This window comes from Polypterus senegalus, chromosome 18 (genome assembly GCF_016835505.1).
Source record: "Polypterus senegalus isolate Bchr_013 chromosome 18, ASM1683550v1, whole genome shotgun sequence".
NCBI lineage: Eukaryota > Metazoa > Chordata > Cladistia > Polypteriformes > Polypteridae > Polypterus > Polypterus senegalus.
Genome location: NC_053171.1, coordinates 12,941,429 through 13,085,607, shown reverse-complemented (window position 1 = coordinate 13,085,607; position 144,179 = coordinate 12,941,429). Strand labels below are relative to the sequence as shown.

At 43.2% G+C, this 144,179-nt stretch overlaps 1 protein-coding gene and 1 long non-coding RNA gene across 9 annotated transcripts; both read right to left on the bottom strand.

Annotated features, from left to right (window-relative positions):
* Positions 1-46,142: 46,142 nt before the first annotated feature.
* On the bottom strand, positions 46,143-100,279 carry epn1a (epsin 1a). Of its 8 annotated transcripts, none has more exons than XM_039741625.1 (13): positions 100,051-100,279; positions 99,574-99,701; positions 96,414-96,497; positions 89,588-89,746; positions 89,211-89,460; positions 81,216-81,376; positions 74,567-74,680; positions 69,184-69,255; positions 61,745-61,828; positions 55,482-55,836; positions 54,274-54,393; positions 53,978-54,181; positions 46,143-47,720 (listed from the first exon to the last, which is right to left on the bottom strand). In XM_039741625.1, the coding sequence occupies exons 3-13, from the start codon at positions 96,480-96,482 to the stop codon at positions 47,239-47,241; spliced, it is 2,070 nt and encodes a 689-aa protein (XP_039597559.1). In that variant the 5' UTR covers positions 96,483-96,497; positions 99,574-99,701; positions 100,051-100,279; the 3' UTR covers positions 46,143-47,238. The 8 variants fall into 8 exon arrangements, with proteins under 8 accessions (XP_039597559.1, XP_039597560.1, XP_039597562.1 ...); XM_039741626.1 differs by lacking the exon at positions 100,051-100,279 and adding an exon at positions 99,947-99,965; XM_039741628.1 differs by lacking the exon at positions 69,184-69,255 and having other exon boundaries at positions 100,051-100,278.
* A 26,861-nt stretch (positions 100,280-127,140) lies between these two features.
* On the bottom strand, positions 127,141-129,677 carry LOC120518530. Its single transcript, XR_005631250.1, has 2 exons — positions 129,326-129,677; positions 127,141-129,191 (listed from the first exon to the last, which is right to left on the bottom strand). It is a non-coding gene; the product is annotated as an uncharacterized LOC120518530 (long non-coding RNA).
* Positions 129,678-144,179: the final 14,502 nt, after the last annotated feature.

The window sequence follows — 144,179 nt, the reverse complement described above, 5'->3', positions numbered from 1 at the left end:
GGGCCATATGGGAAGCAGAAATCACCGTGTCTCCCTGCAGTGTCACCTGTCGGCACCCACGGTATCCAGCAGGGCTGTGAAGCTGAACTCCATATCCCATAGTGCTCCATGGGAATCCGGGGCACTGTTATGCTGCAGGGAAGTCACCATCTAACGTCCTGGGTGTGTTGTCCGGGTTAAGCTGCTGGCTGTCCATCATAAAGGCAAAAAGATGACCCAAAGAGATGCACAGATAATATAAAAACAAAGTCTTTGTTATGTGGCTTGTGTTTTTGTGGGTTGTTCCTCAAGAGGCAGACCACTTGCCCATCACTGTCAGTCCTCAGCCTTATAAAGGTGAGTGTTTCCCACATTTCCTGGGAGTCCAGGAAGTTGATGAGTGTTTGTTGTGTATATGCCTATGCTTCTTGCCAGTCAAGTCATTTTCTATGCCGCTTTGTCCTGAAAAGGGACATGGGGTCTTGCAGGAGCCTATTCCAGCTAGCATGGGGCACAAGGCAGGAGCAAACCCTTTGACATGGTGCCAGTCCATCACAGGACACACACACATGCACCCATACATCAAACACATACATGGGCCAATTTAGGACTGTCCATACACCTAACCTACATCTCTTTGGACTGTGGGAGGAAACCCACACAGACACTGGGGAAACATGCAAACTCCATGTAGGGAAGACCCAGGACGTGAATCTTGGTCTCCTTACTGTGACCAGCAAGTGCTACTACTGTGCCACTGTGCCATCCTATGCCTATTGTGTTTTTTTTTGGGATTTTTGACATTTTGCTGTTTTTGACCTTGCCTTGGATAAAATTACTATATTGGGACTTTGCCAGCAAAGGCAATCCAAGGTGAACAATTACTTTTTGCCTTTTTTTGCGCTTCACAGAGCTTCATGTTATTTAGAGCATTCTTGTTAAGAAAAAAATCGTATTATACATTGCCCCCTGTGTTACCAGTCGGGGTTTTTGACAGGATTTGCCCCTATAGTGGGTATTTTTAGAACTGTTTGGGACTTGCATGACTTGGGACTCTCAAGCAGCATAACAGATCCACTGAAAGCCTGAAAAATCTAAATTGTGAGGGTCTTCTTGGAAATAAATTGTAAAAAAAAAATGTTATGGTGTGAAAAATCACTCCATGCTCATTACTAGAGAAAATATCATAGGCAGAAGACAGACCAAGCAGGAAGGCAACTGTTTGCTTTACAGATTGGGCAGGACACGATGCATAAGACTTACATTTATTTGGTTAGCAGAATCTTTTATCTAAAGCAACCTCCAAATAGGGTTAAGATTATTGAGCAAACATCAGTCTGGACATTGTTTAGGAAGGATAATTTTACAAAATTGATCATCACAGGTGAATAACTTTAAACACAAAGCTAGTTATACGTCCTTAGTTACAAGAACCTATCAAAGCCATTTATCAGTTAGACCACAGTAAGTCTGTCTTGTTCAGATATTTGGCAAGGAAGGGGAGCACAATTCTTGAGAAGATTTGAGTAGATCTGAGAAAACTGGAATTAGTGCCTACCTTGGTCTCAGTGATACTGAAAATTGATGATGATTGCTGATGTACTGCTTTGCCCTTGAAATTACCTGCTTGTGTATTCTGTGCTTATATCTAACTAGAGTGGCACATGCATTGTTCCTTAGTGGCTTGTGGCGGACAGCCGGGGTCCATGCTGAGCTGGGACGCCCCTTCGCTATATGTTCAGGGGGAGCAGCCATGGACTGTACAATACCTCCCCCTGGGCACTAGATGGCAGCCCCCCCGGGTTGGAGCGGTGCCTTGGTTTCCCGCAGGGCTCCATGGGAATTGGAGTTGGGTGCAGCCCTTTTGGGTCCCGCATGCGCTGCCAGGGGCTGCTGCAGCTGGGACTCCTGAGCCCATATGGGCAATGTATTCGCCACACCCAGAAGTGCAGCCAGAACTCTGCAGTCAACCACCTGAAGCACTTCCGGGTGATCTATAAAAGGGACCTGCAGCTACCACTCAATGGCCTGAGTCGGGAGGAGGAGGACGAAGCTTGTCGGGAGGAATGGTGGTGTGTGTTGTGGTGACTTCATTTATTTGTGTGGTGTGTTTTGGGACTGTGATGTGCCTATGGGACACAGGGAAGATGTGCCCCACAGGTGAAGAAAAATAAAAAGTTTCTTTGTTTTATATGTGCCTTCGGTGTGAGCCTGTGTCGGGTCAGGCGCCTATATAGCGCCTTTGTTACAGGCTAAATTGATTAATAAACTGGTCCACATTATGTAATTTACCTTCACATGTTTGTCAAAAATGGCCATTTTAGCATTGCACACACGTTAAAGAGCACACATCGTGTGAAAAGTGTAAACTTTCTGTGATATTGGTCAAAAATACAAGTTGGCATGGCTTTTGTTTGCAGATACGATTCATCTAATTAACATTATGTGAATTCTAACTTATAACATTCTCCATGGCTATTTTATTGTATATAAAAAATATTACAACATTTATATGCAAGAATATTATATTTTCTACTTTAGAACCACACATTTAACATCATCTAATTAAGACAAGGTTCCTTGTACCATAATCCTTTGCTTCCTGTGCTTGAGACAATTTTGTAGCCACCTACACGCAGCACCTCTCCTGTAGGATGTTATCAAATTCTTTCTGATAATATTGTCATATGCACCTCTCTCTGATCATATCCTTTTGTGGCTTACTCTTAGAATTCCAGCATATTGGTAAAAACGTGACCTCCCCGTCTGAACCCATGCTGACTGCTCACTTACACACCTGTTCTTGCCCTGTGATGCTCAATCTTTTGATTATTAATTCCTTTAATGACTCTTCCCATGTGGCCTATTAAGCTTACTGGAGAGTATAGTTAGTTGGATTTGCCTGACCATACTTTTTATGTAACGGGGTAATCTTTACTAGCTACCAGCCCCTTAGGAAGCACACCAGTGTGTTTTTGACTTTTGAAGAGGAAATCTCAATAGTTTCTAGTTCATATTTACAATCACTACCCTACTTAGGCACTGGTCCTGGTGATTTATTTGATTGCAGTGCAGCCTTTCTAATCCAAGCAACACTTTTTCCCTATACATTTCCAAATCACTATGTACCTCCTTGGCAGTCCCAGTTAGTGCTGGAAGATTATCCACTTCTTCACATGTGAAAGATACAGAGAGATGCAAGTTTAGAACATTTGCTTTTTCACTGACTGTATATGTTAATCTGCCATTAGTGTTCCAGACACATTTCACCTCCTTGATTATTCCTTTACTACTACACTACCAGTCAAAACTTTTAGAATGCCTCAGTTTTTATAGAAATGCACACAAATAGAACAAATAAGTAATGGCAAATAATGATTCCTCAACTTTTTTTTTTTTTTTAGCGTTCAAAACTGTATTGAAATTTTTGATTCATCAAAGTAGTCACCTTTTGCTGATATAACAACCAAACTTTGGTAACCGTTTTGATTCAGAATGCCAGTCACCAGCTCTGCCTCCATCCAAAGAACCCCAGACCATCACACTTCTTCCCCAGTGTTTGACAGTTGGTGTCACACACTGAGGCACCATCCTTTCACTAACTCGGCAGTGTATAAAAACCCTGCATGATGAACTGAAGATTTTAAATTTTGATTCCATGGTCTACAAGAATTTTTCTCCTTTAAGGAATGGCTTTCTTACTGCTACTGGCCTGGTCAAACCTGCAGCACAAAGTCTCCACTTCAAATTAGAAACTGGAGACTTTCTTTTTTTGACCACAGTTAATTAAGCTGTGCTTGAAGCTGATGTGTTGTGCCTATCATGCAAGCTGGTGACTATCAAACCTTTGACTGGTAGTGTAAAATACTGGAAGAATCTTTTTGGGTTATCTTTCGCCTTCTTTACATTTCTCCCTAACTGCCTTTTGGCTTTCCGAATACCTTTTTTATCAGTTCATCCCAAAGCCACTCCAGCGTTGTCTGGGCTGTATGCTTTGGGTCCTTGTCATGCAGAAAAGTGAACTGTCACTCCAGTTTGAGGGTGTGTGCATACTGGAGCAGGTTTTCTTCAAGGACCTCTTTACATCTGACTTCATTCATATTTCCCTCAGTTCTGACCAGTCTTCCTGATACTGACACTACCACGCTTCACCATAGGGATGGTATTAGACAGGTGATGAGCAGTGCCTGGTCTTCACCAGACATAGTGCTTGGAGTTCAACCTAAAGAGTTCAGTTCTTCTCTCATCACACCAAATGATATTTATCCTCCTGTTGCCATACTCCTTTAAACTGTTACATGCCTTTTACTTAAAAGATGGGTTCCTTCTGGCCACTTGGCCCCAAACACTTGATTGATGAAGTACTGATGAGACAGTCATCATTTCTGAAGCTCTGACAAGAGTGATCACGGAGTTCTTGGGTACCTCCTTGATCAAACCTCTTCTCGCACGGTTACTGACCTCCTGGAAAAGTTCTGGTAGTTCCAAACAACTTCACTTTCACAGGCCCATGAGAGCACTCAAAGCATTAGAAATGGTTTGATCCCTCTGCCCTGATCTGTGTCTCACCACAATTTGATCGCAGAGGTCTACAGAGAATACCTTGGACTTCGTGGCTTGGATTCTGTCCTGACATGCAGTATGGAAGTAACTAAATACTTTCTGAATTCTCAGTATTTGTTTTCATACTATCGTGCATCTCTTCATATGAAGTTATACACCTGGCCTATCTAAAATTGTTTCTTCCCTATTCCCAACTTTACAAATGTTTGACTAAAATACTCATGTGGCTCCCCAGTCAGTACTTGAGTATTCAATTAAAACTTGAGCAGTCACAGGACTTCTTGTTTTTGACACAATATCTAGGACAAGGCATGGAGGCAACAGTTGGGTTTAGCTTTTTTGGCAAGGTTATTCTTACCTGTACACGCAGCAAACAGGAGTAATGCAGCCAGCACCTCCACCATTTCTCTGAATCTGCAGAAACCAAAAGTACAAATGAGCTTCACATTATAAACCTAACAGAATTGATGCTTTTGTGTCTATAGGATGTTTCAAGAGAAGAAACAAACAATACATCATTTGGTTCAATACTTCTCACCAAAGTCGTCAGTCAGTATTTTGGAAAGCACCATTCATAGTAAGCACAGTATTACGTATCAGCACAAGATCAACTTACAGAAACATTTTTCACACAATCGGGCTGCAGACAGGTTAAGTGTCCCCTTGACGCTACCCCAGCAAGCCAGAACTTATAGATTCAACTGCAACATGTATGCCTTAAAGAATTCCTGTTTGAGATCTCTGTTATGCTCCATTGTATTTGTGCACTTCAGCAGTTCTCCACCTTCCTGTGTTGTTAAGAGATATCTGCATCTTTTTATTGTGCTTGTGCACATTATTTCCAAACTGCAGTCTCAAACTTTGCGCCTCTATTTCTCTCAAATTAGAATCTGAGCACCAAAGGCAGACCCGCCACTTCAAAAATAATTTCTTTGTTGTTGCTGCACCATCCAGCTGCTCCTCCTTTTCCTTTCACTCCACATACTGTGTCTGGGGAGGGGCAGCTGCAGAAGTACTGTTGTTGCCAACTCTGCAAAGCAGGAGGTTGCCAGTTAGAAGTCTAAAATGATGCAAGATGCTTCTAAACAGACAAGAGTCAATGATGTTCATACCTACCGGTGTCCATTATGGGACTAATAAGCAAGGCAGCAACTTGTGGCAGGGTACTCAAAAATCTGACACTTGCACATTTTGCAATTAACCCAAGCATCCTGACTTGGAAAAATGATTTTTTCTGTAGTCATTCATCCTATGGAATATTATGGAAAGAGGGATGTCCCCTCTTAGAAAAAAACTCTATAGTTAAACATGTCCCAACATTTAAATCTCCCTGTGAACATTAGAATCATTTTGAGAAGAGTTGGCTATTCAGCACAACACCACTCACCAAACCTGCTTCTCTAAAAAAATATCCAGTTTTGAGATTTGAAGGGTCCTAAAACTCCTGCTGTCTACCACACTACCTGGGAATTTATTCCACGTGTCTGTTTTTCTTTGTGTAACGTGTGCAAAATGGGCTTCCATTTGTGTCCCCGCATTCTTGTTGACAATTTTGGTTTTCCGGATACACACTTTTAAGATTGTTTTTTCTTTCAATTGTTACTATTTCATTAGTTTCACTTTTATTTCAGAACTTCTGTAAAAACATTCAGCGAGATGTGTGTTTAATGACTTTGTACCATAATTCAGGATGGGTTTCTCTGTTTAGAAGTTCAGCATAGACCAAACGATCTTCATCATCAGCAGTTAATAATTTTTTTTGCAAAGTAACCAATAAATGCATGTGAGGTAAACCCTGTTTTTGAAATTCTCTGACTTAAACTTCAAAGCCTTACAATATTTACACACTTCTGACATCTGCAGTGGGCTGGTGCCCTGTCCGGGGTTTGTTTCCTGCCTTGCATCCTGTGTTGGCTGGGATTGGCTCCAGCAGAGCCCCATGACTCTGTAGTTAGGATATAGCGGGTTGGATAATGGATGGGTGGATGACCTATGTCCATATATTCGATTCGAGTAATAATTTATCTTTTTTTGCGCTAATGCGATGTTTACTTTCTTTGTTTTGACACTGTCATTTTATTCTGCTTTCATATTCTTTATCTTGCTCTGCATGTGTTTTGCACCTACTTTTTTTTTTTTTGAGACTTGAATTCCAGTTTTCATTATCTCTATCCTCCTCTGCATGTGTTTGGCCCCTTGTTTTTTTAACCTCTTTATGTTTTACTTTTTTTGTACTCTTTGTCTTTTATTTCTGTGTATTTTCAATGACACCTGGTCCGTGGCGATTATGTTCCCTTTTTCGAATAATAATTTCTGTTTGTTTGCGCTGCTGCCATCTTTACTTTCTTTTTATTATACTTTCTAATTTTCCTCCTTTCATATTCTTTAACTACTCCACATGTGTATCGCTCCATTTTTTTTTTTTTTTTGAGCCTTTCGAATTCCACTGCTTTCATATCTCTAACCTGCTCTGCACGTGTATAGCGCCAATGTTTGTGAATGTTTTTATGAAGTTCTACTTTGTCTTTTACTCTCTGTCTTTTAATTCTGAGCCCGATTGGATGTGCTTTTTTTTTTTTCTTTTCAATTCCAATTGTTCCGGACTGATAATTACTTTCCTTATTTTCTGAATTTGCACCTAGATTTTTCTTTCCAAAGCTTTTCAGTCTCTTTTCTCCGCACTGCTTTCTTCTTTGCTTAGTCATCTGTTTTTCATTTATAACGTACTTTCCTTATTCACTTTCGCTGAGAGCCCTGGATCTGTGTGTGCTCAAAGCCTTTGCACAACTGAGTGTTTTGCTGCATGTGGTCTTATTTGATATTGTTTTTAAGTAGGGCGTGTCTTGCAAGAATCTCATTTTCTACGTCCCTGGCCAATTGCTTTTGTCTCGTGGGTCTTTTAAGTGTCTTCTGTGATCTTCATGTGACTTTGTTGGATAGTTATCTTATCCAAAGATCTTGAGTAGACATTGTTGTTCTCTCTTGTTAAATGAATCGTAGCCTGAAGAGGTCTATTACATTTTTTACATTTAAGATGTCTCACTTAAAGATTTACCAATGTTGTTTCTTGTCCTAGTGTTTGTATATATAAAACACAGGGAACTCTAGTTTCTATATTACATCTTCCTGAAGAAGGGGCCCGAGTTGCCTCGAAAGCTTGCATATTGTAATCATTTTAGTTAGCCAATAAAAGGTGTGAATTTTACTTGGAGCCTGTTCATTGGGGTTTACCCCGGTGGATGAGAGGGTAGCCTCCCTCCGCCTTCGGGTGGGGGGACGGGTCCTAACTGTTGTTTGTGTGTTTGCGCCGAACAGTTTGGTGGACCCATCCTTTTTGAAGTCCCTGGAGGGGAGGGTAGAGGGCATAACTTCTGGGGACTCCCTCGTTCTGCTGGGAGACTTCAGTGCTCACGTGGGCAATGACAGTGAGACCAGGAAGGGTGTGATTGGGAGGAATGCCACCCCCCCGCGATTTGAACCTGTGAGGTGTTTTGTTATTGGACTTGGATTGGATTGTCCATAACGAACACCATGTTCAAACATAGGGGTGTTCATATGTGCACTTGGCACCAGGACACATTAGGCCTCAGTTCAATGATCAACTTCGTGGTCGTGTCGTCGGACTTGCGGCCACATGTCTTGGATACTTGCATAAAGAAAGTGGCGGAGCTGTCAACTGATCACCACCTGGTGTTGAATTGCCGTCGATGGTGGGGGAGGATGCCGGTCAGGCCTGGTAGGCCCAAACATGCTGGGAACGTCTGGCAGAGTCCCCTGTCAGAAGTAGCTTCAACTCCCACCTCCGGCAGATCTTCGACCACGTCCCTATATATACATATCTATCTCTCTATCTCTATCTCTATCTCTATATATATATATATATATATATATATATATATCTCTAGATAATAGACAATAGATAATTGCATGGAAAACTAATAGAAGAGAGCATATATATATATATATATATATATATATATATATATATATATAGATAGATATATAGATAGATAGATATAGATAGATAGATACAGATATAGATAGATAGATAGATAGATACAGATATAGATAGATAGATAGATACAATATAGATAGATAGATAGATATATATATCTATATATATATATATAGGTGCTCTCTTCTATTAGTTTTCCATGCTCATTTTCCAGGTGCTGTTGACAGGTGTCACAATAATGAGGATACAAAGCCACAAAGACGACCAGGGCCTTGACCGGCATGCCCAGAAGAGGCTCACTCCTGACCAGTTTACCCCCAATAACTAGGGCTTGAAAACTGCCTGAAAGATTCAAGGGTCCCAAGAAATATCAGAAATGCCCAAACAAGAAAAAGAAACTGTCAAAACTCTGGCTTGTAATTAAAAGGAAGCAATGATTCTTAATAAAGATTTTATTTTCATAAAAGTGAAATATACAACTAAAATATAAAAATGACCACAAAGGAGTTGCTGAGGATGCAATCCAAAGTAGCTGGTCCCCGTATGCAAAGAGAAGAATCCAAGAGCAAATCAGAATATCCAAACAAAAAATACAATACTCTGAACTCCAAACAACTTCAGTACACCACTCCCTGAGCTCCTCATCTATGCCCTTTAAATAGCAAATGGAGTGGCCATGTCAGGGTGGACTCGCCTCTGATGGTGCCACCAACAAAACACAAGTATTAAACACATTTAAAGACAAAGTACTGGACTGGCATCTTGACCCAGATGGAGGATAGTCTCCTGCTTGGAAGGAAGGCCATAAGAGAAGGATGAGGATGGACTGGCATCCCGACCAGGATGGGTGTTGGTTTCTTGGTTGCTTGAAGGACAGTGGGTTGGTGTTTGGGGTGCTTCCTGGGACTAGGTTCTCCCTCACATTCACATAATGGCAACATCCCACTGGTGGAACTCCCATAGGGATACCAAAATGACAGGCTGGGAATTGCAGTTGTAGGACAGTTCTTTTGGGTTTCTTGGGTGTCACCAGGGGAAGCTGGTGGGGAACATTATAATGTGTTTTAAGGGTTTCCACCTGACTCGGAAGTACTTCTGATGTTTAAGGCTGTGGCACTGGAAATACCCCCAGGTCTGGCATAAAAGAAGCCAATTTTTCTGCACCAGAGTCGGGAGGAGGTGGATTTTGAGACTGGGTGTGAAGTTTGGAAGGAGGAAAGGAAGTTTGAAATGATGGTATATTACTTTGCAAGATGATTTAGATGTTGGTAGACGCATTGTGTACAATAAGACATCTTGTGTTTGAACCCAGGACCATTCCATTAGTGTCTTGGCGTTTGGGGTGCTGCTATACCCCTTGGTAGTCACAGATCTTATCAGAAAAGACCTACAGTAACCACAAAAAGACATAGAACATAATAACTGACATTAAAAAAAAAAAAAAAAAAAAACACACATGAACCCAAGCTGACGCATAACACCATCTGCCCATCTCAGCAGCACTGGGTACCAACCTAGAATCAACCCTGGATATGAGGAAAAAGTGATGCAAAATATTACAGGATAAAGTGGTACAATTTAGGCAGAAGTCCATGTTTGCACTTTACAGTCTAATAGAGAGGAGAATTATAAATTGATTTAAGGTCTGAAAATGTAACAGAATCCCCAGTCACAAAGCGCGGCTGTTCAGTGCTGAAGGTCGCCACTTACATGCAGATTACCTTCCCTGAATATCATCATCATGAAGTCAGTTGTCAGGAAGTTACAGCAGGTTACGCCTTTGATCTAAATGCACAATGCCCTGAAATCACATTAAGCAGCTTACCGGAGACCCTGGAGGCACCTTAAATCAATACAAATGGACCTTGGCAGAATTCAGAAATGAGCTCACAAGTAGCAAGGCTGTTTAATGGGATATAATAAGGTGTGCAAGTAGAAAAGAAAAATGAGAGACCGTTGCATAATATTCACCCCACTGCTGAATGTACCCTTGTGATAAACCAGTGTACCACCCAGGCTTTGCTCCTTCCCCTTCACCCAAACAATGCTGTTATTTAGTTTATGTTAATTTTCTTAGTTCGGTTAAAACATTTGCCTAAGTGCATAGTCAAGTGGAAGTTCTATTATAAGTCCATCCATTACCCAACCCACTATATCTTAACTACAGGTTCATGGGGGTCTGCTGGAGCCAACTGAGCCAACACAGGGCGCAAGGCAGGAAACAAACCCCGGGCAGGATGCCAGCCCACCGGAATCTATTATAACTCCTACAAGCTAAATTGCAAATGGAATGTCCCTCTATTATATAAAAAAGTCCTTTGACGTGACAAGACTTCTTGGAGACGAGACTTTTTGGAAGATAAGATTTTTTTTTTCAAGCCACACCTTCCTCTCAAACATTTTCAAACAAGACCTCAACTCGCATTCATGTGAGTGCTTTTGTCAGACACACTTCCTGCACTCTCAGCTCTTATACATTTTAACGTTTTCCTCACTTTAAGTTCCCAATTAAAGAAGACTTATTATGTCCAAATCTTATTGAAGAATTTCATCACGAAGGGTTATCAACATAAAAAATGAGTACACAGACAATCCTAGCACTGAGAAACGAAGTCAAGCGAATTAATGCCAAAAATGTCAATTGGTTACACATGAAATTGGTTAAATGCGTCCAAAAATGTTGAACGGTTACACAGCAAATTGGTTAAATGCAAATCAATAGACTATGCTGAAACAGTTGGTGGTGATGGTGCGGAAGATGAAAACAACTTACAATATCCCAAAGAATATCTATAACCGTTAACAATGCCCGGTCTTACAATTTCTGTAGAAAGAAGAATGTATCCAAGAAAGGTAATGTAGTACATCTTCAAGGGATAACATTAGACAACACAGAAGATCTTGATATGCCATTCGTATTAAAATGTTTACAGTTTCCAGATAGAATGGCTTTTTGCAAAGTCAATTAACAAATCACAGAGCTAAACGTTTGAAAAAGTCATTTTATTTAATAGAGAGAGAGAAACAAAATTCAATCACAGACAGTTATACGTTGCATTGAGGCATATGTAACAATTCCCATGAGTTTAAAAATCTGTTTAAATTGTACATTCGCATCCCCATACATGAGCGGCAGAACCTCAAAGAGGCTAGTGTGTAGTGCAAGGCCTGGGGATTGGCAAGCAAAGCCCCTAATTCTATTTATTTCTTGTCATTTTGACTAGAGACAAGTTCAATTTATGATTTGCCTTGCACATGGTAAGGCACTGATCGTATTTAACATACTGAGGTACTAAAGTGAATCCTGTATTAGTTTGTTATAGAAAAGTAACAACCTTTAAGTACAGAAGGTAACTGAAGTTTAACAGGACCAGGCTAAGATTGTAATGAAACCGAGAAGAAAAGTTGTTTTCCTTCTTACCTTTCAGACTGTGTAATAACGTTTTTCTGAATTTTGTAATTTGCCCCTTTTTAAAATTTTCACTAAACCTTTTTAAAATTAACTTATTGCGGTGAGAAATTTCTTTTGTTACACATTTTAACTCATGCAGGATCCTACCTTGCCAACTCAGTAGTAGCTGAAGTTTGGGAACCTGAAAAAGACCCAGCTACAAATGTCTCTCCCTGTTATTCTGTATTAGATTATGTGGGTTCAGAAAAATACATGAATTCATTTTAATAGTTAGACATTGCTACCAAAAGGAGAATGTAGTACTGTTTTGTCTGGTCATTCACACAATAATTTGAAATGTGCCAGTTATGGATTTGTTAATTACAAGGTGGCAGATAATAACAAGTGGCATCTGAATGTGTGATTGTGTCTTTTGTTCCAGAACGCCTCTGTAGTGCGAGGTATTGGGAGTGTTTGCTGCATCAGCTACAAACAGTGGGAGCTCAAAGTTTGGAACACTTCCTTGAAATGCTGTACATTTGGCTCACTCCACAATTCCTGTCTCTCCCATTTCCAACTCTCCACATTTGAAAACCCAGCATTGTATGAACACTTCGGCCTCCGCAAGCCTTTAATTCCCACATCCTCTGATTGCTGGGCATTTGTTCCATATTCTGTGATACTGTTAAAATTCACACTTGCCATCTTTTGGCAGAGCAGTACAACTTTCACTCAAACAACACTCTTTCAAAATACTGAATACAAACATGGCACTAAATATCAAAAACAGTGGCAGGCCTCTGGCTCAAGCAGATTCTAAAGTTTCAATTGCCACTCAGGTTTCATTACATTGATCAATCATGCGTCTCTTCTCTTTCAGCTCATCTCTTTGCTCCAGTGCCATATTTATACATACAAGCTGTGTGTTATGATCACTTTTTGTTTTCCATTTTTATAGCCTTAATTTAGGGTGTTTCTGATGTTTAGATTAAATTAGAATAGATTATTTAGATTATATTATTTGTCCTCAAGGGGGAATTTAAAATGTACAGAAATTAAAAAAAAAGACATTTTTATATATATATCATTAGATGTTTGTTATAGGTTTTTTATATATATATATATATATATATATATATATATACACTAGCTGTGCTACATGTCCAAAGTGGGTTGAAATCTAAAAAATCAACACAAATCTCTATATTAACATTTGCAGTACACAACTTATTATAATGTACTTTATGATGCATGAGGTAATAAAATGCATTGCATTTGTATATGTTAAAATGACAGATGCAGTACATACGTCTGTTACGTGCCATTTGCTATGGGATTTGTAAAAGCACCATTAATGTTTGTGATGCGTCATCTGTTGGAATGACAAGTGCAACACAAAGCATATTATAGCTACAAATGTAACAACCCCAAGTCTGATTTTTTACCCTGAAATTTGGGAGACTTCGCTAACCCTAACATCAGCTTAGACAGATAGCACAGCTAGTACTGCACTTGAAAAAAATTTATGTAGTGACATAATGGGACCACTGGGCTGTATCATGTGGCATTTAAAACATTTACTTTATAACAAAAAACATGAAAGTGTGCTACATCTAAAGGCGAGTGATTTTCATGATATGCATACCAATGGGTAATACAGTGCTATGCTTAAAAAGTAAGTTGATGCAGTGACATCATTGGACCACTGGGAGGTGCTGTGCTGTATGTATGTAATAAACACATGCCGAAGGGCGTAAGTAACTGTCTTTGGTATGCTAACCACTGACCTGCACTTGTTAATAATGTTTATTTTTTTTTATTCTTGTTCTTTTATTTACAAGGTACAGGAAATGGTGTCAGGACAGCCACATTTACTGCATCACTGGGGAGTGACAGTATAGATATTGTAGGAGCCCCAGTCAAAGTTTTCTCTCTGTTGGATAAACAACAAATGAAAACTTTTTTAGTGATAGCTTTATTACCAAAAGGCCTAGTAGTTAAGTTTCTTTTTGATTCTAAACTACTGTTGACTTTGACTTTGCTTTGCCCCTGTGTGTTGGCTTTGTGAGCTTCTGGTTTAGACCTTGCCTGGCCTAGTCAATGATTTTTGCCTTGTGTTTCTTGTCTGCCAGGTCTTTTAATTCACTCACAATAATTTCCAGAGACTGTTTCATGGCAACTGTTTTTAAAGAGTCACTTGTTGCATATTAAAAAGACATGCAATTACAGAGACATTCTAAGAACACTCCTGTTTACATTTCAAGACAAGGCATTTTAATGATATACTACCACTGGATGGCACTGTTGAATTCAGCAAGTATTTGCAATAACATCATAGAATCACTGCGTGGCACAGACACAAAAGAAAAGATGTCTTTCTTCAGGAATGTGCTTAGGGCGATGCCATCCTGGTCCTCCTGGAGATGGCAGTATCAGAACTAAAAATCAGGGCTTTCAGAATACACAACAGCCCTTCTCAGCCAGTGTAACTAAAGGAGAAGTAAGTGTCGGTACACTGGAAGATCAAGCCTCTCAATGTGAGGGGGTCTCTAACTGTGTAATGGGCTTCTTCCTAAGCAGTAGACACAGTTTCCCTCAGTCAACCTTGTTCCATTTGCCCCTCCTGTTACACTAAGAACACTGAGTAGTATTATGCACCATTTGAAGGAAAGCAATTTTAATTAGATGAGCCACTGGGTAGCACTGTCCTACATTTGAACAGTAAGCAGCTCTAATGACATGCTATGAGCACTTGATGAAACTCCCCTATATCATTAATAGGCAAGTACTGATAGCATTGTCTACAGGCTTATAGTAGTTAACATTTTTAGGTGCAATGATTGGCAAAGTATAGTTTTAAAGGCAACTTATTGTAAAGAAAACCATCATTTCAATGTAAAAGGCCAGTCCTTACTGGTTAGGAACAGTGAGTGAAGTCACACTGCTTTATAAAATATAATGTATTTATAATGACAGGTCAAGAAGATGGAGCATTACTGTGTTTTACAGTTCAGCAGATGTAATGTTTATTATGTGCCACTGCTGGTGCTACTTAAGCCCATGTCACACTAGACTTCATTTACATATCTTAGCCAGTCAGAGGCAGCCGGTGACATACTCCTTTCAAGTGGATTGTCTAGTGTGACATACCTAATGTCAGAGACCAGCTAGTCTGTGTCTGGCTAGGATGGAGTCAAATAAATAACACCAGTTTAGAATGTCCCTAAACTCCTATGATCCACCACACTACTTGGTAGCTTATTCTGTGTGTCTATAGCTCTCTGTGCCACTAATTAGCACTATGCTGCCCTTAAAGACTAGTGGTTGCAATGGCACTCAATGACCACTGGGAAGTATCAAGCATGGGAAATGGAAACAGGAAATTTTTTCAATTTAGATGGGAAACTCATTTGCATTATTGCATCATAATATAATAAAGCTGAAGGGGAGCCACGGTGGTGCAGTGGTAGCGCTGCTGCCTCACAGTAAGGAGTCCTGGGTTCACTTCCCAGGTCCTCCCTGCGTGGATTTGCATGTTCTCCCTGCGTCTGAGTAGATTTCCTCCGGATGCTCCAGTTTCCTCCCACAGTCCAAAGGCATGCAGGTTAGGTGCATTGACGATCCTACATTGTCCCTAGTGTGGGGTGTGTGTGTGTGTGTCCTGGGATTTGTTCCTGCCTTGCGCCCTGTGTTGGCTGGGATTGGTTCCAGCAGACCCCCATTACCCTGTGCTATATTATAGCGGGTTGGATAATGAATGGATGGAGGGATGAATAAAGCTGAACCAACTTAAAATCCAGGCTGCGTGGTGTTTCAGAAATTTCATCAGCAAAGGTGGTTGTAATGGAAGGAAAAAAATTCATCAGCCCAGGCAGCCGAGTCAAAGGAAGTTGAGTTTTGCAAGTGTCATGCTGTTGCTACAGCTGACAATTTAAGCTATAAGGCATTTCCAGCAAAAACAGATTTGTAATGTCAGGGCACAAAACCAAAATCGGATTTTCACAACCTGGACAGTTCAGCCAGTGGTAACAGATTCAGCAGACTGTAGACTTTAGCTTTGACCCTACTTACAGTCAAGGCTACAGTGAGTGATTGGGGACCAACACAATAATCGAGCATCACTCAAAAATGTGCATGTCTTCGTTCATGAAATTTTGTGTTTACGTTATTGTTTATGAAATTGAAAATTGTAGGCTTCATGAAGTTTCAAGAATTTCATTGGAGAGTTGTAACGGGAGGACCAGAAACCATACATGATTCCAAAACAGCCATGTTTCGTGAATTACAATACAAAGTTTATGAAGATTCACAAGGTTCATCATGAATAATGGAACAACACAAAAACATGTAGTATTGCTCAGCTTAATGTGATTCATTTAGGACTTGGATGGGAGACCATCTAGGAAAAGCTTGGGTTGGTGCTGGAAGGTGTTAATATGACCATCAGGGGCGCTTACCCTGTGGTCTTGTGTGGGGATCCCAAAGCCCTGCTGTACAAATGGCACTGTTCTTTGGATGAGATATAAAGCTGAGGTCCTGACTCTCTGTGGTCATTAGAGAGCACCTTTCGTAAACAGTTGGGTGGATCTTGATGTTCAGGCTATATTGCTCACCACACGGCCTAGTCATTTTGGCCCCCTAATCATCCTGTGTCTAATTGGCTCTCTCTCTCACCACTTCACCACCTAATAGCTAATGTGTGGTAAGCATGCTAGTGGAAAAATGGCTGCTGTCACATCATCTAGGTGGATGCTACTCAGCAGTGGTGGTTGAAATGGCTTCCCACTCACTGAAGCGCTCTGAGTAGTGAGAAAGGCAGTATATAAATGTAAAGAATTATTGTTATTCAACAAGCCATAAAGTTTATTAACATCTGTTCTTCAAAGGACACTAAGTCATCAAATACAAAGAAGTAGCACCCATGGTACCAAACCAACAAGGAGGCAATACAATTATGGAATTCATCTCCACTGTCTCTCATGAGTTGAGAATTTGTTGTTTTTGTGTCTGAAGGAGGGGACAGCCAGCAATGACAAAAGGGTCAACATTTTAAAAATACATCAATGTTTGTTGTCTCACCTTATGCCATTACACAAACATATCTGGGCCATGCCTTTTATCCAGATCTTATAAGTTACATATTCATAAAAAGCAAAGATTTATAAGTGTATACGAGAGAGGAAAAAAACAAAAATCCCATACTAACCAATTTAATTATTGGAAACGCTCAGACATAAGCAAGGTTTCTCCAGGGTACTCCACGTTGTAAAGAGTCGCCACGGTGGCCAGCCTTGAGCACTTCGGTGAGGGATCGAGGCACCCGTTGTAACACGGTGTTGTGGGACCAATCAGGCGTTCTTAAGGCCACCAATCTGCTGCCCTGGACCAAATGTCTTGATTTGTATGCGATGGTATCCAGTGAGGGAATGACAAACCTAGGGCATAAAACACAAAAGTCACCTGACCTAATGTGCGGCCACAGAGAGGAGCTTCCTTTGAAAATTTGAGAAGACAAACAAAGAGATACCTGACTAAAAAGGAGGGGCTGCAGACACAGATCAGCAACTCCTCACCACTTTAAAAGGCAAACCTGGAATTAGAGGAATGGCATCAAGTGCACAACTGTAAATAGAGTCAGGCTGGGGTATTTTATTTCTTAAAAGATATTCTGTGCCCCATAGTGGATGAGTGAAATCCATGGATAACAGCAAACACTCTACAGTATATATACATTTTTTTAACACGCACATGCATACAGTATATACCGAAGAAACTTAAACAGTGTCAACGGCACCCGAGCACAGACAGGCAGACATCTTGTTTTCCACAACCACCACACGTTTATTTACACTATTTACAGTTCATTGGTCACAAAGACCCCCAAATAATGGTCACAAAGACCCAGTTCAGTGCACAAACCCCAAACAACACAAAGTCCTGGCCACAATGCCTTTCTTCGGGCCGCCTCCACTCTCCACTGCTTCGTCCTCCTTCCACCCGACTCCAGCTCTGAATGAAGGGAGACGGCCCCTTTTATAGCTGACCCGGATGAGCACCTGGTGATCCCGGCATTCCTTCGTTGGCCACGCCCCAGCGTGGCGGAAGTGCCGGCTGTCCTCCCGGCTGCTCTCCAGGCGGCGTTATAAATCTTCCCCCCAGCACTTCCTGGTGTGGCGGGAGTGCTGGGGAAACAAGTCCCCAAGGCATTGGGGCGCTCCTGGCGGTGACCACGGGCCCCTACAGGGAAGGGCTTCCATGCCCTCGACCCGTGGCCCCCAAAGCAACCCGGAAGGCAAACCCCACGTGATCCAGGCAGGGCTCTGACCCTCTTCCGGTCCCTCCTGGCGTCCCGGCCGGGTCATGGCCCCTGGCATCCCTGACAACAGTTATTATTAAGTATTTTTCATTGTGGATAAAGGTACCATAGTAAAGGACTTTGTCTTAAAGTACATTGTAGTATGCGCACAATAGCCTGAACGGGCTCCCAATGATTTGTGAATATGCTCAGCCATCCCTCACCTGCAAGAAATGGCTTGGTCTTGTCCTTTTCAGAACAACGCGCATGGAAGACATGCCAGTTTGCAGTATCAGAGACAGATGACCCATTGATCTTTGTCACTGACAGTTCAAGAATACTAGATTAAAAAAATAAATAATAAGGATTTCTACAAAGGAAAGCAGCATCAGGCTCTCCAGTTTCATCCTTTCAAAAACAAATAAGATGGCCACAGGCCACTCAAAAAAGTAACAGAAAAAAAGAGGCACGCTTGTGTCTATTGCTGTACTGTGCTCTGAAGTCTACAAAGAAAAGAAAAAAAAAAGGCATTAACGGACACACTGATAGTTAAAGCACGGACAATATGATCCTTCTCTTTTACAGAGACGAATGGACCTTTGTAATCAATGTGATTTACCATTGTGCGCATTTATTTCAGGTTCCGAAGATGCTTTTGTCATTCATTGGCTGTTTAGTTTTATCAGTGTTGCTTTATGATATTTAGATTTTTTAAATCAAAAATGTGAAAATAAGCGTGGCAATGCCAACATCCAAAGTATAATATACTGTGACCAATCGGAAAATCGGCTCAATGCCAATTTGACCGTCACTGGGTCACGAGCACACATTTTAGCTGCTAAAATGTCCTCAAATCACCTTCTGCACACCCTGTCCACCGAAGCTTTAGACAGTGCTGGGTGATATTTTTCCCCATTTCTAACCACGCAAGTGCAAACCTCCCCCTTCCACTTGCAGTCAATTCAACCTCTCAAACTAGCTGTTAGTATTTGATTGCTGTATTTAAAAAAACAAAAAACAAAACACCAATAATGGTCATTTGAGGGCCGCAGGGAGGCCACCAGATACATAATACTGATTCAGGGTTCGCTGGTGGCAGAGCACTGCCTTGCAAATTATACATGTAAATTAGCCATGTGTGCAGCTCCAATTCTCAAACCAAACCCCAAAGGCCTCCACCCCCAGCCCCAGGAAATGCTGAGAGATAATTAAAACAAAATAATGGATTCTGGTTAGAGGGCGTTTCATTCTTCTTATTCAAAGAAGGAAGTGCAAAGCATCTTCACAGATGTGAAACAAAAAAGATGTTCCAGCTGCACCCACAGTCACTGCTTTAAACAATGGAACAAGTCAGTCTCACTCTGCTGCTTTGTAGCATGGCCAAGACTGGAACTCTGTGAGCACAATGATCTATAATTTTATTTACTTTTTACTAGTTGTGGCCATTTGTTGTATTTTATTTGTGGTTGTGGTCTTTTGTTGTGAGTGGTGCAGTGGTTAGCACTGCTGACTCACAGCTCAGATCCCATTTTTGGCCACAATAATCAGTTTAGCATAGTTGGCAGAATTTTCCCTAGCGTCCAGGGACACTTAAAAGACCACTGCACCATTATAACCCTAGTTCAGTTCCTCCTCCATTGACAAGTTTGGTGAATATTGCAAATATTTGTATGATTTTGCCTCATGCATTTGTGAGTCAAACTCTGCAATGTTCATTCATCACTAATTGAATTGTTATATAATTCATATTGGAAACATGCTGATCTATTTTGACATGGTCTTTTTTTTTTTTTTTTTTTGGAAACTAGGGGGCTTTGCCCCCTGCTTGCTTCACTCGCCCACCCCTGGGTTTGGTTAACCAGATATACAATTTAAAAAGATTATTTTCATTTATTTTTTATTTCTTGATATTTGCCAGTAATAAATCTGTAGTGAATGAGTATGTGCATCTCGGGAACTGCAGGTCTGACATGGTGGTCAGCAACACAGGAGTGCAACAGGGGACTGTACTATCTCCGGTCTTGTTCAGTCAACATACATCAGACTTTCAATACAACTCGGAGTCCTGCCACATGCAAAATTTTGCAGACGACACTGCTATTGTGGGCTGCATCAGGAGTGGGCAGGAGGAGGAGTATAGGAACCTAATCGAGGACTTTGTTAAATGGTGCAACTCAAACTACCCACAACTGAACACCAGCAAGGAGCTGGTGATGGATTTTAGGAGGCCCAGTGCCCTCATGGACCCTGTGATCATCAGAGGTGACTGTGCAGAGGGTGCAGACCTATAAATACCTGGGAGTGCAGCTGGATGATAAATTGGACTGGACTGCCAATACTGATGCTCTGTGTAAGAAAGGACAGAGCTGACTATACTTCCTTAGAAGGCTGACATCTTTCAACATCTGTAATAAGATGCTGCAGATGTTCATCAGACTATCACTATATCACTATCAGACAGTTGTGGTGAGCGCCCTCTTCTACGCGGTGGTGTGCTGGGGAGGCGCATAAAAAAGAGGGACACCTCATGCCTGGACAAGCTGGTGAGGAAGGCAGGCTCTATTGTAGGCACAGAGCTGGACAGTTTGACATCCGTGGCAGAGCGACGGGCGCTGAGCAGGCTCTTGTCAATAATGGAAAATCCACTGCATCCACTGAACAGGATCATCTCCAGACAGAGGAGCAGCTTCAGCGACAGACTGCTGTCACCTTCCTGCTCCACTGACAGACTGAGATCGTTCCTCCAATACACTATGCGACTCTTCAATTCTGCCCCGGTGGGGGTAAATGTTAATATTACACAAAATTATTGTCTGTCTGTTATACTTTCATTGTTATCACTCTTTAATATTGTTCTTTATCAGTATTCTGCTGCTGGAGTATGTGAATTTCCCCTTGGGATTAATAAAGTATCTATCAATCTTCCATTAATTTCTTGTTTTACCAATAGTTGGGTAAAATATTTATTTATTTCATTTGCATCTCATTTTTTAAAATCGGGGACATAGTCACTGGTACTTACTGGTACTTAGCTTCATGATGTTATGATTTGATTTTGTTACTCACTTTTTACAACTTTTGGACATTCTGCTTGTGCTAATATATTTTAACATCTTCGTGAGACACCATTTTGTTTTCTGCAAGCACCACCATTTTGAGTGTAATGTGTGTACTGTTGTCGGCCATGTTGTGCAGCATGAGGTCACAACCTGTCATGTCACAAGTTAGAAGGTATAGAAGGTCAGCTCAGAGACTTCCTGATTATCTAAGTTATGGGAAAAGTAGAAAAAGGAGTGTGCAACTTGTTTTGGATCTTCTAGTTATGACTTGGTCCATTTTTCTGTGTAGTTTGGTTTTGCTATTGTGGTTAGACTTTGCAGAACATTTGGACTTTCTGCTTTACAGCTTTTTAAGGGTTTAAAACGACATTTCACCTCCCCAAGACAAATCTGTTCCAACTGTTTCCATGCATTTGCAGGTATACTTTGAGAATGATTTAAGCATTCATTCGTTATAATTCATTTCTTTCCAATGAAATATTAATTTTTTCAAGAATTTAAGACAAATAAGCTCTTACTTTATTTCATTAATTTGTCCGAATATGAAGAAGATCCTGAATCTGTATGAATCGGAAGACACCAAGGAGGAGCTGCAAAGAGAGAAAGATGACAAAATTGGAGAAGGAGAAGGTAAATGTACAGCCTGAAGCAAAAGAGACGACACATGATAACTACTGACAACTGATGGTACGTGCGGGTGGGTCATTAAAATGATGTCTACGAAGGACAAATGCCTTTGTTCAGAGAGTGAGACTGAACTACAGCTGCTGCTGGAAGGCACTTGGCCTCTATCAGCTTCTGTGATCAGAACGGTTTTCCAGCCATTAAGTTCTGCAAGCATTTTTTATTTTTTCCAAAATGAAAACTGAAACAAAGAAACAAAAAAGGTAGAAGGACCAAATGGGTAGCTTTTGTTGGAATAAGCATATATATACCAATCTGGCCAGATGTAGCAGTATGTTACTTAGCGTCAATGCCTGCAACCTCCAAGTGACAGTTTCAAGTTTGCACATAAATGTTTCAACCTTCCAAAGGTCTTCAGTTTGGGGGGGGTGTGTCTAATCTAAGCTCTACAGTCAGGGGGTTGATGGAAACTACAAACACTTGTAACACGTGTGTGTTGAGGGCAGCTTAAAGGTTCTGGTGGTGGTCATTCTATGACAATCAACAAGATGGCGGCATATACTAATGCTGTTTGATTTAACAACCCGACCACCTCTGACGTCACTTCTGATGTCTGTCTCCCCCTGGACCCACCTCTACTTAACCGGAAGTGTCATCACTTTTGCCAGTCTGGTCCGAGACTCGTGTCCTAAGGGGTCCTTGCTGAAAGGCCTTTATTATTTTGCATTTATAATATGTGCAGTTGCAGTGACACCCCAACTCTTTGTCTTTTTCTCTTTGTCATCTTCTACACTCTCCATTTGTTAAATTTATTTTCACAGTATGTGCCTTTTAATTCATTTTAGCTGAACGGCAATCTTGTGCTAAACAGTTACAGACATGCACTTTGCCTTATTCTCCTCTATGGGTTGCAGTCTGAACCATTCCTAATGTCATACATGGCTGAAGTGAAGACAACAACTACATTTCCTCTCCTCAGGAAATAGTGCCAAGAATCAACCTCTAATGCCATATATAAAGCACAATATTTCTTTGTTCTTTATGCACAGCTTTGGTTTTCAAACCAAATTTGACACACAGATATTGGACAATTGGTTAACCTGGATTTACCCCAAAAAAGTGGCCATTTTTTATATTATTTGTAGAAGTTTGACTTGTTTGTAAACAATGTTATTTTCATCAATAATTAAAATTAAAGAAAAATAGAAAATAATATTTGATGATGATTTTTTCCACCTTGATCGGGGGGGGGTCAGCGGGGCTCAGGGTCTGAGCGAGTGCTATGAAACATCACAATTGACAGAAAAACAGCTCCTGCCAGTCATATTTATCTACAATTTTAAAATGAGTTCAACAAAAAACACGAGGCCACAGTTGGAAACTTGTTAAGGGTAAATTTTCACAATAACATTCAGCCCTAATATAATAATGGAGGTTTTATGGGCATGGCCCAGAAGAGACCCCACGGGAGACCCCAAGACTTGCTAGGAGGATTAAATCTTCCCAGATGACCTGGGAACACCTCGGCATTTGACAGGATGAGTTGGCCAGCGTGGCTGAGGAAAGGGAACATAAGGGCTTAACTGACAAGGTTGTTTCCCCTACAACTTAGCCTGGGATAAGCAGTGGAAAATTAATTAATTAATTAATTAATAAAGGATAATTTGTTATCACTTTAAAAACTTATAGCTAAATTTGGAAATAACACCAGGATTTTCGTCTTGGGTCCTCCCTCAATGAGGTTTGCATGTTCTCCCCCGGTATGTGTGGGTTTCCTCTCACAGTCCAAAGACAGGCAGGTTAGGTGAACTGGTGATCCTAAATTGACCGTAGTGCTTGGTGTGTGTGTTTGCCTTGCACTTGACTGGCTCCCTGTTCAAGGTAGGTTCCTGCCTTGTGCACTGTGCTAGCTGGAATAGGGATCCTGCAGACCCCCACATCCCTATTCAGGACTTAACAGGTCAGAAAGCAACTGACTGATCTGGGCAAACCCGGGCGTTAGAGCTACAGTTTCAAAACAGAAAGTGGTATGAAATACCACAATGTAATCGACTGATAGAGAAATGGCAGCAGCACACAGGTGGCGATGGTGGCACACTGGCCTTTCATTCAAAAGATCAGCGTTCAACTCCTGCCTGGTCCACCAAGCTTTTCTCTTTAACCCATTGACTGCCACAGTGACAACAGGTACATTTTTCCCATTGCCAATGTAAAATGAGGGTGTTACTTTAATCTGCTAATAAAATGCGTTTAGTTTTTTAAGCAAAATTTGCAATAAAAATGTATTTTCTCTAAACTCAAGCTTATTTAAAGTTACCTCACAGTCGGCCAATGGAAACGACAATTCTTTGTGCACGCCAGCTTCTCAACTCGGCTGGTCTTACACAATTCATTGCAATTGTAAGTCGTAGTTGCCATTTTTGACCTCAGAGTGGGGAGATGCTAACTGTTCAGAGATATTCAGATGGTTGTGGTTTTACATATGTAAATTACTTTTGTGAAAAGTAAATGTTATTGAAAAATACAGCTAATAACAAAAACTAAACTGAGAAGTGAAATATTCAGTTTTGTGACACCACGCTGATTTTTCATTCTTGTTTCACCCACAACCCTCGTGCACCATACATCCCTTTAAATTTTTGGGTGCGTTTCTTAATGTCCAATGTTAATGTTATTCATCTCTAGGAGACCCCGGATATATATTTAGTTTGACACGCACACAACTTGCTTGTAATTGCCCTGGGTTGGATTTCCCATAAGGCCAATCTAGGCCATGGCTTAGGGCGTAGCAGTCAGGGGGGCATATATACAAAAGAAATAACAACCAAATATTTACAAATTTCTCAGTATTATTTTGAAAAGGCCATATAAAATGCTGCTTTTTTAAAATTTACATCCATATACATTAAATAAATTGAGTGGTACATTTATGTTGCCTATCTCTACAGCTTATGCTGTCTTGCTCAGTCACAGGCAAAAAAATTGCTATTTCTCTCTCACACACTCCGCGTAAGCCAAGTGTTAAAGAAAAATTCCAGATTTGACGTTACAATAGTGATTCATTATGCTCATATTGCTTGACTTCTACATACTGTATCTACTGATAGTAGGTACGTAAAATATATTGTTAGTACTTTTATATACTGTTTAGTTTACTCGGGGCCGTAAGCAGAAAAAGTTGACATAGGTGTTCGCCAAATTATAATGGTGGCTGAGATTTTTATTACAAAACATGAAACATACACAACTTATGGCTTGTTTATGCAGCATCGTCTAATGTGGTGTAATGCAAGTTTGACGCAAAATGAAAAAGATTTCAATAAAATTCTATAATGTCAGATGAGAACTGATGTAAATCTTTTGCATTTTATGTCAATTTTATTTGCTATTTTTCATATCGAATATGCCATCTGGGTGATAATTTGAACTAACCAAAGAAGTAATCGTCGAAGTGGCTGCGAGAAAAAGGACTACAGTTTATCCAAATGTTGACATTTTATTACGAATGTTTGTCTGCACACCAATGACGAATTCCTTGGCTGAAAGGTCTTTTTCTTCTCTGAAAAGAATCGAGGATCATTTAAGATCTACGATGCAGCAAATTAAGCTGAATGCCCTTACACTTCTTTGCACTGAAGCAGATTTAACAAGATCTGTCAACTTTAATGAAACAATTGAAGACTTTCATGGACAAAAGCGTGAAGAAAGAAATTCTAGTAGGTATTTAAAATGACTTGAAGAAATTCGATGGAAAGGTTTTTTGAAAGTGTTAATGTTATGCAATTTCATAAGTAGTGTAGTTTTGAATTAAAAATATAATGTGGTTCAAAGATTGTTTTAAGTGCTTACATCAGAGGTGTTGAACTCCAGGCCTAGAGGGCACAAGTGGCTACAGGTTTTCATTCTAACCCGTTTCCTAATCCGTGACCAGTTTTCACTGCTAATTAACTTTTTCCCCATCACTTTAATAGCCCTGTTAGAAGAGTTCAGCCCTCTGAATTTATTCCTTTCTTCATTAAATGACAGCCAAGCAGAAATGAGCTGTGAAACGAGCCAACAGATGACCAGCGAAACTGGGGCTTCAAACTTCAACCAACTTCACTCCAATCACTTTCTTAATGAGAAGCCAATTCTTGCTGTTAATTAAACCTTGTTATTTAATTCCATGGCTTGTTGCTGCTCTCATTCTGCCACAGCACACATTTCGAAAACTGTTGTTTTTCTGTTCTAAGAGCACCGTCAAAATGTTTTGGTGACCTGAGAGATCAGCCTTACCAAGACCATCACCTCTCTTAAATTTCAGATATTGTGTGATGGGCACTGGGGAGCTGGTCATGTGGTGGCTTGTTTTTGTGTCTCATTATTGTTTGGCTGCTAATTAAAGAAAAACAAACTAAGGGGCCTGAGTCAAGTTAATTAAAAGAAGTAATCAGCACAACACTGGTCACTAATTAAGAAGATGGTAAGAATGAAAACCTGCAGCCACTGCGGCACTCATAAGCCAGAGGTGGCGAACTCCAGGCCTAATGTTTCAAAATTAAACTATTACATATTAAATTGAAAATTATAAATCAACTTTTTCAGAGGGGGTTGGCCTAGGGCGTAAAAATTTGTAAATCAAGCCCTGTAATTGCCAACACATTTTTGAATACGAAAAAAAAAACAGTGTGTAGATATTGTACAGTAAATGATCACACAAAGCATTCAATAAATATACACGAGTTCATTAAGCCAAAATTTTCAACCAGTGTCTAAATCAAATATATTTTTTCTTCTCTCTTAATCAAGTTAATTTGAAATCAAAGACACTTTTAGTATTCCATTTCTCTGCCTGCTTCAGTTACTACAACATGTTCACTTATGTGAATCCCCGTATCAACAACGGAAAAAAAAAATATCTCCTAAAACCTGTCAGTTCGTCTAGTAGCTTCTTCCTCTCAGCTTGCCATTCGTAAATTGGCAGGGAAAAAACAGCCCGTTATACACAGCAAGTAAAGTTGTCTTTTAGAATTACAGTAATATATATACATTTTTAAATTGCATTGTCTGTTTTTCTTTTTTATAGTATGGATACCCAGCCTTGCTTGCTTTACTCGGCGATGCGGAATTCATTCATTCAGCTGGTATTTTGTTTCCAAATGCTCAACCATTCTTAGCTTTTCTAAGTTGGTGTGTTCTTTTTTTTTTTTAAATGTGCGCCTGTCTCTGTCTCTGTCTGCGTGTGTATTTGCGCCTGCGCAGGGGTATTCACAGCACCTCTGCCTCTTGCTGTAGAAACTTCCCTGAAGTTTACTCTTCCTTTAAAGTTTCCTAGATTCTTGCGCATATGCACCGATTAATATTTATTTACTTTAGTAGAATTCCTGCTGGTTACACTCAGTTGCCAGGTGATCCCCACGAATGTGCTTTACAGCCCTGACGATGGTTTATGAGAGGACACGAGGGTGGTGTGTGTGTGTGTGTGTCAATGGGATCACCTTCTACTGGTTAACTCGTATTTAGCAGTCAATGTGATAATCAAGCGCTTCTCTCAGTTTTTTGTCGTATCACCAAGCCACCCGAGGACACAGTAATATATTTCTTTAACAACATTGAGGCGAAGAACATTTTGAAATAGTTTTACCTTTTCATCTTCCTACTTTTTCACCAAGGAAAACACGAAGCAATTCAACTAGTATATTATTAAAGTTAACACTTTCCATCTTTTGTTGTTATAATCAAATCCCAGACACACAGGTTACATGTTTTCTGAAATTGGAACCACTGGAAGTTTACACAGATGGTTTGTTTTTCGAGGTTTTTGTTACTTGGTAGACACTGTGAGTGCCAGTGGAGGACAGATGGGCATCCCTGCTGGATGACAGCATGAACTTCTGCCATGATGGGAAGGTGCCCCGGGATGGACAAGCAGTGTCATGATTTCATACTGAAAACTTAGGGTTTGTAGCCTTTTCCCTGTTATGGAAGCCATTTTGTGTACCACTGTCACAGTCGTGTCCTGCATTTCTAGGGGCGTGGTCTCTGGGGTCATGACCTTCAATTAATTAGCAGATGGGATAAAAGGTCAACCTTTGGCTCTGTGCCTGATCTGATTTGTAGATGAAACTTTGTTTTCATTTTTGACTTCTCGTGTGATATACTTTTTGTTATTTGCCTCATTTTCGACTTATTGCCTGCTACCTGATTGTGAATTTTGCCTCTCATCTGGTATTTTTGTCCCTATGTTTTATCTTTATTTTTGTTGTTTTGCCTTTTCCTTGCATCTCCCAGTTTACTCAAGAAACTAGTTACCTGTTTTCCTGCCAAGACAGGAGCAGCAGATGCCAGGGGCCAGCAGCAGTCTCACCCTATACGTTAGGTGGCAGTCGTCTACTGTAGGGGGTTCCCAGCTTAGACACCCGCAGAAGCTCATGGGAACTGGAGTCTGGAAGTACAACCCTGTAAAGGTCCCTGGGTACCATAGGAGGGTGCAAGTCAGGGGAAGACCACCCTTGTTCTTAAACAACCCAGATATGCTCCCCACAACTCATGCCTTTTTCCAGGTTCAGTATAAAAGGAGCCCACTGTCATACCTGGAGGGGTCAGAGTCAAGAGACACTCAAGTTATACTCATCTCTTCGACTCTTTTTAATATGCAGCACAATGTAATAATCCTCAATTTGCAGACAATCAGCCCTTCTGTCCCACTAGGCCTGAAGCAAATGGACCTGCAACTGACCATAATTGAGCAGCAGCACTTGACCAAGCCCAAACTTGTACATTACTAGTCACAATGGAAACCATCATCATCACTACCGATTTAATGGCAGTTGTTCACATTTACACATTTAGGCTTGCTGCGCCAAGCAATTATTTACATCAGTGTTATTGATTTTCTGCTGCGTTTTCTTTGCCTGTGTTATGTTCCATGAGTTTTGTGGGTGGTTCTTTCAAGAGGTGGGTCCACCTGCCAATCACTCCCAGCAACTGCCCTCTATAGCAGGGGTCGCCAACTCCAGTCCTGGAGGACCAACATAGCTGCAGGTTTTCATTTTAATGAGTGTCCTGTTCATGCTGCTAATTAACTTCTTGTGAATTCATTTTAATTGACTTTTAAGATTTGTTCCCCTGAATTTCTTCATCGTTCCTCAGGATTGCTTCATTTCTTTCCTTAAATGGCATCCAAAGAGAAATGAAATGTGAAGTGAGCGAGTTAACAGAAGACCAACTAAGTCAGGGCCTCAAACTCCAACCAGTTTCACTCCAGCCAGCTGCTTAATGAGGTGCAGATTCTTGTCGTTAATTAAACCTGTTCTAATTTAATTCTGTGGCTTGTTGCTGTTTGGCTGCTAATTAAGGAAAAAGAAACAATTAAGGGGCCCGAGTCTTCAAGAGCAACTCAATTACAATGAATTCAAATGACAGGTCACTCATTAAGAAAAGGTGTTAGAATGAACACCTGCAGCCATGGTGGTCATCCAGGACCAGAATTGGCGACCCCTGCTCTATAGCTGGCAGTTTTTGGTGGTTCATTTTTGCCTTCATGCCACATGGAGCATCACTGTTAACAGAGAAAATTTTGTGAAGAATAAATTGTTTATGATATAAAGACATTACTAAGCCCTTTTTGTGTTTAGCTAGGGTCTCCTCTCTGTAGTGGGCTTATTTTGGGAAGTGCAATTAGGACTTGAAAAATTCGAAGACTCCTCGTTTAGGACTGGCATCCTTTCAGATGAGCCCTGGCCTTTTCATGTTATCCAACATCACATTCTACATTTGAGTTTTCAGCCTCTGTCTCATCCTTATCCCCTCCACCTAAAGACTAAAAACAAAGGCAAAAACAAAAGCCACTCCTTCTATCTTATTGATTCTTGACCTACCTGCTGTCAAACTGAGGTTCTCTCTTCGCTATAGCCCCCTACTTTTCAAGTGCTCCAAAGCCTACACACAATAGTATATATTTGTAAATTAATTAACATGTATATGTGGAGAATATCCTAGATCCTACATTTATTATATGAATATAAATGTGTATACGTATTTCTAATATACACACAAATGCTCTATTTATCGATAACGATCTATAAAATAAGGCAAGAGAAGGATCTTTGTCCAGAATGGGCACTTTCATTTTTGGAGCTGTGACCTCAGAATTTGACTGACACATTTTTAATATTTTCAGTCTGAACCATAAAGGAGTCTTACCAACAACACCCCCACCTCCACCCCCGAATCCCTCTCAACTTTCAGAAATGGCGGCCATTTGGAAAAAAAAAAGTTTTTTTTGGTCCTATTTCTGCACATGCAAAAATTAAATTAGTCAATGAGATCTTGGTGGCACATAACCAGACACCTGCCGAATCGAGAAAGAGTAGCCCCGTCTTATAGGGCCAGAGATATAATTTTTATTTATTTAATTGATAAATTATTTATAAGATAAAAATAATTTCTGGAATGCTAAATACTAGTATATTATATATATATATATATATATATATATATATATATATATATATATATACAGGGTGTCTATAAAGTCTGTGTGCAATTTAAAATAGTTGTAACTCTGTAAGTACAAGTGATAGAAAGAATTCATAAAAAGGATTAGAAAGCTTGATGTATCTAGTGTGGTATATGGCCGGCTTGTCATCCCGGCCAATATCCCCAGGCCGCCAGATGGAGCCCTCCCTGCAGTATGGAGGTGCCCCGAAGAACAGCAGGGAATCATGGACAATGGAGATTTTATCCACAGCCCTGCTGGATACCACAGGGGCCGCAAGAGGGAGCTGCAGGGGGGAGCAAAGAGTTATGTGTGCCCTATAACCCGGAAGTGCATCATAGGAAGAGCAGACGTACTTCCAGGGAGAATAAAAGGACTGTGGGAGCTCCCAGACGGCGAAATGAGCTGGGTGGAAGGGTGGCAACGCGTCTGGAAGTGGAGGAATTGTTTATTAGTGATTATTGTGTATTATATGAGTATAGTGGAGGAGAGGGTTTTTGGTGCACTGTTGCATATTAATAAAGTCAACTTGTTGACTTTTATCTGGTGTCTGGAGTCTTGGACAGGGGTTCAAGGGAGTGATACTGCCCCCTATCTGTCACACTAGTTTTTTTGTTTTTTTTTTGTCTTTAGAAGAAGTTTTATTTTTGCCGTATTTGGGGAACTGAAAATCCACGTGAGTCTGTTGAACATAAAAGAGATTCTTCCAAAGTTAATGTGTGGTGTGCTTTGGGAAAAAATCGAGTCATAGGGCCATTATTTTTTGAAGGGTGTGTTGTTATTGGTGATAGCTATTTAGAAATGCTGCAAAATTACTTTATTCCTGAACTTGAACAATTAGGACTGATAGAGAATACAGTGCTTCAGCAAGATGGTGCTCCTTGTCACTTTGCTTTGCATGTTAGACAGTTTCTACATGAGGAATTCCCTAACAGATGGATTGGAAGAGGTGGCCCATTTTCTTGGCCTCCGCGTTCACCAGATTTGACTCCAATGGATTTCTTTTTATGGGGACATGTGAAAACTAATGTTTATTCAACCAAACCTCGATCTTTACAAGACTTGCAAGCTAGGATAACTGATGTGATTGCTGGTATTACTGAAAATCAGCTTGAAAAAGTTTTCCAAGAACTACAGAATCATCTTACCCTTTGTTATTAGTAATGATGGTGCACATGTTGAAAATTAACAAGAACAATAAAAAATGTAAGTGTTTCTTCTTCCTAATCCTTTTTACAGATTCTTTCTATCACATATACAACTATTTTAAATTACACACAGACTTTATGGACACCCTGTATGTGTATATATATATATATCCATCCATCCATTTTCTAACCCGCTGAATCATATATATATATACACAGATATAGATATATAGCACCACCTTTTTATCTATCTGTTAGATACACATCCGCATAAATATGAACACACACATAACATACATAGCGCCTATAAAAAATTTACATTTTACAGCACTGAATATCACTGGATTTGACTTTTTTTGACACTGATCAACAGAAAAAGACTCCTTAATATCAAAGTAAAAACAGACTTTTGCAAAGAATTAATCACACATATAAAACATTAAATAATTGATCACACAAGTGACTCTGACATCCCTAACTCCTCACCGGTGCAGCCAACTGGCTTTAGAATTCCCAGAATGAGTCCAATGGAGGTCACCTGTCTGGGGTTTCAGTATAAAGGCACATCCATGTGGAAAAGCCAACATATGGTGGGTCAGCATGGTGGACTAAACTACATAATGAAGACCAGAAAACACAACAGGCAACTCCATGAAAAGCACAAGTCAGGGGATGGAGACAAGAACATATCCGAGTGGTTGAATATCCAGTGACATCAGTCATTAAGAAATGGAAAGAGGATAAGCAGAGCTGAAAATCTGCTAAGGCAGGCCACTCACAAAAAAACAAATGATTATGCAAGATGACAACAAGAGAGAGAAGGCCACCATAAGAACTCTTGAAGGTGTCAAAAGCTACAATGGCTGAGAATGGACAGACAGTGAAGACAACAACTGTGCCCGAGGGCTTCACCAGTCACAGATTTGTGGGGTGAGTATCAAAGAGAAAAATAAAGACACAGGACATCTCAGGAGAAGGCCAAGTAGGGAAGACTCTCAAGTCAGCTAGAAAAAGGTTCTATGGTCTGCTGAGTCCAAAATGGAGCTTTGTAGCCGTCAGACTAAATGCCACATTCGGACACCACACTATCAGAAACACCACCTCCACTGTGAAGCATGGCAGTAGCCACATCAGGCCATAAGGATGCTTCTGTACAGCAGGCAGTGGCAGGCTTGTGAGGATAAAATGAATAGAGAACATCTGGGGGAAATCCCTCAAGAAAACCTGATATAGTCTGCAAGAAATGTGCACCTTGGGAGAAGGTGTGTTTTCCAGCACGACCACAAGCCCAAAGCAGGGAACCTCCGCTGTATAGGAATGACTTTAAAACAGCAATGTGGATGCCATGGAGTGACTCAAGTCAGAGTCCAGAATGGAGAATTCCTGGCTGGACTTGACAAAGGCGGTTTGGCTCCTGAACCACATGACACCTGCCAGAGCTTGACGAGTTTTGCAGAGAATAAAAGTGAAGATCAACTATTTTGTGTTTTATATCTGGGATTAATTGAGACCACTTTGCAGAGATCTGTTTTCACTTTGACATTCAAGAGTGAAGCCAAATGAAATCCCCTGTGGTTCAATGGTGTATAAAACAAGAAAAAGAGAGAACATCTGAACTGGATGAATACATTTTCATGTTATATGCTTACATCCCCAGTTACAAAGTCAGACGAATACGACCGTCTTTGGAAGGGCACCAAATCCTGTCCAGAATTTTAATACCCAACAGTTTCTCCTACTCCAAATATTCATCCAATTTCCAAATCATACCAAACTGTGCTGCTTCCACAGTACCATCCACCATTAAATTTACCAATAGGACCCCCCCCCACCCCAGCATACATCTCACACTCTGAAAAAGTGCTGATCATGGACCACACTGATGCCACAAACACACACCTACTCTTCCCACAACCACCACCACCCAAATATCCTGAACAAATGAACTTACCAATAATGCAAAGATCTGTATGGGGGTCTCCACAGGCTCTGCTTAAAGACTGAAAACATGAACGACTGAACATACGAAAGTTAACATAAAATCTGCCTCAGATTTTTTTTCCTTCATCAATTCCAAGATTAGGCACACCATAATGAAAAAAATTATAAAATTAAGGCACAATTATTATAAAATAAATTAAGATGAAAAGTGGGATTACCGATCATGTTGCCAACAAATAAGTGACGTGGCCTCTTGTTGCCTCACTCACTTTCAGCAGGAATGGCAGCAGCTCAATGCTGCTGTTGATTTTTCTAGAGTTCCGAGGTGGCTACGTCCGACGGGGGGGTTCACTGGTTGATCCATATGAGACCCAGTGAAGACAAACTCTCTTCAAGGTCCTTTCACATGCATAGGGCCGGCAGAGGTTTGTTTTTCACATTGTAAGTTGGTGGATTAACATCTTTTACAGTTTTAATACGTACCCCAGGTTCCTTCCCACTTCTTTGTCACTTATACCTCCCCACTCTACTAAGGTGGTACAGTCAAGACGCCATGTCTGACAACAGCAGGCCACCTAAAGTCTCACCCCGAGTTGGCACACTGAAGTTATAGGTGGCCAACAAGAATATGCTGCTGTCAACCTGGAGGCAAAATGGTGCTCTCTTAGCAGTGCTATACTTTCTGTATGCGGAGACCACCATGCTTCATACACACCTCACATACCTTTTAAATATCGTAATACGTCACCTTCAATGTTTTTAATATCAAACACTTTATCTCATCTGAGTAAAGTGTTTGGTATCATGGAGGGGCGGGTGCTCCTAACTCACAGATACAGTGCCCTCCATAATATTTGACGAAAAGACTCCTTTATTTCTTGATTTCCCCCTCTGCTCCACAGTTTAAAATTACAAATCAAACAATTCAGACATTGTGACTAAAGTGTACATTGCAGACTTTCATTTCAGCAGATTTGCACACATTTCGGTCACACACCACCTTTTCTGCATGGCACCCCGCCATTTCAGGGCACCACATAATGTTTGGACACAGCAGTGGCAGATCTGTTAAGGCTGTTGTCATATTTAGGACCTTGTCGCATATCCCAGCATGCAATGACTGCTTGACGTCTGCCATTCATCATCCATACGTCCTGCTCTGGTGATGCTCTGCCAAGCCTCTAATGCAACCATCTACAGATTGTTTCGGGGGTTTGTCTCCTTAAGTTTTCTCCTCAACATATGGAAGGTCTGCTCAACTGGATTTCAATTGGGTGACTGATTTGGCCATTCAAGAATTTTCCATTTTTTAGCTTTGACAAACTCCTGTTTTGCCTCAGCAGTACGTTTGGCTCATTGTCTTGTAGGATGAAACACTGTCTACCGAGTTTGGAGGCCTGTACTGGTACTTGAGCCCCATCAGATGTTTCTCCACACCTCAGAATTCACTGTGCCATTAGCAGTTCCATCATCAATGAAGAGAAGTGTGCCAGGACCTGTGGCAGTCAAACATGCCCAAGCCATAACGCCCACAGCACCACCATGTAACAGATGGGGTGGTCTGCTTTGGATCTTGGGCAATTCCTTTTGGTCTCCACACATTGCTGTTCCCATCATTCTGATGAGGTTCATCTTTGTCTCATCTGCTCACAAGACATTTTCCCAGAATTCTGCAGGTTCTTTTAATTCCTTTGTCACAAACTGTAATCTGACCGTCCAGTTTTTGTGGTGTTCATCTTGCATTATGGCCTCTGTGTTTCTGTTCACGAGGTCGTCTGCCGACAGTCATCTCTAACACAGACAGGCCTCCTGAAGAAAGTGTTTGATCTGTCAGAAGGGCGTTTGGAGTGTTTTTTCTTCTCCACACTGAAAAATGAGTCCACCCCATTGAAGGTCTTGGGAATAATCTATATCTATATATAAAAGTCAATGTGTGTGTGTGTATGTACGCATGTTCCAGCATCACGTCCGAACGGCTGGAGCGATTTTCATGAAACTTGGTACACGTTTCTCATTGGTCGACTGGGTGAAATCAAACCTAACACACCCCCTTCTCGGCACAGAGAGGGGTGATCTTGCTGTCTTGTATGCACGTTATCATCCACCAGAGGGCGAACTGGAGGTGACTGTCAGCATTCTTTATGTTTGAGCACCACCACCGCGCCCCTGTTGCTTTTGAAATTAAAGTGAGTCTGGCCTGGAAGTGAGACGAAGAGTCATGGTAAGGGCTCTAGCTCCGAGGATATCCAAGCGAGGCCAACACACCAGCAAAAGGAAACCTCCTAAGAAAGACAGTCGCTTAGCTGCTATTGCACAAATGATGTGAACAATTCAGCAACACAAATCCTCATAGCAGAGAGATGCCCAGAGTAGTTCTGACGATTTCAATACTTTCTAGGATCCTGTGCTGGCTTACAGAGTTTGTGTGTGTATATGTATATATATATATATATATATATATATATATATATATATATATATATATTATATACACACACAGTACACCCCCAAAATCCGTGGGGTTCCTAGAGCACCCGCGAATTGTGAAAAATCGTGCCTTTTGAATGCCTATTTTCATAGTTTAAACCCTAAATACAGTATGCCCCCAAACCACTTTAATTTCTTTGCAAACTCAGCTTAATACATTAATACCTTATCTAAAAACAGAATGTAAAGGTAAACCCGTATACTGTACAATACTGTACTGCTATGTCTCCTGTGGTGCTAGAATGTCAAATACCGATGTTACCGCTATACGTACTGTAATTCATGCGTTTTCTTTGGTATGCACTGTCATTTTCTTTGTTATACGTAGTGTAAATACAGTAATCCCTCCTCGATCTTGGGGTTGCGTTCCAGAACCCCCCGCGATAGGTGAAAATCCGCGAAGTAGAAACCATATGTTTGTATGGTTATTTTTATATATTTTAAGCCCTTATACTGTTAACATTATTAGCGCTCTCTAGACATGAAATAACACCCTTTAGTCAAAAGTTTAAACTGTGCTCCATGACAAGACAGAGATGGCAGTTCTTTCTCACAATTAAAAGAATGCAAACAGATCTTATCTTCAAAGGAGCGCCGTCAGGAGCAGAGAATGTCAGAGAGATAGAGAGAGCGTGACAGAAAAACAATCAAAAAATCAATACGTGCTTTTAAGTATGCTATTAAGTATAACGCAGCATTTTGTAGAGGAGCGTCCGTATCCTCTAGGCAAACAGCCCCTCTGCTCACAACCCCTCCTTCAGGCAGAGAGAGTGAGAGAGATAGAGAGAAGCAAACAATCAAGCACCGCGCGGGAAGCATATCTTATATCATTGAGGAGTTTTAGTTAATATGTAATACATGCTCTGATTGGGTAGCTTCTAAGCCATTCGTCAATAGCGTCCTTTGTATGAAATCAACTGGGCAAACAAACTGAGGAAGCATGTAACATAAATTAAAAGACCCATTGTCCACAGAAAGCTGCGAACCAGTGAAAAATCCGTGATATATATTTAGATGTGCTTACATTTAAAATCTGAGATAGAGTGAAGCCGCGAAAGTCGAAGCGCGATATAGCGAGGGATTACTGTACATAATAATTTAATTTGATTAAAATACAGTAAAATATATGGGTACTCACCAATGATGAATGATATTGATGATGATGATGATGAAGTAGCTGTGCAGTATGATGCAGAGGATTTAAAACTCTTCTTCAGGTGCTTCAGGAGGAGTCGTATCTTTGTACGGGTCTTCTTCTGGTGGGGTTTTGTGCTGGCTTTTTTTTTTTAGGTTTCAGGAACATTGTGATGGGAAGTTGCTACATTGTCTATTGTAGCGAACTGCTGGTACGATTTTCGTGCTTTCTCATGGATGATGTTACCGTCCAAGGGGATGTTCTTCTTCCTACAGTCCGTGATCCACAATGCCAAGGCAGATTCCATTCTGACAATATTTTTATTCCTTACGGTTGTTACCTTTTTGGCACTATCACAGAAACTTACAGATACGGTACTCCAGATCGCTGCTTTGTTCTTCTTTATGTACTGTACGGTGCTTTCATTAATGCCATAGTGGCATGCTACTGCAGCATATCTTTTTAGTTCCCATAGCAAATCTCGTAGTTCAACCTTCTCCTGGAGTGTTTTTAAATTTCTACTGGCGCTTAGGCTCAGTTCCAGAAGCCTTAGAAGGAGCAGAGCAATTCGACAACATTGTGTACGTTTAAAAATAACAAAATGGAAAACACGAGGACACTCCACTGGAGACGTGTCACAAAGCAGCAGTCAATCATCAGCAAGGAGAAATGAGTAACGTTCTCGGACTGGCTACTTTCACCATCTCAAACTGCGTTTCCCTCAGCGGTGGTAAACCCACTCACCAGAAGATGCGTTACATGGTAGCAGTCAATCAGCAGCAAGGAGGAATGAATAACGCTCTTGGATTGGCTACTTTCACCATCCCAAACCGCGTTTCCCTCATCAGTTGCTTCCTGTTCTCTCTGCAGCACAGTATTGCCACGAAAAAAGCCATAAAAAATTGCGAAGGATATTTGCGCTTTCCGCTAACAATTAATAGTTAGGTTCTAAGAAAAAAATCCACAAATGACTGAGTCTGCAAACCCTGCACCGCGACTTTGCGGGGGTCTACTGTATGTATATATCTATGTAAAAGTCAATCTCTGTATCACTTCTGAACGGCTGGAGCGATTTTCATGAAACTTGGTACACATGTTTCTCATTAATTTGTAGTATTAGTATCGATTTAAAAATACTGTAGGGTGAAATCAACCCTAACCCACCACCTTCTTACAGTCTTGTGTGCATGTTATCATCCAGTTGACACTCAGAACGACCACCAGATGGCGCACTGGAGGTGACTGCCAGGATTCTTTATGTTTGAGCGCCACCACTGCACCCTGTTGCTTTTGAAATTAGAGTTGGCCGGTTCTGAACGTCAACGGGATGATAACATATATACCAGACCCCAAGACAAGCACTTTAGTGAGTCTTCATTGTTTATTTATTTTTAAAGTTGTGTTTTTTTTTATAATAGGTTTCTCAAACAATTAAAAAAAGAAAAAAAAGACACTTTATTCTCCTCCCAGGCAATGCTGGGTATTTCAGCTAGTGCTTGATAAAATACTAATTAACAGGAATTCAATAGCAGACGAGTCTGACCAATCATCACACGGGTGACCACCAGATAACTGACAATTAATGGTGGGGTTTACCGAGTAAAATGTCCCCCCCATTCAATGCTGACAATGACACGACAGGGAAGACAAATGTCACAAGACGTGAGAAACAAAGTCATTTCTTTACACAGAAAAGGTAATTTCTCTAAATCTACAAACCTGCACTGGAAGCACAGAAGTCATGTGTTCTTGTAACTATTGCCACTTTTATCAGTAAATGTTTAGGCCTTTATTTTTTGGTGACACCTACTGCCCCATAAGGTTGCATTATAAAACACATAGACTGGCTAGGTATGTTTTTATTTTTTAAATTTATATAAAATGCATAAAAGTAGTCTTATTTTTAGAGCACAATTTTGGGAGACAAATGCAAATGTTTGTGAAGAAATAAGTGAATTTACCTTTTAAGAGGGGCAGCACAGTGGCGCAGTGGTAGCGCTGCTGCCTTGCAGGAAGGAGACCTGGGTTCGCTTTCCGGGTCCTCCCTGTGTCTGCGTGGGTTTCCTCCCACAGCCCAAAGACATGCAGGTTAGGTGCATTGGCGATCCTAAATTGTCCATAGTGTGTGCTTGGTGTGTGTGTGTGTGTCCTGCGGTGGGCTGGCGCCCTGCCCGGAATTTGTTCCTGCTTTGCGCCCTGTGTTGGCTGGGATTGGCTCCAGCAGACCTCCGTGATCCTGTAGTTAGGATATAGCAGGTTGGACAATGACTGACTGACAGACCTTTTAAGAGAAGGATTTAGGGGTTGCAGTGGACTCAACACTATCAACTTCCAGAGAGTGTGCAGACACCATTAAGAAGGCTAACAGAGACTGAAGGAGCTGAACCAAACAGTGATTACGAGGGGATAGCACTGAAGTGATGAAAAGTATAAAAAAGAATCAGAGCAGTGGATCCCAGGCCTTTAAATTAAAAACAAGTTCATCAAGAACACGGGGGGCATGGGTAGAAATTGCGTGCATTCACCCCACCAAACCCTTAAAAAAGATCTTTTGGCTTCTTCTGCTGTGACAAAGACCTGCACGTCAAATTGATTAGGGACACTAAATTGCCCCCAATGTACTAAATGTGCCTGGCAATAGGCTCACCTTCTACCCAGTTTCTGTTTCTTGCCTTGTGGCTGATGTTATCAACATAGTCTACAGTTCCTCGGAAATATCAAGTTTGGAAAAATTAATAAAAAGTTTAGTGTCAAGGAAAATTCAAAATGTGTGAAGCCATGTGACCATTAAATCACTTCAAACGCTTCAAAAACAGAAAGCTACAAGAAAATGAGTAATGTGAATAATCTATAATGCCAAATATCACAAATTACTACTATTGCTTCTAGTAATCCCAATTCAAAAAAGGCTTAAAATTCAGGATTAACTGTTGATGTTTCAGTGTGGCGTAGTGGTTAAGTCTTTGGCCTTCAGTTGCTGAGGTTGTGGGACCAAGTCCTGCTACTGACACAGGGACCCTGAGCATGTTACTTCACCCATCTGTGCTCCAATTGGAAAAACAAAGGGGAAACGTAACCAATGGTATCATAAATGTTGTCAAGTCACCTTGGATAAATTCATCAGCCAAATAAGTCAATGTAAATATCCCACACACATACATTTCCTATACATTAGGCAAGCCTGCTTATTAACACAAAAAGCCTCTACCTCAAGCCAGCCAATCCTGTGACTACAGTCGTGACCAAAGTCTGAGAGTGACACAAATATTCATATTTCATAAAGTTTGCTGCGTCAGTTTTTATGATGGCAATTTGCATCGGCTCCAGAATGTTACAAAGAGTGAGCAGATGAATTGCAGTTAATTACAAAGTCCCTCTTTGCCATGAAAATGAAGTTAATTCCAAAAAAACATTTCCACTGCATTTCAGCCCTGCCATCAAAGGAGCTACTGATGTCATTTCAGTTAACACAGGTGAGAGTGTCGACGAGGACAAAGCTGCAGATCACTCTGTCACGCTGATTGAGTTACAATAGAGAGGTGAAGGCGGCAGAGTCCAGCAAGTGCCAGGACCGTCTCCTACAGTTGATTCAGCTGTGGGCACTGCCAGGGCAGAACTTGCTCAGGAATGGCAGCAGGCAGGTGTGAGGTTTTCCAAAGGCTTTTGGATGTTGGCCTGGTGGGTGTCAAGAAAGGCAACAAAGAAGCCAAGAAAAATATCGGGGACAGACTGATATTCTGGGATTGGACTGCTGGGGTCAAGTCATTGTCTCTGATGAATCTCCTTTCTGACTGTTTGAGAAGAAAAGATAAGCGGTGCTACCATCAGTCCTGTGTCATGGCAACAGTAAAGCATCCTGAGATCATTCATGTCACGTGGGGTTGCTTCTCAACCAAGGCAGTGGGCTCACTCACAATTGTGCCTAAGAACACAGCCATGAATAAAGAATGGGACCAAAACATCCTCTGAGAGCAACTTCTCCCAACCATCCCAGAACACTTTGGTGAACAACAATGAATAATCCAGTATGAGGGAGCACTGGGCCATAAGGAAAAGGTGACAACTAAGTGGCTCAAGGAACGAAGTGTCGAAATTGTGGGTCCATGTCCAGGGAACTCCACAGCCCTTAATCCCATTGAGATCTTGTGGTCAATCCTCAAGAGGCAGGTGGACAAACAAAAAAACACAAATTCTGACAAAAGCCAAACATTGATTTAACAAGAATGAGCTGACATCAGTCAGGATTTGGCCCAGAAGTTGATGGACAGCATGCCAGAGGGGAACTGCAGAGGTCTTGGAAAAAAAAAAGAAGGGCCAACATTGCAAATATTCACTCTGTGCATAAACTTCATGGAATTGTCAATAAAAGCCTTTGAAACTTATGAAATGCTTGTAATTCTACTTCAGTATACCATAGGAGAAAGTAGGGTGAAATGACCCCTTTTGTTGGATTACAAATGCAAGCTTTCGAGGCAGCCAAGACCCTTCATCAGGCAAGGTCAAAATTCTTTATATGTTAATCAAGCAAAATCTAGAATGGGAAGGATGTGTGGTGATTATTATTCATTTTAATTGGGCTGACCCTTTTATCCAAGGCAACTTACACCATTTGAGGTACAATTAGCCACAATTCTTTTGTATCTCCAGTTGGAGCACCGGCAGGTCCAGTGACTGGTTCATAGTTACACAGTGGTGGGATTTGAACCCTCAACCTCAGGGTGTGAAGTCCTTGGTCCAAAGCCATATCCACTACAATACACCTTCCTAATCCTAAGTGATCAAAGCGACTTTGACTGTGCTTGTGATTCTTTATGGCAGACTTAGTAGTTCCAGTAGCTCATAAACTGCTCCCTATGTGGTATTTCCATGCACACAGAGAATGGGGCAGTGAGGGGCAACTGTGTGGACCAAAAGGCAGTGGTAATGCTAGAGGTCTGAGGAGACTCACCAGACCCATTCAATCTAACAGGAAGGCCACAACCCCACAAATACCCACTTATCACATAAGTGGTGTACAGAAGGGCATCTGAGTCAGTGCAACACATTAGAAACTGAAGCATATGGGCTACAGGACAGCTCAGCACACCAGTTTCCATCGCTATCAGTCAAGATCAGGAAAAGAAAGCCACAGTGAGCACGTGGTCACCAAAACCTGATGATTAAAGATTGGGAAAAATGTCACATGGTCTGACAAATAGTGTGGTGGATTTATGAATGAAACACATTAGCTCTCTTAACGCTAGACAAGCATCGCCTGCAAATCGTACAAAATTACAGTGAAAATCGCAAATCACCCACTTGTCCAGTCGTATGCTGACGACATCCCAAAATCGTGTACTTTTACCAAGATATCAAAAAACCCACCTTTTCAGCGCATGAAAATAAAGTGCAAAAGATGTGGATGAGCATTTTAATTGCAGACCGACTCCCGTTCTTAACTTTATATTCATATCCACAAACTGGAGAACCTCTGGCTTATTTGGCGGCAGTCAGTGAAACAGCATGGGTGAATTGACCTTTCAGCTTGTTGAAGCATCTCAGATGTGCACAAGTCCACGGCACATTGTCTTCCTGATAAATGTTTTCACTTGCATTTCTTTAACAAATAATTTTTAGTTGTATGTGTGTGTCTCTTGCATGAGTTTTGGGCTATACAAGAAATACATTGATGCTGTCGTATCTCGCCACATGCACTGGACACCTGCATGTTCACATCCGAGTGCATTCAAGTTTTGCTCACGCGTGTATTTTGGGAAGTGGTTAATTTAATATTTTAGTGCAAACATGCATTTGGGACTTCAAATGTAACAATCGGGAGTGATATCCCCTCGACTTTCTTGTATACTTAGATATGGGGATGGATATTTGAGAAGTAAACCGCAAGCCAATGATTATATTTTTATATTATGTACCATCAACAACAAATCAAATTACTTTTATAATAATTGTTCAATATGTTGTTAAAGTTGAATAAATCAGACTCTGCAGCTGCATGAATAAAAAAGTAACACTTTCGGTTCACGGAAATAGCCTAAAAGTTGATAGAAATCTACATGTCGTACCTAAAACTTGCATGCAAAATTTGGCGGACCTAAGTAAAAGCGTACTCAAGTTATCGTGTTGACACACACACACAAAATTCCAAAAATGGTATTTTCAGACGTGGGGAGGTCTAAAACATTGAGATGCAACAAAATCTTGACATTGGTTTACAATATTTTCCCTATACTTGGTAAACAAAGTAAAAATGATTGATGCACGAGATTTTGTTTTTCATGAACATTTTGGTGCGGTTTACTAGCATTCATCACCATAGGTCTTCAATTTTATTAGAAACTTTGTGATCTCTGTTCTGTATGAAAACACAAAGTTATAATTTTTTTCCTCGGACGTTACTACAAACTACATAATAAAAAAACAACATGTCTGGGTGGGAGTGTCCCTCTTAAGACACCCTTAATGTCAAGGCAGACATTAACAAATATGCTGCTGTACCTTACTTGGCCCTTGTTACGGTGGCCATGCCATTCGTCATCTTGCACTTTGCAATATTTTTCAGGCGGCACCGCTCCAGTGGGTTATATTCAAGATACTGAGCACAATGCATTTAACAGAAGCCCTGAGACTTGTCAGATGGGGAATTTCAGTTTTGATAAGCACTAGCATGATCTCCAGCTCCACAGTATTGATTAATAACCAGCAGTGTGGCCAGCCGTTTCTGATAGACATGAGACTGCAGATGCTATGCAGTCTACATTACTGACTTATTCAGACAGTTAGTTTACCGTCCACGATGACTGTAAGTCCGTGCACTCTTACCAATGGACTACCGTTTCCATTGTTAAATACCATACTAGGCTGTTGGATTTAAAATACAGTGGTACCTCGGTATACGTCTGCTTTGGAATAAGTCCAACTTGGTATACGTCCTGTTTAGAGGCAAAATATTTTGCTTGGTATACGACCTTTGTTTGAATACGACGTGTGCTAGAACAACACGTGGTATACCGGCGGCGCTTCAAAAAAAAAAAAAAAAAAAGGGCCAAGTTTTAACCTGTACAGTAATCCCTCGCTATATCACACTTCGACTTTCGCAGCTTCACTCTATCGTGGATTTTATATGAAAGCATAACTAAATATATAACGCATATTTTTCGCTGCTTCGCGGGTTCTGCAGACAATGTGTCTTTTTACTTCCTGTACATGCTTCTTCAGTTGGTTTGCCCAGTTGATTTCATACAAGGGACGCTATTGGCGGATGACTGAGAAGCTAACCAATCAGAGCACGCAGTTAAGTTCTCCTAACTGAGAAGCTAACCAATCAGAGCACACAGTTAAGTTCCTGCGTGCTAAATGCAGTGTTAACCAGGAAGTCTCGTCTCGCTCATTCAGCATCAACGTGTTTCGCTGTGTAAAGAGTTGTGCTCTTTTGTGTTTATCTTTGTGCATAGTCAAGCCCTTCATTATGGCTCCCAAACGATCTGCTACTGCTTCAGGGCCGTGCCCAAGCGCAAATGGAAGATGTTAATGATTGCCGAAAAGGTAAATGTTTTGGATTTGTTGAAGGCTACGATTCTTTTATTTAAAAAGTAGGAAAGGAATATAAGATCTACGTCGCAGTGTCCTTTTAACCAGGGTGCAAAATGAGTTGTAAGTGGATGTAATAAGGCAGTAGTCTGGATGGAATCTGCTTTAGGGATTTGGATTGAAGACTGCCAGAAGAAGAACAATGGCAGTGCTACACAATCGCCTGAAGAGGAATCTTTAGAAGAGCTGTAACGCTCTCCTTTGTTGTGCAGTAAAATTAAACTCATTGTTATCGGACAAGTCATTTTCATTTATTTCATCTAATTGCTTTTGTATTTATGTATTTTAGTATTAAGCAGTGTTTAAATTATTTTATACAACCCCATCAATGTATAATATGCCAATAACAATAGGATTTTTTTTCATGGGAACGAATTAATCATTTTCCCATTATTTCTTATGGGAAAAATCCGTTTGGTACAAGTCCTGTTTGGTATAAGTCCAAGGATCTGGAACGGATTAAGGACGTATACCAAGGTACCACTGTATATAAAAAAAAAAAAAAAAATAAGCCAAAGCTTGCAGCACATCCTAGCAAATATAAAGAGGAGCAGACCACCTGCACCCACGGGACTCCTGCAAGAAGAGTTTTCTGATTTTCTGTGCCCTGGGAACAAAAAAAAAAAGGGTTGAGTTTTCTGTTCATCCTATTGGTGTCAGTGAACATTTTAAAAAAGGAGAAACATTTAGAGTGTCTGAGCCACAGCAAGCAGAGGAGACCACCACTGGTTACAGTATTCATTTATTCACCAACAGTTTTAATTTTTTTGTTGTTTTCTTTTTTAATCCCAAGACGTCATCATTTCATTCATTATCTTTATACACATTTTCTTTGTTCATCAGTTTTTGTTTCATACTTCATAATTGCGTATGGATCATTAGTGGGTGGTTGCCCTTTTTGGAGGATGGAGGCAGAGAGGAGAGGAGACGGACATAGAAAATAAATTTAATTTCCCATCTAGGCAAAACCACGGCATTGGTGTCTACTTAAACGGCCGGTAAGGCCTGATGCAAGCCCTCCTCCCCGTTCCCCATCTCCTCCAAAGCAACACTTGTGTATTACATTGTCTGATAAATTAACACTTTAGTTCATTATTCAAAGAGCAAAAATAATAATTAAAATAATCATTTCAACAATGAATCAGGTCCCAAATTACTTCAAGCCATCCATTCCCTCCCACAGAACATGTTATCGGGACTTGTCAGGAGTTCCTGTCGATGAGTATCATGCAGCAACCCTCTCTTCTCAGCCATTCACGTTTATCAGTACTCAGCCAATCGGCACTCACCATCCACTGCCAACTGTCCCCTTCTTTAACCCCATTATGTTTATATTGGCTTGCCACCGGCTACCACAAGAGGGCATAGTTTTGGCTTCTACTGACCTCTTGCAGTATTTCAAAGTTCTTTTTGTTACGATTTATAAACCCACCTTGGTGTGAGGCATGAAACTGATGAAGGAATCATGCCCGGGATGGGGGCGGGGGTTTACGGGGGTGGTAAAGGTAAACTACACTCTGCAACAGGCTAAAAAGCCTTGAGAAAATCAGCTGGCAAAATCCATGACCGACGCTGTGCAGAAACGCACCATTAAGGCTGATAGGGTGGCCTATATGCTCTACGAAAACAAGCCAGTACTTTGTGTGTGAAACATGGAACGTGGAATGTGAAAATGCACAGAGGGAACAAAACGGACAAAGCACTACAAGGCAAGAAATGAAGTCCACTCCCTGGACAAACATTGGAATTGGAGCATCACTACAAAACGGGTAAGCAGAACGCCGTTCAAGGTTTGGGCAGGCAGCCTTAGGAACTTGGAGGTTGTTACCACAACTGGGAGAAGGCCTCCAAATTGATTGTGACCCACCCTGCCCCAACCCCCCCAATACCCAGGTTAGTACAGTCCTAGAGGGGCGATTAAGAAATACAACTGGCAAATTAGACATGTTAGAATTACTTCTGCCCTCTACCCCAATGCCATCTCAGCTACCATCACTTCACCGCCCTTCCCACACCCTCCCCGCCCAACCCCAAACCATCAAAAACTTCCCCAAAAATGTACTTTGGGGTCTAACATTTCTGAGATGGTCAAGGGATACACAATGGCCTACTGCACGTGTGCATGCCGTTTGTGTCCGCGTATGAATCACAGCATCCATCTGAAGTTAACGGGGGACCCAAGAAGAAATGGATTTGATGGGAATTCCTTATTCCACTTCTATTTTTGAAAGTGGCGTAAGGGGGCGGCACACATGCAGCCAGCCATGTGAATTTAACTTTTTATTTTTAATTTTAAATGTAAAGGGTTTTCCCCCACCCAGCTACTTTCCTTTCCTATATTGGATGGCTAAGGCTCCCCCAGCAGAGGACACGCTGGCCAGACACTTATTGTAAAAGTCCTCTCGGGTTTGGCCTTGCACTGAAAGGGCAAAGAAATCAAATACAAAAACCCCAACTCTTTGCAAAATTCATTCCCTGCTCCAAAGCCCTGGGAAGAAAAAATGTCAAATCTGTTGATCGATCGTCGGCCCTACAGACTCACACACAAACAAGGTGCAGCAGGACAGTGTGTATCAAATAAATCTGGCAACAAGTTTACAACAAGAAAGGATTAGTGCTACTGTTCTGATTAGTGGTCCCAGCTGAAGCCAAATTGACATTTCCAGCTGCCACAGTGGCCATCCCGGGGGTGCCAATCATCATATGAGATTGTGAATGAGGGGCCCCCATTAACATGGGCCCTCCAGCACCACTCATAGGTGAAACCGTGCCAAAGGGTATACCCATCGTGCTGGGGGGAACCATTCCCAAACTCATCTGAGGTGGCATCTGCATGCCCATTGGCACAGTAGGCTGGACCATGCCAAGGTGAGGAGGACCTGCAGGCTGGGCTCCCATCATCATTGAAGGAGGAACAGGACTTGTTCGCATGGGGCCGAGGCTTATGGCAGACGGCTGGGGAGAGACTGAAGTTGAGCCAAACGGATTGGATACGGGGGCTGACGGTGGCGGCGTTGGAGATACTCCTCTGGCTGCGATGGTAGTGCCCCCAGCAGAAGAACCACCTCCAGAAGAACCTGCCAAAAAAAAAAATAGACACATGTAGAGTTTGTTGGACTTCTAGGCTGCCTGGCAAACGGTCAGGACCACCGCAGATCTTTGTTCCAGCCACTTTCACAATTAGTAGCCATTTACTTTTTTTGCTAATGGAACACACTTTTTCTAGCTTTTTTTTTTTTTTTTTAAAGATACAGAACCCTTGTTTTTTTCTCCTATAATTGAATACTCCACCCAAAAAGGACTTTTGATTTTTTGTTTTGATATACTTTAATTTCCAAGGGGAAATTGCCTTTTAGCATGAACATTGGAGTCATTGTACAGCTCTCCAGGAGCAAATTTCAAGTTAAGGGTCAACAGAGTAGGATCCCTTCTGGCAGTTAGCAGGATTTGAACCGGCAACCTTCCAGATACCAGCAAAGACCCTTAGCCTCAGAGCCACCACTCCGCCCTGCATTTTATTTGTTACTTACCCCATATAGTTTGTAGTGACAGCCGAGGAAAATTTGTAATCCCATATTTCAGTCCAAAACAGAAATAACAATTCTTATAGAAAAGGTTTCCATGGTGAGCAACGCAAACAGCATCCAAATAAAATACTCACCTCCCTTGTGCTGCACAATCCACATGTCAAGGCATCCATTTTCATGCTCAGCACACCCCAAACACATGTAATCTTGTTAAATAAACCACCTCCGGAAAAACGCTCTCATGAATGAAAATGGAATGGTGCTCAGATGCAAATAAGCCTTTGACTTGAACACCTGCCTGCCATCATTACCATTTCTGTTCATAACCCCGGGATTACTTAGAGGTGGTCTATGAAAGTGTAGAGCTGACTGTACCTTCTTCGTGTTGAAGCATATGCACAAGTGTGACATACTGTAGATTCTTTTCCTGAGGTTTTTACTCTCTGTTCTTTTTAACTGTCAATCTTTAGTTGTACAGCTGGGGCTTATGATTCGATGGAGTTGGGCCAAAAGACCCCCAAGATTGTGAAAATTTGCTAATATGTCCAAAAGAGTCCAGCTGCAGGACAGACAGTCAGGAGACTTCACCGACCTTAGATATATGCCGAGTCCTGTAAAATTATGTCATTGTCAGTGGCATCCGTTTGACTCCACCCACTTTTCACAAACAACTCCCCATGTTTCGCTGGTGTATTGATGCCTGTATTACATGGCTGTCATATCAGTTTCAATTCCTTTTAGTTCCTGCTCTCAAACCTATGGAATCGGTAGGTTAGAGGCCTGTGTGTTCAGCATTTATTAAACTTGTAAACTATTGAGGTCTCTCAGTTCTGCATCCAAAGCAAAACCACAGAATGGATGCGTCTTTTGTAATTGGTATTATTTTACATATACATATATATATATATATATATATATATATATATATATATATATATATATAATATAATATAATTTTTTTTTTTATTACGGCCAAAACCCGAAGTTCGGCCAGTTCCTATTTTGGCCGAGAGGTGTGGCCAAATTCCGAATTACTAGAAAATGACCAGTGTATATGCTACTTTAGCCAGCCATTTCATGAAGTGGCGAGAAATCCCTGGCCAAAATTCGATGCACTGATGTAAGAGTACACAACAAATTGCTGCTCATGCCTTTTTTCTTCTGAATTTGGCCAATCACCCTATACCATTTCGCAAACTGGCTGGCTAAATCCCAAAATCGAGGAAAAGTTCGGACATTGGCTGGTCAATTAACAGCAACATTGGCCATTTCCCGATTTCGCCAGACACTATCCACTTTGGCCGATTTCGGGTTTTGGCTGTAGCATATATACATATTTTTTCCCCCCATAAGTCAAAGTAACTTTTTTTTGTGTGAAAAAATGAATCATTTTCTAGATAAAGCAACACGGTGCATTAAAATGTCTACTAAATCCAGTTAGTAAATTATTTAATTGCACAGTTATACAAGAGGTAAAAATAAACATTGTCGTGTTTTTCACATGAATACAAGGCAATTCCGAGCCTCATAGTGTCTGTCGGAGGCCTAAAGCTGTCCTGACTGCAGCTGGATACTTCTCAATATGTTCAATAACGTAGACTAACACACACACGTTCTTCACAATCACAGTATTACTCAGTACTATGTTTAGGTAACAGTAAAACGAGTAATACAAGTACCATATCCCATGCCATCCAGCATGTCGAGGGAATAATTAGCCTGAATAGTTAGCCTTTCCCTGCCCCTCAGTTATACTGGCCTTAGAGGCAAGTTAAGGATCTTGGGTCCATCCCTGCCAGGACGCCAGCATAGATGCCAACCGAGCTTGCCTTTCTTCTTAGCCATTAAGCCAGGCCAGGTAAAAAATCATACACCAGGCCATGCCTGCCATCTATCACAGTATAGCTTAGGCCTTTATGACTTACTAGACCTTTTTAGTTTTCATGACTTTTTCTAGCCTACACGTGTAGTCTGTGGTTTTCCATACTAGGTCAAAAATCAATTTCCATTTCATTATTGAAGACTAACCCTGTGAACAGGCAGTTCAATGAATCTTAAGGGCCCGACTGTACTTGTCTCTCAGCTAACTTACCGCTGTCAATATCAGTGGAAGGCAATGTTAGCCAATCGGTAAGCCATTACTGGGCTGAACCCCTGACCAATGAATAAGGCGAGGAGGCAGGTCTACTATTCAAATGTCTGGTCGCGTTCACTTTTAGTTCACAAGGATGTTTTCAGGAAGTGGTTTATTAATAATATTTTAGTAAAAATACACACCATTAGGACGTTGTGAGGATATGACTGGATGAGTTGACAAGTATGCCACACGAGTAACTGGAATTTCCCATTAACTTTTTTGAGGTTGTTTGCTGTTGTGCAGCGTTTGTCACCACAGACCCTTATTCTATCAATAGTTTTGTTATCTCTGCTCTGCAAGAACATGTAAGATTAACTCTTTTAGGGCCAATGTCAACTTTTGTCGAAACACGAGGGGTTGAAAGTGGATATCGGGGCAGAAGGCAAAAGAAAGTTGTAAATGTTGATAAAACTCACCACTATGTTACAGGTAGACCCTCTTTGCTCAGAGGACTGTTAGACTCGTTGACTTGACATTGAAAACCCTGCGTGTGTGCGAGTTGTGTAGAGTAAGCTAGGTCTAGAATGGCATTTACATCGGGCGAGACAGTGAAGCAAATGCACAAAGCAAAATATTCTGTGCATTCAGCACATTATTGCTGAATCGGACTCTGTCTTATCAAACTCCAGTTTTGATACAAGTGATCTGGAGATCGAAAAACAAAAGTCCAGCGCCTGCTTCAACTGATTGGTCTCCAGCTGATCATAGTGCTGGATGCGCATGTGTAGCTGACGCGCCTAGGTAAACGTTCGCTCCGGGAGGAACTATACCGACATCGATCTGTGGGGGACAAGCCAACAACTGGAGTTCACCAACCGACGGGGCCTGCTGGTGGACAGTGTGGATTACCAGTCCTGAAAACTGTTTCAAGCAGTTTACCCCCCCCCAGTAAGTGCCTTTCAGCTTATGAGTGATGAGAAAAACAGGTATGTAATAGGGATGTGAATAGGCATACTATAGGGGCTCCTGGAACATAAAGCAAAGTGACCTTTGTCATAAATAAGCATTTTATGTTCAATTATGCATGAAACCATTGCTTTTTGGAAAAATATTCTGCCCTGGGACAAAAGGAAGAAAAAAACTATTGGTGTGGCAGAATGAGAGCACGAAAAAGTAATCAAATTAAAATAATGGGTTCAATTAACAGCGGAAATTTTCCAATAATTAAAAAATTGGTTGGACTGAAAATTGTAAACTGAGGAAATGAGTCAGAGACCTCCGAGATAAAAAGGAGTAAAAGATAAAAGAAAATATACTCCATCAGCGGCACTAACTGGCTCCTAATTTTAAAAGAGTGGCTGGAACTAAAACCTGCAGCCATGGTGGTCCTCCAGGATCTTTGCTCACGCCCCAACCCCCCCTTCTCTACATGGTGCAACTGAGCAATTGACTTAGAGAACAAAACGCAATCCAATAAACACACAATAGCTAATACAATAACAAGTCCTAAAGACTATTCATGAACCCCACCAACCCTGAAAGTTACAACACCGTGTGAAAGTCTTGGGCACTTGTGAAAAAACTGCTGCAACATGGGAATGTTTTCAAAAATAATGCAATGAACAGATTATTATTCAATACAATTCCACAAAAGTACAGTAGAAAGAAAAAAAGTCAAAGAAATCCACATTTGGTGGGACTCCCCTTTGCCTTCTCTTCAGTCCATTGTCATGTAGTTTCTGAAGGTCCTCGCTTGTCCGGTTGCTCCGCTGACAACTTTGGTCGTCTTACTTGTAATCCCAGGCTGGGATCAGTACTTTGGGGGGTCCATCTGTTGCAGGATTCCCTGTTATTCTTTGTATGATTGTGGCCTCGTGTTTGGGGTTATCATCATACAGCAGAAGGAAGTTGGGACTGACCAGACACCCACATGATGGACAGCAATCTGCCGGTACTTCTCAGCAGTGAGGGAGCTAAAGCTAACATCTCTGATCAGATCACCAACTCATGCTTGAGAAAATGCCACCCCCAAACCTGCAGAGAACCTCCACCAGGCTTCACTGTTGCCTGCAGACATTCATCCAGGTGCTGTTCTCCAGCCACTTGGTGGACAAAACTGCCTTCTGCTGAAGCCAAATCTTTCAAAATTTGCAATCCCAATCCTTGTATTTTTGTGCATAGGGGGAGTCGTTTCCCTTTATTTCCTCCTCAGAGGAATGACTTTTTGGCCACAACTTAATCAGAAGTGGTCTTCATGGATAAGACATAACCATACTGAAATTGGCGTACCAGGGGTCCCTGTGGTTTCTGGCAGTTCTGAGCCGATGGCATTTTTAGAACAATGCAGACAAGAACAGGCCACCCTGCCCAAAGCAGCTTACCAGTTCCGTCCACTGAATTCTTCCAAAATAACATCCAAGTTGAGTTTTGAAAGTCCCTTAAGCCTTACTGTCTACCACATTACTTGGTCTCTTATTCCAAGTGTCTATCGTATCATCCTAGTCGCTCTTCTCTGGACCTTCTCTTGTGCTGTTAATGTCCTTTTTGTAGCCTGGAGGCCAAAACTGCACACATGACTCAAGATGAGGCCTCACCAGTGTGTTATAAAAGTTGAGCAGAACCTCCTGTGACTTGTACTCCACACATCAAGGCGCTATATAACCTGACATTCTGTTAGCCTTCTTAATGGCTTCTGGACAATGGAAGTCGATAGTGTCAAGTCCACTACAATTCCTAAATCCTTCTCATAAGGTGGACTTTCGATTTTCACACCCCGCATAGTGTACTCAAATGACCTCCCATTACATGGCTGGACATTTTGTGATATTGAAGGGGAGTAAACTTGATTCATCTCTCATTTGCTGTGCACACCGTTTCTATAGTCAACCACAGTTTGCTTGTGCTTCTGCAGAAGAGATTGGACAGCGCCATCTGGAAACAAGAGACCTTGATGATGCAGCATGGACCCCCATGTGTCTCGTCGCTATACTCACTTTTGTCACAGTGTAAGCTTTGCAGGTTCAACCACCAACTCCACCTTTTTTGTCTGGTTGTCCCTGCCCAGTTTTTAAATTTCTCCACACAGCTGTTTGTTTCATTTCATCACTTTGGTTCCATCTACACATGACATTGCTGATCATCAGCACCTAGTTGTTAGATTTGCTTAATCAATCAGCGCACCATGTGTCTACAAAGGCCTCATGTTTTTGAATTTGTGCCCCATTGCTGCGCGAGTTTTCTTTCGTTAAGGACATTCAATTATCTTACTGCATTTTTGCAACAGGAATGCATGGAACTCTAAAATGCATTCTTTTCTACTGACACACCAATCCAGAAGACATGAAATGGCCATCGATGTCACATATCTGTGTGAAGTATCTCAAGTGCCCTGTAATTAACAGAGTAATACAAACTCTTCACAACATTATTTTCGAAAGCATTCCTGTTTTGCGGAATTTTTTTCCTCACAAGTGCCTCAGACCTTTGCACAGAACGGTACAGGAGGAAAAGGAAGCCCCTTATCTGAGCTGCGTCTTCATGCGGAATAAAAAAGCAAATTAAAACGTTTGTTTCACCAAAGCTGAGAGGTTCAGACACAGGGGAAGAGTAAGTGATTATATATTCTACAGGTTATTAAGAAAGAAAAGGGGTGACTTCGCATTTTCCATTATTGCCGATAGCATTTTCAGTCAGATTAATAATAAAAAAACAAACATAAATGATTGCTCACCTGAAAGGAAGGGATTTGAAGTGCCTGCTGATGTCGTTTTGGGTTTCTGGGAGACTAGAGAGTCCAGATCAACTAGTGCTGCATTGGGACCCAAGAAAGATTCTGGGGTCTTCCGGGAAGGAAGGGAGGCTCCAACCGCTGTAAAGTCAAACGAGTCAGGAGAGCGTGATTGTGGGGGAGCTGCATCTCCTGAATCGGAGTCCCCTGAAAGAAACCATAAAGAGAAACAGAGAGAGACAATAAGATGAGGCCGCTTGACAGGGGGCACAAAAGGAGGATCCGGCCGCTCTGCCAACCTGTGCCATTGGTGTGCTGTGCTGAAGTTCCCCAAGGATCACTGTTCTGTTCAGAACTCCAGGGATCATGTGGTGGAGGCACTGACGCGGACCCCCAAGGGTCAGAACTGGGAGGGGTCACTGTGGGGGAAAAAAATAAAAGTTGGAAGCCAGCATGAATGAAGTGTTAGTAATAAACAGAATTTTACACACATTTGTCCACATCTTGAGTTTGAGGTTTGTGGTAAACATTTGCGGTGCAGTGGTGACGTTGTACGTTGAGAGCGACAGATGTCACCATGAAGCGCTCCACTTACGGTGCTGAGAGACAGTCTCTGCGTGGCTAACTAAGGGAGTTCTCATATTAGCTCATGCTGCATGGTGACAGCTTCTGAGCCAGACATTGCAGGTTTGCAATGGACCACCAGCAATTCACTACAGAGCAAACCTTCAGAATGACGCAAGTCTACAGGAGTTCACTCGGCAACAAGAATGAGACTTGCACTGTGGACAGGTGGAGTGTTAGGGATGGTGTCGATCTGGACGAGAGCTCAGTTGATGTCACTGGGAAGCATTCGCGTTGTGGAGAGATGGTCTCTGCGAGGGTGTATAATGGAGTTTTCCTATTAGCTCACGGCTTCTGGGCCAGACGTTACAGGCTCGCAACTGACCACCGACAATTCACCAAACTGTGATGCTTCATGGCATGAGGCTACAACAATTCACTTGGTGATGAGTGGTTGCTCAGGAAAGATGGGAACTGACAGTAGCAGAGCACCGCTGATGTTACCAGGAAGCATTTCACAGTGTCGAGAGATGATCTCTACATGGGTGACTAATGGAGTTCCCCAATTATCTTGTGCTGTAAGGAAACTGCTTCTGTGCCAGATGTTGCAGGTTTGCAATGGGCCATCAGCAATTCATCACAGTGCAGATCTTTGAGGTGCAAGTCCATGGCAATTCACTTGGTTACCTCAGAAGCAGTCTCCTTACAGCATAAGCTAATAGGTGAACCCTTCAGAGGCCACTTCTCAACACTGCGAGTGGAGCGCTTCTTGGCAACATCAGCTCAGCTCTCTCCCACTTGGCTCCTATCTTCTCTGCGCAACATCGCCACTGCACATGGTAACGTAATCTTAATAATACGAAGCATGAAACAAATCCATTTTACGTGTGAAAGGAAACAGGATATACAAAATCTCCAAGATCAATTCCAACATTAAGCTTACCTGCTGCATTCCACGGGTCTGCTGAAGGTGCACTCTCACCCCAAGGGTCAGAAGTTGCTTTAGTGCTCTGAACAGCCGAAGGGGCCACCGTGCCCGCAGCCCATGGGTCAGCACTGGGCACTGGAGCACTCGCCCAAGGATCTCCTCCTCCTGCTGCTGCTGCTTTGGTGGTCGGTGCTGGTGCTTGTGCCTGACTGCCAGAGGCCCATGGGTCACTAGGTGCAGAGGGGCCTCCCCATGGGTCATTTGCAGCAGCTGCAGGGCCCGATTTGGAGGTCACGGCTCCAGTCCAAGGATCAGCTGTTGCCACTGAAGTAGCTGGGGTGAACACATCTGCCAGGTCCATGAGTGACGACTTAAAACAGAAGACAAGCATTGGTGAAACAAAGTGATAATTATCTGCCTTCCTTTTACATATTTAAAGACTTTTAAAATTTTAGCATATATATATACATATATATATATACATACATACACATATATACATACACATATATATATATATATATATATATACACATATATATACATACACATACATACATATATATATATATATACACATATATATATACACATATATATATATATATATACATATATATATATACACACACATACATACACACATACACACACATACATACACACATATATATATATATATATACTGCTCAAAAGAATTAAAGGAACACTTTTTAATCAGAGTATAGCATAAAGTCAATGAAACTTATGGGATATTAATCTCGTCAGTTAAGTAGCAGAGGGGTTGTTAATCAGTTTCAGCTGCTGTGGTGTTAATGAAATTAACAACAGATGCACTAGAGGGGCAACAATGAGATGACCCCCAAAACAGGAATGGTTTAACAGGTGGAGGCCACTGACATTTTTCCCTCCTCATCTTTTCTGACTGTTTCTTCACTAGTTTTGCATTTGGCTACAGTCAGTGTCACTACTGGTGGCATGAGGCGATACCTGGACCCTACAGAGGTTGCACAGGTAGTCCAACTTCTCCAGGATGGCACATCAATACGTGTCATTGCCAGAAGGTTTGCTGTGTCTCCCTGCAAGGGCATGGAGGAGATTCTAGGAGACAAGCAGTTACTCTAGGAGAGCTGGAGAGGGCCATAGAAGGTCCATAACCCATCGGCAGGACCAGTATCTGCTCCTTTGGGCAAGGAGGAACAGGATGAGCACTGCCAGAGCCCTACAAAATGACCTCCAGCAGGCCACTGGTGTGAATGTCTCTGACCAAACAACCAGAAAGACTTCATGAGGGTGACCCAAGGGCCCCATGTCCTCTAATGGGCCCTGAGCTCACTGCCCAACAGCATGCAGCTCGATTGGCATTCGCCATAGAATACCAGAATTGGCAGATGCACCACTGGTGCCCTGTGCTTTTTACAGATGAGAGCAGGTTCACCCTGAGCACGTGACATAAGTGAAAGGGTCTAGAGAAGCCATGGAGAACATTATGCTGCCTGTAACATCATTCAGCATGAGCAGTTTGGTGGTGGGTTAATGATTGTCTGGGGAGGCATATCCATGGAGGGTCACACAGACTGCTACAGGCTTGACAAAGGCACCTTGGCTGCCATTAGGTATCAGGATGAAATCCTTGGACCCATTGTCAGACCCTATGCTGGTACAGTGGCTCCTGGTGCACGACAATTCCTGGCCTCATGTGGTGAGAGTATGCAGGCAGTTCCTGGAGGATGAAGGAATTGATACCATTGACTGGCCACCACACTTTCCTGACCTAAATCCAATAGAACACCTCTGGGACATTATGTTTTGGTCCATCCAATGCCACCAGGTTGCACCTCAGACTGTCCAGGAGCTCAGTGATGCCCTGGTCCAGATCTGGGAGGAGATCCCCCACAACACCATCTGTCATCTCATTAGAAGCATGCACCGATGTTGTCAGGCATGTATACAAGAACACAGGGGCCATATTAAGTGCTGCATACAATTTGGAGTTGCTGCAATTCAATTTTGGCAAAATGGACTAGCCTGCCACATCATTTTTTCACTCTGATTTTTGGGGCGTCTTTGAATTCAGGGCTCTGTAGGTTGATCATTTTCATTTCCATCAAACGATGTGGCATCCTTTCGTTCCTAACACATTACCCAGTCTATATCAGTATAGATATCCAGGAGGATTTCTTTTTCCCCATTGAGATCTGATGTGTTTTCAAAGTGTTCCTTTAATTTTTTTGAGCAGTTATATATATATGCATACAGTATATACATATTACATACATACATACATATACTTTTTTAAGCATATTAATATTTTTATTGTAATTTATACATGTTTACTGCCTGATGGTACTTTTCCTTGGGACGGTGGCTTGCTTAGGCTAAGACCACATTATTAAGTTATCATTTAAAACCACAGACATCAGTATTAGTCTCCATGTTAGTCTTTTGTCCACACCACCCTGGCATTTTTAAAACCCCCAGAAATGGAGACTTTTGAAAATGCCCACCAGAAACATAGACTTGTGAAACTGCCGGCTGAGCGCTGCAACGTGGATGGGTAAAAAAAAACAGAGCTTGAAAATGCAGACTCTAATCACGTTCGGATTTGTTCAAGCTTATTACGTAGCCCTTCTCTGATTGGATTCTGCTCATTATAACATATTCCCTGATTGTTCACCCTTCATTGAAGAAAATCATATTCCAACATGGCGGTCAGAGAGGTGTTGCTTTCCATGTTGCTGGTAGTGTTGCTTACCTACATGCACCTAAGTTGCGTTTTGTACAGTTTGAATGCTGCATACACATGCAAAAAAAGCAAATAATTTGCCAGTCTTTACGGTTTTATGATAAATCCCATGGCTGGCATCATTACCATCCCTTCCAAGGATTTTTCCGTTGACATGCTCATGCCCAGCGCAGGCGAATGTCTACTGCAAATGCATTTTCAGGTGCTTTAGTGAGGAAGGGGATACTTTCATAAACGTTTATGCCATTTTTACATGAAAATGTAGTAGTGTGGACGTAGCCTTACTATTAGCAATAAACTACGGCATAAAGTGAAAGCTTGCTTTGCCCCCCACCCCACCAAAACTGATCGTCTATGGGGGAGAAGCGAAAGCTTTAGATTCATCAGATATTTTGATCTCCTGGTTTCAACAGATCTCGAAGTTTTAGTGTTTCCTGATATCGAAAACATTGATATCTTGATGAGGAGTGTGTGTGTGTGTGTGTGTCACAGGAAGGTCTAGAGCGAAAACGGCTGGACGGAGAAATTCCAAACTCGAAACTTGAGCCTGTTATGAAATGACGATGTGCCGATTGGTTTTTGAGCCAAATCGTGCAAGAGAAAGTGGGACTGGAGGAACCCTGAAATTAATTTTTGATAATATCTCGAATTATGGCAAATACCGTAATTCTGCAATTATTAATTCTTCTTTTTAATTGCTATCGTAATGACCTACTTTATGATCAGAAACAGGAGCACCAGAGCAGTAAACAATTACTGAAATGTTTTCTATAGAAGAGTTTGGGTTACTTGGTTCCTAGGGTGCAAATCCTGCTGATGCTCACGTCTGAGTTTTTTTTTTTGAAGCTGAAATAACACTGAAGACATGTCGGGGTCACATACAGTCCCCTGGGAACAGCAAGGCCAATGAATTTGTTTTTGCCGTGCACTGAAGACATTTGTGTGTGAGAGCAAAAGAGATCAGAATTTCAGCTTATTATTCCCAGGTATTTACATCTCAATATGTTGAACAACACAGAACAGAGCACATTTTGTATCACACCACCCTGTTTTTCAAGTGAGCAAAACTACTGGAATGTGACAAGCTGACAGGAGTTTCTTGTTCCCCAGGTGTGTCATCAGACTACTTTCTGAATCATTACGTAGCCCTGGATATCTACTCTCAGTCTAAGCTTTGGCTTTCAGCTGTAAAGACTTCATTTGTAAGTAAGAAGGGCAGACCAACATGAAGACCAGAGAGCTATCTATGGGGGAAAATGCACGGCATTCTGAAGCGGAGAAAAGGGACGAAATCCATCCGAGGTATTTCAAGAACATGGAGTATAGCCAGTACCACAATTTGGAATGTCCTGAAAAAGAAGGAAACCTCTGGTGTACTGAGCAACAGGCACTGAACCAAGGAAAACAACAACTGATGACAGAAAATGGTGAGAGCAGTAAAATCAAAACCCCAAAACAACAGTCCGTATGATCATGAACAACCTCCAAAAAGCAGGAGTGGAAATATCACAGTCCACACTGTTCCAAGGAAACTTGAAAGGAGAACAACGATACCAAGACCATACTGCAAGATGCAAACTACTCATCAGCCGTAAAAATCAGAAAGCCAGATTGAAATTGGCAAAAAAGTACAGAGAAGAGCCACAACAATTCTGAAATAAAGTTTTATGGACGGACTAGCTATCCCCCATGGCTCCACCCGCGTAGTCGTGAAACAGGACAAATTTAAAAATCAATAAATAAAAAAAAATGTAATTTTGGCCAAGCGGAAGGTAGGTACACTCCAACGTCAAACGTTGGCACTGTATCTGATTGTGTTTAGCTCTGACGGGAGTGTCCCCCTGCGTATGCAGAAGAGCACATGGCCATGATATCTCTGGCAATCAGCAGGTACCGTCTAAAACACACGTAGTTCTGATCTCTCTCTCAAAAATGTCAAACGTTACCCTTTAACAATCCTTAAGATGATAATGTCTGTTGAACAAACAGGTATCGCTTGCTAAGCGGAGGCAAGGTACACTCCAACACGTGGCGAGAGGTACAGGAACTCAAATGGAGGCTGGCGCTGAGTGAGGAGGGCCCCGTCTGGCTCCCTACTCCTGAGGTCCCGCCTTCCCCTCCCCTCAGCCCGCAGCCACTCTCTCGGATTCGCACAAAAAAAATCGGCGCCGCAAGCGAACTATGATATTTGCCGTGATGAGAGAAGTCACAAAAACAAATAGAATGTTCAAGCAAATTATAGAAAAAAAACACCACGATTTAAATCTGTCAAGTACTCTTGTTCGCTAGGTAAGCGGAGGTAAGGTACGCTCTGAGGCTGGAACGTGAGTGAGGAGGGCCCTGTCCCCTTCCCCTCAGCCCGCTGCGTCTCTCTCAGATTCACATAAATAAATCACTACCGCAAGTCAACGGTGATACTTAGCATGATGAGAGAAGTATAGAAAAAAAACTCAATCTAAATCTGTTAAGTAGCGGACAGACAGATATTGCATTGGGATGGATGGATGGATAGATAGATATGAAAGGCACTATATGATTGATAGATAGAAAGACAGATGGACAGACTTACCAAAGTGTGGGGAAAGAAGGGATCTCTGCTCATGATCCTAAACATACAGTACAAACACATTTGCTATCTCATGGCTTGGGCTTGCATGGCTGCTTCTGGGACAGAGGCAGTCATTTTACTGATGATGGAACTCATGATGGTAGTAGCAGAATGAACTCAGAAGTCTACAGAAACATATTGTCTGCCAATTTATGGAGAAAAGCATCCAAACTTATTGGGAGGATCTTTATTATGCTGCAAGACAATAACCCAGAAACACAATGCCACCTCAACAGAGGACTTTATCATGGTGGGGGGAACGGAAGGTTTTGGACTGGCCAGGTCAATCAGCAGATCTTAACCCAAGTGGACCTCATGAGGAGAAGACCGAAGGAAGAAACCTCACAAAACCGACAACTAAAAGATGCTGTGGGAAAATCCTGGAAAGTCAAATCCAGCACAGAAACAAGAAATCTGGTGAAGTCGATGGGTCGTAGGCTTGATGCCGTTATTGCGTGCAAGGGATATGCGATCAAATAGGTAAGTATTTCTGACTTGAAAACATTCTGTTTCAATATTTTTGCTCAATGGAAAACCAAGTGGCTTAATACAAAATGTGCTTGGTTCTATCTTGTTTAACATATTGTCAATACCAGGGAATAAAAGCTGAAAACACTGATCTCTCTTCTCATATTCACCTTTTGATCTCACACGCAAATGTCTCCAGTGCAAGGCATAAACAAATTAAGTGGCCTTGCTGCTCCAATACTGTAAAAAGACTGAACGTGATGGTCAGACAAACCAAACATCAAGCACTAAAGAAGGCTGCACAGCCCAGTGGCTAAAGCGCCAAATGGTAAACCAAAGGAAACTGGTTCAGTCCACCAAAGACTCCGTGGGCTAACTATGGAAATGTCTACAATTTTCAAATGTCTTAAAAAGGAACACACAAAATAAAATCTGCACTTCCCCGTCTCATTATACCTCTTCACTTTTGGTGTTGTCCCTCTTGCTCTCCTCGATTGCCATCTGCAGTCTTAGGTCATCACCTCGCCTCAAACGCTCCTCCTAAAAGCGAGAAGAAAGTGGTCAATGCTGATCTAAAATGGCAAAGGCTGCAGCTGCCCTACTGGCCAATGGCTGTCCGTCTCCGTTCACACTGGCTTTGGAAAGGTCAGCTTGTATGGAGATATTAAAAAACCAACAGGTTAGTGTGAGCAGTCAAGGTAGCAGGAGTAGTTTTCAGATTGGCGGTGAAAGCTACAGATTCAAAGATACATGACATTAATCAACAGAGATCATTGGCCATCTGACCCAACCCTGCAAAGGGAAAGAAATCAGGGATTTTGGAGACAGATGGGTAATGGCGGGGCACATCTACTTGCATGCAAATGCTTCATCAGGACAACTCAGCCGGACAATTCAAACTGAACTACTTCATGAGACGTCGACAACCCAACTCAACTCAACAAGCTGGTCTCCTGGCCACTGACTCTTAACTAATGCAAGTCAACATACCTTTCTTGATCTTCAGCCTTGGGAATCATAAACTATGGACCTCTGAACTTCAGAGATGTAATAGTCGCCAGCTGTCTAGGCCTCATACTGTTCCCTAAAATGCACCGCTGGAGCCTGATCAGCATTCACCATCCAGGGAATGTTCAGCAAAGGCTTCTTTACCCACAGGCCAGGGGGTCAGGTCAGGGTTACTTCATCCCAACATAGAGTCACACAAACACAAACTTGCACGTTTGGCAGGCAGTCGATGGGCTGAACTAAAGATATTGCTACACCAGACCAGGGGTTGGCGATGCATACTAACACCTTTCCTGCTTCCACTTAAGACCTTCAGAAAGAAATCCCACCTGACCTCAGTCCCGACTCCAGCTACGACATCACTTCCTGCTCCAGCTCTACCCCCCATGACACACCCCTTCCAGACTACCCTATATAAACCCACCAGGTTTTTGTGGACTCTGTCTGTTAAGACTACTTTTTTGCTCTAATGAGAAACCAAGTATGCTGGATGGATACCCCAAAACCTTTTTTTCTTGGATTCTGTCTCTCTTTCTTACAACGGATAGCAGAACTGGAGATAGTGTGTTTAATATTCTAGATAGGCCAGTGACCCCACTCAAATATGCAAAGACAGAGCAGACCACCTTTAAAAAAAAAAAAAATCAAACAATGTGTAAAATGCCTTTGCTAGACTTTGGGGAACTATAAAAGTCTTCTTGATGAGTGTAATTAGAACTAGCAACTCTAACTGACACCACACACTTCTCACACTCTTCACTGCTTTTGTGGTCATCACCAGGATGGAATTAGGCAACGGGAAGGCATTCATTTACTAATGAAGCCGCCAAATGCACAAACACTTCAATAAACTGCATGTTCCGGTAGGTAATAAACACCTCGTACAACGAGCAGAGTGGGCTGTTAATACAGTATCTATCTATCTATCTAAGCAGTTCAGCACTCGGCTGAAATGTTACGCGAACAAGCTACTTGATAGTTCATCCGTCAATCCACACATTTCTGAGCTACCTCATCCAGTTCAGGGTGTCAAAGCACCAGTGCCTTACCCAGAAAGACTGGGTGCAAGGTAAGTACCAACCATTGGTAGAGGCGCCACCAAACTTCAGACTATACTCACAAATAGACACCCACACTTACTCACAATTGGACAATTTGATACGCTCAATGTAGATAAGGAGTCCTAATCCAATACGGTGTCTGTAAAGTCTTCACTCCCTTGGCGGTGTTCACATTTTATGGCTGTACAACACTGAATCACAGAGGAGTTCATTTGGATTTTTTGACAGCCGAAAAAGATTCTTTACCGTTAAATGAAATCTCGACAAAGTGATTACAAATTAAGCACACACATAAAACACAAAATAATTGATCTCCTAAGTATTCATGTCCCTTATAACGACACCCCCAAGTCATCACTGGAGAAACCAACTGGTTTTGGAGGTCTCAGAATTAGTTCAATGTAGACCACCTGTCTCGGGTATCCATTGAATGTCATCCAAGTTCACCTGAATGTGGAAGGGCCAGCTTGTGGTGTGTCAGTATGGTGGGCTAACAGATACAATGAAGACAAAACTAACACAACAAACAATTCTGCGCAAAGGGGGATGTAGACAAGAAAATATCCAAGTCACTGAAAATCCAGTTAAATCAAGTTCCTAAGAAATGGATAGAGTATGGCAGAGCTGGAAATCCGCTAAAGCAGACCGTCCACAAAAAACTGAAGACGACGAGTGAGGGACCACCAAGAGAACTCTGAAGGAGTCACAGGCTACACTGGCAAAGATTGTCAAGACTGTGTAGACAACAACTGGGCCCAGTGCAAAGAGGTAAAAAAAAATGCAAATGGCATCTTGGCAGAAGGCACAGGAGAGGTTTTAGAAGTCAGCAGGAAGAAGGATCTATCGTCAGAAGAGACCAAAATTGAGCTTTTTGGCCATCAGACTAAATGCCACGTTTGAACACTGCTCCATATCAAAAGCACACTATGCCTGCTGTGAAGAACGACACAGAATGACGGCCATGTGGAGATGTGCAAAGCTGACAGACGGAGAGCGACCTTTGGCCCACTCGTTCCGAGCGAACTGCTCCAGCGTTATCAGGTTTGAAAGGGGTCTTCTCCTGACTGCACGCTTCAGTTCTTTCCATAAACGTTCAATAGGATTCAAATGAGGGTTCAGAGAGGGCCACTTCAGAACGGTCCAATGTTTTGTTCTTCACCATTCTCGGATGCCTACAGCTGTGTGTTTTGGCTCCTTATCCTATTGGAGGACTCACAACCTGTGACTGAGGCACAGCTTTCTGACACTGGCAGTGCATTTTGCTCCAGAATGTTTCAATAGTCTTGAGATTTCATTGTTCCCTGCACAGACTCAAGGCACCACCTTACAAGACGCAGCAAAGCAGACCCAAAAAATAACCGAGCCTCCTCCACGTTTCACAGTAGGTATGGTGGTCTTTTCTTTGACAGCTTCAAGTTCCCATCTGTGGACATCAAGCTTATGTGACTTGCCAAAAAGCTCAAACTGTGTCTCATCTGTCCATAGGACCTTCACCCGGAAGCACTGTGGCTTATTAATATGGATTTTAGCAAATTCCAGTCTGGCTTTTTTGTGTTTTTCTTTCAACAGTGGAGCCCTGCTGGGTCTTCATTCGTCAATTGAGCCCTCTGTCACTCAAAAAGCAATGGATGGTGAGATCAGATACTGACTGACCTTGGGGCTCAGCTTTGCAAGTTGTTCTTGGCATTCTGTCTACCATTCTCATGAGCCTTCTGCCCATTCCGGGGTTGACTGTCCTCTCCAGGGAGGTGGGCTACAGTCCTGTGGACCTTGAAATTCTTAATGACACGTGTGTCACAGGAAAATCAGGTTGCTTGGAGATGATCTTCTAGCCTTTGCCTTTAACGTGCCTGTCTATCATTTTCTTTCTGATGTCCTCAGACGACTCTCTCCTTTGCTTTCTCTGGTCCACGTTCAGTGTGGGACACATGATGGTCACCCAACGGCAGAGTGACGACCTTTCTCCATTTAAAATCAGCTGAATGACACGATTGGAGATGTCTGTGATACAAATTACATCAAATGTATGATCTTTTCCAGGGGTCCCAAAAGATGTGTCCAGGCCATTTTAGAATCTCTTTGTAGAATAAGCAACACTTGATCTCTTGTCACGCACACTTTGCTTAACTCGAGGACCAATCATGCAGGTACACAGGGGACAATGGCTTCTTATTTCATCACATTTTAGGAGGCATGTGGCACTTTTCTTATGAGCTGAAAGGGGACCAACAAATTTGTCCACGTTTGTATGCATAGTTACATTTAGTCCACTGTGCAGAATATCAGTTTTAACATTAAACAGTCTTTCTATTAATCAGTGTGAAAAAAGCTAAATTAAATCCACGGAGATTCAAGGTTGTATAATAGAATACGAAAACACCTGACGGGGTGAATACTTTAAATAAGCAAAGGGCAATGGATTTTGCTGACGAGATTAACATCTACCTGTTTTTGTAAAAGAAAACTTCATATTAAATCTTTGGTGGACCTCTATTGCAAAAAAAAATCACAGGATCTCGGAAGAATCCAGCAGTGTCAAGGTAAAGTTCACGTCTGACGAGCCACACTTACTTATCATGACACGGCAGGAGGCAGACGAACAGCGTGTGGCAGCCTTTATGCGAGAAAATAACTTAAAAAATTATTAGGAAGACCCCTTTGTTAGCCGACCGTAAACTTTCTTGCACACAGGCAGAGTGCGGCTCGGGTCGTTCATGCAAAAGGCGTCAGGTTGCAAGTCAAGTTGGCTTACAGTGCAATGGCGAATGAAGGCCAAGACATGAAATTCCTTTATCTGCAAGTTGAAAACAAAAACTAAAGAAACGGATGTCGTCAATTGTTACTGCAACATTGCTGTGATCTCAGTCAACAGAAGCCATCAATATGTCAACATAATTTAAATTTAAAAACAATTTGTACCTAATCCTTCACTAATGAAGGTGCATCATTGCTCATTCATAAAACTAATCGTTCAAACAAACATTTCTCACATTATAATCCTAATTACAAAAGCTATAACATAACTCCCACTCTACGCAGTAAGCATCAAGAGACCAATTTACACATACATTACCAGTCAAAAATGTTAGAACACCTTAGTTTTTATGGATGCAGTTTCATGTCATAATGTTTAATGAAATAAAGGCATTGGTCAGGTTAGGTTGGGGAGCAAGCGCTGGAACAGCGTATTGCCGCACCCACCACATGATGAAACAGCTCAGGATTCTGGTTGGCAACCCCCCAGGCAGACACGCGGTCCCATCCCACCATCTGGAAATGACCCTCTACCTGCCGCAGCCAGGTGTTACTTGGGCGTCCCCTTGGCCTGCTCCAGCCACCCAGGTCCCTAACAATGAGGATCCTGTGAGCAGGATCACCCTCTGGGAAATGCGCCACATGGCCATAGTGCCGTAACTGACACTCCCTCACAATGCAGATAATGTGCCTCATTGGGGACTCCGTGAACAACCACTCGTTCTACACAAAGTCAAACCAAAGTTAAGGACTCTCTGGAGATACAGTACTGAAGGAGACCAGTCTTCATCTCAGGTCACTGGATGGCATCCATGTCTCACAACCACATAGCAAGACAGGAAGCACCAGGACTCTAAAGACCTTCATCCTTTTGCAGCGATATCAGGAGCGCCATAAAACCCTCTCCAGCGACCTCATGATCCAAATGTTCTCCCAATCCGTCTACTGACTTCATAGGAAGAGTCGCCAAAGACATGAATGTCGCTGCCGAGGTAAGTAAACCTCTCGACGAGGTTGACAGTCTCTCCACAGACAGACGTACTGCTGATGGCCGTGCCTATGAAGTCATCGAAGGCCTGGATGTTGGTTTTTATCAGGATATTCGAAAGCCCAGTCTCTCAAGAGCCCTGACCAGAGCCTCAATTGACTCCACGAAGATAACAGCATCATTGGCAAAGTCCATGCAAGCATTGAACATGACGAATCCCAGAATCAACTGGGAAAAACACAGAGGTTCTGCCTTCACTCTGCTCTGCACAGTACTCACAGTACCAGTGGATAGGTCAGCCATGATAGACCAAATAAAACAATGACAAATAGTCCATCAAGGAATCATTAAGTGTACAAAACAAAACTTTTTGATTCATCAAAGTAGCCACCATTTGCTGATATAACAGCCAAACACACATGTGGCAATATTTCTATAAGGGAAATCAAATATTAGTCAGAAGGATCTTCCCAATGCTGTTACAGAAGTTCCCACAAATGAGTTGCACTTGTAGGTTGCTTTCCTTTCGCCCTCTGTACAGGTCATCCCAAACTAACTCAATGGGGTTTAAGTCCGGAGACCATGCTGGGAAGTTCATGTCTTGAGGTGCACCTTCTTGCACTTTTCTTTTAACGTAGGTCTGACATCGCCTGCAGGTATGCTTTATGCTTTCTTACTTATGTCCCTTAAGGAATTGCTTTATCACTGCCACTCGCCCTGTTAAACATGCAGCACAAAGTCTCCTCCTCACATTACAAACTGACACTTGGCTTTTGTCGACCTGCACTGTTTAGCTGTGCTTGATGCAGTTGTGTTGTACGGCCCCTGAGATCACGCAAGCTGGTGACCCTCAGAAACTTGACTTCTGATTGGGTGGGGGGTTTGGATCTGCCAGGCCTCCACCTATCAGAGTTTCTTCCAGTTTCTAGTTGCGTTTGGATTGTGTGGGACACCACTGGACTCACTGACACTTTGATCATTTTGCAATTTCTCCAAATGAAAGGCCTACACTTCTAAGGGTAATAACGCTCAGTCTCATTTCATTTGTTAATTGCAGTTTTCTACAGTGACATATTTTCCAAGTGGTACTCTAGAGGGTGTAGTAACACAGTCTGTTCCAACTCTTCTTTAACACAGAGTTTTTAAGTAATCTACAGAAGTTGGGACACTTGTGCAAATTGTTTGCTTCAACTTGTAAAGCTTCATTTACTTGCCTTACTGCAGAATATCTGTAAGTTGTAATAACCTATTAGTTGTTCCCTGAAGGCCCACTTGTATATTCTGACATTTTGTTTTTTCATTTTATTGCTAACCTTAACTTTAAATTTAAGCCTCTGTCAGTTTACTGCTTATTTTGTATATCAACTGATACGATTTGAAGAAAAAAAAAAATGGAAAAACTGGGATGTTCTAAAACTCTTGACCGGTAGTCCAAACCTTTTTACTTTTAATCAAGTCAATTTAATTCTTAAAGTCGCCTGTAATTCATAGGAAGGCCACCATTCATTAATAAAAAACTCCCAAGGTAAACTGTAAAGCAATTTCCCTATAAACAGGATGCCTCATGGCACAGCCAGGGAAAAATAAACTGACTCAGCCCCCTGGCCTCTCCAAAGTCATAATTCACATAGTGTGCAATAAAATCACTTGGCTGAAAAACAAGCATCACATGGAAGCTGGTGCCAAAGTGGCCAATCTCACTTCCTACACTTTGTAACAAGTAAGCAGCCTGGAGAAGCACCATAACATTAGAAACAAAGCGCCATGCGTATCTGGCATCACGTCTGCTCTCTATAAAACAAAACAAAAATCAAAAGCACTCAGTTTTAAGCACACACACACACCCCAACAAATACAAGCACACACACCCAAGAACTAGAAAATCAACTAATTGTAAGAGTTTGTTGTTTTCATGCAGGACTACATATTGATCAAATGATTAGGCTGTTAGACATTAGTTGGATTTAGTCTAAAAGACAGCGAGAAAGACAGACAAGAGGAAGAGGAGGAGAAGAAGGTGGTGTTAATGGCAAGGGGAAAGAAGCCCTCAACCATAACCTCCTGCTCCTGCTGTAACCTCTGACCTTGACGTGCTCCTCTCGGCTCAGACTGAGGGCCAGTCGCAGCTGAAGTTCCTCATCGTTTTGGGGGGCTAACTGGGAAGGGGTTTGGAAGAGAGACAGAATGAAACACTGTTGAAGGTAATGAATGCCTTTGAAAGCCCGGCGGGTGCTTCAATCCCACAACCAACCCCACCAGCACCAAACACAGCAGCACCCACCACAGAGGCCCAAGAAAACAGTTGTTAACAAGATGCAGTCCCCTTCCATTCTTTATCTGGACACTGCCCTTCACTAGCACTGAGACTGACAGTTCAGGTGTCAACCGCATTGACTATTGAAAAGCAGCCAATAAAGACTTTAAAATAAAACAAAACAATCACTTCTCAGTGGTTTAACCCATTAAACTCAGCCCCACTGTTTTGGACCCACAAGTGGGACCAAGCAATGATGCCAAATTTTTAGGAAGTGCATAAAATCATTGCTATGAATAAACTATACTGTTTTGATATTAGAATGCTGTTTTGCATACTCCGAAACCACACTGCAATGTTTTTTGTTTTTCTCTTCAAAGGCTGCCAATTGCTGTGTCACAACAGCACCTGACAAAAAATGGCTTTCTTCAACATCCCAATTCAATTGTGTAAAATTGAATGGACAGACTACTATCTAAATAAGAGGGAGATTTCAACTTTCAAATTACATTAAAACCTACTTTCTACATTTCAGAATTTGTCTCTCCTTTTATTTTTTTGTCAAGACTAGGGGGCTACGCTCGAGTGATTTTGCAGTTCTGCTGCTCGCATATGGGTAAGTGGAGGTACAATTTAAACAGATTGTTATTCATGCATAATAGAACTAACTATTTTACATTACAGCGACTAATTAACCATATTAAAAATTTGTAAAACGGAATAATTTGAAAGTAAATTATGTTTCATGTTGCGTTCAAGTTTTTTGCTGCATCATACGATTACGTTCTGTTTGGCTTTGAAATTAACACGCAAATATTTTTTAAACTTGCACTTTTACTGTAAAACTTCAGTAAAAACAATTTTTTGAATTCAATTTTCGTCAATATCACGTTGAATTTTGATTCTGTGTTTGGACTTTCATTGTGACAGCGCAATGTATAAACTTTCCGTGTGAGAATTTCATTTCTTTCTCTCTAATAAATAAACTGACTTTTTCGAATGTTTGTCTCTGAGATTTGTTAATTGTCATAGGAAAATCTATTATAATGGGAAATGGTTAACGTTTTAATATGAACGGCATTTCAAGATCTCCTTTGGTGTCTAATGTTATCCCCTGAAGATGTACTACATTACTTTTCTTGGATACATCTTTCTTTCAACAGTAATTCGTGCAGTGGAAGACCAGACGGTGTTAACGGTTGCAGATATTCTATGGGATATTGTAAGTTGATGTTTTCAACTTCCACACGATCACCACCAACTGTTTCAGCATATTCTATTGTTATACATTTAACCAATTTGCCATGTAACCGATCGACAATTTTCGCATTAATTCATTTGACTTCATCGTTTCTCAGTGCTAGGATTGCTCGTGTACTCATTTCTTCTGGTGATATCCCTTTGTGATAAAATTCATCAATAAGATTTGGACATGTCTTCTTTAATTGGGAACTTAAAATGAGGAAAACGTTAAAATTTATAAGAGCTGAGAGAGCAGGAAGTGTGTCTGACAAAAGCATTCACACAAATGAGATTTTAGTGGACCGTGTGCATGTTTGAATATGGTTGAGAGGAGGGCGAGATTTGAAACAATCTCATGTCAAAAGTCTCGTCTTGCAGGACTTGAAACATTTTCTTCAAAAAAGTCTCGTCGCAGGATTTTTTTTATATAATAGAGAGATGTTTTTGAATCTTTCAACTATTAGTGTTGTAATTTGCATACACAGTATCATTTCTTTACCAACTATGTATGTTCCGACAGTAAGGTCTGCCCTTCAAAATGACACATGGGTCATTAATAATGGATGTGTACCTTACGGGCACTTATTATAAAACAAAGCAGAATGTGAATATTGAACAAAGGATGATGAAGTTATAGCCAGTTAAATCAAAGTAGCAGAAAATGGACAAAAATAAGGCCGTGCTTAATCGGTTAAAGGAAGCAAATCTTGGAGGAGACGGGACTGGGAGCAGCACAGTGGCCCTTTGATTCAAATCATGGCCTAAATGCCACGCAAATGATCCTCACCTGGTCAACTCTGTGGGACTTCTATGCATATTCTCGCTTTCTCCCACATCCCAAAGACATGCCGCTGTAGTGCACAATAATGTCAGTCTACCTGGCCCTAGTCTTTAAAATTCAAATATGTATTGTGGTAGGCTGCTTTATTTATGCAAGAAACAGTCTCTGGCTTTGAGAGAAGGAAATCCTCTTAATAGAGATAAAACATCTAACCTAGTGTTTCCCAACCTTGGCCCTGTGACTGCAGGTTTTTGTTCCAACCAGAATCCTAATCAGTGACAACACTGATCTCATTTAATCAGCTGTCATTCAGAAAAGCACAGCAGCATGAGTTTTACATTTTAAGACATTTAGAAATATTTCTGATTTTGCTACCGATTTAAAATGCTTAATTCTCTTTTATTTCATTATATTTTGCCCATTCTCTGTGCAGTTTTCCACCTTTGTTTTATCTTATTAATGACAATTAAAAAACGAGCAGAGCAGACACGCTGGCAAACAACACTGAATAATCAAAGGCTGCAACTACTTTAGCATCAGACCCACTAATTAGTAAATAATGGATGAAGTAAACAATTAGAACACCTAGAAAAACAGAATGAAAATCAAGATGAAAATATTGTTAAAAAGAAAAAAAAATATTCCCATATAACTGCTTGGTACATATATATTATATATGTATAATTATATATATATATTTTTTTTACCAAACTTAGTTTTCTAATTTCTATATTGTTCCCAAAACACAGAACTTGGGAAATAACACAGCACTTAATTAGCCCAGGAGTCCAAACAGAAGCTGGTTGGAAGAATAACCTGCAGCGACAGGGAGGCCACAGGGCCGAGGTTGGGAAACACTGCTCTAACCATTTGTTCTAAGAGTAATGGGTGCACCACTACATTTTCATTTAAAAAATGCAGACATTCGTCTCCATTTTTGCCTTCTGTCCACATACCCCAGTGTTTTCAACCCCTGAAAACAGAGACTTTTGAAAATACCCTCCAGAGCTGTAAATTTCTGAAAATTTCACATTGTCACATTGTGGATGGGTGAAAACGGACAGCTTTGAAAACACAGACTCAAACTGCACTCTGATTGGTTTATGCTTATTACATGAACTTTCCCGGATTGGATTGCTCGCCTTGTACTCATGCACTACTTTCAATAATAATTCCACTTCAACATCAGTCCAAACAAAACAATGTTTTTCTGTTTTGTTTCTTGTATTCTCCATTGCTGTTCTCCACACTTCCTCTTCCTGTTTCAGCTGATGCCCGGTGTAGGCAAGCGGCTACATCATATGCATTTTCGGTTGGTTTAATGTGGGTGGAGATACTTTATCATAAACGGTGTGAAAACACTAGTGTGCATGAAGATCATTATAGTTAGTATGAGAACCTTCTGTAAGAGGCAAAAAATCTGCTCCATGACAACCGGAAACTTCTTTTGGGAGAGACTCCTTTTTTTATCGACGTGACAGCCTGCATCCAAACAGGTTCTGCATGAGGGTCCTCTCCGACAATATCTAAAATGTAATCTGTCTTTCGTCACTACTTAGCTTTACTTGTAATGTTCACTATAATCCCATGTTAGGATGTGATAATTCTGTAGTGGGTTCACCTATAGATGTGCACGGTTTTAGCAGAGTAATAACGGACCATACCCTCACTATTACTTTCCAGAATAATCGGTATAAACGTGAAAATCTTAATTACCATTTCGCCTATGCTGTAGATGAGCATAGTATTAGAACACAACAGACCATAGTTTAAACAGTTCACAAAGGTATAAAAGGCAGTGGTTAAGCGAGTACTTTCTTGAGCCGATTAAACTGTAAAGAGGCCCATTTCGGTACTTTCGTGTCTTTTGAACTTCTTGCTATGTCGCCATTAAGAAGTGTTGCAGTCTATCACATTAAGCGTTATCAAGTCAAGTCAAATTGGGAAGCATGCACTGGTACAGCACATTGCCGCACCCACCACATGACAAAACAACTCGGGATACCAGTGTGCAGCCCCCACCTCCCAGGCAGACATGCGGTCCAGTCCCATCCTCTGGAAATGACCCTCTATCAGCCGCAGCCAGGTGTTACGTGGCCGACCTCTTGGCCTACTCCAGTCACTCCGGTCCCCAACAATGAGGATCTTATGAGCCGGATCACCCTCTGGGAAACGCGCCACATGGCCGTAGTGCCGTAACTGACGCTCCCTCACAGTGCAGGTAATGTGCCTCATTCGGGACTCCATGAGCAACCGCTCATTCGACACAAAGTCAAACCAACGGTACCCAAGGATTCTCCGAAGAGACACAGTACTAAAAAGGAGTCCAGTTTTTTCTGCACCTCAGCCTATCATGGTTGTTGAACCTGAGATCCTTGACTTGCTTACTGTTGTTTTACACTGGAACTGTTAAGCATCCACTGCAGAACATTTCCTTCTTTTACCGTTTTAAACTGGCCACAAGTACAGAGACTGCTACTTGTCAAAACTCCACACGGGCAAAAATATGTTTGAACCTATTCTCCCAAAATTTGCCTGGGTATTCTTCTCACACCTCAATAATAAACATGATAAGTGAACTGTCAACTCCAAACTGGCCTGTACAAGTGAATGTGAGCATGAGGGTGTCCTGCAGTGCAGTGGTGCCCTTTCCAGGTTGGTTTCTGTCTTGTGCCTTGTGCTGTCAGGATAGGAGGCATCCCAAAGCTATTAGCTGGATAAACAGGTTAGAAAATGGATGGACAGACAATCAACTGTAGGAGAAATTTGAACACTTGGTTTTCATATCGAGTCCATGAATGGTGTGTTTATTAGCCAGTGATCCATCTCACTATCGTTTCTAATTCCCTCACTGAACATGCCACAGATTAAAATAAATGCAGCTCATAGTTTATTGCTCACATTGTTGTATTCTCAAAGCATGCATTAATTGTGTTTTCTTTTTCTGAATTCATACCATAACAAGACAAAAAAATTTAATAACACTTGAATTTCCTCACTTTAAAACATAGGAAGATTTTAAAATAAAATACATGATTCTCACAATACTGAAATTCAAGCCCTACTGAGACTAAGCAAAAGACCAGGGTGGGAGAAATCTACAGCCCGTAGACTGGACCTGACCTACTAGCTAACTATAAACTTGCCCTTGAGATTAACAGTAAGTTGATATTTTTTTGCCATATCCTACTTTTTTTGGTGCTGTTTTTCTTTCCATTTCGTTACTCCTGCTGTTAGAGGGTTCACGAACACAAATACGATTTGATTCACTGGAAGTTGTAGGTCCATCGTACTGTGAAGGAACCTGCGCCAAAATGAGCAGAGTGAAGAAGTAGAATTTTGACAGTGAAAGCAGAGTGCTCCAGCAAAATACTTTTTCCGCACATGTTGGAACAAAGGTTATATGATTAATTCATATGCAAAAGTGGTACAGTGATCAAAGAATGCAATCTCAGTTGGCATTTTTTCTACCAAATTTGCTAACTATGATGTCAATCTGTAGCTAATATGAACTTCCAAGCCACCCACCAGTTATAGGCTATACTTTTCAATCCTTCTATAGTCCAACAGGCCAGCACAAAGACCGGCTACCTGCTTGGACATAAAACTGCCAAACAAACCAAGCTGGCATGCGATCTCAAAAGACATGACCAGCCACTCATTCGTACATCTCTCCGCCCTCAGCCCACGAGACGTTTCACACGTTTAAGCACAAGAAAAAACAGTAAGTGTCTCACAGACTTGCACTGAAAATTTTCTGCTGACATTCAAGAAAAAACAGTAAGTGTCTCACAGACTTGCACTGAAAATTTTCTGCTGACATTGGTGTCTCGTCCTCTGACTTCTGGCTATGAGGCATCAGCACGAGAACTACGGCTGAAACTGATCAATTAGCAGTGTGACACAACTCTGAAGGAAAAGCTGCATTTTGTAAAGTTGAATGAATTGTTTTCCTTGATTCAACAAGGAGCACAACATTTTCTGGTGTTATTTGGATCTACTGTATGTCTAAAAATTCAGCATAAAGCCCGTGTTTTCAAGTGATTTTCAGCCATGACCTTCATTTAGATAATCTTAGCTAGTCGACGGCGGGATCATGTGAAGCTGATCGTCTGATGTGACATCCCTAACAACTGAGGCCAACTAGTCTGCTACGGTAAAGTCAAATGGGTCTGATTTTTCTCATGGGCCGGAGGGGTGGGCTCTTTACACGTGAGAGTCGTTAACCGATGTGTGTTCAGCTGGCAGTACAATGCATAGAATGTAGTGACAAAGAATAAGGAACACGCATGTTTTGAACCTCACAAATAGAAAGGAAGTGCGTATGTAATAAAACCGAACGGAAAAACGAAAGAAGGGCAGAGACTGTGGCTGTAGGCACCACAGCTATTAACCATCCATACAGCGGCAGATCCTTTAAGCGGCATGGCAGCTATGAACCTCACATACAGAAGAGCTCAGTTTGTTTGATGGCTCACATTCTACATCCCTCAGTAGAACAGAAAAAAAGAAATAAACAAATTTGATATGTTTTTAAGCTTTTCCTCCATGCATCATAGTCTACAATGTAAAGTGCCAATGCAAGGAAGATATTTTTTTTAAATTTATAGAATGTGCTTAACTGTTTTGCGGGGCAAATGGATACATGCCATATTTGTAAAGAAATAACTTTGACCTGAACAATACTGAACTTATCCCTCAAATGTTAGGTTGGTTGATAAATCAAATTGTGGCAAGAACAGCAAATAAAACCCCTTTATGAAAGGCTAGCCTCCCTCCCCAATTCAAACAATAGACGGTGAGGGTCTTTGATGTTTCCCAGACATCTTGATGTCATGAGCAGGTCCTGGAGATGAAAATGAGACAAAGATATTTCTGAAGTGCGAAAGTGAACAATGTGTTCTCAAAGAAACAGAATGCTACACAAAAACTGTGACATGGCAACCGGAGAGCAGAATAAACCCACTAATCTACTGGCCCCCGAGGAGGGAAAAGCTGATCTATTCCAGTAGCACTGGGCACAAGGCAGGAGGAACCAGAATACAACTGTTGTCCAATTTTAAGAGTAAAAAGAGTCCAGAACCGCACTGCCATAATGCTGGCCTAAACACTCTCGATGAAAATGAGCGCTGCTGCTTTGCATTAGGAGACTGTGGGTTTGCTTCCTGGGTCTTCCCTGCATGGAGAGCGCTTGGAGTAGTGAGAAAAAGTGCTATATAAATGTAAAGAATTATTATTATTGCCAATATGTTGACTCTTTTTCCTCATCCATGTCAAAAAAGGATATCTCTCTATTATAATAAAAAAAAAAATGCTGCGACAAGACAAGACTTTTTGGAAGATTTTTTCAAATCCCGCAAGTCGAGACTTTGGCCATGAGATTTTTTTCAAGTTATGCCCTCCTCTCAACCACGTACATGGTCCTCTCACCTCTCAGTCTTGTGAATGCTTTTGTCACAAACAGTTCCTGCTCTCAGCTCTTATAAATTTTAATGTTTTCCTCACTTTAAAGAAGATGTATTATGTCCAAATCTTATTGAAGAATTTCATCACGAAGGGTTATCAACAGTAAAAATGAGTACACGGGCAATCCTACCACAGAGAAACGATGAAGTCAAACAAATTAACACCAAAAATGTCGATCGGTAACACGGCAAATTGGTAAAATGCATTTCAATAGACTATGAGAAATAGAAACAGTTGGTGGTGATGGTGGGGAACACGAAAACATCAACTTACAAAATCCCGAAGAATATCGACAACCGTTAACACCGTACGGTCTTCTACCGGCAGAATTACTGTAGAAAGAAGGATGTACCCAAGAAAGGTAATGCAGTACATCTTCCGCAGATAACATCAGACAACAAAGGAAATCTTGATATGCCATTCGTATTAAAACATTTACAATTTCCCGTTAGAATAGCTTTTGCAAAGACAATTAAATCTCAGAGCCAAAACATTCGAAAAAGTAATTTTATTTAAAAGAGAGAAAGAAATGATATTTACTCACGGGCAGTAATACGTTGCATTGTCACGATGAAAGTCCAAACACAGAATCAAAATTCAATGCGATATTGGCGAAAATTTTATTAAAAAAATTGTTTTTACTGAAGTTTTACAGTAAAAGTGTAAGTTTAAAAGGTTTTTGCGTGTTAATTTCAAAGCCAAACAGAACAAAATCGAACAAATCAACAAATAACTTTAATCCATCCATCCATCATCCAACCCACTATATCCTAACTACAGGGTCACGGGGGTCTGCTGGAGCCAATCCCAGCCAACACAGGGCGCAAGGCAGGAAACAAACCCAGAGCAGGGCGCCAGCCCACCGCAGAATAACTTTAATGCAACATGAAGCATAATTTATATTCAAATGATTACATTTCAATATTTTTTAATATGGTTACTTACTCGCTGTAATATAAACAGCCCTGCCCTGTCAAAATGTTTTACTTGCAGATGGAGTATTTGGCTTTGTCCTGACCCATCAAAGTGCGCCACAATGTGAAGTATGCTCCAGCTCTTATATGGTGTGGACACACTTAATGTGTCTGTAAATCATTACTGACGCAAAAATAAAATCACGTCGATGGCCAGCGTTATATTTTTAAGTCGTTAGTGAATGATTCATTCTGCACCTGACATAAAACAAAAACTGTCTGAGTCTTAAGACAAAGTGGCTAAAGACCTGCACCATAATCCATACAAGTTTAAGCCTGAATCTGCATTTTGTTGGGCACATATTCTGACCATGAAAAATGCACTCTAGATTCTAAAAAGGGGATAGGTGTAATACAAATCACAATGGTATAAATGTGTTTTTGATAAAAAAAAAAATATATATATATATATATATCACAGTTGTAATCATCTTGCCTGAAGATGGGGCCCGAGTTGCCTCGAAACCATGGATATTGTAATCTTTCTAGTTAGCCAATCAAAGGAGCCATTTTGCCTGACTTCTCAAAAAATATGCTGTAAATTATTTGGGGCCTATAAACACCCCATTTTAAATAAATAAAACTATCAAACCAGATTGCAGCAAAAGTTAACCTAGACCTTAGGGTGCAACTGCCCACTGCATCACACAACAGGTAGCAATGCACTTCAGGATAAAGGGGGTCGGGGAAGAAGGGGGATTGGGTTGGACTTACCTGACGATTTCCTTTATCTTAGCTGAGGAATTGGGTTTGTTAGCAACTCTGGTCTGAAATGTTTACCTACTGAGCACATAACACTAGCGCTACGTCGTCCTTAAGGTGTCTGTCAAACGCGGTAAACACAAAAACAGAACGGCAAACATTTTTAACTCCGCATTACTCTGTGTTACTAGCCAGTTAAATCTCTTAAATAAAATAAACACTAACCAACGGCAAGGTGCAGCCTGTTCCCAAAACACTGAAGTCTGGGCCCATCATTTACTTCGGTACCTTTGTTCCCATTTTTTGCATTGTCAGTAGTAAAACACACCTGCCCATCTTCACATAAACATCAGCTAGCCAAAAACCTCACGTAATTCCGTAGCTAAATTTTCCCCACAGTGTTCTTTGGAGAAGTAGGACGATAACACAGAGAGTCTTTAATTCAAAGTCACAGTCGGCGAAGTGAATTGTCAGGTTTATGTAGGCCTGCCTGACCAAAGATCGGTCGTGCGTGCAAAAAATTCCATGTCTTTCGTCTCTTCCAGCACCAGTCTGTAACACAGCTGATACGTCTCTGGCATGGCGACTTGGGAAAAATACATATGGGTGGAATCTTGGTCAAGGTTGTTAAGGTACACAAAACCATTTTTTTGGACAGTATTTATTGGTACAGGTAGCGTGGGTGATGGCCTGCGTTATTTCTTTTGGATGTCGACACCCGGGCTTGTATGGCGATGCGCATTAAAAACGTTTGGAAAAAAAATCAATGAATGGTTTAGATGGTTCAGATTTTGTCTTCAATCTGCCCGTGTTTTGGACTGCTCTTTATTACTGTGTTTCAAATGGTGGAACAGGCTTGATGTGTTTACTCTCACAGAAGCCACCTTCGCTCGACAGGATTTACAAAATACCCGCGTTTGTAAATGGTCTTCCCATTTAAAGGCAAAGTACTGCCATATGACAGATGTGCTGGCTCGTTTGCGGACCAAATCTTCTCCTGTTAAGCCAGAATTTTCAGTACATCTAACAAATGAGTTGATGGCCACCGAGCTGCTGTTGCGCCTCTTACAGATACGACGTAACTGTCTGCAGTGAGCGTGGGCAGCGTGAGACAGTCTCTGCTTTCAGCCTTTTACTTTGTACTTCAGTTATTTGCCTAACTGCTGTTTTAAGTTTATCGCTGCTATACATTTCATGCAGAGATAAGGTTACCCTAGAAATGACTTATCACAAGAACAATAAAAATGCAATTAATCATTCAGCATTAATCTGTGGAATTACTTTGAACGTTCGCCACGTCGTAAGGAGCTATGTGTCTACCCAGAAGGAGACTATGTTCAAGATGATCGTCGTTGATTTTCTTAAAATTGTTAAATAAAAACAGTTACAGGCACCGTGTTGTTTTCTTTTTGTGTCGGACATCATATGGGGCCTAGACAAATATAAAACACTAGCCATGCTCCCTATCTAAGATGGGCTGAAATCTAAGCAATCAACACAGAACTCAGCATTATCATTTCTGGGGCACTACACAAGTTAGTTAAAAGCCATATGGCAAGGTGAACCCACTGAGGATCACTAATGCTGACATTCTAGTGCCATGCAGTTTGAAACTGTACCCACTAGAGGGCCACACTCCCTGCCCACGTCTAAGGATTTCATTTTATTTTATTCAAGTGAAACTCACAAACCCACGGTACTAAAATAAGATGCAAATAAAAAACCAAGTTAAACATAAGGGCCTGTTGATATTTACGTTTTCTAAAAAGTTACTTCTTCCAGTTCCTTTAGAAGTTATAATGTACTCTCTGTGCTACCCATCTAAGACATCTAAGTAAGCAACCAAGACCTCAGCATTAATGCTTGCAGTGCTCCATGCCATGCATATATCTCTGTTAAATGCCGTTTGGTATGGAATTCATAAAAGCAGTGTTAAAGTTTGTGATGCGCCATCTACTGGAATGACAAACACAATGCATATGTCTCAACTAAGTAATCAACACAGACCTTGGTGTTAACACTTGCAGAGCACCAACTGTTGGAATGTAATTTGTAATGCATGTAGTAGGAAAATGCATTGAAAATGCAGGCACCACAAACATTTGTAGTAATAAAATGCATTGTAACAAATGTTTGTGATGTGCCATCTGTTGGAATGACAAATGCAATGCATACTTCTCTGTTAAATACCATTTGGTATGTAAGTCTTTAAAGCCGTATTAATGTTTGTGATGCGCCATCTATTGAGATGATGACAAATGCAATGCATATGTCTGCGCTAAGTGTTAACATTTGTAGAGTACCAACCGTTGGAATGTAACATATAATGCATGTAGTAAGAAAATGCATTGAAAATGCAGACACCACAAACATTTGTAGTAATAAAATGCATTGCAACAAATGTTTGTGATGTGCCATCTGTTGGAATGACACACGCAATGCATAGGTCTCCGTTATATGCCATTTGGTTTGGGATTCATCAAAGCCGTATTAATGTTTGTCATGCACCAGCTGTTGGAATGGCAAATGCAATGGAGCTTACTACAAAAAAAAAAAAAACCACAGTTTGTGATGCACCATATCTTTTCACATTCTAGAGACACACAGACAGATGCTTATCCTTTTACTAAGGGGGATTTCCCCAGTCACAATTACAACACTTTATACCAGACGCCTGGCTACAGATCAACAACTCACCTGCTCTGCTTCCTCTTTACTCATAGCCAGAGCGAGCTGTAGCTGAAGATCTTCCTCGCCGCTGCTCTGTGGCCATGCCTGTTCCGCCTCAGTAGGCACGCCCCCGGACATGCCTGAAGAAGTCAGGCCAGAAGAACTCATTCCTGAAGGAGTAGAGGATGCTTAAAAAAAAAATGAAGGGAAAGAACAATTATGAGAGTTTAGAGCATCACCTTGTATATCACAGCCACCGACTTCTGTGACAGTGTGGACTTCAAATTTTTACAGGATAGCTTATAATATAAATTATATATAAAAATGAGCCTTAACCAATTACTACTACTGTGTGGAGCTCCAAGAGGAGTGGCGCTGGCTGGTGATGCCAGTCAAAGCAGTTGAACATTGAAATTCTGTCAACAGTCCTGACTAGCAAGAAAGGTAACTTGGGAGACAAATGGACTTTCTTATTATAACACAACCTGCACATTTCATCCTTATGAACAAGGATAAAATGGTTATCAGCATTATGAGCAGAACACAAAGTGACAATCCATATTTTATGGATATGAAAAAAAAAAGCAAGCGCGGACACTCATTCTGCCCAATTCAGGTGCCACAGTGAAGCCGCGCCATTCTGCATTGTCAAGACACCCCTCTTCATGGCTCATGACAGCTCTTATGGCTTCCTACTACGCACCCTGAAAAGTGATGGGACGGCAAACAAAGAAATCTGTGCTCCTTCATGATGCTGCAAATTATAACCATGAAGCAAATTGGCATCTGAAAAGAGTAGAGATATGTGAAAAAGTATTTGCCCCCTTCCTGATTTCTTATTTTATTTTTGCACGTTTGTTACACTTACATGTTTCAGATCGAAAAAATGTAAATACAGACAAAGATAACCCAAGTAAACACAAAATGCAGTTTTTAAAGTGATGATTTTATTTATTAAGAAAAAATAAAACTATCCAAACCTACATGGCCCTGTGTGATAAAGGAATTGCCCCCCTTGTTAAATCATTTGGTTAATCACATTTTTTGGAAAGCGGAGTTCAATTTCACCGGCCACACCTGGGCTTGATTACTACCAGACCTTGAATAGAACCTGTCAGACAAAGTGAAGTAGGCCAAAAGATCCCAAAATGGAAGACATCATGCTGCGATCTAAAGAAATTAAGGAAAAGATCAGAAACAAAGTAATTGACATCTATCGGTCTGGAAAAGGTTACAAAGCCATTTCTAAAGGTGAGAGCCATTATCCACAAAAGGAAAAAACATGGAACAGTGGTGAACCTTCCCAGGAGTGGCCGGCTTACAAGAATTACCCCAAGAGTGCAGTGACAACTCATCCAAGAGGTCACAAAAGAACCCAGAGGCCTCACTTGTCTCCGTTAAGGTCAGTGTTCATGACTCAACCACAAGGAGAAGACTGGGCAACAATGGCATGCAGGGCAGAGTTCAAAGGTGATAACCACTGCTGACCAAAAAGAAGATAAAGGCTGGTCTCACTTTTGCCAAAAAAACATCTTGATGATCCCTCAAGACATTTGGAAAAATATTCTGTGGACTGAAGAATCAAATGTTGGACTTTTTGGAAAGTGTGCGTCCTGTTACGTCTGGAGTAAAAGTAACAGTGCATTTCAGAAAAAAGAACATCACACCAACAGTCAAACATGGTGGTGGTGGTAGTGTGATGGTCTGGGGCTGCTTTGCTGCTTCAAGACCTGGACAACTTGCTGTGATTGATGGAACCATGAATTCTGCTCTCTACCTGAAGGACAATGTCCGGCCATCAGTTTGTGACCTCAAGCTGTGTGGCACGTGGGTTCTGCAGCAGGACAATGATCCAAAACACACCAGCAAGTCCACCTCTGAATAGGTTTTGGAGTGGCCTAGTCAAAGTCTAGATTTGAATCCAATTGAGATGCTGTGGATTGACCTTAAAAAAAAAGTGGTTCATGCTCGGAAACCCTCCAATGTGGCTGAATTATAACAAAAGGCGGGCAAAATTCCTCCACAGCGATGTGAAAGACTCATTGCCAGCTATCGCAAAACGCTTGATTGCAGTTGTTGCTGCTAAGGGTGGCAATTACTTTTTCACACAGGGACATGTTGGTTTGGAGGTTTTTTTTTTTTTCCTTAATAAAATTATCACTTAAAACTTGCATTTTGTGTTTACTTGGGTTATCTTCGTCTAATATTTAAATTTCTTTGATGATCTGAAATATTTAAGTGTGACAAACGTGCAAAAAAAAAAAAAAAATCAAGAATGGGCAAATACTTTTTCACAGCACTGCAGGTTTGCATGTTAAACAAAGAAGCAAAATAATGAAGGGTAGAAAGACTTGTCAGTCACTCCACTGTCAAAATTTAAACAGGGAGATTGGGGGAAAAATGGTTGGTGCTCATTTAAAAAAAAAAAGCTACCCAGAATTCAAATTTTTTTTTTTTTATAAGCTGAATTTGCTAAAGCAGTACCTCTAATTATTCTTAATAAATTCTAACAAATTTCCATTTACCCGAGACAGTCTGATTCGGATGGCAGTTAGTAGATGCCTCAAATCCTCCAAACACCACTTTCTATTGTTTTATTATTACACACAGCAAAAAACATTCTGACAAAGTGCCAGCCACACTTGCAGCACCCAAACGAAGTGTGTTGCCTGTGCCACTCGAGAGCATCACACTGCCGCCTCACTCACAAACAGTCTCAGCAGTGTGCAGGTAGTGTATTCTCGTCACGTCCACGAGATGTCTACCCAGGTACGTTTGCTATTCACCCAAAAGGTATGAAGGTAAACTGGTTTGGTGATGGTGCAGTAAGGCGTGAAGAGTGACGCCCTCGTGACGCCCTTGCTTGCTATTGTCTCAAATACAACCGGACAGGCTGTAGTTGACCAAGACCCTGTTTAGAGAATTAAGAGGATTCAGAAACTGAACTTTCTTGTAAGTTAAAGCCCCCACCTGTGTCTTACAGCACAGCACCCACTGACGAATCCGCTCGACTACACCGGGGTTTCCCAGACTTGGGCCTCGCCCTATTCGGTCTGCTTTTCCTTACGACAAACCTGAATCCTCCTTTCTAAAATTCGAGTTGGTTAATCAGATGATCAGCCCGTGGTGTTTCATATACAGAAACCAACTTAATTTTTCAACTCATTAAGATTAAAACCAGTCTGTTGCTGGCACAGCACCAAGCAGTCACTTCTTTAGATTCATTTGCGCCCATTTAGTAGTCAGTGTAGAATTTGAAGATATTGCCAGACGGGGTACTCTGTGCGACTCTGAGGTATGCCAATTCAAGGCCGCGGTGACGATTAATAATATTCTGGATGTGTATTTAATAAGCTTTGAACTCGTTAGTAGCCTGCTTCTGAAATACTACTGTTATGTAAATATATTTATGTCTACTTATTATGATTAATCATCATGTCACAGTACATTCCTTTTCGTTTTATCATGCATTCTCGCTTTTGCTTTCATTTACTGCGCCATTAACTCTGTAGGAAAGAATTTTTTTTGGCCTCTGCTACCCTGATAAAGTTTGCTGTTTTGACTAGAGCTCCAGAATGCATGAAACTCCTTTCAAAGACATGGATCGATTTACTGCACCAAACCAACAACGAACAAAAAGGGTTTCCACACCCAGCCCCTTCAAGACCCCCATAACTGGGGCCAGAGCTGCACCACCCTGGTTCTTTGGAAGTTTAAGTTTATCATACAGAAGATAAACAGACCGAGCACCGAGGGACACCTTCTGTGTTCATCTCCTTCAACTCCAGGCAGACCCCGATTGTGGATTTGGATGACTCTTTATCACAAGTATAAAATTATTTGTTTAGAGATTTTTTCGTTGTTGATGCTGTGGTTATTATTTTATCGTTGTTGTGGCTTGGAGGTGGCCCCGTAAATGGAGTAACCACAATGTGATCCCCAGCACTGAACTCTGTCCATCCACGGCGCTAACGCGGTCTGCTGGTAGGCCGGGGTTTACACTTGTGAAGGTGGGCTCCACAAAATGTTATGCTTTGTCTTTAACTAGCTACCTGTACGTTCTTCTTTTATTCATCTGTCCCTTCATCTTATTTAACAAATGAACTATTTTAAGTATTTTGACCTCTCTGGAGTCATTTAAATGTGTATGGAGGGTCCCTATGACAGGACACCCTAATGACAACAATCCAATATATAAAGATCAATGTTTGGGGGGATGGAGGGGTGTATATAGGTGTGTTTATTCTTTATATAATTCCACACCTTTTGATCAATATCAAAAAAATGTTTCCATACATAACACACATTGTCAGGAAGACCCCAAAGACTACTTTGGAATTCAAAGGATTGACCCGGGGACACCTTTTTTGGATTTTCCTCCTCAGTACACCGGTGCAAATGAATCTAAAGAAGCAGCTGTTAAGTGCTCAGCCAGCAATGTACTGGTTTTTGGGGATGGGGGGGTTTTGGAAGCAAAATCCTAATGAGCGGAAAAATGGAGTTTTAAAGACGGTACCTTTTCCTGGATGTTACATCATGAAATAAATTCATTTGTCTCTTAGATGACGAGCTTTAGAAAACACCATTTATAGAATTTACATAGCTCTGCCTTAAAATTACTTGCTACTAGTGTTATATACAATGAGGACTGATTGAACTTCTCAACGCTCAAAATATCTTTTAAAAAAACTGACACTTGTTTTGAAATACGCAATAAGAAAACACTCCTAAACCCGCTTAATCCGGTTCAGGGTGTCTGAGCCTATCCCATTAGTGCAGGGGTGTCGAACTCCGGGCTTGGTGGGCTGCTGGTTTTCATTCTAACCCTCTTCCTAATCAGTGACCACTTTTCACTGCTAACTAAATTCTTCTTCCCTTCATTTTAAAAGCCCTGTTTTTGAGGATTCAGTGCTCTAAATGTATTCCTTTCTTCATTAAATGACAGCCAAAAAGAAATGAGACATGAAACGAGCCAACAGATGACCAGCTAAATTGGGGCTTCAAACTCCAACTAATTTCACTCCAATCACTTTCTTAATGAGAAGCCGATTTGTGCTGTTAATCAAACTCGTTATTTAATTCCAAGGCTTGTTGCTGCTCTCATTCTGCCGTAGCACACATTTTGAAAACTGTTGATTTTCCGTTTTTTTCTAAGAACACCTCACCTCTCTTTAATTTCAGATATTGTGTGATGGGCACAGGGAAGCTGGTCATGTGGCGGTTTGTTTTGTGTCTCATTATTGTTTGGCTAAGGGGCCCCGAGTCAAGTTAATTAAAATTAAAGCAAAAGAAGTTGATTAGCAGCAAAAACTGGTTACTAATGAAGAAGATGGTTAGAATGAAAACCTGCAGCCACCGTGGACCTCCAGGACTGGAATTTGACACCCGTGCATTAGTGTCTGGTGCAAGAAAGGTGGCAACTCTGACAGGAGTGCCAGTCCATTGCAGGACACCGTCACTCACTCACACACACACACACACACACAGGCCAATTTGAAATCAGCAGTCAACTTAACACACATGCCTTTGGGATGTGGGGAGGCAAAATATTAAAGAAGAACATCAGTTAAAAGGAAACATAGAAGAACATGACTATTCAGAGGTCTTTTAACAGCAAGCAATATTTAATGTGGGATCTTTTTTAAAAAAAAACCAATCCTTTGTAAAGATGCAGCTATTTTCATATAAATCACCGCAGAAGAGTAGACTATTGATGTCAATCGTCCAAAATTTAAGATGTCAACTCCCAGGAATCAACGCAGCAGTTAAAGGGACTAGCGATTTATAGGACAATGTTAATTTATTTATCTATTTTTGTTTTGCGCCTTCAACTATAACCAGTTGTCTATGGGGGAGGAAAGTTTGATCTGTTTTTCGAAGCATTTCAAGGTTTTAGAGTCCCCCGATATCAAAAACATCGATATCTCAATGATGGGTGTGTGTCTGTCTGTGTCTCACACTTTCTTGAGGATGGTCTGGAGCTGAAACGACTGGATGGAAAAATACCAAACTCGAAACATAAACCTGTTATGACATGTCGATGTGGTTTTTGACGATTAGTTTTTGAGCCTAATGATGCAAGAGAAAGAGGCACTCTAGAGCAGGGGTTGCCAACTCTGGTCCTGGAGGACCACCATGGCTGCAGGTTTTCATTCTAACCCTGTTCTAAATTAGTGACCCGTTTTTGCTGCTAATTAACTTCTTTTGAATTCATTCTAATTGACTTGCTCTTGAAGGCTCAGACCCCTTAATTGTTTCTTTTTCCTTAATTAAGAGCCCAACAGTAATGGAGATACAAAATGAGCCAAAACAACTGGTGTCCATCATACAATACCTAAAAATAAAGAAAGATGAAGGTCTCAGGAATGTGGATCTGCTCAGATCCCCAAAACATTTTAACGGTGCTCTTAGAAAAGAGAAAATGAACAATTTCGGAAATGTCTGCTATTGCACGAGAGCAGCGACAAGCCACGAAATGAAAGAACGGGTTTAATTAATGGCAAGAATTGGCACCTAATTAAGCAACTAGTTGGAGTGAAATTGGTTGGAGTTTGAGGCCAAAATCAGAGGAACAAATCTTAAAAAAGCAATTCAATTACAATGAATTTACAAGAAGTTAATTAGCAGCACAAACGGGGCACTCAATTTAAAAGGGTTAGAATGAAAACCTGTAGCCACGGAGGTCCTCCAGGACTGAACTTGGCGACCCCTGGTCTAGAGGAACCCTCAAATACTGTAATTCTGCAATTAATTATGAATCCTTCAATGGCTATCGTAATGATCTATTTTATGATCACAAAGATCAACATCTGAGTGGAAAATAATTACTGAAACGTTAAGAGAAAAGTTTGGGTAACTTGGTTCCCAGGGTGCAAAGCCTCCCGACACTCGCGCATAGTAGTGAAACAGAACAGTGAGGAGGTCCTGCCCAGCTCTCTACTCCTGACGTCACTCCTCTCCCTCCCTCTCGGCCCGCAGCCTCTGTCTCGGATTAGCTCGAATATATCGCTTCTGCATGCCAACTATGATTCTTAGCGTAATGAGAGAAGTCGCAATATCAACCGGAATGTTCAAACAAATTATAGAAAGAAAAAAAAAAAGATCTAAATCTGTTAAGTAGTTCTCTCGTTCACTAAGCGGAATGAAGGTTATGCTCCGAGGCAGATGTGAGAGTGAGGAGGGCCCCACCCCCCTCCTCACAGCCCAATGAGTCTCTCTCAGATTCATGCTAATAAAGGGGTACCGCAAGTGAACTATGATATGACTTAGCGCGACGAGAAAGTCGCAAATTCAACAGAATGTTCAAGCAAATTAAAGAAAAAAAAAAAGACCTAAATCTGTCCAGTAGTTCACTCGTGAAAAGCAGACAGACAAACAAACGGGTCTATAAAACTACAAGGAATTTCACACTTAGACCACGGAATTTTTAAAACCGTTTTTTAGCGAGCACCTATGGGCCAAGGGTAACCTACGTTACAAATTTCAAGTCTTCATGGTTCGGCAGAGGCTTTTATATATATATATTTATATATATATATATATAGATTGATTATAATTTAATTAAAATTATCTCTTTTTTTGTCTTCCTTAATTCCTTAACATTTTGTTTTTCTTTTGGTCACTCAAAATGGTGGCTGTCCCATTCTGCGGCTTTGGAAATCTGGCAATCCTGTTAATAAGAAAATGACTGCACAGTTTTACAGCTCCCATACTGAAGAATGTATTTTGCTAGAAAAACATCATTGTTCCTTTACAATAATAACTCAAACCAAAATCAACTTACTTATTTCTAAGTATCAAAGTTTGAGAATCCTTTTATTACTAGGAGAAAATCTGTGGATCGACGGCTTTATTCTCATCTCACGCTCATTCATTCAATTTAAACCCTCAGGAGTAAAAGCCAATAGAAACTTTTGTTTAAAAGCAAGAATACATTTTTGGCAAAGTGCAACTGTTTCTGATTCCTGCACCCACTTAAGCCCACCCCCCCACCAACCAAAAACAAGAGACAAGGTCGGGTACCTGTTGCCGTCTGAGCCATTTTCTCTTTCGTCTTCAGCGCGTGCACACGCTCTTCTTTCAAACGCTCCTCATCCTTAAGCAGAGCCACAAGCTGCTTGGCCTTCTCGCGGACGTTCACACCCTGATCCTTGCCATCTCGATCGATGTATTGAAAATCCTTCAGTGTCTGCACCGCGTAAATGTTCTCTCGGCACTGCTGGGCCACGCGCTCTGAACCAGTCTTTATCAAGTACTCCATTAGAGTCATAGCCTAAAGAGCAGGAGTCATCACACACAATGTGAAGCAGAAAAGGAAAAGAAAGGCAGCAGGGGGTTAATCGAGACAAAAGAAGGTGCTCAAGGGACCGCAACTGTGCTCTCTAGACTTACTCTCACACCTTGTACACATGCCTCCAGTTCTTTCCGTGATCGTTCAGTCGACGCCACACCATGCTCATAATCTCAGAGAAGGCCACGACATTGTACGTCAGATCTGCAATCTCCGACATCAGTGAACTCGAAGGGCCCCATGGATCATTGGAGGTTGCTTCACGAACCTGCCGAATATTGAGACATCCAACAAGTGCATCAGAGATGGGAAACAGCAGACACACAGTTGTACTTTGAAATACGTCCAGACAAACGCTGGGAGTGGAAATGTAAATAATGCAGTCGGCCCTCCGTATCCACCCAACCACGGATTGAAAATATTTTTAAAAAATTTCAAGAAAGTTTCAAAAAGCAAAACTTGAAATTTGCCGCAGGTCAAGCACCACTCTGAATCCACACAAACGGAGTGATGAGTATTCTTACCTCGCTGTAGCCTCCCGACATTTCGCAGATATCCTCCGTCTCTCTCTCTCTCACTCTCCAGCTCTCGTCTTTTTGAGCACTGTTCGCCTCGCCGCTCTTTTGCAACTTGTGTTGTGTTGTGTTGTGTGTGTGGCTGGTGAACTTACCATTCATGCATTGAGAGATGAGGTTCTAAACGTTTTCTATTAGGAGGCCTAGCGCTGGCTCGCTCTCCCCTTCTCTCTCTGTCATGTTGGCAGGAGCAGATCTTGTAGATGTAAAGTGGTTTGCGACACGCCGCCGATTCCGGTGGTTTCAGCTTGCTTTTTAGACGAGTTAAACTCCTCCAGAAATCTTGTTCTCTTTACCCAGTTTTAGAAAAATGTTTGTTGTCGCTTTGTACACTGCTCAAAAAAAAATTAAGGGAACACTTAAATCACACATCGAATCTCGATGAACAAAATCTTCAAGGGGAAATATCTATATTGAGTAATACTGTGTAATTCGTTGAGAACAAAATGATGTCAATAGAAACCAAAATCACCAACCCACCGAGGGCTGATTCAACATCACAACGAAAAACAAAGTCCAAAACTGGAATCCCAGGCTGAACCAACTTGCGTGAATTTCATCCCGGCGACTCCTAATTTGACTCGGTAGTGTGTATGAGCCCCCACATAGCTGTAACCACTCCCGACAACGTCTGGGTCTGCTCCTGATGAGACGGCGGATGGTGCCCTGGAGGATCTCCTCCCAGACCTGGATCAGGGCATCATTGAGCTCCTGGACAGTCTGTGGCGCTACTTGGTGGCACAGAATGCACCGATACGTAACGATCTAGAGGTTCTCAACTGGATTCAGGTCTGGGGAATGTGTGGGCCAGCCAATGGCACCAATGCCTTCGTCATCCAGGAACTGCCTACACACTCGGAAGACACGATGCTGGGCACTGTCCAGCACCAGGAGGAATCCACTGCACCAGCATTAGGTATGACAATGGATTTCATCAGCAGTCAGGGCACCGTTGACTGGCATGTGGAGGTCTGCGTGACCCTCCAAGGATATGCCTCCCTAGACTATTGCCGGCCCACCACTAAACCGGTCATGCTGGATGATGTTGCAGGCTGCATAACCTTCATCACAGCATTTCCAGACTCCTTCACGTCTGTCACATGTGCTCAGGGTGAACTGCTCTTATCTATGAAGAGAATGGGGCGCCAGCGGCGGAGCTTTTGCTAAGATTTTAAAAGTGTTTTTTGAATGTTGATTGATGAAAAGCGCCCATGCTTTTGTTTTACGAGTGATGTAGGAGAGACTTATTTTTTACTTTTTAGTACACTTTTTAACTTAATATAACCATGGATTTTAAAAGGTATATATTTTCAACTTTTTAGTCTTGGGTATGTTTTAGTATAATTTTGTAATCAGTATTTTAACACTTCCTTTAATATTTCTATCTGTTACTAGCGCCATCTATTGGTGAAATCTTGAACTATTCTTCATATGAAAATTTAATTTCTTATTTAACATGGATTAATTGATCAATTAGTGAAACTGATTATTGATTCATGTATTGTCATCGGAAGTGAGCAACTTCACAAAATTTCAAGTCATTTGGACAATAGGAAGTGGGTTAAATATCGATTTACAAGATTTGTACAAGACAACAAACAGGTGAAGTTAAAATAAGTGTGGTAATAAGAAAAATAAATTTTAAAAAATGCAGCAGTGAGACCACCAGTATTGTGTGCAGTTCTGGGCACCACCCTACATGAAAGACAAAGCAGCACTTGAAGTTGTGGTGATGAGAGCAACATGGACATTTGACGGTTTGGTCAGAGACATGCACACCAGGGGCCAGCTGGAGGTCATTTTGAAGGACTCTGCCAGTGCTCCTTCTTACACAAAGGAGCAGACACCAGTCCTGCTACTGGGCTGATGCCCTTCTACGACCCTGTCCAGGTCTCTTTGTGTAACAGTCCATCTCCTAGTGTCTCCTCCATGCTCTTGAGACTGTGCAAGGAGACACAGCAAACCTTCTTGTGATGACACATAAGGAGGAGCTCAGCTACCTGTGCAACCTGAATGGGGTGCAGGTAGCACCTCATGCCACCAGGAGTGACAAGGACATGAGCAAAACACAAAATGAGAGAAGAAACAGGCAGGAAGGATAAGGAGAGAACAACTGTTTGTGGCCACCATTCCCTTTTTGGGGGGTGGTCTTACTTTTGCCCTCCAGTGCCCCTGTTGTCACTTTCATCTGCACCAAAGCCAGTGACGTTGATTCACAGTCCATTGTGCTTCCTAACTGGACAGACTGATCCTCCCTGAAGCTTCAGTGACTTGGCATTAGACGGTAATGATCCAGTGTTCCCCTCATTTTTTTGAGCTGTGTATTTTGGTGCTAATAAGTAGCAGTGAAGTTATTACTTGATGTTTTAAGCAGCAGCGCTGTAGATACGGAGGAAATTCAAAGTGGGTTTGTCCAAGTTTAGCCATCTTGAGTTTACACACACGTGCGCTTGCCTCTTATCACAGCAAAACTACAGGAATTTTGGGACCATGTAAAAGAGGGGTTACATGCATACCCTTTGCTTCTGTGAGGAAAAAAAAAAAAAGGCTCCTAAAAAGCAATTCAGTTTTCCCTCAAAGGCTAAGAGGGGGCATAAAGTGCCATCTCTCAACAGGGAAAATAAAAATCTTAGATCTTATGAAAAAGCGGCATACCGCTTGATTGAAAATACACGCAAGGGATTTGCTTAGCATGACTGCAAACACCACTCCATTTTATAAAATGGACTTGAGCATCTGTGCATTTTGGGGTATCTGTGGGGAGTCCTGAAACCAATCCCCCGTGGATACGGAGGGCCGACTATCATCTTTTTTACAGAGCGCTTTTCTTAACCTAAACCCCTACAAGGCATAACAAACAAAAAAAAAGTACAGTAAAAATATTAAACCAAGTTGTAAAGGACAAAATGAAAAACATACGGTAAAATTTACAAACCAAGCAGGATAATAAAATGGAGCAAAACACGGAACATGACGCAAATAAAATCCAAGGAAAAGAAAAGCAGACCTGAAAGTTGTTCAAAATCAGAGTAAACTCATAGTAGAAGTAGTTTCTTAACTCTTTATCGACGGATGGCAACTTTTCTCAACGGCAGGGGTTGAGGGCGGATGTAGAGAGCGATAATCCGCTGTAACCGTCAATAAAATTCACTGTTATGTTATCGGCAGACCATCTTTTCTAAGAGGACTGTTAGAGTTGACGTTGACTCCCTACATGTGTGCGAGTAGCATAAACAACGTCTAGAATGGCATTGACACCCGGTGAGAGAGTGAAGCAAATGCACAAAGCAAAATAATCCATGTGTGTTTTTTATTTACTAGTAACGGTGCACTGCACACACGATAACATGCACTGAATCCACTTGACTTGAGTATTCCTAGTGTTCCTCCTCTTTCTCTGTACGTTGATCATTCATTTGTTCAGAGGCTGATGCTCTTGCTGCTTCCTGAGCAGCTCTTCTTTTCTCCACCCTTGCGGCCCGCTTGTTCTCTTCTTCCGTTGCCATCTTTTCACGTTAAAAATGATTAAGTCAGTGTTTGTGTTACAATTACTTTGTATGTTTTTGTTAATTTTTCACTTAAGCTGGCACTTAAGCCTTCAATCTGCCTCAAGAATGATTTAAGATATGAAGAGGTAGGGGAAGTGACGGCGAAGGTGCTAGGGATGAGCACATCCGCCTTGCTGGCCACTGCCGAGAGTTGATCTATACTAATAAAAGACAAAGCCCTCACTGACTGACTGACTGACTCACTCACTCATCACTAATTCTCCAACTTCCCGTGTAGGTAGAAGGCTGACCCTATCTTCACGAAATTTGGTAGGTGGCTTCCCTGCGCTAACCAAAACCGATGTACGTACTTATTTCGGTGGTATGATGCCACTGTCGGCCGCCATATTGAACTTTCCAACGTCACTAATTCTCCAACTTCCCATGTAGGTAGAACACTGAAATTTGGCAGGCTCATTCCTTACAGCTTACTTACAAAAGGTAAGCAGGTTTCATTTTTTCGTCCATATACTGTATATATATATGTTTGTGTGTGTGTGTGTGTATATAAATATATATGACAGCAACACTCACAACAGTGACAAAACAATTACATTGACAATCATGTTACATTATTTTCAAAATATTTCGTTTTCTTTTTCATTACTTCTTTAACACACTACTTCTCCGCTGTGAAGCGCGGGTATTTTGCTAGTTCTACAATAAAATAAAATAAAAATAAAAAGAGGAATAACCTTGGAGGTCAATCATCACCCTGAAAGTGGATAGTAGATATTACGTAGTGTATGTGTATCAAATGTCAAATGGTTTGCGAGCTACAGGTGATTTAAAATCCCGGACAGACAGCCACGGTAGTGTATTATATATAAAGATTTTTTGTGTACAATTGCTGAATTGAACTCTGATTTGGATGTACGTGCTTTGGAAATCAAAAACAAAAGACAGATAGCCGTTTTTTTGTTTTTTTTTCCCCCCAGAAAGTGCCTTTGAGCTTATGAGTGATGAGACAAACAGGTATCTAATAAATACATAATAAGTATGTGAATTTACGCACTGTAAAGGTTCATGGAACATAAAATAGAGAACCATTTGTCATAAATAAGCATTTTATGTTGATTAATGTGTTAAAACCATTACTTTGTGTGTTTTTCAGTTTAGTTTTTTTGAAAAATATTCAGCCCTAGGAAAAAAGGAAAAAAAAAAATAATGAGCCCTAAAAGAGTTAAAGCAGCTAAGAGTCGGGGCGATTCTAACATCCACTGACAGGACATTTCACAGGTTTGGGGGGGTGCTCCCATGGCCGGGTGACAGAGCCAGCAGCACGGAGGAGCTGTTTTTAAGGGGGGGTTTGACAAGACCACTGCTGTAATAAGGGGCTGTGCCATAGGCTGCTTTGTATATAAAAATAAAGAGTTTTAAATGTGATGCACTCATGAATAGGACACCAGTTGAAAGTATTGGGGTGATGTACAGAATTGCACAGTCACGGGTAAGAATCCCAACCAGCACATTTTAGCATATACTGGAACTGATGAGGAGAACTTGCACATAGACCGAAAAGAATCTAAATGAAAAGCGATAACGACATGAATCCGCCAATCGGTGGCACTTTGTGACTAAAATGGCCAAAGTTTTACAGTATTACGAAAAAGAAAATGTCGGTAATGTTTTTAACGTGAGCCTCAAGGTTAAGGGCATTAGTGGTGGGGGATAACTGAATATGGGTCAACAAATGGACCAAACAGATTGGTGAAGAAGTTCATATTAAAATAAGTTCAGTCTTTGAACAGTTCAGGTGAAGAAAATTGTGTTGCATCCATGACTTTATTTATTGGAGATAACAGGTAAGGACAGCAGAGGTGGCAATGCATGTAACATACATGTACAAAAAAAAAAAAAAAAAATGCAGCAGCAAGGCCACATCTGGAGTGTCGTGTGAAGTTCTGGTCACCACCCAACATGAAAGAGAGAGCAGCACTTGAAGCTGTGCAGAGGAGAGCAAACAAGTGCATCATGGGACTTAAGGATGTGTCCTACTGTGACAGACTCGGAGAGTTAGACCCAGTCAGTCAGGGGGGGGACCTCATCCAGGACTTTAAAATTCTCAAAGGCATCGATAAGAGCAATCTAACCTAGAACAGGCCATTCAGCCCAACAAAGAGGGTTACGGTAAAAGTCGATCCAGCAGACTTCCTTTAACTTAACCGTGAATCACGTCACATACTTCAGGACACCAGTGGAAATTAAGGAGGAGGACATTTAGGACTAAAACCTGGGAAGCACTTCATTCTGCAAAGCAAGGCGGGAATCCGGAATTAATGATTTAGACATCTCTGTGTTCGAAAATACCATTTTTGGACTTATGTATGTCTGTGTGCATGTGTATAAACAAGATAACTTGAGTACGCTTTCACTTTGGTCAACCATATTTTGCATACAAAACGTAGATTTCTATCAACTTTGGGGCTATTTCCACTAACCGGAAGTGGTACTTTACCTGAACACAAACTCAAATTTTTTTTTTTTTATTCATGCAGCTGCAGAGTCCGATTTATTCAGCTTTACTTTTATAATATTTGTTCAATATATTATTCATTTGATTTGATGTTGATGGTTATTTAATGTTCATAATATAATCAATGTCTTGCGGTTTACTCCTCAAATATCCATCCCGATATCTGAGTATACGAGAAAGTCGAGGGGAGAGCACTCGTGATTGTTACTCATGAAGATAAGCTGGTAAACGGGACATTAAACCAGTCAAGCACTGGTGCACACCCCATACATGAGGGTCTGCGGGCACTCTCCAACGGTACCACAGCAAAAAGGAAAACCAAAATTTGAAATCTACCTTAATCTCGGCCTCAGAGTAGTTGTGGACAATGTTCTTCACCTGGCGTCTAAGTGAAGAGGTCGACATCTTCACAATGGAGAACTGAGCAGAGCAGAAGACAAAGAGTGAAAACAAAAATCAAAACAAATTGAAGATGCAAGCTTGAGTACCTGTTAGGTTATGCATTGCCTTGTGCGTTTATGCCCTCCTCCATCCTGATTTTACATTTAAAGTCCATACACTCACTGAGCAAATTCGTAGGACCCCTGTACGAATACTGGGCAGGACCCTCCTTCTGCTCTCAAAGCAGCCTCAATTCTTCATGGCATGGATTCGTCCTTTGATTTTCTGCTCCATGCGGACGTGATAACTCTCACCCAGTTTCTGCACATCTACCTCATCAAGCACATCCTACAGATGTTCTCCTGGATTTGGAAACCGTGACTGGGGAAGACCACCAACCTCAATGTCATGTTCATGAAACCAGTTTGCTATTTGACATCATCATCATCACGTTGTGTGTAGCCATTTGAAGATGAAGGGTCAATTGTGGTAATGAAAAGACGGCAGGCAGCAACACTCAAATAGGCCGCGGCTTATCAGTATTAACAGCCCAAAGTGTGCCAAGACAACGCTCCCCACACTGCCAGCACCAGCCTGGACTATTAACACATTGCAGGTTGGATTCATGCCGCTGATCTGTGTTCCTCAGAACAACTCAAGATTCATCTGCTCAGGTTACATCTTCAGCTCTCACCAACTATGGAAAAACCTTGTGTGTCACACCTTTGAAGTTTTCAACAAACGGAGAAAATGAGGTTACCCCTATAATTAACAACCTGTAGATTTCATTTTTCCTGAGCTTCACGTACACAATATTGTTTTTTTTTTTTTTTTCCACGAATCAACACCACCCAAAATCACACAGTCACAGCATTTAAATCACGCAATCGTAATTTGACGTTTTAATTGGTAGGCGGTCTTTCCTCATTGGTCAGTGGGGTTGCTAGGTTTTTTGTCTTGCAGTTTGTAAAATACTGTGTACATACAATAGACCCCCACAAAGTTGCGGTTCAGAGTTCGCGTCCTCAGTCGTTCACGGATTTTTCCTTAGAACCTAACTAATAATTAGCAGAAACTGCAAATATCGTCCGTAATTTTTTATGGCTTTTTTCGTGGCAATACTGTACTGTAGAGAGAACACAAAGCATCTGCAGAGGAAATCACGGCTTGGGATGGTGAAAGTAGCCAATCCGAGAGCATTATTCATTTCTCCTTGCTGCCAATTGGCTGCTGCTCTGTGACGCATCTCCGGCAGATGCAGCCCAGCATTCCCGTACCATAACAGTTTACCGCGTGCAGCTATCTCGTGTTTTTCGTTTTGTTCTTCTTAAAGCCCTAAGATGCCGCCCAAATGCTCTTCATCTTCTAAGGCTTCTGGCAATGAACTTAAGCACCAGAAAAAGTTTAAGACAGTCCAGGAGAAGGTTGAACTACTAGACTTGCTCCAGGAACTAAAAAGTTATGCCGCAACTTCCCATCACAATGTTCCTCAAACCTGTCAAGAAAAGCGAGCATGAAATCCCACGAGAAGACCACCCGTCAGAAGATACGACTCCTCCTGAAGTGCCTGAAGAAGAGGAGCTGTAAATCTTCTGCTTTGCTGTGCAGTCATTATCTTCATTAAATGCCTTCATTGTACTGCACGGCCAATTCATTATCAGCTTCAATCAATACCATTCATTACTTCCGAGTACCCGCACATTTTACTGTATTTTTATTAAATTATTACTGTACTTACCCTACTTATACCAAAGAAAACACGCTTGCATGAATTACAGTACATGTAGGGTAACATCGGTATTTTACATTCTAGCACTGCGGGAGACATAGCAGTACAGTACAGTACAGCAAACAGGTTTACTTTTACTTTTTTTTAGGGTAATGTATTAAGCCAAGTTTGAAATGAAATTAAAGTGTTTTGGGGGCATACTTAGGGTTTAAACTATAAAAATAGGCATTTTTTGACCACATCCAAAATTTGCAGTTTTTCACAATTCACAGGTGTTCTATCTAGGAACTTAACCCCTGCGAATTTCAGGGGTCATCTGTACATACTAGCTTCTTCCATCATGCTATGACTGGAATGAAGACATATTTAACCATCACCACTACCTTATTAGGAAAGGCCTAGAACTAAAAAACTAGTTTTTTCTATTGCATGCGAGAGCTGCCCACTTCAGCCTTGGCTGAAAAGACTGGCCTTCTGCTGTCGTATCCCACCCGCCTCAAGGTTTGACGTGTTGTGTGCATTCTGAGATGCCCTTCTGCTCAGAATCGTAGAGTGGTTAGCTGGTTTGCCGTCACCGTTCTGTCTGTGTGAACCAGTCTGGCCGTTCTACTCTGACCTCTCCCATCAACAAGGCGTTTCCGTCCACACAACTGCCGCTCACTGCATGTTCTTGTTTTTTTTTTTTGTTTTTCACACCATTCTGAGTAAACTCTACATGTAGACTGCTGTGCGTGAAAAAATCCCAGGAGATCAGCAGTTACAAAAACACTCCAACCAGACTATCTGGCACCAGCAGAAATCACGGAGAGTGCATGTTTTCCCCATTCTGGCGTTTGAAGTGAACATGAACTGAAGCTCCTAACTGAGGCTCTGCATGACATGCTCCACTGCTATACCTGGCCATATTAACGTATGGGTGCTGGCCGGGGGCCCACTATGTTTCAGATGCCCATGAACTTTGCTGTTCTGCTATCAAAACTGGGGCCCGGCGCACTACTTTGACGGCCCTGCTACCACATGATTGGTCGATTACCTACTTGCACAAGTAAGCAGATGTACACGGGGTTTCCAAATAATTTGCTCAGTGAGTGAACACTGCCTTACATGTTCACGTCCTCAATATACCCGACTTCAAACTCAACCTTCAACCATCACTCCAAAGTCAAGCCGCCAGATTCCAAAGCCTCCAGCTGTACCACCTTCTCCCTGCTGGCCCCACCTGCCTATTATGAGCACCACCCACCTACTGCCCACCACTCTTTCCTCACGTGTTGACTTTATCCTGTCTTTTTTTCCTCATCAGTCCATCTTGTCCCACCCTGCCGCACCAAACCCCTTTACGTGCCGTGCCCTGCCCTGCCCACCCCACCCCAGCAGAGCCCTCACCTGTCCACACCACTCCGCTGTCTCCTCTGTCCTCTTAAGCGGAGGATGTCAGCGGCCGGGAGGAGGCTCAGAGTCCGATTCAGACCGCAGGCCGGCACGGAGCAGTAACATCGAGTCCCCGAGGAAATCTGAAAGAGGCGGGAGATGAAAAGGCAACTTACTTTTTTACGTGAAACCTGCACTCCATGTCAAACTGCTGCCGGGAGACTTGAACTGTTACATTCAAATAAAAATAACAAGCAAAACTGCCTGTCAGCAGCCTGCCATTTAGCTCCAGACCCGCCTCGGACACGGTGGCAGGCCAGTAGCACCACGGAGCGAGTGGTCAAGCAGGGACTGAAGGGTCTGCCTACGAGAAGGATAACAGCCCAACCCGGAAGCGCAGAAACATGCAGAGAAAGCCTCGGCAATGAAGACGCGGTGACAGGGGGCCCTACTCCTCCTCCTTCTCCTCTTCTTCTTCTTCTTCCTCCTCACCTCCAGCGCCGCCTCCTCCTCCTCCTCCTCCTCCTCCTCAGCCGGACCTCGCCCTTCCCCTCCGACTTTCCGTCACGGGTAGGTGAGTAGCACACGGGCCGGGAAGGAAATCTGCAGGATGTTTTTTTCAGGTGCTTCTTTGGGTCACCGTCCCCCTTCTTTTTTCCCGAAGCTCTGACCCCTTTCAAAAAAAAAAAAACCAGGCAGGAACAAGATGGCACCGTTTCCTGTTCCGATTAGCAAACGCTATGCATTATTCATCCGGCGGAGGGCGGGGCTAATGCAATATTCATGAGGGGCGGCGCGTCGCTGATGGTGGATCTTTGGCGAGTCCCGGAGAGAGGTGACCGAGTCAAGGCCGAAAAACAGACGAGTGTGTGCCGCTAGGGAGTGGGAGCTGAGCAAATATTAGCCCAGGACTCGGCGCGGATCGATCAACAGGACCGGAGCAGAACGTTATAACGGCAGGACAGAGTTTCGTAACATATTTCAACGTAATAAATCAATATTAAGCATTGACAGGAAAAAAAATGAGTCATCGGGTTAAAAGGGAAAAAGGAAATGAAGAAGCATTACTCATAAGTATAACAAGTGACGTAAAACAATTTTAGCCAGGCAGTGAGTATTGAGATTTTAGTTTGATTTACATTTCTTTTTTTTTCCAAAGCAACTCATAAAAGAGGTCAATATAACTGAAAAAACGTCAGTGTATGCTGTTTGGGAACAAGTGTGACAGGACAAGGTTACATAATTGATCACGCAAGTGAAGATCTCAGAACTAAATTCAAGCTGGTTACAAGAGAATGAAAGGGTAAAGCTGAAGAGGAACCCACAACCAGAACATTTATTACTATGGCATATTTTACTCCAGAGACTGTAGCTCAAAGTGCTTTACAATATGTCCAGGAAATGGTTACAAGAAAAAAAACAAGTAAAAATTGGGAAGAATGATAATAAATAAGAAAAATAAAACAAACCAATACTAGTTTACATAATATAGATATGTAATTAGTAGAAAAGTCTAATATATATGCCTGTTGTGATGGTCGGCCGGGACCCTTTCCTGGCTCGGAGGCCATTGTAAAGGAAGGACAGGGTGAGCAGATGTGCACAGGGCCTCCCCCGGAGCACCAGATGGCAGCACCCCCAGGGTTGCAGCAGCACCTGGGAATCTTACATGGCTCCATGGGAGTTGGAGTTTGGCACAGCCCTGTTGGATTCCATGGGGGTGCACCAGGGGGCGCTACAGAGCCCTACATTGGGCTTTCACCACACTTGGCAGTACTTTCAGATAATGCTGATGGGCCAACTGAAGTGCTCCCAGGTGTAGCATAAAAGGACCATCTCACTTCACTCAAGAAACCAGAGTCGGGGAGGGGGAAGAGGGAATGAAGCTTTCTGGGAGTGGAGTGGACAGAGAGAGAGAGAGAAAAAGAAGAAGTCAAGTCAAGTCAAGTTGGGGAGCATGCACAAGGTACCGCGCGTTGCCACACCCACTACACAATGAAACAATTCGGGATCCTGGTTGGCAACCCCCAGGCAGACACGTAGTCCAGTCCCACCCTCCGGAAATGACCCTCTATCTACCGCAGCCAGGTATTACGTGGGCGACCCCTTGGCCTGGTCCAGCCACTTGGGTCCCTAACAATGAGGATCTTACGAGCTGGATCACCCTCGAGGAAGCACTCCACATGGCCATAGTGCCGTAACTGACGCTTCCTCACAATGCAGGTAATGTGCCTCATTCAGGACTCCATGAGCAACTCAAAGTCAAACCAGCGGTACCCAAGGATTTTCCGGAGAGACACAGTACCAAAGTAGTCCAGTCTTCATCTTAGGTCACTGGATGGCGTCCATGTCTCACAACCATATAGTAAGACAGGAAGCACCAGGACTCTAAAGACTTGGACCTTCGTCCTTTTGCAGATATCGGGAGCGCCACACACCCCTTTTCAGCGACCTCATGACCCCCCCACATGCTCTCCCAATCCGTCTACTGACTTCATAGGAAGAGTCACCAGAGACATGAATGTCACTGCCGAGGTAAGTAAACCTCACGATGAGGTCGACACTCTCTCTGCAGACAGACACACTACTGATGGTCGTGCCCACTTTGGTTTTTATCAGGACACTCGGACTTCTCACTCAGTCTCTCGAGTGCCCCGATCAGAGCCTCCATTGACTCCACAAAGATCACAGCATCATCAGCAAAGTCAAGATTAGTGAATCTCTCTTCACCAAAAGATGACCCACAGCCGCTGGACCCCACTACCTTGCTCAACACCCAGTCCATACAAGCAATGAACAGAGTAGGAGCAGAACACACTGCTGACAGACCCCAGAATCAACTAGGGAAAAACACAGAGGTTCTGTGAAGAAAGAAGAAGAAGAAAAGGCCAAAAGACCACCCAGCCCTCACCTGGTATTCCGTCCCGTCATTGTTTCCAAGCTTCATCCCAGAGGATTCACTGCAGTGGGTTTTGTGGATAGCTGGGACACCTGCCTTCATTTGGGCATCCCAGGTGGCTGCACTGTGCCTCACTCAGGTGGAGCTGACATTTTAACTGTGGAAGTACCGTGTTAGCCATTATGAATGTAGAGAAAAGCCAAGCAAAATGACACCTTTTATTGGCTAACTAAAAAGATTACAATATGCAAGCTTTTGAGGCAACTCAGGCCCCTTCTTCAGGCAAGATGTAATCAGAAATTAGTAAAGATTGCAAACCCCTGAAGGATTTGATAATTCAATGCTTATATGGTCTGTTAGGGGTACAACTAAAAAACAAATGTGTTGTAAGAGCCAGTCTTAGAAAGTTAATGTTAAATTCATACAACTGTCAGCTTAATTTAAATAGAATATGAAATTTCACAAAGTTACTTAGATTAAGTTTTACCCCTTGCAAACTGGCATGCAATAGAACTTTCTTAGCCATTCCTGTAAAATCAGAGTGGTAATTAAACCAGTTAGGCAGTTGTCATTCTGTGCTTGAAGCATGGACTGAATACTGCGTTCCATTTGAAGTAGGAAGTTGGAATTTTCAACTGGAATGTCCCCTTAAGTTGGATTTCCAACTTGGCAGATTGGGGCTGTCTGACTTCACATTATGATGTCCATCCAAAATGGCAGCGTACACCGGAAACGTTAGTGAAGGCTGTCGCGTTCTACTGTTTATTAGGCCTTCCGTCTGTTTGTGTCTCCTTAACTCGGTCGCACACACAGTGCTGTCCAATGTCTATCTGTGGACCTGTTGTTATGGTGTTTGAATGTGCAAAACACCACGTGATGCATTGTTGCCAGCTGTTGTTTATTCTGATGGAGCAAGCACCACAAAGCCAATTCTGGACCCGTCTATATTGGTTTCCCAAAAGTTTTAGTGGGACGCTGAACCGCTGATAATAGGCAGGATGGATCCCTGCTTTCATGTTGTTGATGCCAAATTCTGACCCTACCATCTGAATCGAGACTCATCAGACCAGGCTACTTTATTCCAATCTTCATATATCCAATTTTGGTGAGCCCGTGTCAATTGTAGCCTCCGTTGTCTGTTCTTAGCTGTCAGGAGTGTCACCCGGTGGGGTCTCCTGCTGCTGTAGCTCTTAATGCTTCAAAGTTTGACATGTTATGTTTTCAAAGATGCTCTTTTGCACACCTCAGTTGTAACACTTGTTAGTGGTCATTTCAATTCCCATTGTCTTTCTATCAGCTTGAACCAGCCTGGCCATTCTCCTCTGACTTCTGGCAACAACAAGGCATTTTTGCACAGAGGACTGCCACTCACTGATCTTTTCCCTTTTCCAGATCATTCTCTGTAAACCATCAGAGATGGCTGTGTGTGAAAATGTGTGTGTAGCAGTTGAACAGGTGTAGCTAATAAAGTGGCCAGTAAGTGTATTTTTAAAATAAAAACTGGGATCCACTGGATGAATTCCCTTCATAATTTTAAACTCTTTGATTTTGCCACCTCTTAGTCTCCATTTGCTTAAAGTGAATATTGCTCAAATCGATCAATCTCATCTCCAAAGTCTCTCTGTCTCCTAATTTTAATTTCTACTCCCACCCACTAGCCCAGGTTCTTACATGCAGGCTCTCCATCTCCTGGCTTATGTACGTATGTACTGTACAAGGGGGGCCAACTGGTCTTCAAGCCTTAAAACTACCTATCTTGAAACTTTTATATGTAAAGGGGTCCCACCCCACCATGTTTGCTGAAACACCTTGAGTACCACCTTTCCTTTTTATCAACTTCAGCCACTGCTACTGGATGTCCTTCAGTGGGGAGACCCATTCTTTTTATATCACCTGACACCACCTCCAAGCACATCTTCTTTATCCTCCCCTCCTGAATCTCCAGACTGGTACCCCTCTTCATCAGGTCATCCTCTTCCTTTTCGTTATACAAGGTCAGTAGACAAGCAGGCCCTGCATGTTGTGGAGTTTGACAATAATCATAATAAATTCTTTACATTTATATCATGCTTTTCTTGCTACTCAAGCACTTCAGTGAGTGGGGAGCCACCTCAGCCACCTGCAATGTGTAGCACCCACCTGGATGATGAGATGGCAGCCATTTTTTTGTCAGTACGCTCACCACACAGGAGCTGTCAGGTGGTGGTGGTGAGAGAGAGAGAGCCAGTTAGAGACAGAGGGCCATAATGACCAGGTGGTGGTGGGCAGTTTAGCCAGGACATCAGGATACATCATACTCTTGGTGAAGGATGCCCAGGGATCTTTTTATGACCACAGAGAGTCAGTCAGGACCTCAATTTGATGCTTCATCTGAAAGGTGGCCCCATTTTTACAGCATGTTGTCCCCATCACTGCACTGAGGCATTGGGATCCACACGCAGACCACAAGGTAAGCGCCCCTCTACTGGCCTCAGTAAGGCCTCCTCCAGCAGCAAACCAAGCTTTTCCTAGATGGTCTCCCATCCAATACAATACAATACATCCATCCATTATCCAACCCGCTATATCCTAACTATAGGGTCACGGGGATCTGCTGGAGCCAATCCCAACCATCACAGGGCACAAGGCAGGAAATAAATCCCAGGCAGGGTGCCAGCCCACCGCAGACAATACAATACAACACAATTTATTTTTGTTTAGCCCAAAATCACACAAGAAGTGCCAAAGTGGGCTTTAACAGGCCATCTTTTGACAGCCCCCCAGCCTTGACTCTCTAAGAAGACAAGGAAAAACTCCCAAAAAAAAAACCTTGTAGGGAAAAAATAATGGAAGAAACCTTGGGAAAGGCAGTTCAAAGAGAAACCCCTTTCCAGGTAGATTGGGCGTGCAGTGGGTCTCAAAAAAAGGGGGTTAATACAATACAATACACAGAACAGGACACAAGTAATCCTCAGTTCAATATAATAGTGCAATACGAATAATACAAGTACAGAGCAGAATTCAACAGTAGATGATATCCCATAATACAGTTTGGATTTGTTCAGAGTCCTGTTGCCTCACCCTATTGGCCATTCCACAGCTGAGTCAGCGCTGGGCCAGCCAATCCAACGAAAGGACCCCTCTACCTGATGATTCTGATGATCCTCCATCAGAGAAGACTTTACCTCAGGCAGGCAGAGCAACGTGGCAGGTGGGCAGTGGCACCAAGTGCCACATTTGAGTACCAAGAAGAGAAAAAGAATAGGTGAGGGTTAGTAACAAATTCTAACTATGATGTTACTTATGTTTTAGTGCTAATGACTGACAACAGAGATGCAGTCTGTACAGTTAATCAGCAGCTCTAGTCAGGGTGCGCTAAACTGAAGTAGTGAGTCTTCAGCCGGGATGTGAAAGCTCAGATTGATGGGGCATCTCTTATAGTAGCAGGCAGACCACTCCACAGTTTAGGGGTCCTGTAATTAAAAGCTCAACCTCCCACTTTTATTTTATTAATCCTTGGAATCATAAACAGACCGGCATCCTGAGATCTTAATGTGCGCTCTGGTTTGTAAGTCATGATAAGTTCAGACAAGTAAGTCGGACCTCGGCCATTTTAGGCTTTATACGTTAAAAGGAGGATTTTGAAATCTGCCCTAAACTTAACCAGGAGCCAATGTAAGGATTGAAGAACTGGAGTTATGTGTTCGTATTTTCTTGTTCTTGTAATAATTCTTGCAGCAGCATTTTGGATTTACTGGAAGCTGTATAAAGAACAGTTTGAGTACTGGCCAGGCCTGAACGTGTGTAGCTTCAAGTGGATGACCTGTTGGTGTGACAAGTGAGCAGGTCCATGCTGGATGGGCGTCTTTGGGTGCAGATCAAATTTTTATTTCACTTATCACTACTCTGCTGACAGAAATGACCCAGCAAACATGTCTGTAGAATGAAGCCATGGCTCCTGGAGAACATCCACTCAGGGGGCATATGCATATTCCACAGTGGGGCTATAAATGGGGCCTGAGACCCTCGACCACTCTGGCACTCCTCTGCCTTCATTTTTAGTGGTGTCAGTGTGAATGTGTGTGTCAAGAGTTTGTTTCTAAAGCTAAAGAAAGTGAAGACCCCTGGCTGCTATCATAATCTTCTCAGCTGGGTGGTGCTACACGTGTTGCCACTATCTGTGCAGTGCAGCCTGCCAACACAAAAGATGGGACAGCAGGTTCTCCCAGCAGATGCTGCATATCTAAATTGTGCAGGGCAGGAAGAGACCCCCACACCCAAATACCAATAGTTTTATTTCAGTCAGAGGCAGCAGACTAGCTGTTAAATATTAATGCAGGATAGGGTGGCCCCTCCACGTCTTCCATCAAACGAAGCTATGGCTGCGTATTGGGCTTGGCACCCACCGATCTTCAAAGCCCACTTAACTGAGTCGAGATTTGTAGCAATAAATTTGATTTAGGGAGCCATCCCTGGATGGGACACCAATCCAAAACAGTGTATTAGACCAGCAGTAATCCAAATGTTTTGGACTGTCAACCAGGATAAAGGAGGACCACCTATGGCCAACACCCACTTATTACTGTAAATTCTGTGCTACAGTTAAAACTATTTTTTTTGTACATGTACTCCAGTGAAAAATACCACAACGACCCGAGTTGCACAGGAGAATTGGCACACAGGCTCAAATAATGCAATGGAATCCCACCTGGAGTTTGCCAGATGGCATTTAAAGTAATATAAGGGCGGTGGCAGGAAAAGATTCTGTGGTCTGATGAGACAAAAACTGAACTCTCAAGGGCAGAACGGCAAGTGCTCTGTCTGGTGAAAACCATGCACTGCTCATCAGCCGCCTGATACCACCCCTACAGTGATAAAGCATGGTGCCATGGGGGGGCTTCTTAGTGGCAGGAACAGTGAGACCTGTCAGAATTGAAGGAAAGACAGGACCTTGAAGAAAACCTGCACCAGAATGGACGTCACCTCAGACCGGGGAGACAGAGCATCTTCAGCATGGCAATGGCTTGAAGAACATAGACAAGACAACACTGGAGTGGCTTTGGCACATTAACATTTATTTGCTTGGCAGATTATCCACTTTACCCAAAGTGACTTACAAAGAGGTAAACCTAATCAAAAAGGCTGAGGCCTGTTTGTTTAGCAAGTGTAGTAGGACAGGAAACAAAAGTTGATTGGCACGAGTGAAAAGATGTAAGGATACAAACATTAGCAATCCATAATGCAAGTAAACTTAAACCACAAATTAACCATGTGAAGGCCCAGGGCATGTACAGCCAGCCTATCCCAGACACAAACAGGCAGGACACCAACTGCCACACAGCACATGGTTTATTTACAATTGGGGAGTGTTTGACCCTGTTCCCCACAGCACAGTACATAAAGCACGCACAGTAACACCAGTGCCAACACAGTCCCTTTTACTGCCAGTCCTTCCACCTCCACTCCTCCTCAGGCCTTGTCCTCTTCCTCCCGACTCTGGCCATTCACTTCTGGTGGCCATTACCCCTTTTCATAGATCACTCCAGGTACCCAACAAGCTTTGTGGCAGAAGTGAGGGCCAAATAGGGCCATGAAAGCATCCATGTGCCCCTGGTGGTGGCCACGGTGTCCAGCAGGGTTGCGCTCCCATGCTCATGACCCACGGCACTGCTGGAAACTAAGGGGGCTGCCCTCTGTTGGACCGGAGGAGAAACTGTCCTGGAAATACTCTCTCCCCCAGTCCTTCCATAATCAGGGTGTCCCAGCCGGGTCTGCCACAACCGACACTTTAAAAGATCACAGAGCAAAGGATTTTTTGAATCAATTTAACAGATACTCACAAAACAGAAGGGTCTTCAATTGCTTCTTAAATACAAAAAGAGAGTCAGCAATTTAGATGGAGGTGGGCAGCCCGCTCTACCAAGTGGGAACTACACAGGAGATGAGTCTGCATTGAGACTTGATACCACACATAGGTGGCATCACCAAACACTGTTCCCTGGCAGACCTGAGTGGGCGAGCAGGCATATGGCACCTCACCAATGTCTCCATATACACTCAGGTGCTGACCCATTGACTACTCTGTAGGTAAGCTTCAGGGATTTGAACTTGATGTGTGCTGCTACAGGGAGCCAATGTAGTGACCTGAAGAGAGGAGTGACATGTGCCCATCTCGGGTGGTTAAATAAAAGACTGGCTGCTACATTCTGGACCTTCTGCATTGGTTTGATAGCACAGGTGGGTACTCCAGACCAGGTGAGTTGCTTTAGTCCAGACTTGACAAGGCCAAAGCCTGGACCAGAGGTTGCGCTGCATATATCAGATAAGGTCTGATCTTGGGGATGTTGTACAGTGTGAACCTGCAAGAGCGAAAAACAGTAGAAATGTGGTCAGAAAAAGTGAGCTGCCCACCCATCACCACCCCAAGGTTCCATTTTGACCTGGAAGGTGTTGGCGACAGTGAGACGGGGGAGTTGAACAGACTGGCTGGCTGGGATCACAAGAAACTTGTTTTTTGCCAGGTTGAGCTGCAAATGGTGGTCCTTTATCCAGGTTAAGATATCAGTAAGACATGCAGAGGCTCCAGCTGATATTGTATTGTCCTCCGGAGGGGAGGACAGGGTAAGCTGTGTATCATCAGCAAAGCTCTGATAACAGAAACCAGGGGATTGAATGATGGAGCCCAGTGAGGTGGGGTACAGAGAGAGGAGGAGAGGACCCAGCACTGATCCTTGGGGCACCCCTGTGCATGTCTGATGCCCCTTTGGCAACTCTCCTTGCCAGGGCACACTGTAGGATCTGCCCAAGATGGTAGGACTCAGACTTTCTGAGAGCGGGCCCAGTAATGCCAGGGTCAGAGTGGCTATCATGGTTGACAAGTCTGTGAGTATCCATGAGGGGTCCCGACTTAAACTTCATAGAACATCTGTGGAATGACCTGAAGCTACTTACCATCCAATCTAATGGAATGGAACAATGGAAAGTTTATCCATTCAAAATGAAGCAATAAAGTGTGCAGAAAGTGAAGGGGGTATCAATGTTTTCCGAATCTGTTGTGCATGCCCGTGGACTGTAACACACCCCCTTATTTTTTTTTTCTATTTTCTGGCCCGCTTTTGCTCTTCTAAAATTTACAGTATTTAAAAAAAAAAGAGCCAAGACAAGGCTGTTAGTCCTATGAATCATCTGCCACATGTAGTCACTGCAATTGTCACAGTTTATTAGGGAAAAGACCGCCAACGTTCATTCGGTGGAGGGCTCCAGGACATTCTGGTTATGAATTCACCTCATGTCAGCAGCTACGTTTTAAGCTTTGCTGGGTGACGTGCAAAATCTGCAATGGAAAAAAGGGCAGACGTCCTCATGCTGGCAAGGAGAAGCAACACGGCCACGGGCTGGGTGGTGGTTGGGGGTCTGGGAGCAGAGGGTAAGTGCCTCCTCACTTTCTAACAAAAATAAAATAAGATCAGATGATTCCAGAATCCGGCCTTAAAATTTAGGGTCTTGACGGTACGGTGGTTTGTGCTGCCACCTTGCAACTCTGAAGACATCCGTTCAATGGCCAACCTGCTCGCTGTCAGCGTGGTCTTCACTTTCTCCACATGTCCCTGCACTGGCTTCATGAAAACAAGGTTCACTGATGGGTGGGCAGGGAGGGAGTGTGATTTAATGTGCCCTGCACTGCTCCAGTGGACTCCTGCCTTGCCTGTCATGTCGCTAGCTCAGGCTCCGGGCTCCTTGTGACTTTTATTGGAGTTATGAAGAAAAAATAAATGAATGGATGGATAAACGTGGGAGTGTGCATCATTATGTCCTGGGAATGATCCCAAGCCTGTTCACGGACTGATCCTCAGTCTTGGCAACCTCACACTGGAATATCCAGATATAGAAAACTGATGGATGGATGAAAGAGCAGGAGAGACGCTGGGCTATCAACTCATCCATTATTGGACCCCTTTAAATAATTCAATTCCAGGGGGCAGAAATGATCACAGAAGCACCAGGGGCAAGGCTGGACCACACCCCATAATAGACACCCCACATGACACCCTCTACTCATTTAGGACCAATTCAAAGTCCCCTGATATCAAATTAATATGCATGTCTTTGGGATGTGGGAGGACAGGCACATGGATAACAAGAAAACGCCACACAGATAGTGCCAGGGTTCGGGATTTATAGGCAGACTCCTGGACCTGTAAGGCAGCAGTGCTAACCATTACATCACTGTGCCACCCATACAGCTCTCTGTCTCCACATGTATATTGCAAAAGCTTGTGACACACCTTAAAGTGGGACAAGTAGCTGGTTTAGGTCCACTGGTCACTGAGAATGGGCCCATGATGGAGGAACTGACGCCATCTCTTCATGGTGCTTCAATGGAAAAAGCAGGTCTGGAAAAATGGAAAGACGAGAGGTCTGAAAATGAAAATACAAAAAGATGTTTACACTCAGGGGTCAATAAATGTGTGTTCTAGCTTTCTGCTATATAGCACCTTTCCTATCTATCTATCTATCTATCTATCTATCTATCTATCTATCTATCTATCTATCTATCTATCTATCTATCATATAGTGCCTTTCATATCTATCTATCTATCTATTATATAGTGCCTTTCCTATCTATCTATCTATCTATCTATCTATTATATAGTGCCATTCATATCTATCTATCCTGCGGTGGGTTGGCACCCTGCCCGGGATTGGTTCCTGCCTTGTGCCTTGTGTTGGCTGGGATTGGCTCCAGCAGACCCCCGTGACCCTGTGTTCAGATTCAGCGGGTTGGATAATCTATCTATCTATCTATTATTTAGTGCCTTTCACATCTATCTATCTATCAACAGTGGATTCAGAATGTATTTAATCAAGTATTATATTTTGATGGATGGCACACATGGGTATGCGTCCTAGCCAGGATGAGGCAAGGTTCCTTACCTGGACAGGAGGCCAGCCCTTCAATGGCACAATAAACCCAGTGAAGATCGTCCTGCCTCAGCCTGGAGGAAGGCAGAAAATGACAGTGCAGCAATGTTAAGCAGCATGTTAAGTACTGTTGTCCTATCCCGGCCAGGATGCCCCCCCATGTGTTCCATCCATCACACTATCAATCATAATGTGCCTTTCACATATATCTATGAGTCTATTATATAGTGCCTTTCACATCTATCTATCTATCTCTGTTATATAGTGCCTTTCACATCTATCTATCTATCTATCATCTATCTATCTATCTATCTATCTATCTATCTATTATATAGTGCCTTTCACATCTCTCTAACTGTCCAATAAGGAGCAGCCTGCAGATGTGCCATGTTGACGGGCCGCTCAGTGATCATGGTGTCGTTCCCAAGTGTTGCTCTGAGGTTCTCTTAGCTGGAGCTTTTCTGCTTCCTGTCGCATTTCTTGCTATTGTTCTGCATTTCCTAACATGGCTACCTGTTTCAGGCCTGCCAAGGACCGGTGCCTATGCCTGCCCGCAGGCCACTCATATATAATCCTGCGCTTTTACTGGGGGCCAGTTTAGAGTCATCAATTAACTTCACCAACAAAACTTTGAAATATGAGAGAAGAAAAACCAAAAAACACGAAGCCATGTAAGTGGACACGGATTTGAGCTCACTACTGGAGTTAGGGTACTACTGGAGGAGTGGCTCTGAGGCTAGGGATCTGCACTGGCAATCAGAAGTTTGCCGGTTCGAATCCTGTAAATGGCAAAAGGGACTCTGGTTTGTTGGGTTCTTGAGCCTGCAATTGCTGAGCGCTTTGAGTGGTGAGGAAAGCGCTATATAAATGCAAAGAGTTTTGGGAACAACGCGACCTCATTTAGAACGTCTTGCCATTAGTTATAATGGAGCAGCGGAGTGGTGTGCAATGAGCATTCACTGTGACAGCCTTGTAAAGGAATGGTGACAGTGTGACTGCAGCGCAAAGGGAATTACCAGTTAGGGCGTCACGATCGTGTCCCATCTGCTCATGAGATTACAACATGGGTGCGTAATTTTGATGAAGCAAGTTCAGCCTTAAAAAAGAAGTCACCACGAGGAGCCGCTTCACATACTGCCTGACAATCGATGGCAGCTATTCGATGACACAATGGTGACATTCCATGGCCACCGCAATCTCCAGATCTCACCGTCTGTGATTTTTTTCCTGTGGGGACATCTTAAAAACCAAGTGTGCCACATGCGTCCTGCAACCATTGCTGAACTAAAAAGGAGGACTGAAGAGGAAATCGCTGGCATCCCTCCTGACACGTTACGTCGAGCAATGCAGAATCTCCACAACACGCTGTCAGAATGTGTACAGAGAAATGGACAACACCTTCATGATGTTCTCTTCAAAACATAAAATCAATATTGATTACCATCATTAATTGCATATCCTGTACAATAAATTTCATCACTAAATGTATTTTGTAATGTGTTTATTCGTGCAGGCGGCACGGTGGCACAGTGGTAGTGCTGGCTGCCTCGCATGAAGGACTCCTGGGTTTGCCTCCTGGATCCTCCCTGCGTGGTTTGCATGTTCTCCCTGTGTCTGTGCGGGTTTCCTCCCACAATCCAAAGACATGCAGGTTAGGTGCATTGGGGATCCCAATTTGTCCCTAGTGTGTGTGTGTGTGTGCTCTGCGGTGGGCTGGCGCCCTGCCCGGGGTTTGTTCCTGCCTTGCACCCTGTGTTGGCTGGGATTGGCTCCAGCAGACCCCCATGAGCCTGTGTTAGGACATAGCGGATTGGAGAATGACTGACTGACTGACTGTTTATTCGTGCATTGAGCGTCAATTGAAAATGTCCCGTTTCCCTGCGCCAGCCTGTATATGCCATCCTTCGATTATTCTTCTTATCATTTTATTGCGAGTGTCAAGCCGATTTTAAACTGAAGTTAAAATATAATCTTCCTTTAGTGTTACCGATTCATTCTTCCTTTTAGAATCCACTGCCGTACCACTAGAGAATTGTATTATACTTTATATATATATATATATAGTAACAGATAGGGGGCACTATCGCTCCCTTGAACCCCTGTCCACGACTCCAGACACCAAGTAAAAGTCCAATACTTGACTTTATTTAAACGCCACAGTGCACAAAGCACCCTCTCCTCCACTATTCTCATAAACAAACCAATAATACACAATACACAATCCTCCAACTCCCAGACGCGTTGCCACCCTTCCACCCAGCTCAGCTCGCCGTCTGGGAGCTCCCGTAGTCCTTTTAAATACCCTGACCCGGAAGTGTTCTCAATCCCCAGTCCATGTGATCTTGTATCACTTCCGGGTCAGGTAACATGTTCTTTTCTTCACCCCGGAAGTCCTTCGCTCTTCCTTTGACGAACTTCCGGGTTAAAGGGCACAAAGAAGTCTTCGGTCCTCCCTCTTGCGGCCCCTGTGGTACCCAGCAGGGTCTTGTATACAAACTACATGTCCCATGACTCCCTGCTGGTCTTCGGGGCACCTCCATACTGCAGGGAGGGCTCCATCTGGCAGCCTGGGGGTATTGGCCGGGATGACAAGCCGGCCACATCTCACAATATATATATATATATATATATATATATATATATATATATATATATATATATATATATATATATTTATATATTTTTTTCATGTGTATCAGTGGAACAGTAAAGGCTGCAGTCTCTAATGAACCTCTTCCTAGGGAGCATGCGCCCCCTGCTGGATACCAATGGTGACAACACTAGACCTTAAGGTGATGTGATGGTTTGCATTCCTCCATGATCCTCTAAGATGTTAACACCAGCAGGATCACTCTAGTTAAGGGGTGTAAGTCAGACAAAGTCAGTCCCCTGTTCTGGGGTGGTACACCCTGACAGTACCCAAGCCCTCCTACAACCCCAAGTTCGGCTGGTGGTCTGATGATGTTAACACTTGTAGAAGCTCAGTCAGCACTGGCTTTTACGCCTCAACCATTACAGCTAATGACAATGTGAGGACCATCTCTTGAAGCCCACCGTGCTGGTGGCTTGATGGGGAGCAGAGCAGGATTACCACTGAAACACCCGCTCGACTCCTCCCAGACCTCCATTGCTGCTAATTTATGTCACAGAGAGGATTCTTCTTCATCATCTTTTCCCAGTCCCAGTGGTTCTCAAACTGTGGGGCGGGAACCCCTAGGGGGGGCGCGAAGTAACAAAAAGGGGGGGTGCTAAGATGTGAAAAAAAGAAAACAAGAATCAAAAATATGAAAAATACATCAATTGAAACCAAAACAAACTAATTTAAAGTACATTCTGACACTAGAAAAATAAATATAGAGTTAGATAAATGTCGATAAATGTTAAGTAGGTATAATAAAATATGCATCTATGATATATCATTAATTAAAAAAGAATAAATTGGTATTAGTGGGCTCCTTTCAAAAGAACGTTAGGGGGGCCGTTTACAACTGTTATGAAAACTCGGGTCGCAAATACTTAAAGGCCGAGAAACGCTGCCCAATTCTATAAAGGGTCGCTGCTTTCTGGGTTTGGCTGGGATTTTTACGGCCAGATGCCTCTTCTTATGGTAAATCCCCCAAATTAAAGCTGCCTCTGCCACCACCGATGACATGAAGCAAATGGAGGTGAGTGGGCCCCCCCTTTAGATTTTCTGGCCATTCGGAGGTCTCTGGCCAAGACAATGGCGTGAAGCCAAGGCGCTGGTTGCTCAAGTAGAGTCGACGCCGGTTCCCACGGAAAACAAATAAATAAATGTGCTCTTTCAATACACGTGGCATGAGGCTGGAGACCAGCAAGGAGACAGGAAGCTCCCAAGATTGAGACCCTCTGTCAACACGGCCCCCTGGAAATCAATTATGAACTTCCTGTGGCTGAGTGACCGGGAAGCGGAGAGAGAGAGACAATGGGATCGGCTAATGATGGATGGAGGGCTTTGTGCACACAGGGCACCACATGCCCAGTCTGCCTTTATGGTCCGGTGGTCCCTACCATGATGTAACATTTTCAAGCCTGCTTAATCCACTACAAGCTTGTGGAGGGTGGGGGCCTACCCTGGCAGTAATGGTGGCAAGGCCTGCCATGCACACCTCCACACTCACACGGGGACAATTTGGAATTGCCTGTTTAACCCCACCTGCAGGTCTTTTGGGGGGCATTCAGATGTGGTATCATTAGCAGTAACTGACATACCCTACCGCCTACAGTATGAATCTTCAGAAGGGCCATGATGAGGTTTTGACAGCAGCAATGGGCACAAGCAGGAAACACACCCTAGATGGGACGTTTGTCCTCTGCGGGGCAAATCCATAAACATTGCACCCTAAAGACATATTGAAGGATGGCAACTGACCAGGCAGCATTTATTTGGGCCCAGAAAGGAAGCCTCCATAAAAGAAGTCCAAGTGCCCTGAAGTAACCCTGTTAACCCTGGCACCACCATAGCTCCCTCTGACAGTGGGCGTGCTGCATGCAACCAGTTGTGTGTCAACTGCAGAGACCCATATGAGCTTAACCATAAACTGAAGACCACCCAGATGAGAATTAAATGAGAATCCAACTGCTCTGAGATGGCAACACTACCTGGGCTGTGCCATCACACCACCCAGTGACAGTGGATTTGTTTGCCAGCCAACAGTAAGAAATTTTGGGTTACGGGACACCACCCATGTGAACATCCAAGGTCTAAGGGTGCTGTGCCCCCATGCCACCCAAAGACAGTGGAGCTGTTTAATACTGTCAGGCTGTGTGACCTGCAGAGTGAGACCCACCCTGAAGATCTTGCAAAATGGGAAAATGGCCAGGCTGCAAAGGCTCAGATGGCATCATTATTTCTGCTGTGCCACAATGCCATCCTGTGACAGCAGCTCTGCCCATCAATTAGCCTGACAGACGGTGCATGGCCTGCAGGAGGAAAACCATACACAGAGGAAGAATGGGAATCCATGCCTTGTAAGATGGCAATGCCAGTTGTGCCAGCATGCCACCCTGTGCCAGTGCAGCAGCTTAGTGTTAACTGATTGTGTGTGGACTGCAGGGTGTGAACATAACCACCCATTGAAGACACTGTAGCTGGAAAATGAACTGAGATCCAAGTGCTGCAAGATGGCAATGCCACTCAGTTGAGCCATCGCATTACCCTGTGACACCACACCTGATGGGCACTGCCTGTAGGATGACGTTTATGTGACCACAACTGCTCACCCATTGTGATCTGAATGAGGGATCTCTGTGTTTCACCAGAACTATGAAGAACAAGATCTGTGCCATTTATGAACTTCAGTGAAAGTCAGGGCCGGTTGACACACATTTGGAGGCCTAGGTGGGGACGGTGCCCCTCGGTGTCCATAGCAGGCAGTTAGTATTCGACTTCAACAATCAGTAGGAGGGGTCCTCCTCAGCATCCAGAGAATGCACCCCCCTTCATATACAATGTTGGCGCCCCTCTGTGTACATAACGTGGACTTTATGGAGGATGAGATGTGCTCCTCAACTTTCATAAATGGACCCCCTAATGGATTCACCGGCTCAGGTGATTTTTTTTGGTGCGGATGCCTTGTGCCACCCTAAATCCACCACTGGTGAAAGTCCACTTTCAGCAATTTTCACTTTCTCTGCTTTGCTGCCACAAAAAAGAAAGTAATACAATTTATGGATAACATAAGGATAGTAGAAGATGAATATGTGCAAGAATATTGAGATGTATAGACAAAGGACAATGACAAACAACACAGAACATGGGCGTACACAAAACTGGCTTACGTGAACGTTTTCGGTCCTTTAGGGAAAGGCACATCACTTATGAATTCTGATCTTTCAGTGGTCACGCTGGAGGAGCTCTTTAGCTGGTTATTAAGTCTCTGCCATCTGCGCCGGGATGGTGGCATTGATTTCTTCACAGCTAGTCTGCACTGGTTTGCCCCCTCAGAATATGTACTCGGCTCCTGTGTGTGTGTGTGTGTGTGTGTGTGTGTGTGTGTGTGTAAAGATGCCCCGAAGTGCAGTTTTCATTCTTTGTCCAGGAGCTCTTCTCTTTCTTCGCATTGGTGGCACCTTCTGGGCGTGGATGGCACTGCAGCTTTCTCCGAGATTTCACACACTGTAATCCCAGTTTGCTAGCGTACAGCTTATGCCTACTGGAGAGGCCGTGGTCAGCTGACTCCTGACTTTAGCAAGATGGACGCGTTGTTTGAAGTGTGGTCTCTCTTCTGCTCACGCACGTTACTTTACTTTAGCACGTTTGGGACTCGTGGCCCCCATTGTCTAATTCCATTACAGAGGGTCGGTCCACCACTCTTCCAGTCCAGCACCAGGTTGCACTTTGGAGTAACAGGCATCGCCCCAGCCGCTGTTATGGCCACTGTCTCTCGCCATCTGGGGTCCTGCTGTGTGGAGCAGAAATGACAGCCAGGCCGAGAGCACCGACAGCATACAGAACACACAGATCTAGTGCTTCCACATGGAGTGGACGTTCGGCCATTGGTTTCTTGGCTGCTCCTTGTTTGGTTGACCATTGGTCCAAAGCTTTCTCCATCGAGGTTGCCAATCATTCAGTTAGGGCTCTTTGTTCACTTTGTGTAATTAGTGCCTTGTGGTGACATCTCTGCATGTCAATTTGTCTGAGGGTGGCACGGCGGCACAGTTGTGGCACTGCTGCCTGGCAGTAAGGAGACCAGGGTCCTCCCTGTGTCTGCGTGGAGTTTGCATGTTCTCCCTGTGTCTGGGTGGGATTCATCCAAGTGCTCCAGTTTCTTCCCACAATCCAAAGACATGCAGCTTAGGTGGACTGGTGATTCTCAGTTGGCCCTCGTGTGTGTTTGGTGTGTGTGTGTATTTGCCCTACGATGGACTGGCGCCCTGCCCAGGGTTTGTTCCTGCCTTGCACCCTATGCTAGCCACGTTAGGCTCCAGCAGCACCCCACGACCCTGTTGATGACTGAGCGGGTTAGAAAATGACAGACTGACTGATGTTGGCTGTGAGACCCCCAGACACTGCATTTCAAAGAGGGGCCACAGTGAGGAGAGATCTGACACAGGAGCCTAAGCCTCATAACTCGATATGATTTTGGATCCTCAAAGGCCGCCAGTGTTTTTTTTTTTCCCGTTGTCAGGTCCGCTTCCAGCGTTGCTAGGGGTGTGGCCTCTGAGGTCGTGATTGACGTGAGGGGCTAAAAGGACGGCTATGTGGGCAAATCCTTACCTGATCTGCGGTCAGCCAATCTCTGAAGTGTTCAAGGGTTCTCTTGGCGTTCTTTGGGGTTTGACCCTCTTGTTCTGTCAACCACGATTATGGTGGTCTAATTTCACTTTATTATTATTATTATTATTATTTTTTTATGCAGATCTCCCGGTTTTTGCTCAGAAGTTTATCTGCTAGTTTGCTGATTGAACATTAAGAGGGTCTGGCAGCTGCTTCTTTAGCAGAAGACTTGTGTGCCAAAGTAAAGTAAAGCCAAATGGCTGATGCCAAGCAGCCCTGCACCAGCTGGGCCCAAGCGCAAGTCAATCCGTGTGATGTTGGCATGCCACATTTCTATTGGTTCAGTGATGTTTCCGTTGGACCAATGAGCAAGCAGCAGCAGGAGACTGCTTAACACACTGATAGCCCACCATGAAACGCATGTAAGGCTGCTGGACACGTTCATGTCGGAGTCTCTCCTGTGCCTTCCAAGTCCCACCAGCACCCCAGTCTTTCCACACTGGGAACGTGGGAGCGTGGTAGGACTGAAGAGGATCAGGAAAAAAAATAAAACAAGAAGACAATGGAGGGAAGAAAGGATCAATAGACAGGACTCCCACGTGGGCATCTGCTTTAAAACCGGCCTTTTTTTTGAGAGAGAGGTTACCATGGTAATGCAACAAGTGGCACTGCCACTTCACAATGCCCGGGCACAAGTTCAGCTGGGATGCCCTCTACATGGCCGTTACATTTCTACAGACACTGCCGTGTTCATCAATTCTACTAAGTTGCCTCGTGGAGAAGGAGAACTTGTTTTTATGATTTAGGATGCACAGACGTTTTACTGAAAACACCCTGGCATATCAAGACAAGACCGGACTACCCACTAACCAGGGGGCCGTTAGCTCATTAGCCCATACAAGTAAGGGTTCTGCCCCACTCTGGACACGTGACAATACTGAAAAGGAATTAGTGCCCCCTGCAGGACTGGCCCCTGATCTGTGCCCTCTACTGCTAGAATAAGCTCCATCACCCCCGAGACCCCGACCCGGAAAAAGGGGAAATAACTCTGACATTAAAAGGACCTGCCTCCCTGTGCTGACCTCCGAAGGCATCCTGTGGTCTCTGCACCAAGACGGCGGCAGCGCATCCTTGATGTCCTGTAAGTTGTGAGGTGGGGGCCTTCATGGATCGGACTTGACTTGTTTTTCCAGAACATCCCACAAACGCCCCATTGGATTGCAATCGGATGAATCTGAAGGCCAAGCCAGCACCTTGAACTCCTTTTCATGTTCCTCAAACCATTCCTGAACGATTTTTGGAGTGTAGTAGGGCACTGCTGAAAGAGGTCACTGTCATCACGGAGGACCGTTGACACGGAGGGGTGTAGTAGGCGTTCAGCAATAATCTTTAGGTAGGCGGTGGGTGTCAAAGTAACATCCTCATGAACGCCAGACCCAAGGTATCCCAGCAGAACACTGACAGAGCATCACATGGCCTTCACTGGCTGGCCTTCACTGGCCCATAGTGCATCCTGCTGCCATCTCTTCCTGAGGTAAATGACACACACACACAAACACAGAGCCCCTTTGCTGACGTCACTTCCAGTCCAGACGACATCACTTCTGGTTCCGGCCATTTTAGTGACGTCATTTCCTCTACGGGCCTTTAAAGCCTCCATCTTTAGCTATTGTAATCAGTTCTGTTTTGGACTCTGCTCTATGCACATCATGCTACTTCTATCTATCTATCATTATTATTATATAGAGCCTTTCATATCTATCTATCTATTATATAGTGCCTTTCATATCTATCTATCTATCTATCTATCTATCTATTATATAGTGCCTTTCCTATCTATCTATCTATCTATCTATCTATCTATCTATCTATCTATCTATCTATCTATCTATCTATCTATCTACTAGGGGGCTTCGTCCTCTGCTCGGTTCGCTCGCTAACCCCTTTCCCCCTCTGCCAACGGCCGCTTCTCTAAAAGCCCTCTTAAACGGTGATACAGTGGGAAACAAATACATTTATTTTTAATACCTGTTTGCTCGATCAGCTGCTGCTGCCCTCACGTGTGATCTGCAGTTCACTTGTAAGCGGTAGGCGCCAATGTGAAGAGGGGGGCTGAACGCACCCCAAAGAGACACAGCCGCTCGTCTGAAGCCCCCTCTTTATCGGTCATACAATGGGAAACAAGTAACAGTCATTTTTTTTTTTATCTCCTCTTTGCTCGATCAACTGCTGCCGTGCCACGTGATCTTCATTTCGTGCGGAGCTGCGAACGTTTAAAAGCCTGCACAGCCCCTGAATATTTGATCTCTTTTCACCGTTCCGTTATTTCCCATGAGTAATGTTTTCAGATTGTTTGCGCTGATGCGATCTTTACTCTCATTTTTGTGAGACTTTCATATTTTCCTGCTTCCATTATCTCTAACCTGCTCCACATGTTTATCACGGGACTTGCGTCTGAAGGTTGTAAGTATGAGGTGACTTGTGAAAGTGTCTCTCTCTGTCTCTCTCTCTTCAAAAGATCACGTCTCATCCCCGGGAAAAAGTCTCGTCTCATCGCATTTTTTTTGTTCTTATAATAGAGAGACATTTTTTTGTGATGCACTGCGTGTCCTCTCATGCTCAGTAATTTGTGCTCCAGTGGCTCTCCTGTGGGATCGGCCTCTGCGTCGCCTTTGCTCCCCACAATCTCTTGAATGAGCCTTGGGCACCCCTCACCCTGTTGCCATGTCCCTTGTCCCAGTACCATTTTTTGGTGGTACTGACCACTGCATTCTGGGATCATCCCACCAGATCTGCCATTTTGGAGATGCTCTGACCCGGTCGTCTAGACATCACAATTTGGCTCTTGTCAAAGTCGCTCAGGTCCCTTACGCTTGTCCAACACACCCCCTTCAACAACTGACGGGCCTAACACATCCCACCCCTTGACGGGTGCCATTGTGACGAGATAATCCATGGCATTCACTTCCCCAGGCAGTGGTTTGGATGTTGGGGCTGATTAGTGTGCGTTCTGTATGTATGCATTCACAGTGTAAAGATTTATTTAGGAAACCAACATAAACCAACTTTATTTTATAAAGCACCTTTTTCCAAAGTGAACACCACCCACCAGCACAGCAGAGAACAACAGTTGACACGTGTCTGCAAGGTGAGGCACAGGCGGGTGAAGTGAAGCCACTCAGGATCAGCAGTGCTGGCATTCTAGTGCCGTGCAGTTTACATCCGTATCCACTAGGGGGCCACACTCCCTGCCCACGTCTAACAATTTCATTTTATACAAAAGTGAAACGCACAGATCTAAAACAAGTTAAAGATAGGAGCCTGTTGATATTTATTATGGTTTCTAAAAAGTTGCTTCTTTCAGTTACTCTAGAAGTTATAATGTAGTCGCTGTGTTACCTAAGACAGGCTGACATCTAAGTAAGCAATGCAATGTACAGGTCTCTGGTATATGTCATTTGGTATGGGATTCGTAAAAGCAGTGTTAAGGTTTGTGATGCACCACCTGTAGGAATGAAAAATGCAATGCATATGTCTCGTCTAAGTAATCAACCTAGACCTTAGCATGGCTGTAATATATGTTGTAAGAAAATGCATTGCATTTGTCATTCCAACAGATGGTGCATTGCAAACATTCATAACAATGCATTTTATTACTAAAATGTTTGTAAAGAACCATCTGTTGGAATGACAAATGCAAGGTACAGGTCTCTGGTATATGCCATTTGGTATGGGTTTTGTAAAAGCAGTGTTAATGTTTGTGATGTGCCACCTGTTGGAATGAAAAATGCAATGCATAGGTCTCTGCTCCATAATCAACATAGACCTTAGCATTAACACTTGCAGAGCACCTACTGTTACTTTTTAATATATGTGGTAAGAAATGCATTGCATTTGTCATTCCAACAGATGGAGCACCACAAACATTTATAGTAATAAAATGCAATTAAACAAATGTTTGTGATGTGCCATCTGTTGGAATGACAAATGCATCATATTGGTCTCTGGTATATGACATTTGGTATGATCTTCATAAAAGCAGTGTTAATGTTTGTGATGCGCCATCTGTTGGAATATCAGAGGCACAGCAGCCAAATCTTTTTCTTAAGGTGGATTTTATTACTGCTAGTGGCTCACCCAGGTAACTTTTCCATTTCAGCAACACCTTCTTTTGTTTTCAACATTTAAAAGCACAGCCTGACATCAATCACGTAACATCATGGTCAGGTAAGTTGTGGTCTTCAAAGAAACATTGATGTACTATTTGACGACCTTCTCGATTGTCGCAGTGCATTTCTGTCTCTGTGACGTCCCTGTATTATGCATCCTGGACTTTGCCTGGTGTGCCCATATGAGCCATCGTGTTTGCTTGATGCTCAACTGCTCATTCTTCCTCCTCCTTCATCACTTAATTGCCTTCTGTGACCACCCAGATCTTTAGTGATGCTTTTGTAGCCCTTTTTTCGGTTTGATGCATCTCTGAAGTGTGTCTTCTAAGGCCTGGTGACAGGTGTTTGGAAGGAGCCATGATTCACGCTTTCTTGAGGAGATCAGCTCAGTCAGTTGCCAGGCTTTGCCCACCTCTATTTGAAGGGAGAGGCACCTGAGCAGCCCACCCTTCCAGTCCCATCTCCTTCACTGAAACACCTTGGGGACGTCCTGACCATGGTGGTCCATTACTTTGTCCAGCCTGCGCTGTGAATGATGGCTCAGTGTGCTCAGTCAAGACATGACAAGTCCGACTGCGTGTGTTTCAGGAGTTGAGTCAGACTCAGGGTTTGTCTAGAATTGGCACGTAGATGAAGATCAGAGCACATTTTATTAGGAGTCAAAGCCGACATCCATGGAATTCCAAAGGCTTCCCCTCCATTTCCTTGCTGCTCTACACTACCTTTGTTATCGCGCCTCTCCTGTCTGTCTGTCTGTCTGTCTGTCTGTCTGTCTTTCTATCATACAGCACCGTTCACTTCTGTTGACCCCGTGTTATAAAGACCTCTCCTGTCTGTCAGCTGCTCATCCTGGGGCTGGAGAGCGGTGACACGTCACACGCTGATCATCACTCCTTACATGTGACAATCGGCTCCCTAAATCCTGCACTACGCCTGCTGCAGTCAAGTGATTTCCACAAAATAACTGTTGCAATAAAATAAAATAACACTAAATCTAATTTGGGGTCATGGGAGGCCGGTGCCTATTCTGACAGCATCCAGTGTAAGGCAGGAAGCCACCTGAAGAGGGCGCCACCCCCACACGGCACACACGGCCAGTTCGCTTCACAAAGCACCAGTCAAACAAAGTGACAGATTTTAGGGGATGAGGAAGGAAAAGCAGGGGGAGAAAAAACAAAAGAGAAAAAGGGGGAGAACAGAGAAACTCCATAAAGAAAACACAGGGACGCGATCTGTGAGGAGGTGGCAGCTCTGGCCAACATGCCGCAGAAAGAGGGAGAAAGGCACGGGGCTCCGAAGGGTTTTAATCCACAGCAGCCCACCAAACCTTTGGATCATCTTCTGAGAAAAATAAAACCTTCTTAATGTCTGACAACTGCAGGACGAGAGCAGGAACAAGTCGTGTAGTTCAAAGAGCTGAGGCAACAACAGCAGAAATGAGGTACAGAAAGTAAAAAAATAAATAAATAAAGTGTAGGGAATGAAAAGCAGAAACCAGAAGAAGAAGATGAAGATGAGGAGGAAGAAGAAGAAGAGCACTGAGAGCCAGAGGATGAAAAAACAAAACCAAACCAGCTCTGGAGCAGGCCACGTCTAAGAGGCAACGAGAGAAAGAAAGGCGCTATATAGCATATGGATTTGTAGTGAACCCCGACTTCTGGGAGCGGGCAGAGGTTGCCAACAGATTTGTGTATCGACGAGGCCGCCATGATTTTAACACGAGGGACGGAGAGAATCAGATCAGCACGTCAGCCCTGCAGCGTGTCCACCTCATCCCTCCATTATCCAGCCCGCTATATCCTAGCTACAGGGTCACGGGGGTCCACCTCAACACTTGAAAATTAACAGGACACTCCGGAAAAATGTCCAAACAGATGGATGGTGGCCGGCGCCATTACCCCGCCGGGATGCCTCCAAAATGGAAGTTCAGGGGGAGAGGAGTTCCAACGGGCGCTGTCTCCCTCGAAAACTGTTACTTGGCACCCCCCTGGGTTACTACGGTGCCTCTGATTCCCACTGGGCATTACTGTTTGCCGGCACAGCCCTGTTCGGTCCTGTGGATGCTGCCAGGGGGCTGAAGAGCCCTACTTTGGGTTTGAGCCACACCTGGGAGCGATTTGAGACCTCCCTAACGGACCACCTGGATTGCTCCCGGGTGCAGCTTAAAAAGGAGCCAGAGAGCCTGAGAAGGGAGGAAGAGGAGTGGAGGCGAAGAAAACACTGGAGTCCTCCTCGTGCTTACGCCACTGTGCTGCATAGTGGGAAACGAGCTGAATAAACGTGTGTTTGGCTGAGCTGGTGTCCTGGCGTCTGTGGTACCGGGTGTTTGGGGAGCAGTGCGCCCCCTGGTGGTCCACAGTAGCAACAAATATTTATATTAACTGTTTACTATACTATCTGTTAACAAACACAGCCAAGAAACGTAAATCACAAAAATACAAACCAACGCCACGAACAAACCCCCAGGCGACGATAGTTAAAGTCCTGGAAAAGTCTTTACGGTAAGTGGTGAGGGTGGCAGTGCAAACAACGCTTAACAGACGGAATGATGTGCAGGAATAATCCCCCTTCTGGCAAAACGGATAAAGAATGCAGTCCTGCCAGCAGAGTCCAGAAGGTGAACGATATTCTGAGGCGCACAGAGTCCCCCGTAACCGATGGCCGTGCAAAATCCGTCCACTTCATAAAGGGTTTCAGGTGCTGCTGATGATGAAGCTGATGGAGCGCAAAACGGAAAAGTCAAAACGTCCCGCCACGCGCGGCTGTTCCACTTTTATAAGTTCAGTGCCTACGACGACAAACTACAAATCCCACAAGCCCCTCTGCCTCCGTGCAAACCTGTTTAAAGACCCGCAGACCCCCGAATGAACAAATCAGGAATCTGAGCGACCACACACGTCCAAAAATGGCAACCTCCGATGGGGCAATGCTGCAGATTTAATGACAGAAAGAAAGAAAGAAAGAAAGAAAGAAAGAAAACACATCATTCTAACACTTCTCACTTGGAAATGCGCATTATATAGTAATATATACATTAAGAGCAAGGAATAAAGAAAGATTTCGTGAAAGTCATCACTAAGGCGCAAAACAAATGAGGCAACAAATCTTTCTTATGATTCTCATTATTAAATACAATGTCTTCTTATATAATACGCTGCCGTGGCTGTTCGCTTGTCTGTGCAGGATTTTAAATCACCTGTAGCTCGCAAACCGTTTCACCTGTTGACTTGAAATCTGGTACACATACACTACGTGACGTCTACTATCCGCTTTCGGGGTGATGATTTTTTATTACTCTTTCTATTTTATTTTATTGTAGAGTCGAATCTTGGCAGTGGCCAGCAGGGTGGCCGTGTGGCACATGCATACGGGCGCCGTTCTCATTCCCTACCACCTTCACCGTCACTTTCTCTCCCTCGTCATATCTTAAATCATTCTTGAGGCAGATTGAAGACTTAAGTGCCAGCTTAAGTGCAAAATTAAGGAAAACGTACTAAGTAATTGCAACACAAAAAATTAACTTTAAATTAAGTCAGTTAAGTCAGACGAGGAAAGAAGAGAAGAAGTGGGTGGAGAAAAGAAGAGCTGATCAGGGAGCAGCAAGAGCATCGACCTCTGAACAAACGAATGTTAAACGTCCAGGGAAAGAGGAGGAAAACTAGGAGCGCTCAAGTCAAGTGTATTCACTGCACGTTATCGTGTGTGCAGTCCGCCGTTACTGGTATAATGTATATGCTTAAAGAAAGAAAGAAAGAAAGAAAGAAAGAAAGAAAGAAAGAAAGAAAGAAAGAAAGAGTGCTACAACCAATTTCTAACTCTTCTTACTAGGAAATGCACTATATACAGTAATATATACATTAAGAGCAAGGAATGAAGAAAGATTTTGTGAAACGCACCACCATCAAAGGCGCTATATATTCTGTATAGAGTTATTGAACGAAATAAATAAGGCAATAGATCTTTCTTATAATTCTCATTATTAAATGCAATATATAATATATATGCTTAAAGAAAGAAAGAAAGAAAAAGGTTTTGAAAGAAAAAGGTTTTGTAACACTCATCACTGTGTATCATATGGCTTTACTGACAGAAAGAAAGAAGACAACACATTTTTCTAATACTTCTCATATCTCATATCTTCTTATATCGAAAGAAAGAAAGAAAGAAAGAAAGAAAGAAAGACAAGAGTGTTACTTAAAGGCACTAATGAGAAGTCAAACCAAATGGCCCTTTTATTGGCTAACTAGAAGATGACGATATGCAAGCTTATGATGAAACTCAGGCCTCTTCTTCCGTTAGGTTGTCATCAATACTATTATATTATTAATATTATTATTAAAAGCGCTGCAAATCATAGATTTATTGACAGAAAGAAATAAAGGAAAGATCTTTTTTATTTTAATCTCATAATGAAAAACACATAACGTGGATTTCCTCATCTATGCACACCATGGACTCCATGCAGACTATGAGGTTTTGTAAATCTCTTTACCATTAAAGCTACTAAACCACAAATGCTTTTATTGAAAGAGACGATGGACATCTCTGTACATTTCTCACTAGGAAAGGCACTATATAATATACACATTAACAGAAAGGAAAAAAAGAATGAAAGAACTGCTCGGTTAAACAGCAGTTATCAGTGCTGACTTATGGAAGTCACCGTGTAAATGAACTAAACTTACTTGTAAAGCACTTTGTGATATTGCTGTTTATGAAAGGCGCTATATAAGCAACAGGTTAATTGAAGCAGAAAGATGAACTTTAATGGCACCTTATTTGCTGTTCTTAATTTCACCTTATACAAACTCTTGTCAGTTTTCAATAGCCCTCGGGGTCAGCCATTGTGCAGCACACCCCTGGAGGAGGTGCAGGTTGAGGGCCTTTGATTTTCGAGCCGATAACCTTCTGGATACCCGCACAGACCCTACGCCTCAGAGCCACCACTCTTATAACAGCACTCACTCTAGAAAGCGATCTGTAGCACAGAATGACATGACTGTTTTAAAGTGTTTGGCCATGATAAATCTAAAAGGCACTACATAACAGACAAAACGAAGCAAAAAAAAGAAAGAAACCAACACTTGCATATTTTGCAATAACATTCCCAACGAAGACACTACTGTATATAGCATAGGAGTGTTGAAGTTGCCGCACACCATATACACTAGAAATGCACACTCTTAAGGTGCCCTGTAATAGTGGTCACTGTGTAAAGCGCTATATAAGAGAGTGAAGATTTGTAATAGCACTTTGTAACAGAGTTTAATATCAATGGCATTATATAACAAAGAAAGAAAGAGAAAGAAAGAAAGCAAGCTCTGTACATCTCTTACAATGAAAGGCACTATATAACATACGCATCAACAGAAAGAACTGCTTCGTTACATGACAGTTGTAGCGGTGCTAACTTTGGAAGTTGCTGTGTAAATGTCATTTCTAAGGCCCTTTGCAATGCTCATGAAAGGCACTATATAACAAACAGATGAACTGAATCAGATAAGGGCTCCTTTAATGGCGCTCTCTAACGGCTCCCACTCAGAAAGTCTGTCTGTAGCCTAGCAGACCATGACAGCTTCAAAGTGTCGCATCACATTAAGTATAAAAGGCACTGCTGTATATAACAGACACAATTAAGAATAAAAGAACTTATTACTTATATATTTTGCAATACTATTCACTATGAAAGACACTATATAAGTGTTGCCAGACAATCCATACTTCTAAGGCACTTTGTAAAGGTGGTCTCTATGCAAGGCGCTATATAACAGAGTGCATGTTTGAATGGCACTACATAACAAAGAAAGAAAAGAGTTAAGTGGAGGAGTCAGGGAGACCACGGAGCGCGGAGGCCCCTTTTGTCCGGACGTCCCTCAAGTGGTCTTCCTCTGCCGAGACTTCAGACCACCAGCTGCCACTCACAGCCCCTCCTTGCGCTCAGCCCACAGCTTTGGCCTTCAGGTCGTGAACAATCACAGACTGACCACGATGGCCGCACCAGCCTCGTCTCCGAGCAGGACGGTCTTGGCTAGACTGTGACTTTCTTCATCACCTCCTCTTCCTCGGACACCAGGACTAGCCTTCCTTCATCCAGCTTTCGCTTCTGTTTTCTGCACAGGCAGAGCCAGGCACACGATGCCAGGACCGGCACCAGTCCACTGCCCAGTATGACCAGTCCTAATATGAGAAGCAAGGGCCATTCTTGAGTCTTGTCAGGGATGTTCGTTGTCAGGTCCCATAGGCCCACGGACAGAGTGCAGATGCCGATGACGGAGCCCACCAATCCAAAAGCAAGGCAGCAGCCAGTCCAGGAGGTCTCCGTCCCCCCCGTCACTGTGGACATTCCCGTGATGGACACTGGAGTCCGGATGGACACAGACTCTTGGCGACTGTTGAAGCTGACTGCGGGCTCCTGGCCGGCCATCTCCTGCTCAGAAGAGACATAAGACTTATGAAGGGAGGAAGCTGAGGATGAAGAGTGCCTAGTCAGGGCACAGCGATCAGCAGTTTAGTGCCATACACGCCTGGGAGGGAGAAGGTGAGGAACTGAACTTGACCTACCTGCTCCAGATGGGCTGCTCTTCTTCAGGTCACGACTGCTAAGGAAAAAGTCCAGTCCTCCTCCTCCTCCTCCTCCTCCTGCCGCACCACTTGTGGCTGTCTGCCGTCCAGGGGGTCCTCCCGAGCAGTGGGAGTGCCAGCAGCTCCTGCTCTCCTTCTCCTTGGTGACCCCCGCAGACTCGTCAGCCCCCCACTGCCCTTCTGTCACTTGTCTTTATGGTGGCACCAGCTGACGCTCGCTCAGACTGCTGCGCTCCTCTTGCCAACTGAGCCCTGTCTCTCTACCCCCCTCTCTTGTGCCTTGCACCCCCCCACACACACACCAAAAGGGCCTCGCCCTCCATTAGCAAAGTAAATAGGAAGCTGCCAATTAGAAGTGATCAGCAACAAGTGGAAAACAGGAAAAAAAAGAAAAAGAAAAACATGCCATTAGTGGGAAGAGCGCGGGAGAGACGGAGAGAGAGAGAGAGAGAGAGAGAGAGAGAGAGAGAGAGAGAAACGCCTGGCAAAGTTCAGTCGGGCACGGAGGTGGGCACAGCCAGCACTGGCGGTGGGCTTTGCGCTCTCTGCGGCTTTGCACTTCGGCACTGGAGTCCTAATGCTGGAGCGGTGCGCCCTTGAGCCTAATGTGCTTTTCATGCACTAGCTGGGCAGACGTCCCCTTTTCTTACTTTTTCACATACAACATGCCAGCCACTTCTATTGAGTTTTCAATTCTGCAGGCTAATGGGCAGGGCGCCCAGACATCCTGATGATCAAGATTTTGGAAAGGATGTTCCAGCATTCCAAGAAACAAATGTTATCTGGCAGAAAGGAGGAACCATCCCTGGATGGGAGGCCCAATTAGCGTAACACGCTTGGGATGAGGATGGGCGGCCGGGTGGGCTCATACTGTGTGGTGCTCCCCACTTTGATAAAGAAGCAGCTGCCAGACCCTCGTAAGTTCAATTCTTCTCACTGTGGGCCTCATCTGACAAGGCTGATCGATCATGGAGATCAAGTGACACCTGGGGACGTCTCCGCGACGCAGTGTCTTAAACACTTGGCAAGTGGAACAAGAGCCAGAACTCAACCCTGATGGACAAACCAAAAGGTCAACAGAAAGGCTGGGCTGAAGTGCACCAAGGAAACCAACGGCCAAAGATCCACCAGCTCTGTGCTCTCCATATGTTGAGCTCTCGTAGACGGAGGTGTTAGGAGTTCACGCGCATACCCGCCACATGACAAACCAACTCAGGATCCCAGATTAGGACCCGAGGGCCAGGCATGTGTTGGATGACACCTCAGCACCACACCAGTTCAGATGGAGGGGAACCAGTGGGAGTTTTTTTTATGGTGGCTGGAGTGCCAATCCTGCCACCAACCCCCAGGCTTTTTCAACCTGCAGGGCTGGGCGCAGATTAACGTCACACCCAGGATGGAGCATTTGCAGGTTAAGGGCCCAACGGGGTAGAATCACTTCTGGCGTTGATGCGATTTGAACCAGCAACCTCCCAATTACCAGTGCAGACGCCTAACCCTCAGAGCCCCCACACTGCCCCGTAGCTCTCTTAGCTCGGCCTTAACTCTGCTCCGATTAGGAGGACACCTGGCGTGTCCGGGTGTGACGGTGTGGGTTGATGAGCCGGGCGAATGAGGACGCACACGTGCAGCAAGGGGTCGGCGCAAAACGTGATTTACTGGTTTTATTAAAACAATCCAAAAAAAAAGAAACAATAGTGTTCCATAATGGAATGCAAAATCTTCTATAATAATCCACCAAAAACCCCAGTGCAATTTGCCAGCACGCCGAAGCTGATCAGTCCGTGCCGCCCATTCGTTAAGCAGCCAACTCCTGACCACTGGCGCCCCCTAGTGAATCAACTGGGATTCAGCCACTGCACTAGACGAGCCTGCCAGCCTCAGCGTCGGCCTCTGTGTGCCTCCGTGCTGCCAGTTCAAGCACAGTTGGCGCAGTCGGTGATTTACTGGATTTCATCAATGGCGTCAGTTGCACCTTGTGCATATCATAGTAGATTATTGCGGTAGTTTCTTTTGAAATAGTTTTTACAGTTCATTGGCAGCGTGTAAAATGATCAGCGCTGCAGTAATTCTGATGCTCTTTGCTTGAAAAAGATTTGTGTTCCATTAAAATTTCACTTTTTCTTGGTTAATTGTGACGTTTCCTTAAAAAGTGCAGCAATAAAAAGTATTTGGCATCCAGGGGTGCATTAACCCCTCAAGTCTATGGCAGTTTAAGGGTTAAAATCCAGAGGCCATTCCTACAGCTCCAGTGCGTCTCTCTAAACCTGGCATCTCCTTCCCTTTGCCAGGCCAGAGGGTGGCAGGGTGCACTAAACCTTCTCTTGTTATCTCTACAGACCAGCAGCGGAAAAACTTGTCTGACTCATCACTGAAGACGTCACTTCTGGTTTCGGTGCCTAGGATGGCATCACTTCCAGTTTCCGGTGACTAGGATGGCGTTGCTTCCAGTTCCTGTGCCTAGCATAACGTCACTTCTGGTTTCGTGCCTAGCATGATGCCACTTCTGGTTTTGGTGCCTAGGATGGCGTCGCTTCCAGTTCCGGTGCCTAGAATGACATCACTTCTGGTTCCTGTGCCTAGCATGACGTCACTTCTGGTTTCGGTGCCTAGGATGGCATTACTTCCAGTTTCCGGTGCCTAGGATGGCGTCGCTTCCAGTTCCGGTGCCTAGGATGACATCACTTCTGGTTCCTGTGCCTAGCATGACGCCACTCTTGGTTTCGGTGCCTAGCATGACGTCACTTCCAGAAGAAAAATGGACAAGCACCTGGATGTGAGCGACTTTGACCAGGGCCGGACAACTGCGTCAGGGCATCTCCAAAATGGCAGGTCTTGTGTGCCGTGGTCAGTACCTACTAAGAGTGGTTTAAGGAAGGACAACCGGTGAACTGCTGATGGAGTCATGGGCACCCAAGGCTCATTGATGCGCATGGGGAAAGAAGGCCAGTCCAATAAAAGAGCTACTGTGGCATGCTGAGAAACTTAATGCTGGCCGTAAGAGAAAGGCGTGCATCACAGCTTGCTGCGTACCCACATACTGGTCAGAGTATCCATGCTGATGCCAGTCTACTGCCGAAAGTGCCTACAATGGGCACACGAGTGTCAGAACAACACCTCTGGAGCAATGGAGGAAGGTGGCCTGGTGTGATGAACTACGTTTTCTTGTAGATTACAGTATGTGGCTGGCTGGGTGTGTGCGCATCATTCACCTGCAGAAGAGATGGCAGCAGGGTGCACTATGGGAAGAAGAGGCAGTGTGATGATCTGGGCAATCAAACCTCGGGCCCTGGCATTCATGAGGATGTTACTTTGACACGTACCACCTGCCTGCAGACCACCTGCACCCCTTTATGGCAGCGGTGTTTCCTGACGGCAGTGGCTTCTTTCAGCAGGATCTCCTTCTGCCATGTTCTGCACAATTCGCACGTCGGTCTCGTCCATCATGGCTTAGCTCTACTGCACTTTTTAACAATACGGTGGAGTATAATAGCGTTGGCTTTTTCAGAAATGTAAGGATTTGCTCTGATAAAAAAATGTCACATCGTCAGTCCATGTCATAGTGACTGTCACCTATACACACCGCAATGACATTCCTATCTGTGCATCGACTAGCGCACACCAAGCCCCCATCGTCCTGGTCCAGCGGCCCAAACTTCACAACGTAGGTTACGTAAAATAACATCACAATAACATGATAGGGAGTGAGGAGCAAAACAGCCGTCTCCTTCCACACACAGTTTCTCGCAATTGACGCTAAAATTCACTTGTGTGATTTCACAACCCAGAAACTCACTCGTTTTCTGTCATTTTTAGAAACGGGAAGAAAGGAACACACTTGTCTTTAAGGACTTGGCAACACGGCTACACCCCTTTTACGACCTGTAAACTTCTCAGAAAGAGGGTTCAAATGAAAATAAAGATTTGTGTTCTGGAAATTCAACATGGCTACACACGGCCAACCTTGAGACAAAAAGGATGAACTCCCAGACAAAAGCTGCAATCCAAATTAGACGAGACGAAACCCCCTTAGCTGCGGTCTTAAGAGTGCGCTTCGGCAAGTCTAAAACGTGCAAACTTTTGTAAAGTTAAATTCTTAAGCTTTGCTAAACACTGTGTCTTGATGATAAAGTCGTCCTCCCATAAGCCCCTAAAGCACTACTGCTGCCTGATGGGAGTTGTAGTCCCTTCAGCACAACTGCCATAAGGTTACAGAGGAGATAAAAAGGGGAAAGGGTCTTTCAAATATGCTGCGCTAGGCTTTGAATCTCGAAGCCCCCACAGTCGTCTGGGTCGGACCAACAGACTGCACTTTGCGAGGCTGAGGGACTGCGTGTCAGAAAATGGTGGTGGGTAATACTGGAGCACCATAGGGAACTGCCTTGTCTCCCTTCCTGTTTACCCCTCGATGCAGTAGACCCCCAGTACAATACCAGCGGTTGCCACCAACAGAAACTCTCAGATGACTCCTCCATCTTAGGCTGCATTAAAAATGGAGATGAGTCGGAGGACAGGTGCAGGGAGAAGAACCTGCAACTCGGCATTGGTGGTGGAGCGTCAAAGAGCGTCTGGGACAAGCCGTCGATCAGGGGGAGGACGTGGAAGTGGTGCAGAGCTACAAGTACCTGGGGGGTTCACATAAGCAACAAATTGGACGGGAAGGGTCAGATGAGACTGGACTTTCCAAGGAGACTCAGGTCTTTTGATGTCTGGAAATGTTCTACCAGTCCATAGTAGCCAGTGTGGTGTTCTACGTTGGGGTCTCCTGGGGACAGAACCTGAGCTCAAAAGAAGCACAATGGCTGAATAAACTTTTCAGGAGAGCCTGCACCATCCCCGGGAGAACCCTGGACACACTGGAAGCTGTTGTGGAAAAGAGGAAGGTGGCAAAAGGGGGATGCCATCATGAAAAATCCCCTCCATCCCACCATTGCCTCTGGGGGTCTTTTCTGCCCACTGCTATCAGGCAAGTCAATGCATCCCCTAGTTGTCCCAAACTAAATGCTGAATCTCTAAGTTAGTAAATATACATTCAGTTTTTTATTGATTGATTGTATTGCATTACAGTAAAACCTCGATTATCCGTGATGGGGTCGGGACCGAGGCTGTGCCGGATAAGAGAAAAGAAGCATAACAGAGTAGCTACTTTAAAAGTGATATACAGTAGATTAGCGAATAGTCATCTTTATTTACAAAAAAAAAAAAGCAATATTAACAAAATTAATTCATTTATATAATATTGTTATTAAGCAAACGCAACTCAGAGGCACTGGAGTTTTCTACTTTTCACTCAGAGTCTTTGTTCCGTAACAAACGGTGCCCCGTCTTACACTCCATTATCTGGGTTACGGAGCAAACCTCCTAAAACAATAAAAGAAAGTTTTCCCTACCAGTCAGTTTATCCCCTGCCACTCACATTCCTTTTATCTCCATACCACAAACACTCCTGCTTATTGTCTGCCGAGTCTCTACTCTAAAACTTCCTTCCGCCGCACCTTCCTTTTTTTCTCCTCACTTCTCCTGTCACTCATCACCTAAGGGGCGTGTCCGCCCGGCACGGAACAGAAGCCCTTCACCCAATCCCATCGCGTGCAGCATTCATTCTACCGACACAGCGCACCACAAGCTGCCTGCACGTCACAATACAGTAACAAAAAGAAAATGACAGTACAGGAGAACATTAACTTTCATTCAGAATAGCATTACCGTCAGTGGTTTCCATTTTCGTCACGTTTTTCAGTGTTGTCGGCATCACGCCGTTCTTCCTGCTCCGTAAACTGAATCAATACTTGAAGCGCTTTTGTCATTTCATAAACGTTTAATAATTTCAATTTTTTTGTGACAATTCCAACACCACACGCATATGTTTATCGGCCGTAACAACGTATAGTCATTTAATTACAACAACAAAAAAGCTACGAAACGCTATTAATGCTGATTTTACAGAACTAGGCTGTTTGACATATACAAGTAATTTTCAGTTGAACATAAGGTAACTGGGCGGCACGGTGGCGCAGTGGGTAGCGTCGAGTTTGCATGTTCTCTCCGTGTTTGCGTGGGTTTCTTCCCACAGTCCAAAGCCATGCAGGTTAGGTGCATTGGCGATCCTTAGTGTGTGTGTGTGCCCTGCGGTGGGCTGGTGCTCTGCCCGGGGTTTGTTTCCTGCCTTGCACCCTGTGTTGGCTGGGATTGGCTCCAGCAGACCCCCCTAATCCTGTGTTAGGATATAGCGGGTTGGACAATGGAAATAAGGCAACTTTCCTTTTTTCAGAAAAAGATATTTTACTTTCACCATTTACAGTATTTTTACTGTTCAATTTACTGACACTTTTTACAGTGTGTATTTGTCCTGTGAGTCTCTATCTTTGTTTGTTTTTACGTTTCTGCTGTTGTATGCATCTAAATTTCTCCTTGGAATTAATAAAGCTTGTCTACTCTAACTGCGGTGGGTTGGCACCCTGCCCAGGATTGGTTCCTGCCTTGTGCCCTGTGTTGGCTGGGATTGGCTCCAGCAGACCCCCGTGACCCTGTATTCGGATTCAGCGGGTTAGAAAATGGTTGGTTGGTTGGGTTGGTTGTCTACTCTAAACATCGGTCTTCCTGGGTCAATGGCGTGGACCTCACTAGTCACATAACACCATACTGTAGTTTCACAATTTTACAGTTCTTTCTGTCAATTTAAGTTTTGCCACAAATTCAATTCTGCTAGTCAGTTTTCGGCTGACAGTAGCCCCCGTCCCGCAATCGGAAACAGGTTTACATCCAACTAACGTTTGATAAATTAATAAATAAGGTGCAATCAAGCGGAAGTGGTAAAGAGCGCCACCTAAAGCTGTGAGAGCGGCAAGCCGCCTTTGACATTTCTTGGACCGTTACGAACGGGTGGGCTGCAGTTTGGGTCTCCAACTCTTTAATTAAAGGGCCGGCTTGTGAAAGAGGACGCCCGAGCCAAGAGCTGCTGCAATGGGTCCCAAAGTATGCCATCACTGTTTTGTGATATGCCATTGAACAAGCCGGGCAGTGTGGGGAGGCACTGGAGTGAATTGTAATGAGGCAGACAATGAGCTGGAGAGAATGACAAGAAGCTGGGCAGAGGCCTGAGGCATGGCAGAGAATTACAATCAGGCTGGCATTGTGCTGGAACAGTCGCAGCCTTCATAGCAAGTGAGGCCAAGTCCTGAAGTGCCTGAAAGCTTCACAGCCAATAGGACGGTGTGGCAAAGTCCTGGAGAACGGGGCACTGGGTCAAAGGGCACGGGTGGGAAAAAAACGATAGGACTGGCATCACAGTGAGAGTCACAGCACTTGGGAAAGTAAATGCGAGAAGGACATCGAGCTGGGCAGTGTGGGGGCATCCTGGAGGTCTGCAACATCATAGTGGTGACAGACTGGGCGGTGTGGTGGCAGCCCAGAGATCTTCAGAATGTACATGGCAGAGTGTCAAGGAGTTAAGGGGGGAAATATGACCAGATGGGCACAGCAGGGGCATCATAATGAGCTTCTTGGCATTCAGGGCTGTATCTAAAGAGGACAAGGAAAAGAGGGTGACAAGCTGGGTGGTGTGGTGGCAGCCCAGAGATCTTCATAAAATTCATTCATGGCAGTGTGTCAAGGAGCACTGGGGAAATATGATAAGATGGGCACTGCAGGGGCATCATAGTGTGACTGTGAACATTAAGGACTGTATTATCTAAAGACAACAAGGAAAAGAGGAGAACAAGCCGGGCAGTGTGGTGACATCCTGCAGAGCTCCACGCCATGTAGCGCAGTGTGCCAAACAAAGGTGGCAAAGATGACAGTTTGGGAAGTGCGGTGACATCCCAGAGATCTTCATAAAGTACATGGCAGTGTGTCAAGGAGTAAATGGGAACTATGATAAGATGGGCACTGCAGGGCATCATAATGAGCTTCATGGCATTCAGAATAGTATAGCTAAGCTGGGCAGCATGGCGATGCCCCAGCAAAGAAAGCACATAAGTGAAGGATGACAAGACGGGCACTGTCGGGATGCCATAATGCGATTCCTAACAGTTGGCAGTGTATATATGGAGGGAGACAGTGTGGGCAGCGTGATGGCAGCCCAGAGATCTTCATAACATTCATGGCAGTGTGTCAAGGAGCACTGAGGAAATATGATAAGATGGGCACTGCAGGGGCATCACAGTGTGACTGCGAACATTCAGGACTGTATCTAAAGAGGACAAAGAGAAGAGGGAGACAAGCTGGGCAGTGTGGTGACATCCTGCAGAATGCCACGTCACGTAGGACAGTGTGCCAAAGAAAACAGGGCAACGATGACAGTCTGGGCGGTGCGGTGACATCCCAGAGATCGTCTTCATATTGTCCTTGGCAGGGAGTCAAAGAACATAAAAGAATGGCGACAAGATGGCCAGCGTGGTGACATCATAATGAACCCGAAGGCATTCAGGGCTAGGAGAGGAGTGACAAGCTGGTGCGCTGAAGAGCTTCACGCTGTCCTGGTTGGCGCAGTATAACCCAGTGAGCAGCAACGATGACAGATAGTGTGACATTCCAGTGAATTAAGAGATACATAAAAAGAAAACCGAATGAGCTGGCGGCCGCCTGACCTTCTGAATCTCACTTGAGGTCCCCCAAGTGGAGGAGGACAGTGAAACGCGATTGAGTGCTCCTGGGTCAGTGGCTTCATCCGTCTCCTTTTACGTCAAGGAAGTGCACGCTCTGATTCTTAAGTGGCTGGCACGTTGATCCCAGGGGGCCGAGCTCTGCAAAAGGTTGACATGGCAGAATGGCACGGCTCTGAGAGGGTCGCTTAATCAGCCTGACCTCTTATGACTTTAGGGACTGTTAAATCCAGCATGGCAACAATGGCAGTCTAGGCAAGAAGGGGGTCATCGTAATGTTGCCCCCTAGTGGATAGGAAGTGAAAACTATGAAGATGTGACCTCATTTGTCATCTCTGATGGGCTGTTGACGTCTCTAAAGCATTAGGCTGCTGCTTTAATCCCAAGCACTGACTCGTGGAGCGACTTTAAGAAAATGATATTTGTGTATGTTACTTACCTCATGTACAGTACTTCATAGCAAAATGTACTCTTATGTTTTAATTCAGCAAGGAAAGGAAGACATTTATGACATAACAGAAGCCAATGGTGACCTGTGCTGTAAAATGGCAAACAATTTGAAAAACGTGTACTGTATAGAAAACACACATTTTTTAAAAATCTCAGGTTACTCGTGTCGCGTAATCCACATGTCACTTATCTGTTTGTATACTCAAAACACGCATGGGTTTAGCTTAAATATTGTTAAATACTAACTTCTGGAAAACTCAGGACACTTCCTAAAACAGTAAATTTAAACCTCTTGGGAGTCAACTTTACCAGGCTGGTGGTCAGGCTGTCCTCCTGGCATTGCAAGCAATCTTTGCTTCCATTTGGGAGACTGGCATCATCCCAACTAACTGGAAAACTGGACTTGTCGTCCCAATCTGGAAAGGGAAGGCTGATCGCCTGGATTGTGGCAACTACAGGGGGGTAACGCTGCTCTCGGTGCCGGGTGAGGTCCTTGTTAGGGTCGTCCTCCATAGGATCCGTGATCACTTGCTCACCTACCAGCGACCGGAACAGTCTGGTTTTACGCCTAAGAAGTCTGCCATCGACCACATCCTGGCACTGAGGGCTCAAATGGAGCGCAAATGCGAATATTGGCAGAGTTTCTTTGCAGCCTTTGTCGATTTTCATAAAGAGTTCAATTCAGTTGATCGAGCTGCCTTGTGGGACATCCTGAAGGTTCACGGGATCCCCTCAAGGTTGCTGGATATCATGGCCGGCCTGTCCACTGGTACTGGGAGTGATTTGTAGAGTGGAGGCAGACCCTCTGCGTTTTTCCGAGTTGATTCTGGGGGTCTGTCAGCGATGTGTTCTGCTCCTACTCTGTTCAATGCTTGTATGGACTGGGTGCTGGGCAAGGTCGTGGGGTCCAGCGATTGGGGGGCATCTGTTGGTGAAGAAAGGTTCACAGATCTTGACTTTGCTGACGATGCTGTGATCTTCGTGGAGTCAATGGTGACTCTGATCGGGGGTCTCGAGAGACTGAGTGAGGGGTCTGAGTGTCTGGGCTTGCGAGTGTCCTGACAAAAACCAAAGATCAGACCTTTAATGACCTCTTGGGCACGGCCATCAGCAGTGTGTCTGTCTGCGGAGAGAGTATCGACCTCATCGAGAGGTTTACTGACCTTGGCAGTGACATTCACGTCTCTGGTGACTCTTCCTATGAAGTCAGTAGACGGATTGGGAGAGCATGGGGGGTCATGAGGTCGCTGGGAAAGGGTGTGTGGCGCTCACGATATCTGCAAAAGGACGAAGGTCCAAGTCTTTAGAGTCCTGGTGCTTCCTGTCTTGCTATATGGTTGTGAGACATGGACGCAATCCAGTGACCTGAGATGAAGACTGGACTCCTTGTGTCTCTCCGGAAAATCCTTGGGTACCGTTGGTTTGACTTTGTGTTGCTCATGGAGTCCCAAATGAGGCACATTACCTGCATTCTGAGTGAGCGTCACTTACGGCACTATGGCCATGTGGCACGTTTCCCTAAGGGTGATTCGGCTCATAAGATCCTCTTTGTTGGGGACTCGAGTGGCTGGACGTGGCCCGTGTAACACCTGGCTGTGGCAAATAGAGGGGCATTTCTGGAGGGTGGGACTGGGCCACGTGTCTGCATGGGGGGCTGCCAACCATGTCCCGTGTTTTTCATCGTTTAGTGGGTGCGGCAATGCGCGGTACCAGTGCCTGCTCCCTGACTTGACTTGACTTGGAGTCACTTTTTGAATTGAAGACGAGACTCTTGACCAATGAATGGAGGAGAAGGAAGAGGAGGAGGCCTCATCATAGGTAGCCTAGTCCCAAACTCAAATGGCCGACTTTCCGTCCTGCACAGGTCCAAAATGTGGATTAAGCTTTTGAAGTTAAAAACAAAAATCAAAAATGTCTTTCTGAGGAGAAGATGACCAAAAACCTCTGGCTTAAATGACAAAAGTAACCAAAGTTCCTCCGATTATTTCCTAAAGAAATCGCTCCGTGGACAGCAGTTTTTGAGTGATGAAGACATCAAGGCAGCTGCAGTGTCCTGGTTTGCTGGTCAAACAGAAGAATTTTTCTTCCAAAGGGTTTAAAGTCACTGCAGGAAAAGCGGATGAAGTGTGTGGAGCTATCAGGGGAGTGGACTGAAAAATAAAACAAAAGGCTTTTGAAAACCTCTTATCTTTCCTACTGTGGTAGATAAATTATTGATCGGCCCTCGTATTGCAAGGTGGGAGGCAAGCTGTAGACATTCAGCACCATGTTGGTCCGCAGCAAGAAACATTTCAACCCAGACAGCTCACCGCATTATTCATCAAGATTTATTCTAACCAATAATGCGTGTATTGTTTAGGAATGACTTAGCTACTCTTTTGAATGGCATTGTTAAGTGAAAGCTGGAATACAATGAACTTTTGTGAACTCATTTAGAATAAAAATATTTTGTTATACTGCATTAATGAAGCCTCCGTCCATCCATCCAACCCGCTATATCCTAACTACAGGGTCATGGGGGTCTGCTGGAGCCAATCCCAGCAACACAGGGTGCAAGGCAGGGCGCCAGCCCACTGCAGGGCACACACTCACAATTTAGGGTTGCCAACGCACCTAACCTGCAAGTCTTTGGACTGTGGGAGGAAACCCACGCAGACACCAGGAGAGAACATTCAAACTCCACACAGGAAGCGAACCGGGTCTCCTAACTGCGAGGCGGCAGCGCTACCCACTGCGCCACCGTGCCACCCCATCTATTGACAGTGCAGAGCAATTACTATAAACATAAAATGTCATCTTAAACAGAGCTGGTTACTCTCTCAGCATCGACACTGGCAGTGATAAACAGCACCGCAGGAGTCGACTCCCTCTTGTCAATGATAATTATGGCTTTATTAACAGTACTGTATGTTTGCTTTCCATTTTTACTTTCTCGTATACGAAGTATGGGGAAAGTAATGTAATTGTCCAAAAATTCAGTTTGGAGATTTTGATGAATCTCGACCTCGCTGAGTCCAAAAATACCATTTTTGGAATTCTGTCTGTGTGTCTGTGTGTGTTGTGGCAGATGGCCGGGGTCCATGCCTGGCCGGGACGCCCCTGCAGCATATGTTCCGAGGGGTGCAAGCATGGGAGACCCAATACCTCCCCCTGGACGCTAGATGGCAGCCTCCCTGGGTTGCAGTGGTGCCCGTAGGGCTTCATGGGAGGTTTGGTGCAGCCCTGTTGGGTTCCACAGGTGCCGCCAGGGGGTGCTGCAGTAAAGTAGGAGCTGCTGGGCCCTTGTAGTTCACCAGAGCTGGAAGTGCAGCCGGAAATGGGCACCTGCAGCACTTCTGGGTGCCTTATAAAAGGAGCCAGCAGCCACCGCTCAGCGGCCAGAGCCGGGAGGACGAGGAGGAGGAGTGGAGGAGAAAACTTGAACTTGTTAGTGTTTTGGTGTCTGCTCTGCTTGGGACTGTGTACTGCCTGTGGGACTCGGGGAAGACGAGCGCCCACTGGTGAAGAAAAATCAAATAGTTGTTTTATTTTACGTGTGCCCCCGTGTCCAGTCTGTGTTGGGCCGGGTGCCTATATAGCGTCTTTCACAGTTTGTTCACATGATAACCTGAGTTCGCTTTCACTTCGGTCAACCAAATTTTGCATACAAGTATGAGGTACCAAACGTAGATTTCGATCAACTTTGCGGCTATTTCTGCTAACCAGAAGTGGTACCATTTTATTCATTTATTCAGCTGCAGTATCCAATTTATTCAAGTTTACTTTTCTAATAATGGTTCAATATGTTATTAATTTGATTAGATTTGATGTTGATGGTTCTTTAATGTAGAGAATATAAACATTTAACGCTTGCGGTCTTGCGGTTTACTCCTCAAATATCAGTCCTCATATCTGAGTATCTGCGGTGGGCTGGCGCCCTGCCCGGGGTTTGTTTCCTGCCTTGCACCCTGTGTTGGCTCCAGCAGACCCCCGTGACCCTGTAGTTAGGATATAGCAGGATTAATAATGGATGGATGGATATCTGAGTATACGAGAAACTCGAGGGGAGAGCACTCCTGATTTTTTTCTCAGTAGTATTCATGTAAGAGAAATAAATGAAGTAAGTAAAAATGTTAACTGTTTTTATATTGGTATGTGATTTTATTATTTGTCTGTTTATGGCTCTGACGACATTATGGGAAGAATCCGCTGCTTGAGTTGCAGTTTGATACCGATTTTCTTATTTGAGTCCTCAGAATAAAACGTTTAAGAATCCCTGCCTAAAAAAACACCAAAGGCAATGGAAAACAGGAGGTGAAATGTTCACTGCAAAAACACACGACATTAATCTTATATGATATAAATACAAAGTATAAAGTAAGTGAACCCCTAGGACTGATCTCTGTTTATGTCTAATTCCCATATAAAACCTGGTTGTATCTTCATGTCAGTCACAATAACAAACACACACCGTCTCCTAGAAGTAAAGATACACAGATTTTCAGAGAATATTTGACCATATTGGGCGGCACGGTGGCGCAGTGGTAACGCTGCTGCCTCGCAGTTAGGAGACCCGGGTTCGCTTCCGGGTCCTCCCTGCGTGGAGTTTGCATGTTCTCCCCGTGTCTGCGTGGGTTTCCTCCGGGCGCTCCGGTTTCCTCCCACAGTCCAAAAACATGCAGGATTGGTGATTCTAAATTGGCCCTAGTGTGTGTTTGTGTGTGTCCTGCGGTGGGTTGGCACCCTGCCCAGGATTGGTTCCTGCCTTGTGCCCTGTGTTGGCTGGGATTGGCTCCAGCAGACCCCCGTGACCCTGTATTCGGATTCGGCGGGTTAGACAATGGTTGGTTGGTATTTGACCATATTGAATAAATTATTCAAACTGGGAAACTGACGGTTGGTAAAAGTAAGTGAACTCTAAGCTAATGACTTTTTAAAAAGCTCATTGCAGTCTGAATTTAGCACACGTGGAGTCCATTTAATGACACGAGTTCAGAGGTGTGGTGCCCTAGAATGACTTTGATTGATCAAAAACACGATAAAGTTTGAGTTGGAGCTTCTGACAAGAAGCATATCAGATGGGAATCACGCCTCGCTGTCTGAAGAGCTACGATGGAGAATTGTTCATCTACATGAGGCTGGAAAGGGTTACAAAGTCATCTCAAAGATCTGAGATATTCACCAGTCTACTGTTAGGCAAGTTGTCTATAAATGGAGACAATGTGGTATTGTGGCTACTCTGTTTAGAAGTGGGCGCCCTGCCAAGATGACCCCAAGAGCACAACGCAGAGTCAGCAATGAGGTAAAGAAGAACCCTAGAGTGACAGCAAAGGACTTGAAGAAGTCATTAGAACTGGCTAACATCTCTGTTTAGGAGTCAACTATATGCAAAACATTGAACAAGAAAGGAGTCCATGGCAGGACACCAAGAAGAAAGCCAATGCTATCAAAAAAAGAACATTGCTGAATGCCAGAAGTTTGTGAAAGATCACTTGGACACTCCACAACAGTACTGGGAAAATGTTTTGTGGAGTGATGAGACCAAAATTGAACTATTTGGGAGGAACAAGCAGAACTTCATTTGGCGTAAAAAGGGCACCGCATATCAACATCAAAACATCATCCCTAAGGTAAAGTATGTTGGAGGAAACATCAGGATTTGGGTCTGCTTTGTTGCATCAGGGTCTGGACAGCTTTGCCATCATTGAATGGAAAATGAATTCACAAGTTTATTAACAAATTCTCCAGGATAATGTGAGGGTGTCTGTCCGTCAGCTAAAGCTCAGAAGAGGCTGGGTGAT

Excerpts from the sequence above, each read along its gene's own strand:
- epn1a (XM_039741625.1), bottom strand. The coding sequence starts at position 96,482 with ATGTCGACCTCTTCACTTAGACGCCAGGTGAAGAACATTGTCCACAAC. Across the intron at positions 89,461-89,587 it reads ACTGGAGGCATGTGTACAAG|GCTATGACTCTAATGGAGTA; the intron begins GTGTGAGAGTAA and ends CCTGCTCTTTAG. Across the intron at positions 81,377-89,210 it reads AATGGCTCAGACGGCAACAG|CATCCTCTACTCCTTCAGGA; the intron begins GTACCCGACCTT and ends TTTTTTTTTAAG.